Below are 144179 nucleotides of genomic sequence, written 5' to 3' on the forward strand. Positions count from 1 at the left end.
TTTCTTGGCCGCGTCGCTTTCTAGTTGCGATAGCTTGTTTGTCAGTGCATAGACGGTTGCATATTAGTGCATAGAATAGCAGAATGTGTGACGACGATGCAGGAGCACTTGTTATCGACAATGGATCTGGAATGTGCAAAGCCGGTTTCGCGGGCGACGATGCCCCGCGTGCCGTTTTTCCTTCGATCGTCGGTCGCCCCCGGCACCAGGGTGTGATGGTCGGCATGGGACAGAAAGATTCGTATGTTGGCGATGAGGCACAGTCAAAGCGTGGTATCCTGACGTTGAAGTATCCAATTGAGCATGGAATTATTACCAATTGGGACGATATGGAGAAAATTTGGCATCACACATTTTACAATGAGCTGCGGGTGGCTCCAGAGGAGCATCCAGTCCTGCTGACTGAAGCTCCACTCAACCCCAAAGCCAACCGAGAGAAAATGGCACAAATTATGTTCGAAACATTCAACTCACCGGCTGTGTATGTTGCCATCCAGGCCGTCCTATCCCTTTATGCTTCCGGTCGTACCACTGGAATTGTTTCTGACTCCGGGGATGGAGTTTCTCACTGCGTTCCCATCTTTGAAGGATTTGCTCTGCCTCATGCTATTCTCCGTCTGGACATGGCTGGTCGTGATTTAACCGATTACTTGATGAAGATTATGACAGAGCGCGGTTACTCTTTTACTACCACGGCTGAGCGTGAAATCGTTCGTGATATTAAGGAAAAGCTTTGTTATGTTGCACTCGATTACGAGCAGGAGTCTTTGGCTGCGTCGGCTTCGTCTTCACTAGAGAAATCATACGAACTTCCCGACGGTCAGGTTATCACGATTGGTGCCGAACGTTTCCGCTGCCCAGAAGCTCTATTCCAGCCATCCTTCTTGGGCATGGAAACTGCCGGTGTACACGAGACTGTTTACAGTGCAATCATGCGTTGTGATGTCGACATTCGTAAGGATCTGTACGCAAATATTGTTCTGTCTGGTGGAACCACAATGTATCCAGGTACGTGAAATCAGATTTGTTTGCAAAATGTGAAGATTTGTCATGAAAACTGTCCGCAGGTATTGCCGATCGTATGCAGAAGGAAATCACCGCCGTTGCCCCGACTACGATCAAAATCAAGATCATTGCCCCGCCGGAACGTAAATACTCCGTTTGGATTGGCGGATCCATCCTGGCCTCGCTGTCCACTTTCCAATCAATGTGGATCTCCAAGCAGGAATATGATGAATCTGGTCCTTCTATTGTGCATCGGAAGTGTTTCTGAGTTCGATAAGGACAGCGGGTTATTAAATTTACTTTTACAAACAACGATCCAGGTATTTCTGTGCATTAGGATTAGTCATGTTCTAAAATAAACAATTATGTTTCTATTAAATATCTGTTCTGATTATTTAATTAAAAATAGATAGGAATAATATTACACGACGAACTGTACAATAATAGGTGCCTTTCCTGCGGTAAAATGAGAGAATGCCAATGCATATTTTGAAAACTTTTCAGTAGCCTGGTCGTGCTGACATTATCGTCATTATTGGCTTAAAAAAGATCATCCTATTTCAGTCATTCAAACTATAAGGCCGTAGTGGCATGTGCAATACATAACAGATTTCTTCGTTCGCTAAATGGCTGTACGCCGCCAGCCACGCAGTCTACGAATGGTCTGCAAATCATTCTAACTGATTGATCCACCTTGCTTGCTACGCTCGCTTTCTTGTGCCCGTCTGTACCCCACAATAGGTGACTCGCAAAACTTTCCGTTCAAATACTCCATGTGCACGTTGGTCCTCCACGAGCATTCCCAGGTCTCGTGTCCGTAGAGGGCTTTGGGTTACATGAGCGTTTAAAAGCGGAGTAAGCAAAGTGGGACGTTGCAGACCTAATACGACTGCCTCCCAGCGAGACCGGGCTCGCACAGTTCCAGTAAACCACCTGTAAAACCAATCATTATCAACAGCATTGTAACGATTTCTTTTGTTCTAGACTTTAGCATTTACACCTTCTCAAGAAGGACCGTTCCTCAGATCGTTCATGATGCAAAAACTGAAAAATTGTAGTAAAAAAATCAAGCTTTGAATTTAAAAATCGAACAGGCCTGGTATTCTCCTAATCTTTTCATAAAGTGACCTAATAACTAGCTCAAGGGCCCTGTAGTAAGGATGTGCGGTACTTCGAAAAAATTAGTTTCATGTGACTCGAAACGAATTACCGCGGAATTTGAGCATGGCGAAATCTGTTTTTTTATATTTCGTTTCATTTCGCAAAATTCCAAAAAATTCAAAACAAAAGGCCGGTTTTAACGAAATTAAATGGAATTCCGCGGAATTTCAAGAGTAATTTGAACCAATATTTCAAATAATGATACAAATTCTTCTATTTACCCATACTACGCAATCGCATTCTGAACCAATAAAAAACTATTTTAGTTTTCTACTGGAAAACCTCTTCAGTGTTTTGTTGGAAATGTCCAAGCAGAAAACGAAATACGCATTTATTGATTCGAAATAATATTGTGCAGATCTCAGTTTGACGATATATAACACTATAGGTGGCTGAGCTTCCCATTAAAAGTTCGCCTTCAAAGTTAAATGAAAGCATTTAAATACAATTTTGTTGGCAAGAAGAAAACTGAAGAACTTAATTTTACGAGTAAAAGCATTATTATTATTGTCTTTATTAACTAGGTTTTCGGCCTTAAGCCGGTTCGCATCGTACACGAATAAAAGCATGTTATTGTGCCTCACGACTGGATTTCATTAACAATGAGTGAATATCAGTTTTTTAAATAAGTGGAAAGGAATGAAAAGTATGTCCAACTGGCAGCTGTCAAATGTACCTACCGTTTTGATTCAAATCTCGAAAAGATTCATATTCCGAATACACGCTTTAAAATAGAGATTCAACGGACATTGCAATTGATTGATGTTCAACTCTTGACACGATATCGTAGAGGTAAGCATTGTACATTTAACGAATACGTCACTTTTGAAGTGTAACCCTGTTACAAGCCTACCTTGTTTTGATTACATTTTCTTGGTATCGCCAGTAAAAGAAAGCGAAGGTGGCCGAACCTTACGCTTTTTAGATCAGCCTACTTTGATCGATCTAACGTTTCTTTCCCTTACGAAAATCGGTTTTATTTAAATATATTTTTAAACATTGATTTTTGAGGGATACTTTGTATGGGTCAAAATCAAAACTTTCAAAAGGACAATTTTTTTATGAAGACTCATGGCAGGAGATCAATGGTTCGATCTGGCCCTTTCTCATTTCACAATAGACAGTTAAGTTCTTAAGAGACAGTTAAGTTAAGACTTCGTTAAGTTAGAATTGCTGTAACAAGCTGCCTGTTACTTCTCATTCTCATTTTCTTCTAATTGTAATTACCATAGATTGCATCACTTAACAAAGTGAATGCAGATGATATTTCTAACTAACACAATACCCTGCAACGATTGTGGAGATACAGTGGTATACTCGGATACTAGTAATAACTAGAGTCGAACCAATAATACTTCCTTTCCTCTATGACCATTAGGATGTGGCCGGCGCTGTTATTGAAGTTCAGAAATTTGAACATTGAGAATAATAGCTAAATTTCGAGCTCCATTCAATAGGTTCCCTGTGCAATTTCACAAGTTTTAGTCAATCACGGAGGAGCAACTACGAATTGTACGGGCATCCTGCTCATGCTTATGCTAAAAAAAGTCGAAAGCCATTTTCACCGGAGTATTGCCCTGCATTCTGGCTACGTACCGATATTCCCGGTGTGAACAGTTAATGTTTTCCCTGACAGCTGTTGCAATACATGTTTCATTCACCTCATCCATATGTTGTTTTCCGTCTGCACTCTACTACTGATGGTTCACCGCACTTTTCTTTCAAAGACTCCACGAGTATTGTCTCCGTCTCCGTAGAGGCCTAACAGTCTGTTGATTCCTCTGCTAGTATCAATTTCGAAGATCAGCAGTATATCAGGTTTAGAGACGGGAAATACCGGTATTTTCGGTATTTCAAATTTTGCTGTCAGAATCAAAAATCTCGAATAGTTTCCACCTACATATATCAGCTAAACTGCATGTAATCGCATATCTGTCCCATATAAATAGGAAATCCAGCATAGATGAGAGATATATTAGGTTACAAGCAGTAAAGACTCATCGTGCAAAAAATACAACAATTGAATGTGCGCATGGATGAACCTTTCCTAAGTAAGCATCATTGACGAAATTCACCTACAGCAAAAATCGATCATCATCGACATTAATTCTCTATAAACCGTAATCAATCCGATGATGACAAATTTGTCTCTCACTTCGATTTTTGGAAAGCAGTTTTCGACAGTTTTTGGAAGTGAAGTGAATTAATCGGTAGTCAAGATTGAATAAAAAGGTGAAACTCAGTTAGTGAATATGTTTTAGGAGTGATTAAATCAAAGAAACAATGGAAAAGATCAAGTGAAAAATCAAGTGTGTGTGTATGTGTTTGCTCCGAACGTTCGGAGTTAGTATGCGTTCGATAAAATTGCGAATGTCGGTCTAGGAAAAAAGCAGTTTTCAGTGTTTTTACAGCAATTCCTTAGTGATTGTTAGTTTGGATAAGTGAAAAATTAATATGAAAATGTAATGAATATGCTTGAGGTAAGTCGGAAAATAGCCCCAAAATATTGAATTTAGTTCAAAACTTTAATAGTATTAAATGATGATGATGATGGTCCCGCCACATACCCCTACAAAGGTTTGAGCTAGACGATTTATCTTTAAGATAATTAATTGAATTTAATTTTTCAACAATTTAATCAGATTTGCAAAACAAAACAAAAACGATCTGATTACCATCACAGATATAAATTTCATAGCTTTCCATTACTATCCAGCAAAAATAATAAATGTAAAAAACTTTCATTTCATTTACAGATTTTCATAAGTATCAGTAGTGATGCTCCGAGTTCATAAAAATGCAAAACTTGTGATACCTCTCGCACAGATTTCAAAAGTTCCACCAAGAATCGCGTTTCATGTTATTACAAGTAACGTTAGCCACTCGAAAGCATCAATAATAATCTAATAAACTATGTCGTTGTCAACAAAATCAAAACTTGTGTTACCGCTCCGTCGATATCAAAAGTTTCGGTATCAACCAAACACTACTAGATAGCCTATTACTAATCCGCAGAATCATTGAAACAGCTGAAAAAGCGCAAGTCTGTACATAAATTTAAGAATCATTCATATCTGCTTTACGTCAGACTCAAACTTTTGTAGACTACACAAGAAAAGGTCAAATTACAATTACGTCAATAAATATAAAATCCATCATCATCATCGAGACGAACAAAATAGTTTATTAGTGCCTCAATAATTGAAAAACACAATTGTCCAAACAAAATATCCGTAGGTCAAACTTCGTCAAGATACAATAATTAATGATTTTAAAAAGTCGACTAGGTAGCTTCTTAAAATACAGCTTTTTCGTGTGAAACACAAAGTCTCTTTATTTGTGATAATGTCGTTGCACGTTTTATATGTGTAGGCATGGAATTGAAATCATTGATACCTTTAAAAAACAAAGAATTTTGTGAAGCTCCATGCAAAAAGTTAGGTGCTCTTACATCTTCCGCGTTTCTAGTGTTATATCTATGAATGTCACTTCCTCTTTCAATTCGATCACACAAATATCGAGGCAGCAAACCATTTACTACTTTGAAAATGAACACCATTGTTAAATACACAATTCTTTGCTTCACCGAGAGCCACTGCAATGCATCCAACAAAAAAGTGCGGATTCGAATAAAATCATCGTCATCATCGGATTGATTACGGTTTATAGAGAATTAATGTCGATGATGATCGATTTTTGCTGTAGGTGAATTTCGTCAATGATGCTTACTTAGGAATGATTCATCCATGCGCACATTCAATTGTTGTATTTTTTGCACGATGAGTCTTTACTGCTTGTAACCTAATATATCTCACATCTATGCTGGATTTCCTATTTATATGGGACAGATATGCGATTACATGCAGTTTAGCTGATATATGTAGGTGAAAACTATTCGAGATTTTTGATTCTGACAGCAAAATTTGAAATACCGAAAATACCGGTATTTTCGGTATTTCAAACAAAACTAACATCAAAATCATCAATCACAGTTTGAGAATCATTTCTTGTGAAATGCAATAAAATGCGGAAGGCTCAAATTTACTAGCGCAATAAGTGAAATGGTGAGAACAAAATCTACGCGATGCAACTTCATTCAATTCGAACAATACAACGTATACGCCAGCCACGTTCACGCCACCACGCAAACAAAGGTGTGCATACACAAGAAAATAATCATCTCTTCACCGTTGCCAGATTTATTTATTGGAAAAAATCATTGCTGTTCGTTGGATTAAACAAATAAACCAAAAATAAATATTTAAACATGTTATGTAACCTTCTATTACATTCCAAGTGGTGTATACAAAAATTTTAACCGTTAAAAACCCATATATTTGATACACCGTAAACATGTGTTATGATATAAAATAAACATTTCGTCAAGTCTGACAACATTATGCATCAGCTGGCATATTTTTAACACCCCATTTCCACCCACCCCAGTTGTAAAAGAAATTTATTTATCGCTGCTGCACTTTTTCGTACCTACCCGGTAAAAATCATTTACTCATAAATGGGTACTTTTTGTCTGCTATCTCTTTCCCTCTGCTGAAAAATTTACCCATTTCGGGAGAATAAGTGGATTTACTCATTTAAATGAGTAGATCCACTTATTCTCTAAAAATGGGTAAATTTTTCAGCAGAAGGAAAGAGATAGCAAAGAAAAAGTACCCATTAATGAGTAAACGTGTTTCTCCGTGTACTGCTTCACTATTACAAACAAGCGATACAGTCATTAATTTTCAAAACATTGTGATGGAGTCTTGAGCCTTAATCATACATGTTGCTTAAATCTCTTGGCCATCTGTCAAACTGCCAATGACTTTTTCTTCAATGAACATTGTTGACATCGTCAAGATTTTTCTCGCAATAAATGAAATTGTGAAAAAGGTACGTGCCATAGCAGTTATTTAAATCTTTATTAAAGTTATTTTTCCTATTACAAGAGTTCATCACTTAGCCATAGTAGTGTTTCTCAGAAAAACGTAAAACACGAAGGGATTCTCAGTAGTTGGCAACAATTAAATACAGGGACACCGTCTTCGACCAGAGGTCGCACAGACTGAAAACTTAATACCGAGCATGAGACAACAACGGACTGGAAAATTGGAGAATTTTTCGATCTCGAAAAGTACGAACCCACACTCCATAGCACATGCGTCTAGACGATTAACGTCGCTATCCGCACGGCTACGAAGCCCACATTGCCAACAAAATCCAATGCAGATTGGGAGATGAGTCACTCAGCATGTTAGTTACTAAACCAATTAATTACACAAGTAGCACAAATTGTTTCACTACTGAACATTTCACTGTGTTGAAACTAGAGATGGGCGTTCAGATCCGGAACCGTTAAAATGATCCGGATCTCTAAAGTGAGTGAATGATTCGTGGATCATTTTTTAAAAGATCCGGATCACCAGATCACCAAATTATTTGAACATTTGCAAGAAAATAATAAAATAAAAAGTTCATTGTTTGTAATCCATACGCTTGCAAACAAGAAAGGAAAAGTTATTGTCAGTACGCTTCAAAAGTGTGAGCCTGAATGACGAACGTTTCACTATTTTGCATTCTTCTTGCGTTTTGTTCTAAGGATCCGATCCGGCTGAAAGATCCGAATCATTAGAATAAATTTAGAATCCGTTCATCAAAGTGATCCGTTTTGCCCATCTCTAGTTGAAACTATTCGGAAAAAAACAATCTTTGCGTATGTGCCATCAAATATAACTCTCTTGCAATCTAAAAAGCGCAAGAGATGGAGCCTACGGAAACATCCTTCGATTGCAGTAAAATTGCCATAATGTTGCAAAATACTACAGCGGAGAAAAAGAAAATAAAAATATAAAACTGCATTCGATTTATGGATCTTGTGATTGATAGTCCTTTACTCTACCACAGCACCTTTCAACAAGGGACTCGAAGGGACTGCATGTTGACTCACAATAAAAACCATACGATTATGAAGTTTTGTATTCGGCTTTCCTGATAGGGGCCGTACACATATTACGTAAGCACTTATGGGGGGAGTGGGGGTCGGTCAATATCTTACGCTCCATATAAATAAAAATTCATTTGTGTGAGAAAAATCTTACATGTGGGGCGGGGGGGTCGAAAAATCCAGAAAAGTTGCTTACGTAATAAGTGTACGACCCCTTACTTGATTGCACCATCACAGGAAAACATGTGAGTTGTCAAAACGTTGAACGATGCTAAATTTAACATGAAGACACATTCAACTTATCTGCAACCTAATTTAAACAAACAATTAAGTTTTGAAAGACGCATTGAAGTTACATGGTAAAAATATGCAACCTAATGATTTTGTTTCGTGTTTGTAACATGATGTGCAGTATTCTTTTTCTTTGTTTCCAAATATCAAACATGTACTCCATTGCAATTTTTATGAAACATTTATCACTATTCAAACGTTTTTACATCTAGATGCAAATTTTTCGTGCTTTGATGTTTTTCTAATGCCTTTTCTGAGCTCAACAAACAATTATTTTACCATTCGAAGTTTTTCAACAAATATTGTTTTTCTTCCAAAAGTCCAAATAAAAAGTTTTTCATTTAATACCTGAAATTTTCACAAAAACCGGTATTTTACGGGTTTTACCGGTATTCACTCCACCAAATACCGAATACCGGTATTTGTCAAAAATGACCAATACCGACCACCCTCCAAACGGTAGCAGCTTCAGTAGAACATATAACCTAATGCCTATATGTGACTAGAGTGAGAGTAAACTTTGGCAAGGATTTCTTCTAATATGCACGATTTTCTTTTATCTTCCATGCCAGGCTTTAAAGATAAGCTAATTCGTATACGATGTTCCATAGCGAGTGAAACATGTTTCTGTCGTTTCCCAGCAGAATAGATAGGAGGGTTTGATGTGACAATGCTACTCGAAAATAATCAACAAACTGATAGTTAAACTTCCGACCATCTGATAATCAACATCGCATGCTACGATGTCGTCTTCTTCTGCTTCTTCTTATTGGCATTACATCCCCCACTGGGACATTGCTGCCTCGCTGCTCACTGTTCATTCAGCACTTCCACAGTTATTAACTGCGAGATTTCTAAGCCAAGCCATTTTTACATTCGTATATCATGAGGCTAATACGATGATACTTTTATGCTCAGGGAAGTCGAGATAATTTCCAAACCGAAAAATGTCTAGATCGGCACCGGGAATCGAACGAACTCAGCCATCCTCAGCATGGTCTTGCTTTATAACCGTGCATCTTACCACTAGGTTCAGGAGGGCCCCTACGATGCTATGATGTCACCAACACCAAATCTTCTATATAGACAATACACGCTAGAGGATGCAACATGTTCATCCTCTCGTAACTCCTCAAAAGCATTAGTTCTCTAGTCAAACAAAGTCATCGGCACCATATAGCGCATAACCAAATGCTACATTTATTTCTCACGCTTGTTTTCCTCATTACTCAATCAACATATAGGGAAACTGTTCCGTTTTCCATTTCACTGAGCATATAATATATTCATCTAATCGCAAAACAGAGAAATACAGCACCAATCTTGTCACTTCTTTTTGCTAACAGGCGTGCTCACTGCTAAAAAAAATCACAAAAATAAAAAACAAATCAAATTCCTTTTCATTGCTTTTTTTTATGGGATGGAAATGGGAGCTATGAGATGAAGTGCCGAACCGTTCCCCTATATTCCTTTATGATAGGGGTCGACATCATTTCATGTGCAACATTACGGCTATGATACGATACATACGATACGATATTATCTGAAACGCATAATAAATCCAAACACAACACAAATGAAAACTGCAATAAAACAAAGTAATACTCCCACTTTTGTCTTATTTTCTTTTTTGAAATCTGCTGTTTCTTTTGTATGTGTTTTACCTTACATTCAATAAGCCGCCCGATGAACTATCAAATAAAAATAGCCACCGTGTGTAAAGTAATTAAGCATTGCGGTTTATCTTAGTATTTGAGTTGACGAAAAAACTATTTACCCTTAATGTTGGATAAACATCTTCACATTATCAGCAACAGGCAAATCCTGACCCAACGAACACCTTCCCCAATATTTAACTCCGTGATTTTGATAACGGTTATGTTAGGTAAATACTACACGAAAACTTCCTTTTCCTCCAAAGCTCAAACCGAAGACCAAATCAGTTATCAGGACTTCAACATTATCTGGGTATGGTTTTGCCCCCATTTCTGGAGATCCATTCAATGTTATTCATGGCATACGATATCAACTGCACAGAACTGCACTTCCGGATGGGACATCATAACTGGCAGACCCAATACTTTATTTTACAATGTGCCATAATGGCTCATCACGTCATTTAGCGTCATTGCGGCATCCAGCACTTCAGTATAACCATCTCCTAACACACCTTCGCGTTTTTTGAACTCACATTTTTTCCATCCTGCGAACCAATAGAGCACTAGAACGCTAGCGACGCTGTAGTCAGAAAAAGCATTTTTTCAAATTATGTTTCAATAAGCTGTGTTTAGCAGCTATGTACGGGAGTTTTCACCAACACGCACACGCTATGGTATGCACGCATACGCATTTTCTCTATCTTTCTGGCGGTCAATTCGCAAATCATTTAAACTTCATCATGGATCTGTACTCTGCAGTCAAAACGCGCAAGCATTCTTATTTCAATTTTATCTGACGGTTCACCAAGTCCAACACACCATTGCAATCCTCAAAATTGGCAAAAATTTTCACCTTTAGTTTGCGGTCTTCAAAATAAGTAAAATCATTTAAACTTTATTTGGCGGTCCTCCAAACAAGCTGTTGCGGTGCTCAAAGTGAATAAAATCTTTTCAACTTAGCGGTCCTTAAAACACGCAAATCATCACAGCTTTACTTGGCGGCCCTCCAAACACACACATCATTACAATTTTACATTATGGTTATCCGAATACGCCATTGCGGTCCTCAAAACACGCAAAATCATTTATACTTTACTTGACGGTCTTAAAAACCGCAAATCATAACATTTTTATTTGGCGGTCTTCAAACACGCCATTGCGGTTCTCAAAATCCGCAAACTAATTTAATCTTTTCTTGGCGGTTCTCCAAACACGCCATTGCGGTCCTTAAAAAACGCAAAATTATTTCACCTTTACTTGGCGTTCCTCAAAACACGCGAATCATTACAATTTTGCTTGGCGGTCGTCCAAACACGCCCTTGCGGTACTCAAAACTCGCAGAATCATTTTATCTTTACTTGGCGGTCCTTCAAACACGCAAATCATTATAATTTTACTTGGCGGTACTCGAAACACGCAAAATCTTTTCATCTTTTCATGGCGGTCCTCCAAACACGCCATTGCGGTCCTGAAAACACGCAAATCATTACTACTTTTCTTGGCGGTCCTCAAAACATGCAAATCATTTCGAACTACTCTGTGATATTCACCAATACGTTATTACGATCCTTCCAACTTGCAACATCTTTTCGTTTGGGCACAGAAAAAAAATGTAAACAACTAACACTACTAACTGACTAACTTACACTTTCCTTTGAGACTGCGCAGCGGGTGATTTCCTTTCCATAGCACAGTATTTTTACTACACATATGACTTTGAACAATATTATATTTGATGCTTAAAAAATTAACAGTAAAACCTGCCACTGTCGCCAAATGTGTGACCTGCGTCTGTGCCTGGTAATCACCCGTTACGCATCACTGCACTCGGCGGAGGGTACGCCTTGCTCGGGTCACTGTTGAACTCTGACTGAGGAAGAGCGATGCTTGGCTGCTTGCTCATCATCAACATCAAGATAGTAAATAATATAGACTGGTATACAACAGGGCTGCCTCGCCCCACACAACTTCTTCGCATAATTGTTTGCTCGTCATTATAGACGGACTGGTTAAAAACATAATTGCGTCTCAAATAAATAAATAGTACACTACAAAAAAATCAATATTTTATTACATGTGTTGCTACACATAAAATAAGTAGAAATCATTGACTATATTTTTCATTTGCGACTTATTGATTCTAAAATAGCACGCATACGATCCATGACGGTGAATAATATTCAATAACAATAATCCTTTTCAAAACTATGTGTGAGAGCTAATGGTAAAAATCCATAATATGTCACACATAAACTTAATTACTGTCACTGTTATTGTTGATCTCTACCTCCAATACCCGAAAACTGGCCTGATCAGTCCGATTCAGAGGCAGAGTGAAAAAAAGATGGCGACATCAGAAGCTTTCTTGCTGATGTGCTGTAATAGTAAAGTTTATTTTATAAAAGTAATTAGATTTTAAAATAATGTTTCACTGGAGCCCATTTAGTTCTTTAGCTGTGTTACAAAATGTCCAGAGAAATGGACAAAATCCTAGCAGATTCAGTGATTTATACAGGTATACTTGTGAGTAATTTTGTTCTGCGAAGTGATTGTAAATAATAATTTATTTTCCTTTACTACCCAGACGCAAATATTTCTTCCGTGCAAACATTGTTCCAGCCAGTTTTCACCACAAGGCCGCCAAGTATAAATAACCTGTGAATGGAAAAAAAACATCCGGTCATCGAATCAGCATTCAAGCTAGCAGCCATTTTCGAGAGCTCCCCATATCAGCAACACGATTCGATTCGGAGAAGTAACATCCAGATGACCGTCAAGGTCACCTTCAAATCGACGGTAATCAGTTTATCGTTCCGGTGTCGTTGTTTTCGTGAAACTGAACCAAATGACCGCCATGTCGCTATGACGAAAAAGTTGCTTGATTAATTGGCGAAATTAGAAGGCTCGCTCATTGTGCCGAACAATAACACTCGGATGACAGGATTGTTTCCGGTGCAGTACGAAATTGAATCAGATTGCTCTGCGTCGCATGAACAGGTAAATTTCTACATTGTGAAGTTACTCAAATATTTTCATTTCCAAGAAAAATGACGTCATTAAAACAATGTTTTCTTTTCAGGTACAAGATCTGAACCTATCCAGCTTTTACGAGAGTGGAAATGTTTCAAACTCCAAGGTTATAAGTGAAAACTATTTTCCACCCCTAAAAAGTTGTGCCTTTGGCGACCGAATTTCCATATGATGGCAGTGCTGGACATGAACAACGAATTTTCTCTTCCATGGAGGCGCTCACACTCTATATGGTCGACAGGTAGGGTCGACTCGGGTCGACATATCTGATCGAGATGCCATACGTGATTTTCTGCGGAATATCCTGCGACACTCAGCAGTCTCCGGTGGACGACATGATGCATTAGTAGGAGTACCACTCGAGTAGCTGGTAGATTCAGCAAGTGTGTATCACAACTGATCGAGATCAAATGCTTCAATTTTAACTACAACACGCCGTTTCATTCGTGCTACTCCGACCATCTCTCACTTATCGGATGATTTTCGCCAAAACACCTGAAAAGTGTGAACACTGTTAAACTTTATCATGAGCTATGAACGGATCCTAAAGACGGTCATAATTTGCTGCCAGAATGACCTATTTAATTGTTGTGTTTTAACTTAAACAAAGTCTAAACATTTAATGTTTATGTAGTGTTCTTCGCTAAATAAATAAATGTATAAAATATCTATATGCTTATGCGTAGTTTTATTTTTTATAAATGACATACAATACAGCTTATTGCTAATGCGAATAACTTCTATTAATAACATGGATTGATAATACTATCTCGCTCCATAAAACACATATGCAATCTTCAATATGTTGTATGTGTATTACTAATAAATTTTTCATAACATATACTTATAAAATATATTTGATTGAGGCTATTGCAAATATCTATATAGCCGACACATATAATATATACAGATTTTTTCCTCAGTGTAGGAACTTTGGTAACATAAATGTATTGATAACATTTATAACGCCTTCGTACGTTACTTCAAATTCATTATTACAAAGAATTAATAAAAATCTTCGCAATGCAGCTGCCGCTTGAAGAATGATGGTATGAAGTTCTTCGTTTTTCAATGTCGTCATGACGATTTGGTTGCACGACGAACGCTAACGCCGTGTGCGTCATCGACGATGCGTCGAGTAGAAAAGAAGACACTACAACTCGTCGCTACTGTGACATTTCGTGCTGCTACGATGACTATAGGGCACTGCACGGAAGAAACTCTTTCTCTCTCGTTCTTCATGAAATTTGACGTTTACTGGCCTTGTTGTTTTCTAATTTCATTGTAGCGAAAAAGAGACAAAGCAGTTCGTGCAGTGCCCTATAGACTGCTTTATCGCTTTTTCGCTGCAAAGAAATTAGAAAACAACAAGGCCACACGGGTAAAAATCCGTTCCCAAAAATGAGAAAATAATTCATGATTCCATGAATCCGTCGTGTTTTCATGCTATGAAAATACACCATGAATATAAATCATGATTTCATGATTTATTTTTGCGTAACGCAAGCAATGCCATTTGGTTGTTAACATCGACAGAACAAAAAAAAAGTTCAACAGGGGATTCGAACTCGAGTACACTCAGCGAGAGTCCGGCGTGCTACCTCTCAGCCGTTCTTACTTCTTGGGAATGGAGTGTTCGAAGTATAACCGGTCGACTGATGAGGATTGCCTAGTACCATGAATAATGTTCCTGAAATCATTAATTATAATCATGGTTTCATGAACTGACCTGATTCATGATTTCATGATTTTTTATTCATGCCTGTGGGTATGCATTTGTTTCTGTGCAGTAAACGTCAAATTTCATGAAGAACGAAAGAGAAAGAAATTCTTCCGTGCAGTGCCCTATTGTCAGCTCTGCCCTTACGTATACTTTGTATACGAGAAAGGCTAAAACATATTTTTTTCAAAATCAAATAAAATACTTTAAACAACAACATCGCGAAAAATGAATGTTTAAAAAGTTATGGGAAGAAAACCGATTTTCAGGGACCACTTTAAAGTATATGTTTAAAAAGCTCGTTACTTGTTAAACATAAGTGATAGCAAAATGGTTTCTTCCTGGTCAAAGTTATTTAGGTATCACCATAATTTCACTACAAGGAAAAAATCGTCAAAAAATATGAATTTTTCTCCCAAAAACACAGACCATTGTGCAATGAAAGATCGTCGAGTTTATGCAATTTGGTGCGTGTAATTGGAATTTGTAACACTGAAGCGTAAATCTTCTTGCCTAACGTCTTGGTTGTGGACGACTTGGTTAGTGGTATGGAAATCATCGTGCCAATACACGCTGGTTGGGCAGTAAGATTCACGCTTCGATTGTGTGCTGTTCAATAGATGGTCTTCCTGTCTCATCCCTTTCACACTCTATCGTTTCATAGTTGTTCGCGCCCCATGGAACGGCTTTCAGTCTGTTAATCTTGATATTCAATTATCTTTTATTTATCTACTCCCTCATACTTTGAGTAGAACTGACCGATTATTATTATTTATTCAGACTAAGGCCGAAGTGGCCTGTGCGGTATATAAGAGTCTTCTCCATTCGGCTCGGTCCATGGCTACACGTCGCCAACCACGCAGTCTACGGAGGGTCCGCAAGTCATCTTCCACCTGATCGATCCACCTTGCCCGCTGCGCACCTCGCCTTCTTGTGCCCGTCGGATCGTTGTCGAGAACCATTTTCACCGGGTTACTGTCCGACATTCTGGCTACGTGCCCGGCCCATCGCAGTCGTCCGATTTTCGCGGTGTGAACGATGGATGGTTCTCCCAACAGCTGATGCAATTCGTGGTTCATTCGCCTCCTCCACGTACCGTCCGCCATCTGCACCCCACCATAGATGGTACGCAGCACTTTCCTTTCGAAAACTCCCAGTGCGCGTTGGTCCTCCACGAGCATCGTCCAGGTCTCGTGTCCGTAGAGGACTACCGGTCTAATTAGTGTTTTGTAGATTGTCAGTTTGGTACGGCGGCGAACTCTATTCGATCGGAGCGTCTTGCGGAGTCCAAAGTACGTACGATTTCCAGCCACTATGCGTCTCCGAATTTCTCTGCTGGTGTCATTTTCGGCAGTCACCAGTGAGCCCAAGTACACAAATTCTTCTACCACCTCGATTTCGTCACCACCGATGCAAACTCGCGGTGGGTGGCTCACATTGTCTTCTCCTGAACCTCTTCCTATCATGTACTTCGTCTTCGACGTGTTGATGACTAGTCCGATCCGCTTAGCTTCCCTCTTCAGTCTGATGTAGACTTCCTCCATCTTCTCAAAGTTACGTGCCATAATATCTATGTCGTCGGCGAAACCAAATAGCTGGACGGACTTATTGAAAATTGTACCACTCGTGTTAATTCCTGCTCTTCGTATTACCCCTTCCAAAGCGATGTTGAATAGCAAACACGAAAGACCATCACCTTGCCGTAACCCTCTGCGGGTTTCGAAGGGACTCGAGAATGCCCCTGAAACTCGAACTACGCACATCACCCGATCCATCGTCGCTTTGATCAACCGTGTCAGTTTATCCGGAAAACCGTGTTCGTGCATTAGCTGCCATAGCTGGTCCCGATCGATTGTATCATATGCGGCTTTGAAGTCGATGAATAGATGATGTGTGGGCACGTTGTATTCGCGGCATTTCTGCAGTACTTGGCGAATGGCGAACACCTGGTCCGTGGTGGAGCGTTCGCCCATAAAACCCGCCTGGTACTGCCCCACGAACTCCCTTGCAGTTGGTGCTAGTCGACGGCATAAAATTTGGGAGAGTACCTTGTAGGCGGCGTTCAGCAATGTGATTGCGCGGTAGTTGCTACAATCCAGCTTATCGCCCTTCTTGTAGATGGGACACACGACACCTTCCATCCACTCCTGCGGCAAAACTTCCTCCTCCCAAATCTTGGTAATGACCCAGTGCAGCGCTCTAGCCAGTGCCTCACCACCGTGTTTAAATAGCTCTCCTGGTAGTTGGTCAACCCCAGGGGCTTTGTTGTTCTTCAGCCGGCCAATCTCCTCCTGGATTTCCTGGAGATCCGGAGCCGGAAGTCGCATGTCCTGCGCGCGTTCTCCCAGGTCCATCACCATACCGCCATCTTCGTCTGCCACATCGCCATTCAGGTGTTCTTCGTAGTGCTGCCGCCACCTTTGGATCACCTCACGCTCGTTCGTAAGAAGGTTCCCGTTTATGTCCTTACACATATCAGGCTGTGGCACGTGGCCCTTACGTGAACGGTTTAACTTCTCATAGAACTTTCGTGTGTTATTAGCGCGGTACAGTTGCTCCGTTTCTTCACGGTCTCGATCTTCCTGCTGGCGCTTTTCCTCCGGAAAATCGAGTTTTGTCTGTTCCGCGCCTGTTTATATCGTGCTTCGTTCGCCCTCGTGCGGTGTTGCAGCAATCTCGCCCATGCTGCATTCTTCTCTTCCACTAACTGCGCACATTCGCCGTCATACCAGTCGTTTCTCTGATCCGAGGGCACCGTGCCAAAGTGCAGCGGTTGCGGTGCTACCAATGGCGGATCGAATATCTCTCCAGCCATCTTCAAGAGACGCTGCGCCTAGCTGCTCTTCCGTTGGAAGTGCCACTTCCAGCTGCTGCGCGTATTCTTGGGCTAGTCTACCGTCTTGTAGCCGCCCAATGTTAAGCCGCGGCGTCCGACTTCGACGCGTGTTGTACACCGTCGAGAGTTTTGAGCGCAGGCATACTGCAACGAGGTAGTGGTCGGATTCAATATTCGCACTGCGGTAAGTGCGGACGTTCGTGATGTCGGAGAAGAATTTACCGTCGATTAGAACGTGGTCGATTTGGTTTTTCGTTTCTTGGTTAGGTGATCTCCATGTGGCCTTGTGGATATTTTTTTCGGGGAAAGAAGGTGCTTCGGACTACCATTCCGCGGGAGGCTGCGAAGTTTATGCATCGTTGGCCGTTGTCATTCGATACGGTGTGCAGACTATCCGGTCCGATGACCGGTCTATACATTTCCTCCCTTCCTACCTGTGCGTTCATGTCACCGATGACGATTTTAACGTCCCGCAGTGGGCATCCATCGTATGTCTGCTCCAGCTGTGCGTAGAACGCTTCTTTCTCGTCGTCAGGTCTCCCTTCGTGTGGGCAGTGCACGTTGATGATGCTATAGTTGAAGAAACGGCCTTTAATCCTCAGCTTGCACATCCTTGCGTTGATTGGCTGCCACCCAATCACGCGTTGGCGCATCTTACCCAGCACTATGAAGCCGGTTCCCAGCTCGTTGGTGGTGCCACAGCTTTGGTAGAAGGTAGCCGCTCGATGCCCGCTTTTCCACACTTTCTGTCCTGTCCAGCAAATCTCCTGCAGCGCCACGACGTCGAAGTTGCGGGGATGTAATTCATCGTAGATCATCCTGTCGCAACCTGCGAAACCTAGCGACTTGCAATTCCATGTTCCAAGCTTCCAATCGTGATCCTGTATTCGTCGCCTAGGTCTTTGCCGATTATATCGAGTCGCATTATCTCTTATATTGTTCGTAATGATTGGTTTTCTAGGCGGCTTATTGGGCCTGCGCAAACCTCCTGTCTCGTCGGAGGGCCGTCGTGTCAGGGCTGTTTAGCGTCCCACCTAACACCAGGACTTGGGCTTGTGCGCTTTGAGCGGCACACGGTCGCTTTGGTGGGGCCTACTTGCGGATACATGCAGCTTTTTATAGAGGTTTAACAGGGCCCACTGTCAAACCCCACCACATCCTAGGCAAGCCCCACAACTCGCAGATGGCCTGGGGAGGGATCGTCCGACCGATCGAACTGACCGATAAAGCCGATAAATAAATCATTTAATAATAATGATAATCCAACATTCCTCCGGGGATTCCTATGAGAATCCTTTAGTGATTCCGACGGAAATGGTCCATGGATTTCGACGGGAATCCGCAGACGTTTCGACAGGAATCCTTCAAGCATACCGAAAGGAACCTCCAGGGATTCTGAAGAGAATCCACCAAGGATTCGATCGGGAATGTTTCAGGGAGTCCGACGGAAATGTCCCAGGGATTTGAAATCCTCCGGAATGTTGACGGGAATCTTCCAGGGACTCCGACGGGAATGAAAATTTCAACGGAAATATTTCAGGGTTTCCGTCGAGAATGTTCAAGTAATTCAGAGGAATTCTAGCAGTTCTGATTTCAAGAGTTCCAACGGGAATGTTCCAGGAGCTCCGACGGGAATGTTTTAGAGATTCCGTCGGAAATCCGCTTAGGCAATGTTACAAATCGTCGAAGGATTCCAAAGAAATCTGTCTAGGGATCCCGAAGCAAATCATCGAAGGACTCCGAAATAATCCTCCAGCGTTAGAGGAATTCCGATCGTCAAGAGATTTGGAATGAAATCTTCAAGAAGCTCCGAAGCAAATCGTCAAAGAATTCCGAAGCAAACCTCCGAATGATTCCGAAACAAATTTTCTAATGATTCCAGATGAATTCCGAAGCAAATCCTCCATGGATTATAAAGGGTATCCCCCACAGATTCCCAAAGGTATCCCTCAACGATACCGAAAGCAATCCAGTGTGAAGTCTTCAGGATTCCGTTAGAAATTTTTCGACGATTCTGAAAGGAATTCTTCAGATATTCCAATAAGAATTCTTCTCGGAATTTTTGGGAATTCCTCTCGGATTCTGATGCGAATCCTTCTCGGATGCTGATGTGAATCTTTCTCAGAAATGGGAAAAAAAAATCATTTGTCTTCCACTCATTTCATTATGATAGGGTGAATATGGGAGATAACTCTTTTGTCTTCAAACTTTTTCAGTAATTCATTATACTATATGTTCAAAATTGATATCACTGCTTACTAACTTTTCAGTTCCTATAGGAGGCTAGTATTTTTCTAGGGAGGGCTAAGCCCCTCCTAGCCACCCCCCTTATTTACGCTAATGTTTATAATTACCTTCATGGTCGCTTTCAAAGAACCTTCAACGAGATGATTTGACGCCAACGTTGAAATAGAAAAATAGGCAAACTAACATAAGTGGTTACTCCTTTTTAAATGACCCATAATGAGAAATGAAACAGTAATGACTATTTATTATTTCGAAGGCATGTCTTACCATATTCTGCCTGGGCACATATGGTCCTTCTCTCACATTATGTATTTATAACATGTTGAACCCGGGCGGAGTGATTCATTGAGTTATTGTAGCTTGCTAACGAAGGAAGGATGTATCATTTTCTGATATATATTTTTATTGCCCACGTGTGGCCCATGGACCGTGCTTGGTCCATCATAGTGAAGCGCAGATTTTGTCCTATGCCTAGAACCAACCAGAACATCACTGTCGAAGATTGTGAACCTAATGTTTTGTACGAGCTGGAAGCCTTGGCGCAAATACCGGGACCGAACAACTCCATCAATCTCTTTCATAGCCCTTATGGGCCGATGCATTGCACTAAATTCAGATTTCATTGTCGGAAGGAGCAGTCCGCGTTCGGTGATATGTATCTGTTGCCAAAACAGGTACCAAGGTTGGACTGCCCTGCGATTACCATCACGAAGACGGTGTGGGCCTGGGAAGTTTCTTTCACCCATAATCCAATTTCGCAAACGTGTAACAATGTGGACAAATGGAGTGGGCTCGATTTTTTGCTATATCGACAGAATGATTATATATTGACATTTAGTTGCAGAGAATTGGAGCAAACTTCAAGTATTGAGCTTGGTGCTTGGATTCTGGTTGATGTCGAACGCACTCAAGTACATAGACATAAAGTATTACAAGATGGTTTAATCGTGTTAGAAAATGTCATGGGAGTTAATCGTAGTTGGTGGACATATCACCATACGATGCAGCAGTGCATCGAGCAGCCAACCTGTTTGTACTACACTGATTGCTTAATGGAAATTACTGATGAGATCAATGAAAACACTAGGAAGGGAATCATGAACCACCAATTTATCTTATTGGTTCCAATCATGTTAGTTTTATTTTCAGTAATTATAATTGCCATATTGAAATCTACGAAATTTCGCAATAAATCGAAGGTAATTCCATTTGAAAATTGAAAACAATTAAAAAACTAAAAATTACTTTGATTTATCCACCTAGCGGTGTTGGTGCCTATCTCGTGCAAAAAATATGAGTGAGTGTTTTTTTAGCGTGTTCTGCTCATAGAAAATAGTATTTTGCCCATAACATCTGATCCCATAGTCCGATCTGGCCAATTTTCAATAGCAAACAATGGGACAGGATTCCCCGTCGAATGGAACTTGTTGCGAGAAATCCAAAAAGTGTGTCTACAAAATTTTGTACACATACACACATACACTCACATAAATACATACAGACGTTACCCCAATTCGTCGATCTGAGTCGATTGGTATATAACATTATGGGTCTCCGAACCTTCTATCAAACGTTTGTTTTTGGAGTGATCATATAGCCTTTACGTATACTTAGTATACGATAAAGGCAAATATGGTTAACTACTTATAATAATACTGGTATAGTTATAATACTAATAATAATACTTTTCATAACAATAAATAATCTTACTAAAGTAGGTACAGAGTTCTGACGAAGATTTTATTTTCAAAAAAAAACTGTTTTGTGTAAAACTGATACGCAATTTCTACTGACATTTCAACTTTCATTTCTACCTCGCATTTAAGTGTGCATTTAGCTCTACCACAATAGTGGAACTGCAAGCGAAATTATCATCTGTGAATAAGGGCGTCAAGCTTATTTGAAACATGTTCTAGTGCTCTTAGTATAGTCAGAGGGCTAGAAGCTTGATTTGATGTAAAATAGAAAAAAGGGGGTGATGTGGAATTTAGAAATTCTAACATAAAATACATTAATATCCGGAAAGAAACAGGACCATGATTACACTGCTGTGAGAGGAAATATGAAAAATGAAGTTCAAATCGATTAGTGGGTAGCCAAAAACTAAAACCATTAGCGTAACGTGTCCGTCCGTGTAATTTAATTTGATTGTGTAATATTTTGATGTGTGAACTTTTATGGTCGTGTGACCGAAAGTGGCTCACGTACTGCCACTATATTGTCACTGGTCCGGTCCACCTGGTGACGCCCCCACATGCCTGTTTAAGCACGCTGCTCGCTGATTTTAATTGTGTAAATGAACGCTTCATCGGTTGATTGACAATGACACTTGCAGGCCATTTGGGCAAACAGGTGGCAACGAAAAGAGAAGTAAAGGCAACGCACTGTTTATTGAGTTGCAGTTGCACAGTAACTGACGAACGTGCAGACATGTCACTCAATAGTAATGCTGCAATAGTGGAATACTGGCGTGCACGGAGAGGAAATTATCTGCCTTGATGATTTTTAATAGGTTTCAAGTTCACCAATAATCAATTTGTTGACCTGACAAGACCAGGAACATATCTGTTGCCTCCATATTGTAACTAAATTGACGTATTTAGTGTAGCTTTGCCAATATTCAGGTATATGCCATCATGTGTCCTGTATTAAGAAATTTGGACAAGATTGAGTATCGAATTTTTTAAAGTCTACCAAAATGTTGCGAAAAGGATAGTTGAACTCTGGCGAGGCATTCCAAACGTCTATTCACCGTTTGATCAGCAAAGTCCTTGTTTTCACTAATTTATCGTCAGTGCATCAAATCGACAAGAATACACATTAGTTTCGACCACTTTCTTTACAAGTATGTAATATGATAATAAAATTAGGATATAATAAATAGAAGTTCTATTGTTAAAAATGACAAACGTTTTTTCGGATCTGCAACTTTGGTTAACATTGTTTGGAGCACATCCAGCGTTGACTTAGAGTGAAATGTATTCATCATAAAACTGCAAATATAATTTAAATGAAATAAAATAACCGAAAACGTTTTATGATTTTTTTTTTGTAATTTTTTTTTTAATCTAATTTTATTTATATTGAAATTTATTCCAAAGCTTCCTCTAAATAAACTAACATTCTTCATGTGAAAAGAGCTGTGGAAAACACGAGGTGGGACGAGGGACGTCAAACAGACCTGACACGACGGGCCTCCGACTAGACAGGAGGTTTGCCCAGGCCCAATGAACCGCCTTTAAAAGCAATCATTACGAACGATCTAGAAGATAATACGACTCGATACAATGGGCAAGGACCTAGGCGACGAATAAAGATTCACGATTGAAGCTTGCAACATGAAGCCGCAAGTCGCTAGGTTTCGTAGGTTGCGACAGGATAATCTACGATGAATTACATCCCCGCAACTTCTACGTCGTAGCGCTGCAGGAAATCTGCTGGACATGACAGAAAGTGTGGAAAAGCGGGCATCGAGCGGCTACCTTCTACCAAAGTTGTGGCACCACCAACGAGCTGGGAACCGGCTTCATAGTGCTGGGAAAGATGCGCCAACGCGTGATTGGGTGGCAGCCAATCAACGCAAGGATGTGCAATAGAGTGATTCAAATTTTGACTTCTTCGTTCCCCTGTGCCCAAACGATTGCTTTTGCTAGGTTAATAGTCCTCCCAATTTTTTAGCTGATTTGGATGTAATTTGCCGTACCGTTTGAAGGTTATATGAAAATTACTATGAGAATTGCCACTTATGTAAAGGATCGTTTCGTGAAGCAGCCCAGAATCTATTTGTATATATTTAACGCATCGCCATCATAGAATAGATCCTAAGACGAAAGCCAGTTGTTGTTGCGAAGCAATCTGATATTTGTGAGCAAAATTATAAAGAAAACAGAAAGGCTCATTATTGATATTGATGTTATTCTTTTACGTGTTAAATTGAATTTTCCACAATTCAGTATTTCCCTAATAACTTTTGTTGCCAGCATCAAATCGTTTAGCAACAACGACGATATTTTCCCTTGTTAAATTTCCTATGTTGCTAACGTATTCATACATTTTTAGAGTTTAATGGGCAATGATGGGGAACGGTTTTTCACAAAAGTTACTGTTTTCATAGTAATTTTCATACAAGCTTCAAACTGCTTGTGCTCAGTCAAATTACATCCAAATTAGTTAAAAATTTAGGACGATTATTAAAATGGCAAATGCCATCGTTTAAGCATAGAGGAGCAAAAAAGTCAAAATTTGAATCACTCTAATGTGCAAGCTGATGATTAAAGGCCGTTTCTTCAACTATAGCATCATCAACGTGCACTGCCCACACGAAGGGAGACCCGACGACGAAAAAGAAGCGTTCTATGTGCATCTGGAGCAGACATACGATGGATGCCCACTGCGGGACGTCAAATCGTCTTCGGTGACATGGACGCTCAGGTAGGAAGGGAGGAAATGTATAGACCATTCATCGTACCAGATATTCTGCATACCGTATCGAACAACAACGACTAATGGTGCATGATCTTTGCAGCCTCCCGCGGAATGGTAGTCCGAAGCACTTTCTTCTCCCGCAAGAATATCCACAAGGCCAGATGGAAATCACCTAATCAAGAAACGAAAAACCACGTTCTAATCGACGGTAAGTTCTTCTCCGACATCACGAACGTACGCACTTACCGCAGTGCGAATATTGAATCCGACCACTACCTCGTTGCAGTATGTTTGCGCTCAAAACTTTCGACGGTGTACAACATGTGTCGAAGTCGTCATCCGCGGCTGGACATTGTGCGGCTACAAGACGGTAGACTAGCTCAAGACTACGCGCAGCAGCTGGAAGTGGCAGCGTCTCTTGAAGATGGCTGGAGAGATATTCGATCCGCCATTGGAAGCACCGCATCCGCTGCACTTGGCACGGTGCCCCCGGATCAAAGAAACGACTGGTATGACGGCGAATGTGAGCAGTTAGTTGAGGAGAAGAATGCAGCATGGGCGAGATTGCAACACCGCACGTGGGCGAACAAGGCACAGTACAAACGGGCGCGGATCAGACAAAACTCGATTTTTCGGAGGAAAAAGCGCCAGCAGGAAGATCGAGACCGTGAAGAGACGGAGAAACTGTACCGCGCTAATAACGCACAAAAGTTCTATGAGAAGCTGAACCGTTCACGTAAGGGCCACGTGCCACAGCCCGGTATGTTTAAGGACATAAACGGGAACCTTCTTACAAACGAGCGTGAGGTGATCCAAAAGGTGGCAGCAGCACTACAAAGAACACCTAAATAGCGATGTGGCAAACAACGGCGGCGGTATGGTAATGATCATGGAAGCACGCGCGCGGGACATACGACTCCGAATCTCCTGGAAATCCAGGAGAAGTTCGGCCGACTGAAGAACAACAAAGCCCCTGGAGCTGCCCAAGTAACAGGACAGCTGTTCAAACACGGCTGTGAAGCGCTGGCTAGAGCGCTGCACTGAGTAATTACCAAGGATTGGGAGGATAAGGTTCTGCCCCAGCAGTGGATGGAAGGTCTGGTGTGTTCCATCTACAAAAAGGGTGATAAGCTGGATTGTAGCAACAACCGCGCAATCACATTGCTGAACGCCGCCTACAAGGTACTCTCTACAATGCGAATGAACCACGAGTTGCATCAGCCAGAATGTCGAACAGTAATCCGGTTAAAAAGGCTCTCGACAACGATCCGACGGTAACAAGAAGGCGAGGTGCACATCGTGCAAGGTGGATCGATGGTGGAGAGTTATTCAAACACGGTGGTGATGCATTTGCTATGACGTTGCACTGTTTAATTCCCAAGGTTTGGGAGGCTCTGCTGCGGGAGTGAATGGAAGATAGCAACTACCGTGCAATCACATTGCTGAACGCCACTGTAGGGAAGTAGTACAATAATAATAATAATAATATAAATATAATAAGAATTGGAATTATTCCTTCGCATTAGCATAGTGTTTCACAGTTTATTAGAGTGTTGAGCTTCATGTATATAAAAAAATGTTAGTAAATTTATCAGAGTGTCAGACTCCAAGAAACACTCCGTGAGAGCGAGAGCTTGTATTTGAGCGGAGAGCAGAGTTGGGCTGACTTGAAGCACATCTAAAAAAGAGGCAGTTTTGTGACGAGTAGTGTATAAGAAGGTTGTGGAAATCAAGTGTGGAAAAAATGTAAAATGAATAAGAAGAGAAATTGAAACTTAATACAAAGTAAAACTTATGTTGAAAATAAATAAGTCGTGTTTCAGTGATATTATTTGAAGCAAGAAAGAAACCCGACAATGGCCAAGTCGGTAGTGCATTTACGCTCCCTAATTATGGCTTGTGTTTTTGTGGTGTTGTGTTTTCCTGTCTGGTGGCCATGTTGTTTTTTTGGTTTCATCCGCGGACGCTCCGAGGACGCTCCAAAAAAGTACCGCATGATTCGTGTAAGTGTTCTCATTTTATATTTTCAACTGATTGTGCTTTGAATAAGCTTATTGATTTGCTTTGAACTGGTAGTGAATAATGTGCCGCCACCGCCGACACATAATACAGGGTTGTATGAGAATTTTTTTGATTATGATAAAACAGGGATGTTAAAGAAAGTTCTCATGGATGCAATCAAGTTGAAAAATTTCAAATTAATTTAACAAAACTTATTGAGAAGCACATATCAAATAACGTTTAAACAGTTGAAACAAACTTGCCGATCATTGATTGATTTGTTTTGCGATTATTGTGTTTACTCGAGCACACAACTTTGGCGTGAGGTCACGCTTCAGCGCTAAGCAAACAAAAAAAAACTATCACATTTCCCTATATGTATATATAATCGTTCGACTTTATACAACATTGAGGTAAATAGATACTTGGGATTAATATTAGTATTGTGATGAATTCTCCGACAGCGGACACATGTTAGCAGACATGCACAAGATTTATGATAAATAATGACTGCAGCACATGTGCAGGGCTGCTAAAAATGTTATGTTAAGTGTTTTTCCAATAAGTAGGATTCGATTTGGAAATTTTAGGGGTAAAGGTAAACTTATGTGAGACTATTACATTATTGGAGTCAAAATGAAATAAGAGAAATTTGTTTTTACTCGCCGATTTTTTAAAAATATTTTGATGTGTATGTTGAAATATGGATATAAAAGATGACCAGAAAGGGTCGAGTTAGTGAGAAATCCAACTGAAATGTTGGTACGTCCAGGCGAGTGGGCGTCGAAATCGAGAGGGTCGAGTTGGTGAAAAAATCCAACTGAAATGTTGGTACGTCCAGGCGAGTGGGCGTCGAACTCGAGAGGGTCGAGTTGGTGAAAAAAATCCAACTGAAATGTTGGTACGTCCAGGCGAGTGGGCGTCGAACTCGAGAGGGTCGAGTTAATGAAAAATCCAACTGAAATGTTGGTACGTCCAGGCGAGTGGGCGTCGAACTCGAGAGGGTCGAGTTGGTGAAAAAAATCCAACTGAAATGTTGGTACGTCCAGGCGAGTGGGCGTCGAACTCGAGAGGGTCGAGTTGGTGAAAAAATCCAACTGAAATGTTGGTACGTCCAGGCGAGTGGGCGTCGAACTCGAGAGGGTCGAGTTGATTAAGAAATCCAACTGAAATGTTGGTACGTCCAGGCGAGTGGGCGTCGAACTCGAGAGGGTCGAGTGGGTTAAAAAATCCAACTGAAATGTTGGTACGTCCAGGCGAGTGGGCGTCGAACTCGAGAGGGTCGAGTTGATTAGGAAATCCAACTGAAATGTTGGTACGTCCAGGCGAGTGGGCGTCGAACTCGAGAGGGTCGAGTTAATGAAAAATCCAACTGAAATGTTGGTACGTCCAGGCGAGTGGGCGTCGAACTCGAGAGGTCGAGTTAGTGAAAAATCCAACTGAAATGTTGGTACGTCCAGGCGAGTGGGCGTCGAACTCGAGAGGGTCGAGTTGGTGAAAAAAATCCAACTGAAATGTTGGTACGTCCAGGCGAGTGGGCGTCGAACTCGAGAGGGTCGAGTTGGTTAAAAAATCCAACTGAAATGTTGGTACGTCCAGGCGAGTGGGCGTCGAACTCGAGAGGGTCGAGTTAGTAAGAAAACCAACTGAAACGTTGGTACGTCCAGGCGAGTCCCAACTGTGGAGAGTTAGAATATTTAATTGATGAAATAGAAAGAGAATTGTTGATATTTTTCTGATTTTGATGCAGGATTGATGTTCTAGAGCCTGATAAGCCCTAACCATGATTGCATGACCAAGATCAGAGGTTCCCAACTGTGAAGAGTTAGTTTATGTAATTGTTGAAATGGAAAGAGAATTGTGGATATTTTTCTGATTTTGATGCAGGATCGATGTTCTAGAGCCTGATAAGCCCTATCCATGATTGTATGACCAAGATCAGAGGTTCCCAACTGTGAAGAGTTAGATTATGTAATTGATGGAATGGAAATAGAATTGTTGATATCTTTCTGATTTTGATGCAGGATTGATGTTCTAGAGCCTGATAAGCCCTATCCATGATTGCATGACCAAGATCAGAGGTTCCCAACTGTGAAGAGTTAGAATATGTAAATGATTATATGAAAAGAGAATTGTTGATATTTTTTCTGATTTAGAGGTTCCCAACTGTGACGAGTTAGATTATGTAATTGATGAAATGGAAAGAGAATTGTTGTTTTTTTTTTATTTTGATGCAGGATCGATGTTCTAGAGCCTGATAAGCCCTAACCATGATTGTATGACCAAGATCAGAGGTTCCCAACTGTAAAGAGTTAGAATATGTAATTGATGAAATGGAAATAGAATTGTTGATATTTTTCTGATTTTGATGCAGGATTGATGTTCTAGAGCCTGATAAGCCCTAACCATGATTGCATGACCAAGATCAGAGGTTCCGAATTGTGAAGAGTTAGAATATGTAAATGATTAAATGAAAAGAGAATTGTTGATATTTTTTCTGATTTAGAGGTTCCCAACTGTGACGAGTTAGATTATGTAATTGATAAAATGGAAAGAGAATTGTTGTTTTTTTTTATTTTGATGCAGGATCGATGTTCTAGAGCCTGATAAGCCCTAACCATGATTGTATGACCAAGATCAGAGGTTCCCAACTGTAAAGAGTTAGAATATGTAATTGATGGAATGGAAATAGAATTGTTGATATTTTTCTGATTTTGATGCAGGATTGATGTTCTAGAGCCTGATAAGCCCTAACCATGATTGCATGACCAAGATCAGAGTTTCCGAATTGTGAAGAGTTAAAATATGTAAATGATTAAATGAAAAGAGAATTGTTGATATTTTTTTCTGATTTAGAGGTTCCCAACTGTGACGAGTTAGATTATGTAATTGATGAAATGAAAAGAGAATTGTTGTTTTTTTTTTTTGATTTTGATGCAGGATCGATGTTCTAGAGCCTGATAAGCCCTAACCATGATTGCATGACCAAGATCAGAGGTTCCGAATTGTGAAGAGTTAGAATATGTAAATGATTAAATGAAAAGAGAATTGTTGATATTTTTTCTGATTTAGAGGTTCCCAACTGTGACGAGTTAGATTATGTAATTGATGAAATGGAAAGAGAATTGTTGTTTTTTTTTTCTGATTTTGATGCAGGATCGATGTTCTAGAGCCTGATAAGCCCTAACCATGATTGCATGACCAAGATCAGAGGTTCCGAATTGTGAAGAGTTAGAATATGTAATTGATGAAATGGAAAGAGAATTATTGATATTTTTCTGATTTTGATGCAGGATTGATGTTCTAGCCCTGATAAGCCCTATCCATGATTGTATGACCAAGATCAGAGGTTCCCAACTGTTAAAAGTTAGTTTATGTAATTGTTGAAATGGAAAGAGAATTGTTGATATTTTTCTGATTTTGATGCAGGATCGATGTTCTAGAGCCTGATAAGCCCTAACCATGATTGTATGACCAAGATCAGAGGTTCCCAACTGTAAAGAGTTAGAATATGTAATTGATGGAATGGAAATAGAATTGTTGATATCTTTCTGATTTTGATGCAGGATTGATGTTCTAGTCCTGATAAGCCCTATCCATGATTGCATGACCAAGATCAGAGGTTCCGAATTGTGAAGAGTTAGAATATGTAAATGAATAAATGAAAAGAGAATTGTTGATATTTTTTCTGATTTAGAGGTTCCCAACTGTGACGAGTTAGATTATGTAATTGATGAAATGGAAAGAGAATTGTTGTTTTTTTTTTTATTTTGATGCAGGATCGATGTTCTAGAGCCTGATAAGCCCTAACCATGATTGCATGACCAAGATCAGAGGTTCCCAACTGTAAAGAGTTAGAATATGTAATTGATGAAATGGAAAGAGAATTATTGATATTTTTCTGATTTTGATGCAGGATTGATGTTCTAGTCCTGATAAGCCCTATCCATGATTGCATGACCAAGATCAGAGGTTCCCAACTGTGAAGAGTTAGAATATGTAATTGATAAAATGGAAGAGAATTGTTGATATTTTTCTGATTTTGATGCAGGATCGATGTTCTAGAGCCTGATAAGCCCTAACCATGATTGTATGACCAAGATCAGAGGTTCCCAACTGTAAAGAGTTAGAATATGTAATTGATGAAATGGAAATAGAATTGTTGATATCTTTCTGATTTTGATGCAGGATTGATGTTCTAGAGCCTGATAAGCCCTAACCATGATTGCATGACCAAGATCAGAGGTTCCGAATTGTGAAGAGTTAGAATATGTAAATGATTAAATGAAAAGAGAATTGTTGATATTTTTTCTGATTTAGAGGTTCCCAACTGTGACGAGTTAGATTATGTAATTGATGAAATGAAAAGAGAATTGTTGTTTTTTTTTTTGATTTTGATGCAGGATTGATGTTCTAGAGCCTGATAAGCCCTAACCATGATTGTATGACCAAGATCAGAGGTTCCCAACTGTAAAGAGTTAGAATATGTAATTGATGGAATGGAAATAGAATTGTTGATATTTTTCTGATTTTGATGCAGGATTGATGTTCTAGAGCCTGATAAGCCCTAACCATGATTGCATGACCAAGATCAGAGGTTCCGAATTGTGAAGAGTTAGAATATGTAAATGATTAAATGGAAAGAGAATTGTTGATATTTTTTCTGATTTAGAGGTTCCCAACTGTGACGAGTTAGATTATGTAATTGATGAAATGAAAAGAGAATTGTTGTTTTTTTTTTTTGATTTTGATGCAGGATCGATGTTCTAGAGCCTGATAAGCCCTATCCATGATTGTATGACCAAGATCAGAGGTTCCCAACTGTGACGAGTTAGTTTATGTAATTGTTGAAATGGAAAGAGAATTGTTGATATTTTTCTGATTTTGATGCAGGATCGATGTTCTAGAGCCTGATAAGCCCTAACCATGATTGTATGACCAAGATCAGAGGTTCCCAACTGTGAAGAGTTAGAATATGTAATTGATGAAATGGAAACAGAATTGTTGATATTTTTCTGATTTTGATGCAGGATTTATGTTCTAGCCCTGATAAGCCCTATCCATGATTGTATGACCAAGATCAGAGGTTCCCAACTGTGAAGAGTTAGTTTATGTAATTGATGAAATGGAAAGAGAATTGTTGACATTTTTCTGATTTTGATGCAGGATTGATGTTCTAGAGCCTGATAAGCCCTATCCATGATTGCATGACCAAGATCAGAGGTTCCCAACTGTGAAGAGTTAGAATATGTAAATGATTAAACGGAAAGAGAATTATTGATATTTTTCTGATTTTGATGCAGGATTGATGTTCTAGAGCCTGATAAGCCCTATCCATGATTGCATGACCAAGATCAGAGGTTCCCAACTGTGAAGAGTTAGAATATGTAATTGATGAAATGGAAAGAGAATTGTTGATATTTTTCTGATTTTGATGCTGGATTTATGTTCTAGCCCTGATAAGCCCTATCCATGATTGTATGACCAAGATCAGAGGTTCCCAACTGTGAAGAGTTAGTTTATGTAATTGATGAAATGGAAAGAGAATTGTTGACATTTTTCTGATTTTGATGCAGGATTGATGTTCTAGAGCCTGATAAGCCCTAACCATGATTGCATGACCAAGATCAGAGGTTCCAAATTGTGAAGAGTTAGAATATGTAAATGATTAAACGGAAAGAGAATTATTGATATTTTTTCTGATTTTGATGCAGGATTGATGTTCTAGAGCCTGATAAGCCCTAACCATGATTGCATAACCAATATCAGAGGTTCCCAACTGTGAAGAGTTAGAATATGTAAATGATTAAATGAAAAGAGAATTGTTGATATTTTTTTCTGATTTAGAGGTTCCCAACTGTGACGAGTTAGATTATGTAATTGATGAAATGGAAAGAGAATTGTGGATATTTTTCTGATTTTGATGCAGGATCGATGTTCTAGAGCCTGATAAGCCCTAACCATGATTGCATGACCAAGATCAGAGGTTCCGAATTGTGAAGAGTTAGAATATGTAAATGATTAAACGGAAAGAGATTTATTGATATTTTTTTTCTGATTTTGATGCAGGATTGATGTTCTAGAGCCTGATAAGCCCTAACCATGATTGCATAACCAATATCAGAGGTTCCCAACTGTGAAGAGTTAGAATATGTAAATGATTAAATGAAAAGAGAATTGTTGATATTTTTTTCTGATTTAGAAGCTCCCAGCTGTGAAGAGTTAGATTATGTAATTGATGAAATGGAAAGAGAATTGTGGATATTTTTTCTGATTTTGATGCAGGATTGATGTTCTAGAGCCTGATAAGCCCTAACCATGATTGTATGACCAAGATCAGAGGTTCCCAACTGTGAAGAGTTAGAATATGTAAATGATTAAACGGAAAGAGAATTATTGATATTTTTTTCTGATTTTGATGCAGGATTGATGTTCTAGAACCTGATATGCCCCAACCATGATTGCATGACCAAGATCAGAGGTTCCAAATGGTGAAGAGTTAGAATATGTAATTGATGAAATGGAAAGAGAATTATTGATATTTTTCTGATTTTGATGCAGGATTGATGTTCTAGACTCTGATTAGCCCTAACTATGATTGTATGACCAAGATCAGAGGTTCCCAACTGTAAAGAGTTAGAATATGTAAATGATTAAACGGAAAGAGAATTATTGATATTTTTTTCTGATTTTGATGCAGGATTGATGTTCTAGAGCCTGATAAGCCCTAACCATGATTGCATGACCAAGATCAGAGGTTCCAAATGGTGAAGAGTTAGAATATGTAATTGATGAAATGGAAAGAGAATTATTGATATTTTTCTGATTTTGATGCAGGATTGATGTTCTAGAGCCTGATAAGCCCTAACTATGATTGTATGACCAAGATCAGAGGTTCCCAACTGTAAAGAGTTAGAATATGTAATTGACGAAATGGAAATAGAATTGTTGATTTGTTAGTTTATGTAATTGATGAAATGGAAAGAGAATTGTTGATATTTTTCTGATTTTGATGCAGGATTGATGTTCTAGAGCCTGATAAGCCCTAACCATGATTGTATGACCAAGATCAGAGGTTCCCAACTGTGAAGAGTTAGAATATGTAAATGATTAAACGGAAAGAGAATTATTGATATTTTTCTGATTTTGATGCAGGATTGATGTTCTAGAGCCTGATAAGCCCTAACCATGATTGCATGACCAAGATCAGAGGTTCCAAATGGTGAAGAGTTAGAATATGTAATTGATGAAATGGAAAGAGAATTATTGATATTTTTTTCTGATTTTGATGCAGGATTGATGTTCTAGAACCTGATAAGCCCTAACCATGATTGCATGACCAAGATCAGAGGTTCCAAATGGTGAAGAGTTAGAATATGTAATTGATGAAATGGAAAGAGAATTATTGATATTTTTCTGATTTTGATGCAGGATTGATGTTCTAGAGCCTGATAAGCCCTAACCATGATTGTATGACCAAGATCAGAGGTTCCCAACTGTGAAGAGTTAGAATATGTAAATGATTAAACGGAAAGAGAATTATTGATATTTTTTTAATGATTTTGATGCAGGATTGATGTTCTAGAGCCTGATAAGCCCTAACCATGATTGTATGACCAAAATTAGAGGTTCCCAACTGTGAAGAGTTAGAATATGTAAATGATTAAATGAAAAGAGAATTGTTGATATTTTTTCTGATTTAGAAGCTCCCAGCTGTGAAGAGTTAGATTATGTAATTGATGAAATGGAAAGAGAATTGTGGATATTTTTTCTGATTTTGATGCAGGATTGATGTTCTAGAGCCTGATAAGCCCTAACCATGATTGCATGACCAAGATCAGAGGTTCCCAACTGTGAAGAGTTAGAATATGTAAATGATTAAATGAAAAGAGAATTGTTGATATTTTTTTCTGATTTAGAGGCTCCCAGCTTCTGTGAAGAGTTAGTTTATGTAATTGATGAAATGTTGATATTTTTCTGATTTTGATGCAGGATTGACGTTCTAGAGCCTGATAAGCCCTAACCATGATTGTATGACCAAGATCAGAGGTTCCCAACTGTGAAGAGTTAGAATATGTAATTGATGAAACGGAAAGAGAATTGTTGATATTTTTCGGATTTTGATGCAGGATTGATGTTCTAGAGCCTGATTAGCCCTATTTAGATTGCATGACCAAGGTCAATGGTTCCCAACTGTGAAGAGTTAGAATATGTAATTGATGAAATGGGAAGAGAATTGTTGATATTTTTTTCTGATTTAGAGGTTCCCAACTGTGAAGAGTTAGATTGTTAATATTTTTTTCTGATTTAGAGGTTCTCAACTGTGAAGAGTTAGAACTAGTAATTGATTAAATGGATAGAGAATTGTTGATATTTTTCTGATTTTGATGCAGGATTAATGTTCTAGAGCCTGATAAGCCCTATCCATGATTGCATAACCAAGCTCAGAGGTTCCCAACTGTGAAGAGTTAGAATATGTAAATGATTATGCGGAAAGAGAATTATTGATATTTTTCTGATTTTGATGCAGGATTGATGTTCCTGAGCCTGGATAGTTCTAATAATAATAAAGTGATTAAGGTCTATGGTTACTTCTAACTTCATTTTTTTTGTTTATTATTTGGTTGCATATTTGGAGTTCTAGGTTTTAATACAATGTAAAAATAGTAGTAATAATGTTAAGTAACTGTATTTCTTCAAAATAAAAATAATAATAACGCTGGTAGTTAGCTTATGGAACTCTGTGAAAGTCGATTTCCAATTAATGATATATTAATGTCATTTTGATGTTCCTGTACATGACATTAAAACTGTTGGTAAGTCTCGTTCCAAGTTATTATATTGGTTATTGTGATATTAACTATTTTTATCTTTCCAGGATATCGAATTATGCCTGCTATGTCCTGCTATACTTGTACGAGAAATTGAAAATTTAATATTATTCATACCATATATTCTAATGATTCAGAGTAGAGGAGGAGAAGGATGTAGGGAAGTAGTACAATAATAATAATAATAATATAAATATAATAAGAATTGGAATTATTCCTTCGCATTAGCATAGTGTTTCACAGTTTATTAGAGTGTTGAGCTTCATGTATATAAAAAAAATGTTAGTAAATTTATCAGAGTGTCAGACTCCAAGAAACACACCGTGAGAGCAAGAGCTTGTATTTGAGCGGAGAGCAGAGTTGGGCTGACTTGAAGCACATCTAAAAAAGAGGCAGTTTTGTGACGAGTAGTGTATAAGAAGGTTGTGGAAATCAAGTGTGGAAAAAATGTAAAATGAATAAGAAGAGAAATTGAAACTTAATACAAAGTAAAACTTATGTTGAAAAATAATAAGTCGTGTTTCAGTGATATTATTTGAAGCAAGAAAGAAACCCGACAGCCACCTACAAGGGATTTACGATTTCCCTTTGATTTTTTTTCTTTAATTTAGCAAATCTACCCGTGGAAATTTAGGAGAATATCCCGCGGAAATTAAGAATATATTCTTGTGGAAACTTAGCAGGACATCTTTCGGAAATTCTGGAATATTTGTTGCAGAATTTCGTGATAAAGTCTAATAAAAAATTAATAAAAACCTCGTGCTAAAACAAAAATCTGAAACAAAAAATCTCAGAAGATTCACTCTTAAGAAGAATTGAATATATCTTGGAAATAAAAAAAAAACATTTCTTTGGAAAATGTTTTGAAATCCCTAGGAAAAAAGGAATTTTCAAAGATTTTCCGAAGTAAATTTAGAAGATTTTTCAGAAAAAAAATAAAAGAACGGTACGGTGATTTTTATAACATTTGCACATTTGGTCATATTTTTAGGGAGAATCTAGAAAAAAAATCTCTTATTTAAAGGTGAGCCAGCCAAGGCCTGAAAACACCTCTCAAATAAAGACAAAAAAAATCTCTTATTAAATTCAGGCGGAACTAATGAAAGCAAAAATCGCCAGGCAGGCGAAAATTGATCTCTGTTTGACGCCGTAAGCACCGCTGCCGAACAAAATTACGACTCCGGTGTTTTTCGGACTTGCAGAACTTACATTGCCATACGTGTGGCTCTAATGAAGAATGTACTGTCAACATTTTCTTACCGTTTTCTTGTCGAGGTAGAAAAGTTTGTGGGAGGGGGATTAGTACTATTGTAAAGTTTATTTTAGAAGTATTCTTGAGGAAATGTCTGCCCCGGTAGGGATGTAATCACACAAATGTGATACAATTTTAAATTTGCATGCTCATCATGTCGACGAATTGAGGTGATGTCTGTGTGTGTATGTATTGTTTCCTATTGAAAATTGGCCGAATCGGACTATGGGTAGAGGTGTGCGCCGGTCCGATATTCGTCGGCGGCGGCGTTTGTCAGAATTTTGGTCGGCGGCGTGAATCGGCGTGGCGATTTTTTCTTTACGATTTTCTAAGTTTTTTTTGCATTTTCAAGACATTAAAATAATAATCTTCTGAATTTCGCATGAAAATGTAATGAACTTCTACAGAAAAAAATCTATAAGTTTTTCCAAAACTTGGAAAATATTTTCGGATTGTTTGAAGTTTCGATAATTTTTTGGAATAACCAACAGAATAACAACGATAACAAAGTTCGATAACAAAGTCGATGATAGCTGCATAGCGGTGAACAATCAGATGCACTTCTATTTTGACGACGTCCGACAATTATTTGACGTCTAGAATGCGTCGCAGTTATCGAACGCCAGTCGCACCATTCCATTGACCGAAAGCCATATGTCCGACTGGAAATTTGGCCGAAAAAGTCGTTTTTCATAACAGGTCGTTTGACCGAATCAGCCCAAAAATGCAGTTTGACCGATATGGTCGTTTGACAGAATGGCTCATTTGTTCGAAAATATCTTTAAGGCCAACAGGTCATACTGCCAAATGTCAATAACTGAATAGGTAATTTAGTCCAAAATATCCATCCGTTTGGCCTAATGACATTTACGTTGAAAAGGCCTTTTGTCAAACGACCGCTGAACGAAATTTCGTAACCTCTCTACGTTTAAGTCGATACTGGCATTTAAGCCAAAAGCCATCTAACCAAATCCCATTGGGCCGAATTGAACGCTTATCCGAAACTGTTATCAGGTCAAAAATGGTTTGACCAAAAATGTAGTTTTACCGAAAATGACATACAGCCAAAATGGACATTCAGCCGAACTGGTAATTTGGCCGAAAAAAATCGTTTCACCGAATAGATCATTTGACCGAAAATGCCGTTTTTTAGGAATGGTAATTTGGCTCGAAAATGTCCTTTCTGCAGAACAACCCTTCTGGCCGTGAAACGGTTTGCTAAATGGTACCCGGCTAGATGTATTTTAGCCTAAAGTCCAGTATACCATTTCGCCAAACAAGTGGCCTTTTCTGACCATATTACCCGTTCAGTACGAGGTTCATTCAATGAAATTGACATTTGACATTTTTGGCCAAATGACCCATTCTGTCGAAAAACTACTTCTGCTAAATGACATTTTTGGGCAACGATCGTTTCGGATAGACAACCTGTTAGGGCAAACTTTCGGCTTTTTTTCGGCCAAATTATCAGCTCGGCCGTCTGTCACTTTCGGTCTTACTGGAATGGAATGGAACTTAGAAAGAATTTTCTGATGAAGCTTAGCTTAGACTGACTGTACATATCAATAGTTGCTACACCGTGATTGATCAGATCTGGTGCGAATTGCACTTCAATCCAAGTGAATAGTGGTTGGGATTTATGATCTGTTCTCGAAGTTCACGTTCCAGCAGTTCTCGAATGTTGATCAATAACGGCGCCGGCCAAGTCATTGCCAGGGATTGTTTTTTGCGATTGGCAAAACTGGACTCCTTAGTCAGTTGGAAAAGTAAGAGAAGGTTAGTGTGTGGTAATTGTTGCTACTAGAAACCGAGAATACCTCTGCATCTCCACAATTACCACGGGAAGGAAATTGTGCTAGTTGGGTGGGGTAATCAGAAACATGGATCGGGATTCACCATGGAAAGTGATATTATCTATGTGGCTTCTATTTTACTATACGGATATTTTTATAAACAACGGTGTTAGTTTTTCCTTATCTGATCTTTCAGAATGGGTGTTCAATTGTTAATCCATTGCAATTATAAACAATCCATCGTTCAAAATAAGCGATTGTTCATTTGCATTTACGCCAACGCCATCATTATTTCACAGCGCTCGCAGCGAAGGGGCGACAATGCTACAATCAGATTCTAGATTAGATTTTAGGGATTGTGACGAAAACAGTTATGCGAAAGTACGCCGTCCCCATCAATGATGAACTGTTCACTGAATTTTAAAATGCGATAAGGATAGATTAATTCAGTCATACATATTTAAAGGATGATATATCATCATCATCACCGTGGTGACTTTTGTTAAGTGGTTTAATCATAACTTTCGCGAATCTCTCAACTATGGAAAGTGTTGTCCATGGTTTTCGGCTTACAGCAACATGAAATCATTTCACCCGGATCGAAAATATTTCGCTGAATCATTTCCATGAATTATGTCGCAATTCATATTCGTTAATGAGGGGAATTTAATAAAGGTGGGTAGTAGAGTGGGGCGCACTTGTATGGAAAAACACAAACTTCATTCAATCAAGTAAGATCAAGGATTTTCTGAATTGTTTTGGGATCCCGATCAACTGTGCAAAATATGGTCTCGATTGGTTGCGTCCTCGCTTTCCGCAACGCGAATTAAATTTATATGGAGATTAGTATGGGAAATTGTACTTTTTTACATTTTCATCCTCAGCGGCTATATTTTATCGTCAATCACGTGACTCATTACGTTAGCATATAGTCTGAAAGATGCCGAAACACTTTGCTGAAGAAGGTACGTTGCTGGAACATCTAATAAACATGTTATAACGCTTCGAAGATTGATTGTTCGAAATTTTAACAAAAATTCTATTCTTATTTTCTGTAAGAATGGTGACAATGCATAGCAATTAATGCAAAAACATACAAAATGACAGAAAAATGCGATCTATTCCCCTAAAGTGCTGTATTATCTTAATTGAAAACAGATAATTCAGTAACCTCCTTAGAGCATGTCCGGCAATCGAATCAGTTGCAGACAGTTGCCTCAGAATCCGGACACTCAGAAATTATAATAAAAGTCTTGATGCTATTTAGTTCAAATCCATTTTTACTAATTCATTATGAAGCTTATTATCATACTATCTTATAAGCATTACGGAGTAAGATCCACCACACTGTGTTCTAGTTCTAACTATTCTTGTTATTACTTATGAGTGATGGTCGGAATATTTTTTTTATTGTGATTTTTTATAAAATTATAAGTTCATCGCATCCAGATGGTTGGAAGAGTATGAAACGTCTATAATTTGCTTTTAGTTGACCAGGGCCGGATTTAACCGGAAAGGGGCCCCGGGGCCGACAGTGTGTGTGTGTTTTTTTTTTAACGAAGGTAATGGAAATCTGCAAACAGACACCTGGGGAGGCGAACCCAGGTAGTGTGGGGATGGGATCACCACTCCCGATCCACTAAAACCAACTCCTTCCTCTCCAGTCATTCCCCCGGCCCGCAATTAAGCAATACTTCGGGGGGATGACTATTGGGCATTGCGCCCCCTCCATGACGTACACGAGTGCACGTATGCGCCTCAACTCTTCGACACTCCCCATGCAACACATTTGCACAAGACATACTGGCACCACATGTGCCCCAACACTCACCTGCCTATGCCGCTTGAATGACTGCAAGGGACCAACTAATAGGTACCCCATGCCGCCATCTCACAACATAGACAGTCCTCACTCAGTGTGGTGTTCACCCCGTCCTGCAACAGGGTGGCACCACTTGTCTACCAAGCCGGAGGCGACCCTAGGTTGGTGGCTCCTATGCCGCTCCTACCTCAGCTACGAGGCAGACCCTTTCATGTCTCCTATTTCTGAGGTGCCGCAGAAGCATCAACCCCCCGACACTCCTGCCAGTCATAGCGAGACTTTCGTGTCCCCTACTTCTGAGGTGCCGCAGAGGTATCTGCCCCCCGACACTCCTGCCAGGCCTAGCGAGACTTCACTCAGTCCGTCCCTAGCAGCCGGATCACACTACTGCCTAAGCAGCCACTCTGACCATACGTACCGTGCGAGTCTGACTTGTGTGCTCACTCATACATTCAGTCCCAATCACTTGCACCACTTGTGCACCACTCTCCTGACATTCAGTCACTCACTCAGTGGGGGTTGTGATACCCCCATCTCCCATTTTTTTCCACTCTGTGCACCTCCTGTGCATCGTTTGGGCGTGGAACACCCGGCACGTCAAGCGTGCCTAACACTCACCTACCCAGGCTTTGATCCTGCCAATAGGTCCCCGTTAGGTACTTTGCTGGCAGCACCCACCCATTGACATTTCGAAGCCCAGGTAGTCCTCAGCCAGTGTGGTGGTCTCCCCATCCTGCAACGGGGTCGCACCACTTACCTTACATGTCTCCGATTTCTGAGGTGCCGCAGAAGCATCAACCCCCCGACACTCCTGCCAGACGCAGCGAGACTTTCGTGTCCCCTACTTCTGAGGTGCCGCAGAGGTATCTGCCCCCCGACACTCCTGCCAGGCCTCACCAGACCTCAGTCATTCTAATACTACCGACCATGCGTACCATGCGAGACTTACTTGTGTGCTCACCCATACACTCGGTCCCTTACTCTGTGGGGGTATTACGAGTAATACCCCCATCTCCCATTCGCTTGCACCACATGTGCACCACTTGGGGGTGTGTGGGTACCACCCACTGCCACCCGCTTGCCGCCGAAGTAGCCCTCACTCTGTGGAACCTCCACAGGCTCCGTTAACGACCTGGCTAATTGTTTCACCCCCCAGGTCATTCATCCCTTCGGCACGGGTCGCCTGACATCTTGGGATTCGGGGTTAGGGGCTTGTATGCTTTAAGCGGCACACGGTCGCTTGATAAGGTATGCTTGCGGATATGTGGCTTTTGGGAGGGAATTAACAGCGCCCCCTGTTAACCCCACCACCTCCTAGGCAGAACCCCCTGACTCACAGACAGCTGGGGAGGGGTCGTCAAGCCCTTGGACATGGTCCCTGCTGGCCCAAATGGCCGACAGCATGTGGGGCCCCAAAAAGTACAAAAAAGGTTGATTTTGGTACATAAGATTTGTGGGGGCCCGGGGCCACGGCCCCCCCGGACCCCCTAGATCGGGCCCTGTAGTTGACCCACCTTTTGCACCTATTGGATGGTGTCAATGGAGTAAATAATTAAAACGTAACTCAATCTTAGGCTGGTTACGAAGCCGACGACTTGAATCTTCAAGCTCCAGAGCACTGATTAATTAGGAAAGAAGCGGATACGAATTAGGTGGATCTGCTGAACCCTCTGACTGATTAGAGCTCTGTGTAAAGGTGAGATTCGGAAATGCTAAACGCAATGAAATCAGATCTCTGTACAACAGCGAATTCGGAACTCAATGAGAAACAAGAATATGTTTGAACTTCAGTATCGATGCATGGTCAAAATAAGTGTTATCTCACTTTTTGTTGAAGCCGAAACTGATTGAGGGGCGCGACTTTGAGAGTTGATATAAGCCATTTCTCGAAGGGTACAAACAGCAGTACCTCAATCTAAAAAGGTCTCACAATAAGTTTGAGAAATATCTGAATAATTCTTCTAATAACTTTATTTCTTCTCAATAGAAATGGATCAGAAAAACATGCACTCAACAAATGACACGAATATACTGCAAAAGTTAAATGAAATGAACGCAGAAGTTCATCTCGAACAAAACAAAATGTTAATAAATCACAACTACCCTTTGTAAATGATGGAATATGAATAAGTATTAAGCTTTTCTTATGTTGAATCTTTACCCGCAGTTTTACAAGACAAAATTTGCTATTGAACATGACATATCATCACAAATTTTCTAGTTTTAAACACTAATCACGGAAGAATAATATTTTTCATAACGTTTCAATGTCTAAGAATTGATCCGTGTACTAATAATCCTAGAAAAGGAGAACTCATTCGGGCAATTCAAAAAGAGAAATAACAATGAATGTTTTCGGCTTTCGAAGCGTCCGGGAATTCGATGCAAAACGGTACGCTGGATCTAAAAAGAAAGTAGCTGGAGGGCTTGAGGAATTGTGCTGCCAATTGGCACAAACGAGGCAATCATATAGGCCTAAAAATCAAGTAGATATTGAGGATATGTATCATTATATGTGCTGGAGGACCCCGTCTCCAAATTCACACGCAGGGTGGGTGCGGCTGCTGGTCTGATGTTGATGTCGATGAATGATCATTGATGCCCGTAGCCGCGGCGTTGCTGTGCGTTCGCTGGAACTAGGAGAAATTTTCGAATTCTTGTTTTCAGAGATGGCAGAAGGTTGTCCATTAGGATAGCATACCTAATTGTATCAATGTTTTTGAAAAAAATTGAAGGAATTATCTACATCACCTCCATGTTTGATCACGATATTTATTCGCTACCTAATCAGCTAAGCTCTCTAGAGAATATAGAAAAGGCTATGGTAAATAATAAAATAAGCGTCACCAAGCCTGCACTAATCTAGTTTCATCTTGATAGTCAATTGAGAATCAATTTCTCGGATGCCCAATGTACCACAAGTACACATTGACCTGTTCTCAGCAGTCGCTACAGTATATATCGTTGCTACAAGGAAATTGCAATGACTGTGATGAGGTAAACCAGTTCTAAATCTTGCAGCAAAATGCAATACTTTTGCATAGAAGGTGAAATGGAGTATAGATGTGAAGCAATTAGAATGAACATTTTACAGCACACCAATGAGCCTTTACCAACAAGCTTCGCGCACAGAAACAAATCTCAATTTACATTCCACCAGCACAGGATTTATGACGCATATATCCAGTTTACAATCGATGAATGACAATGGCGACGGTCGTGATAACGCAGGCTCGTACCGCAGCTACATATCTAGATTGTGAGGTTGCTGTGGGTGCAACTATTTATCGCATACCGCCGGAGTGCGCCTCGTCCATCGCGTCGTCGTCAGTATGCACCGCTGTATCTGGTGCGGTAAATGGGTTCGCGAATTGGCAGAATTGAATTTTAATATTTAATTGAACCGTACCTGTATTATAATCAGTTATTATTTACACTCGATTACGGCTGGTCGCGTCGTGGAGAGCGATTCTAGTGCTCGCAGCGGCATCGCAAACGGCGATGACAGGTGCTGTTATGCAGTTTGTGTTCTAGTTGCGTGAGGTACAAAGTTGAGGGTCACTGCAGCAGCAATACTACAAAGAGCAATTAGATACAATTCCGTAGTGCGCTGGGTCTAATGCCTATGGTGAGCATCATTCCCTTTCCCCGTTAGTTCGAGTTTTAGGCAATGAAATTGAAAGTAAACATTGTGCAATTTTGTGCGTAGCTTCCGGTTCGGTGCAGCATCCGTTCGATACAACTTTGAACAGTTTGATTCCGGTGTCATCCAGTTGGACCTTTCATGGTGTTTGATGTACTGATGCAGCGGTTGTTGGCTGGTGGTTGATTAATAGAAATAGTATCAATTATTTAATTTCCGATCGATTACCGGTGTGTCGTGGACATAAATTAGATTAGTGACTGCATTTATAGTATTGATTGGCAATAAGTGATGGAATCAGCATTGCAGTGGTTCATGTATTTAATAATTAATTTATAGAAAGTATTCGGGAATGTTGTTTCTGAAATTTGATTGAAAGGCTATAGAACCCCGTAAATATTTAATACTTTTTGGCGGTACTCATGGGAGAAAAGTGTCCTTTTGGAGATTGAAAGACTTGTTTTGAAACCTTGGAACACATTTCGAACTTAATTCCATGCACCGTAAGCCATATTGTGGGGCCCGATTCCGACGAACAAAATCATCTGTTGGTCTGCGTGCAACCCTGTTGGTTACCCGATGAAAGAAGAGCAAAGTCATGGCCTGCTATTCACTGATCATTATGGTGAATGGATCAATCAATAAGCAAAAACTGCCGCTATGAAACGAACAGATCGAGCCACCGTAGACATGTTCTGTCAAAACAACATGAATAGAAATATGCGTATACAGTTGTTTGGATGCAGTGAATGCAAAATGAGTTACCTTGATTGGTCCATTGGTGAGCATAGATCCATTACTTATACGTAAGATATTTGCGTACCGTGGATAATCAATTTTCGGACACACTCAAACAAAATTCGTATTTTCGGACGCTTCAATTCGTAATTCGGAAATATTTAATCGAAACTAGTTACATGTTTATGTCGAGTGTTGCTTAGATCCAACATTAGGGGTATTCACTTAACAGCGTAGGTTGCTGCGTATCTGATTATAGAAATGTTTCACACTCAATCACAAGGGACATATTTCAAATGGCCTATGAAACGTTTCCATAAACAGATACGCAGCAACCTACGCCGTTAAGTGAATACCCCTATTATATTAATGTTTGGATTCTGATAAGTGCAGGAGTTAGTATGTATTTGTGTAAATGTTTCTATCTCCTATTGGTAGTTCGAATAGGTCCTTCAGAGTGCTTGCCAACCTCAATTTGTACTGCTCATACAGCCATCATTAATGATTGATTTGTTGAAGCCTGCTGCATTGTTTGATTGTAATTGTTATAAGATGAGTTGTAAAATGAACCAGGTTTGTATAATCAATTTCTCTCGACATTCCGGAGGTCGTATAATGATTTTCTGAAAATAATTCTGAAGCGAAACTAAACTCTATAAAATAAATTTATTGCTTACCCGAGTCACTTCCAATAGCTAACATAGGGTTTGCATTTAGAATCCGTTTGGTATGATGGACATGACGATTACAAGTCACTCCGCTTTCAGTTGGATATCCAAATCTTGCGAAAATTTCTCTCATCTAGGTAATTGTTACTTTTGTGTTTATACATGTTGGTAGAGTAACTTAGACATAACGTGAAAAGTAATCTGTGATAACGAGCAAATGATAACCGCCTGGAATTTCCATGAAATCTACGGCAATCTTTTCCAACGGTTTGTCAGGCATCTCAGTCCTTGTTATCGGAAGTGTGTCAGGTATTGATACAAAAGCACATGCTCTACATGTAGAGGGGTGTACGAAATTTTCCACCATTTCATGAGTTCCTTTAGTAATTTAGCTCTTTATCTGAACTGGTGGCAGTCGTTATTTCATCGAGTGTTATTGCTCTTGGGCGTATATCGTCGAAGCTCGGGCCAATATTTGATACTGTTTGTCATAATCGTGAAAGAGGATCAACAATATGGTTTTTACCAGGGCGGTACAAAACTTCGAAATCATTGCACATCAAGCGCAACTTCTATTGTTCAATTCTTGGGGAAGGTTTAAGTCAGTCTCCAAAAATCACCGTTAGTGGCTTGTGTTCAGTGAGTAAATGGAAGAGTTTCCGGTAAAGATAATAGTGAAACTTTCCACATTCCTGAACTAACGATAACGCTTCACGTCCAATTTGAGCATATTTTAGTTCTGTTTTTGTTAAAGGTTTTGATGCGTAACAGATAATGCGAAATTCGTTGTTTTTTCCCTTTTGAACTAATACAGCCCAAGTCCTGGTGTTAGGTGGGACGCTAAACAGCCCTGACACGACGGCCCTCCGACGAGACAGGAGGTTTGCGCAGGCCCAATAAGCCGCCTGGAAAACCAATAATTACGAACAATATAAGAGATAATTCGATTCGATATAATCGGCAAATACCTAGGTGACGAATGAAGGATCACGATTGGATTCTTGGAACATGGAGCTGCAAGTCGCTAGGTTTACCAGGTTGCGACAGGATGATCTACGATTAATGACATCCCCGCCACTTCAACGTCGTGGTGCTGCAGGAGATTTGCTGGACAGGACAGAAAGTGTGGAAAAGCGGGCATCTAGCAGCTACCTTCTACCAAGGCTATGGCACCACCAACGAGCTGGGAACCTGCTTCATAGTGCTGGGTAAGATGCGCCAACGCGTGATTGGGTGGCAGCCAATCAACGCAAGGATGTGCAAGCTGAGGATTAAAGGCCGTTTCTTCAACTATAGCATCATCAACCCACACGAAGGGAGACCCAACCACGAGAACGAAGCGTTCTACGCACAGCTGAAGCAGACATACGATGAATGCCCACTGCGGTACGTCAAAATCGTCATCGGTGACATGAACGCTCAGGTGAGAAGGGAGGAAATGTATAGACCGGTCATCGGACCGGACAGTCTGCACACCGTATCGAATGACAACGGCCAACGATGCATAAACTTCGCAGCCTCCCGCGGAATGGTAGTCCGAAGCACCTTCTTTCCCCGGAAAAATATCCACAAGGCTACATGGAGATCACCTAACCAAGAAACGGAAAACCAAATCGACCACGTTTTAATCGTTGGTAAATTCTTCTCCGACATCACGAACGTCCGCACTTACCGCAGTGCGAATATTGAATCCGACCACTACCTCGTTTCAGTATGCCTACGCTCAAAACTCTCGACGGTGTACAACACGTGTCGAAGTCGGACGCCGCGGCTTAACATTGGGCGGCTACAAGACGGTAGACTAGCCCAAGAATACGCACAGCAGCTGGAAGTAGCACTCCCAACGGAAGTGCAGCTAGGCGCAGCGTTTCTTGAAGATGGCTGGAGAGACATTCGATCCACCATTGGTAGCACCGCAACCAATGGACTTGGCACGGTGCCCCCGGATCAGAGAAACAACTGACGGCGAATGTGAGCAGTTTGTAGAAGAGAAGAATGCAGCATGGGCGAGATTGCTGCAACACCGCACGAGGGCGAACGAGGCACGATATAAACAGGCGCGGAACAGACAAAACTCGATTTTCCGGAGGAAAAAGCGCCAGCAGGAAGATCGAGACCGTGAAGAGACGGAGCAACTGCACCGCGCTAATAACACACGAAAGTTCTATGAGAAGTTGAACCGTTCACGTAAGGTCCACGTGCCACAACCTGATACCGCATGAGGGCGAACGAGGCACGATATAAACAGGCGCGGAACAGACAAAACTCGATTTCCAGAGGAAAAAGCGCCAGCAGGAAGATCGAGACCGTGAAGAGACGGAGCAACTGTACCGCGCTAATAACACACGAAAGTTCTATGAGAAGTTGAACCGTTCACGTAAGGTCCACGTGCCACAACCTGATATGTGGACATTAACGGGAACCTTCTTACGAACGTGCGTGAGGTGATCCAAAGTTGGCGGCAGCACTACGAAAAACATCTGAATGGCGATGTGGCAGACGAAGATGGCGGTATGGTGATGGACCTAGGAGAACGCGCGCAGCACATGCGGCTTCCGGCTCCGAATCTCCAGAAAATTCAGGAGGAGATTGGCCGGCTGAAGAACAACATAGCCTCTGGAGTTGACCAACTACCAGGAGAGTCATTTAAACGCGCTGGTGAGGCACTTGCTAAAGCGCTGCACACATCATCTATTCATCGACTTCAAAGCCGCATATGATACAATCGATCGGGACCAGCTATGGCAGCTAATACACATAAACAGATTTGCTGATAAACTGATACGGTTGATCAAGGCGACGATGGAGCGGGTGATGTGCGTAGTTCGAATTTCATGGGCATTCTCGAGCCCCTTCGAAACCTGCAGAGGGTTACGACAAGATGATGGTCTTTCGTGTCTGCTATTCAACATCGTTTTGGAAGGGGTAATACGAAGAGCAAGGATTAACACGAGTGGTACAATTTTCAATAAGTCCGTCCAGCTATTTGACTTCGTTGACGACATAGATATTATGGCACGTAACTTTGAGAAGATGGAAGAAGCCTACATCAGACTGAAGAGGGAAGCTAAGCGGATCGGACTAGTCATCAACACGTCGAAGACGAAGTACATGATATAAAGAGAAGACAATGTGAGCCACCCACCGCGAGTTTGCATCGGTGGTGACGAAATCGAGGTGGTTGAAGAATTGAAGAAACAACTCGAGAGACCAGTTTCACATCCAATCCCACCGAAGATGCAATGAGAGATGTTCATCCATACCTCTTCTTAATAAACTGCATAGCATCGGACACAGTTCGTACGGCTCGTTATTATTATTTATTCAGACTAAGGCCGAAGTGGCCTGTGGGGTATATAAGAGTCTTCTCCATTCGGCTCGGTCCATGGCTGCACGTCGCCAATCACGAAATCTGTGGAGGGTCCGCAAATCGTCTTCCAGCTGATCGATCACCTTCCTAGCTGCGCAACTCGCCTTCTTGTGCCCGTCGGATCGTTTTCGAGTGCCATTTTCTCCGGATTACTGCCGACATTCTGTATAATTTCCCAGCCCACCGTAGTCGTCCGATTTTCGCAGTGTGAGCGATGGATGGCTCTCCCAACAGTTGTGCAACTCGTGGTTCATTCGCCTCCTGTACGTACCGTTCGCTATCTGCACCCTACCATAGATGGTACGCTCGTACGGCTCGTACGGATCCCATAATTCAGAATACATATTGGGGCTTGTGGGCCTGTGGGTCAGATGCAATACATTTGACCACAACTTTCTTTTTCTGGCGAAATAAATTCAACAAAACGTCGCTTTTTCGTCTCTATTCATACAATTTCGGTAGATTTTTCTATAGGGATTTTATCATAATCAAAAACCATGGTGAGAGCTGTCCCAAAAATAAGTTTCTTTGAACTGACTCTTTGGGCTCCAAAATGGTCAGTTCAATATTTTTGCTTAATGTTAGCAACATGGGTATCAAACACAAGCTCGGTAGTCTATGGGCTATCGCTTCTACCTTATAAGCAGGATGTCATGGGTTCAATTCCAGGCTCATCCCTTTCATACTTTGTACTTTTATCTGGGTTCTTTCTGTGTTTCATGTTCTACTGTTATGAAGATTCCTTCCACACTAACAATTCCGAAAAAATCTCCCGGGCACCGATGGAAGGTCGTAGAGTTCTCTGCATCTTTCTTTAGTAGGTGTCCAACTAACATTCCCCCCTTCCTCAGCATTCGCAAGGACGTGGCAAAGATAGATCTCGACTAATGGATTGTGCATTGCTTCTATCTAAGAGATAGTGGTTGGCTCCAAAGCAATACCAGTGGTAACGGATAGAATAAATAGAATAAAATAGTTCTGGCTTGTACCACCTACGAATGCGTGCGAATTGTTTAATGCTTATGCTAATATTAGCAATATGGGTATCTAACTTACAACACTGTGGGATTGTGACATGCGGATATTATTCTGGGGGTATTGTCCACCCTAAGGTCAGATCTGATGGCATTGGGGAAGCCTCCGGAAGCATAAAAAATCGGCCATTTTCTAAATTCTGCAAGTTATGGCCATATGGATATTAAACCTCCTTAGCCGTGCGGTAAAATGCGCGGCTACAAAGCAAGACCATGCTGAGGGTGGCTGGGTTCGATTCCCGGTGCCGGTCTAGGCAATTTTCGGATTGGAAGTTGTCTCGACTTCTCTGGGCATAAAAGTATCATCGTGCTAGCCTCATGATATACAAATGCAAAAATGGTAACTTGGCTTAGAAACCTCGCAGTTAATAACTGTGGAAGTGCTTAATGAACACTAAGCTGTGAGGCGGCTCTGTCCCAGTGTTGGGATGTAATGCCAATAAGAAGAAGAAGGATATCAAACTCTAGAATTTTGCAAGACAATTGAAATTTTGACATCCGGATATTTTTTTATCACTCCGAAGGCAGTTCCGAGGTCATTGAGGGAGCCACTGGAGGGAAGTGGTGGTGGTCAATACCCTCAGAGCTATAATTCCACTTGTCTTGTAAAATACTGAAATCGAATATACATTTGAAGTTTATTCACATTCACATCAGCTCAGCAACATTAGATATTAATTAGCCCCACAAATATTAGAAAATACAATAGTCCAAACCAAAACTAATCTTATCTTCAAACTTTATCTCCTTTATATTTTTCTCCAATCCACTAATCCGTGTGAATGGTGTTGCTATCAAAATGGAAATTTCATTACACCGACCATTCATTCAACTCAATGGACCGTAACAAATACCCGACCCGTAGGTAGGGCTGGTCGAAGATCTACTGACCAGTTTACCACCTCCTACATCTAGTCGGGCCATTTTGGCCACCGGTCGTTCTAGAAAAGCAGTCGCGGTCTGAATCACGGCCGTACGTATTCTTCCATCACGTCCTTCCTTCACCGTCACGACTCTTCCTCGAATTCACCCGTTTCTTATCTTTTCGTCGACGATGACCACTAAGTCTCCAACGCCAATCGATTTCACCTCCTCGAACCATTTGGTGTGTCGAGCAATAGTTGGCAGATGCTCACGACCCACCTTCTCCAAAACTGATCCAACATGGATCGACAAAGATCTCAATCTTCCCTACAAACCATCTTCGGATCCACAAACATCTTAGCAGGTTTAACTACTCTTATACTGCCTATGATCGCATATGTGTAACAATCGATAAACGTAGGCATGAAAGAAAAGGAACGATGATGTTTGTGATATGCATAAGTATGCAAATCTGAAAGATAGCAAAACAACTTGGTAGTTTTTGAGAGTTTTCTGGAACAAACTTTCTTATTTCAACAGACTAACAATTTGGAGATGATCCAGAAGCTTGTCTCTAAATCGACATAAATGTAATGCGATCATGGGCAGTGTAGAACAAAGTACCAGAAAGTGTTTAGACATCAACGCCTCCTGCTGCTTGACGTCTAAAGGAACAACCGCTAGGGGTCTCGAGTTGACCACGCTCTCCGTCTGTACTACGAAAGCAGCCAACGCCTCTGCTATCGGAATCACGGTCGTCCTTATCGCTGTCATCGCTGTTTTGAAGGATCTCACCAATCGTTCCCATGCACCTCCCATGTGCGGCGCAGCTTGTGGAAACTATACCCAGCGAGTGTTGGTGTTCGTGAACGATTTGGCAAAATGTTTGTCCATCGCTGCCATATCATTGCGCAAATCTTTATTCGCTCCTACGAAGTACGTCCCTCTTGTACTGCGTTCCCGACCCGTGCAAGGAACTCTTTCGAATTGGATAACCAGTTCCTCAGGTGGAACCCTGAAAGTGTCTGACCTCCAACGCCAATAAATGGGCTCAAAAGTTACAGCCAAATTTTTATTTTTACATACAGAACGCCAATTAAAATCTATCACACATTTTTTGGCACTTATTCTTAACCGATTTGCTCGCAACAGGTTGCATTCGACGCAAAATCCTATCCTGTACAAAAATCCAACTATGAGATCAAAACCTCCCAGTCAACACAAAATCGTATATGATGCGACATAAGATGCTAAAGTGGAGGCGATATACGTACATGTTGTATAATGAAGTACTTATATCGTCTCCACTTTAGCATCTTATATGGCATCATATACGATCTTGTGTTGACTGGGGTATGGCCAAAATTACAAATTTCAAAAGATGTATAGAAAAATTCACTTATTTGGCACTTATGTTTTTCCGATGTGCTTGCAACAAGTTGTTTTCGGCAGGAAATTTTACAATGAGAATGAAATGATGTGAAAGATGAGACATGTCCCTCTCAAGTGTTATTTTAGACTTTTATAATATATTATTACCTACTGTTAGCCTATCACAATGCAAGCAAGTTGGTGTTGTCTATTTTTTTTCCTCGGGTTAGCTGAAAAAATCTTTATTTTTGAAAGATTAGATGTATGCAAATTGAACAAAAAAGAAAATGTTACAAATATTGCGTAGCAGAATTTAATATTCAACGCCTTACAAAAGTTGTAATATAACTAACAAGTAACTGCTACGCGAAGGACGATATCAAGCGTAAGTGGATAGACCATGGCATTCGTCTATGATACAAATATAATATGAATATTATAACTTCCTACCTCGTATTCAAACCTATAAATCTAAAAACAATTACAAAGTTCCAACTCAAGCTTCCTGACCACTTCATATCAACAATGTCTTCAAGTGTATTGGCCCTTCAAACGGGAACCACGTATCCGGATCATGGAACCATTCAAACAAATACGGTTTCAATTGCATCTACAAATTCTGAATGCCAAGCACCTGCCGGCATGCACTGCTCACGTCGGTCTTCTCTCATTGGAACTGAGCCATACCCGTGTAGGGGTATGAACTTGGGTACCATTTGCATCCCGATCACGTTGGCGGCATTCTCCCAAATTTGGACTAAATAATTCACCTTTATGCACCTGGCCGAAAACCGAAGCCAACGAACGGTGACGGCGGCGGCGGCAGCGACGACCGTGGACCGGAGATGACGCGCGCCAAGATCACGTGCCTCGGCACACGGTCTGGGAAAGTCCTTGGTTTAATAAATTTAGCACTGCTTCTCTGATGTTCTCCTATGCGGTACAACTGAATATTGAAATCGCATCCGAGTTGGAAAATTTGAATATTTCAATTTATGCCACACCATATTCCGTGTATGCTGCTTTTACGTACGGGCGTTGATTGCATGACATAATTTTGCAGATGGAACTCAGACTGGGAAAAAAGTGGATTTTTCCGCTTCTGATGCTGGTGCCTTTTCTGGACATCGTGAGCGCACAGAACCGGATCAGTCGGCAGAGAGGTAACATTTTGAAAAATTTAACTGGAACGCATGAATACGACAATCACATCGTCACAAGCCAGCTGGATGCGTCCACGGGAATTCGAATGTTCTATCGGGGCTTTCGAGAGGTCTACAATCGGCTGTTGGGTCCCACCGGAGGTCGACTGCAGGGTGCATTCCTACAGCAGCACGTGATGCCGAACGTTCCTTTCCCGTGCGACATCAGAGGAATGCGCAGCAGTGAAGTGCCGACCAGCGTTCACCGGTTGCGACCCGGTGACATCGACATAATCTCCGCCGTGGGAGACTCTTTAACAAGCGCGACTGCCGCCAATTCCGTTGCCCTGTGGGAACTGCTAATTGAAAACCGGGGCCTTGCCTGGTGTATCGGTGGGCAGGGCAACTGGAGGACGCACCTCACGCTGCCGAACATATTGAAAGAGTTCAATCCGAAACTTTTTGGGTAAATTGAAAATTGCCTTTTGAATTGAGCGATTGAATTGTCTGTCATCTTTTCAGCTATTCCTTGTTCGACTCGTACAATGTTCATCACACTGCTCAGTTCAATGTGGCCGAGAACATTGCCACAACAACCGACATGCCGTATAATGCAGCAAAACTGGTGGACCGAATGAAACTTGACCCAAGGTAGGTGGATACGTTTTCTAGTTTTATTTCAATGATTTGATTCCTGTCGCCCCTGCAGAGTCAAGTGGGAAAAGCATTGGAAGCTGCTCACGTTCATGATCGGTGGAAACGATTTCTGCTCGGATGTTTGTTATCAAACCAATGCCACCGAGTGGATAAACGAGGTACAAGAAAAGTATCTCATCAAAACGCTGCTCTATTTAAGACACAATATGCCAAGGTAAGTGATACAGTGTTTTGAGATTATTCGTTTATAAACAGCAAAAATTTAATTGAAAGGCATTTGAAGAAATGCATTTTACCTAGTAGATGTACTTGAACTACTGCAAAATTTGCGTAAATTTAACTCTCTTTTCACGTCGCTTACCGGGAACACGTAAAAAGAATATAACGCAAAAAGATTTTTTTTCAAATTACTTTTTCTCGCTTATTTAATTGATCTGGACAATTTTTTAATAAGTACGATCAGAGCCGTAGAACTATCAGCGCCCTTGGCGAAACCGTTATTGGGCGCCCCTTGTTTTCGTGCATGTTCAAAGCAAGTAGGTCAGGCAGTGGTTGGATCACTATCGGACGTAGTTGCATCAAGAAGAATCGTGCTTCGGAGTAAAACGAATGGTCTTTGGAATCGCCTTGGTCGGTGTTTTGAAAGAACTACTGAGTTTCGAATGAATTTCAACTTTGGGGAGGATAGATAGTAGAAATGTCGATTCGACCAAGTCGTATTGAAAGAAACAATTCCGGATCCATTTCGATCAAGATATATCAATTTCTGGAGTGTCTTTATAGGCAGTTTGGTAGCATTGGTTGATTTGGCAGCATCAGTTGCTATCATGACTGAAATCTCTCGAAGCAGATTCTCGTCTTCAGCATGTCTTTAGATAAGTGCCTCATTTAAAGCAATAAGTGAAGATCAGAGGAAAATTTAAAAAATCAAAATTCCAAATGTCATTGAATATTCATCAGTTTTAATTATTTTTTTCACCATCATGCAAGTGTCTGGTAAAGTAATCGAAAATGTTACTGAATCAAATATCGATAGTTAACGATAGAATGCGAAGAACCTTAAATAGTTTGCCTGCACAAAATACATACTCCCTATCACTACTTCCGAGTGCAGTCGTTTCTCCACATCTCGATATTGAAGAAACCATCGAGATAAAAAGAGATCGAGGAATTGAAGGAACATTAAAATGGGTACTAGATCGAAAAAGGCTTGTTGCTATGGAAAACGACAACAAATGTCACTTTTGTGTTTGATGTGTTTGTTATTCTACAAAGATGGTCTACCCAAGCAACCAAAAGTTCAGATAACAGTACATATCTGGGTCAATCAGCTCCAAGGTGGATCCTGAATAGAATTCTATTCAGCTCACTTTTGGTTTTCAGCCGAAATATCAAGTTTACATTAAGCTTTTTTCAAATTCTAACAGATTGCTATTCAACAACACGGTTTTCCGGATAAACTGACACGGTTGATCAAAGCGACGATGGATCGGGTGATGTGCGTAGTTCGAGTTTCAGGGGCATTCTCGAGTCCCTTCGAAACCCGCAGAGGGTTACGGCAAGGTGATGGTCTTTCGTGTTTGCTATTTAACATCGCTTTGGAAGGGGTAATACGAAGAGCAGGGATTAACACGAGTGGTAAAATTTTCAATAAGTCCGTCCAGCTATTTGGTTTCACCGACGACATAGATATTATGGCACGTAACTTTGAGAAGATGGAGGAAGCCTACATCAGACTGAAGAGGGAAACTAAGCGGATCGGACTAGTCATCAACACGTCGAAGACGAAGTACATGATAGGAAGAGGTTCAAGAGAAGACAATGTGAGCCACCCACCGCGAGTTTGCATCGGTGGTGACGAAATCGAGGTGGTAGAAGAATTTGTGCACTTGGGCTCACTGGTGACTGCCGAAAATGACACCAGCAGAGAAATTCGGAGACGCATAGTGGCTGGAAATCGTACATACTTTGGACTCCGCAAGACGCTCCGATCGATTAGAGTTCGCCGCCGTACCAAACTGACAATCTACAAAACGCTAATTAGACCGGTAGTCCTCTACGGACACGAGACCTGGACGATGCTCGTGGAGGACCAACGCGCACTTGGAGTTTTCGAAAGGAAAGTGCTGCGTACCATCTATGGTGGGGTGCAGATGGCGGACGGTACGTGGAGGAGGCGAATGAACCACGAATTGCATCAGCTGTTGGGAGAACCATCCATCGTTCACACCGCGAAAATCGGACGACTGCGATGGGCCGGGCACGTAGCCAGAATGTCGGACAGTAACCCGGTGAAAATGGTTCTCGACAACGATCCGACGGGCACAAGAAGGCGAGGTGCGCAGCGGGCAAGGTGGATCGATCAGGTGGAAAATGACTTGCGGACCCTCCGTGGACTGCGTGGTTGGCGACGTGTAGCCATGGACCGAGCCGAATGGAGAAAACTCTTATATACCGCACAGGCCACTTCGGCCTTCGGAATATTGAGATACAGCCGCAGAATCTCTTTTGAGCAGTAAAGCATGGTGAGGGCTCCGTCATGGTCTCTGAGGTGCTTGAGCGCAACCGGTGTGGGAAAATTTCCCATTATTGAAGGAATTATGTATCACAAAATGTTCATCCGCATTTTGAAAGAAAATTTGAACGCCATTGCTGAGAAATTAGGCTTACAGGGAACATACATCTTACGGGGTTATAATTACCTCGAGCACGCAGCCCAAAGTACTAAGCTGTAGCTACTCTATAATACCCCAATCAACTCAAAACGCCTCTTCAGAGCCCAGATATGAATCCAATTTAACTTCATTTGAAGGATCTGGATGACAAACTTTTCGTGAAATTCGTGAAAGTCATATTTCCAACAACAACGAATTGAAATTAGTGTTGAAAGAAGAATGGAAGAATATTCCGTCCCCCGTTTCGGCTAATTTGGTCAGTTCCATGCCACAAGAACTACAGCCCGTCAAAGATACACAGGGGAATCCAACGAAATATTGAACTCCATTCTACAACTCCTGTTTTCGTTTCTAAAGCGCGCTAAACCTGAATAGGCGAATACTTTTTGAGCCCGTATTTAATGAATTGTTATGTTTTGTTACCTTTGTTTTTGTTATTGTTTTGTTCTTCTGTTTGATTTTTAACAATAAAGATGAATTGATTATTTTGCTACACAATGTAATCGATAGTTTTATTTTTTTGAGCTTACTAGATTCTATTTTTGACATTTTCTAGAAAACGCACAGCTAGACGAATACTTTTTGGACTCACTGTAACTGCTGAATGAATGAATAAAATCCATCCAGCCGTTTTCGAGTTATGCGGATACGAACACAGACCATTTCATTTTTTATTATATAGAGAAGATGCGAGACTCCACGTGACGATGCTACCACAAGTATTGAAATCCAGTCCTCCTCTTATAATCCGGGAGGCGTACCACTGCTCCATACGACCGACATGTAAAGTGGCAAAATTTTACTTCATGAGTTGATTTCATATACGACACTTGTGTCAAAGTTCACCATAAGTTCAATTAGGATAAAATGTGACCTAGAAAGTTAATATAATGTCAAGGTGGCACTAAATTTGAACTTTATATCACAAAAAGTTCAAACTCAACTGATTCTGAATTTGAAAGTTCACAAAAAGTTCGTATGAAGCTTGATTCTGAACTTTACAGTTTATAAAAAGCTCATATGGACTAAAGACACTATAAACAAAGACGGGGAATGTTCCAATTGGAATTCCAAATTTACTGTACGTGTCATTCCAATTGAGCAAGAGACCTGTCATTCCAAAATATCGCACGCAACATTTGCCAAGGGTTCATTCGAAGCAGCACGAATGAATATGTTTGTATTGTTATTTAAATATTTTTTGATGGATTTAGGTAAAAAAGTGTTCGTATGTGGTTGAAAATCAATTAAACATGTTTATAGTGGATTTTGGCTTTCTATTGGGTGGTTGAACACTGATACAAATCAAATATTTTTGAATTATGAAATTCGTATAGACCAATGTGGAAAGTATATCCAGCATCAGCAGTGTTGCGCACGCAGAGTTGCCGGGTGATTTATATGTTCAGGGATCTGACTTCCCGTCTTTGTATATAGTGTCTTTAATGTGGACCTGATTGGCGGCTTTGAACAGTTTGACGTTTCACTTTGTTTTGTAGCAGTGTGCCTATGCTCAAGTTCGTACAAGGTATTATTCAGACTATTTTATGTATGTACTTGTGAAGTGAAAAACAGTGCATCAAAAATTATGTTGTGAACTTTTGTGCTGACAAGTTCGGTTTGTTCTATCGTAGAACATGATATTAGAAAAAATGGAATTGTGCTAAACTCGTCTTATAACAGTGATATTAGAAGTTCGGAACAAGATCCAAAGTAGCGTGGTGTAAACTTTATAGTTCGAAATAACATTGATTTTTCAAGCTGATTAGAAGTTCGGTTAGTTTCGGAGGCGAGCCAGCCTGGGGCTGCAAGTCTCCTTAATAAAGCTAATAAAAAAAAAAAAGTTTGGTTAGTACTTGAACCCAACTTCTTGGTAGAAGTTCGGAACAATAATTTTAGTAGCATGACGTAAACTTTAAAGTCCAGATGAAAAGGAATAAGCAATGAACAACGGTTAATGAACAATGGAGCTATATTCGAACTACATGCGAACTTCTTAGATCAATCCTCAAGTCTAATCTGAACTTTTGGTTGCTTGGGTAGTAACCTAGAAATATAAATAAATCGACATAGGGATGAGTTAATCCTGAACAAAATATGACCAGAACACATCAAGATAGAGAGGTAGCGACATAGGGATGTTATCGAGATGTATAAAGCCCAAATCTATGTAAATTGAAGAGAGATGTAAAGGGTCGACTGTATTTGAACACAGCTTAGATTTCTTAGTCACAAACAAACATTATACGGGTTTTTTACAGTATACTCTGTTTCGCCTTTGGCGTATTGAAGTCCTTATCTAGGGCTTATTCCCTAGAAAATTGTTCCATTCTTCTTTTCATTTGTATTACTTGTTCCTTTCTATTTTTAGCTTCCTTTTTCATCAAATAGTAAGTAAGTGAACAGAACATGCTCCCAAAGCCGACGTTCTGATACCTGTATCAGTTATTGACGGAAAATGACCTTTCGGAAATTACAAACGATTGATAACGGATATAGTCCCCGAGGAAATCCTCTGGTAAAAGCTTAAATCTAAAACACTTTAAAGAATGAGAATACATCAAGGCTTATTACACGGTTTGATTTTAGCGGATTGAGACCTTCAGCATAAATAAAACAATGAGTTAACACCACGAAAAAAATTACAAAAAATCAAAGAAAATTCAAATGGTACCCAACCGCATAAAAAAACTGGATGGGATTTATCATTATTTGCCATTCACTTTGACGCAGCCGCGCTGTTGCCATCTAGCGGCGACGGACGTGTGCGTGAAATCACTCTTTTTCAACATGGTGAAGGAAGTGTATTCTAAAATGCTTTTAAAATATTATTAACAGTGATATGTTGAAAACTTTTAAATACACAGGGTTAGAATTTTCAAAAACTGCATGTTAGGCTCCTTATCTTGCTGCGTCGCAGCATGCGTGGAATAATATAAATGACAGCTAAGCGTGGCTTCCATTTTGAATGGGGTGCCCTTGAAAACGAGAGTGCTTTTAGTTTTGGATTGTACGCAACGGTGACGTAGAACTACGTATCTGTATGGCTGTATGTAACGGATCAGTAGTATCAGATAGTCGGTCCCGAGTAGACGAAAATAGCTCAATAATATCAAATGTTGATAAGATAGCGAAATGAGATATGGACATGATTGATATAAGAGATAAAAGATCAGACGACAATATCAATATTTTGCACTAAAATATCATGAGGAGATCAAGTTATGCTATTTGTAATAAGTGATCAATATCATGTGCCATTAGTTTGTTCTTATCCATAGCATATCTTGATATTTCGGTGCAAATTTTTGATATTGTTGCCTGTTCTTTTATCTCTTATATCAATCAAGTCCATATCATGTTTTGTTATTCTGTTCATGGCTTCTGCCCGGGGTGGTGGTCGTTGGCTTGCCGCAGAAAATTCATTTCCACCGTTGGCGTGGGTAACGCGCCGAACTTCACCTCAAATAGGGTAAAGTGCCCAATAGTGGACTCCCAACCATTAGTGGACCCTCCAGCCATTTTTGCATTATAACAGCACAATGTAAACATTTTGCTATGAAGTTCCATCGGGAGAACCCACCTTACAGTCCTATGATTTGATTACATGCATTGGAAATGCTATGGAAAGTAAAATTAGATGATTTTTTACAATTCTATAAAAAAATAAACACGAGAGTGTCCATTATTCTGGGGGTCCATAATAGGGAAGAAGAACGTCCCGAAGCGGAACATAAAAATCAAATGAAGTGTCGACTATAGGGAAGCAATTTCCTATTATGGACCCCCGGGGGTCTACTATTGGGCGAATTCAGCCAGACTTTAAAATGTTAATTTCAACTAATAACGTCGAGTATTTGCGTGCTTCATGTATGTATCGTGAAGAGGAGATGCAGAGCTTGATATTAGATATCACGCAAAATTAATATTTTGAATATTTCCACTCGTTACGTCAGGAAGAGCAAAATTTCGCTACTAGAGGGTCCACTATTGGGCATTTTACCCTATGCCGTCTGCCGCAGTTTACTGGTGAATCATCGTGTGGTCGACCATCAGTGGCACCTAAGTAAAATTTTCTCGCGAGTTTCAGACTGATGGTTGGCTGCTGTTGAGTTAGTAATTGGAAGACGCATGATTTAAAGTAAATCGGTCCTTACCAGGGAAATTTACATAAAAAAAGGAGAGAGTGATCAGACCGCATCGTGCTTTCGTGCTGTGCGGTTCTTTCTCTCTTTGCGGAAGGAAGTTTTTAATACTACCCGAAGCTATTTTAATTTCAACGGTGCTTCTTAGCGCTATTTGTACCCACTGATCCCGTTACGATCTTTGCAAGGACCCGTGCCTTCGTTTTACGTTGGACCCGTTTGCGGAAGTAAAATTCCGACAAGCGGTGGTAATCCTGCAGGGACACCGTTCTGGGAAAAACCTCTTAGAAGGTCACGTCTTCACGCTCAGCAATGAGCATTAATAAAAACAAGAGGAAGGGGGAGTCTCTGAATTCTCCACTTCCTTCAAAGAAACAAGGTTTCAAGACCGTCCTGCCCAAGCGCGGAAAAAATAGAAGGAAGCTGGAGAATTCAGATATTCCTTCTAACTCTAATATCGGAAATAATTCTTCTCCAATCGAACTGAGCAATCAGTTCGATTTGATTAATGATGAAATTGAGCAAATCGAATCTACCTCTAGCCCAGGTGATTCGATTCATGCGAAAAAGCAAAGGATTCCGCCAATTGTGGTATCTGTTGCCGAGTTTTCTGGCTTCCGGAATGAGATTTTGAGTAACCTTCAGGGGATCAAGGTATCATTTCAGATTGCTAGGAAGGGTGACTGCCGCGTTTTGTCGGGATCCTTTGACGATCGCAAACGTCTTCTTCACTATTTAACTGAGAAGCGCCATAAATTCTTCACATACGACGACAAAACTGAGCGATTGTTCAAAGTCGTCTTGAAAGGTCTCCCAAGTGATGACAAATCACTGGATGAGATTAAAATTGAAATTTCTCAATTACTTGGATTTTCACCAGTCCAAGTAATTAAGATGAAAAAGAAATCCCATTCTGGTACTTCCCAGAGGGGCATTTCTCAAGAATTTTATTTAGTTCATTTTAACAAAAGTGAACTAAATAATATGAAAAGTTTGGAAAAGGCCTGTATTATGTCTCATGTCCGTGTTACATGGGAACATTTCCGCAGGCCTGGGGGAAATTTCCAAAACCCTACCCAGTGCCGTAAGTGCCAAAAGTGGGGTCATGGAACCAAACATTGTCACATGGATGCTAAATGCATGATTTGTGGTGGAACCTCTCACGCCAAGGACGCATGTCCTGTGAGAGAAGATTCCAATAAATTTAAGTGCGCAAACTGTGGGGGCAATCATAAATCCAATTTCTGGGAATGCCCTTCACGCATACAAGTTTTGAATTCCCGTGCAAAATTGATGACGGAAATTCCAATCGGATCCCAGATTCGACGGGTAGAAATCTTTCAAACGCTCAAATTTCGAAACCGGTTACCGGTCGAGCAATTCATACCCACCACAATTCACAAACAAATTTTGCCGCTCGTCAACGGGTAGCAAGCACTTCAGTAAATTCCAAATTTTCGAATGTACCTACGTATGCAAACATCGCTGCTGGTAGACAAAATTTCTCTTCTCAAAATGAGGTTTATACCCATGTCCAACGGAAAATAACGGTCATGTTGTCGATTCAGGTAGCATGACTGCTTCCGATTTTTATTTTTAACTGAACAATTGCATCACATGATTGATGCAATGTTCAAAGCAAATGCCGTACCTGAAGCTGTTCAGTTTGGTATAAAGTACACACAAAAATTGTTATCGGACTCCGTTTCAATGGATCCAAATAATTGTGTGAAAGTTCTAAATTGGAATGCCCGCTCTCTAAAGGGTAAGGAAGATGAATTATTCAACTTCCTTTCAGTTCATAATGTGCATATTGCCATTATAACTGAAACGTATTTAAAACCAGGACTCTCCATTAAAAGAGATCCAAACTATTTTATCTACAGAAATGATCGTCTTGACAGCGCCTGTGGTGGGGTCGCCATTGTCATCAATAGACGTATCAAACATAAATTATTTTCTTCGTTTGAAACCAAAGTTTTTGAAACCTTGGGAGTTTCTGTTGAAACAAATTTTGGACAATTTTCCTTCATTGCAGCCTACTTGCCTTTTCAATGCAATGGGCAGCAAAAGAATTTGTTGAAAGCTGATCTTCAAATTCTGACTCGCAACAAATCAAAATTCTTCGTAATTGGTGACTTCAATGCCAAACACCGTTCATGGAATAATGCTCAAAGCAATTCCAATGGTAAAATTTTATTTGAAGATTGTTCTGCGGGATATTATACTATTCAATATCCCAATGGACCAACTTGTTTTTCTTCCAGTCGAAATCCTTCCACAATTGATTTAGTTTTAACGGATTCAAGTCAGCTGTGTGGCCAATTGGTAACTCATGCTGACTTTGACTCTGATCACCTTCCTGTGACATTTGAAATCTCACAAGAAGCCATTTATAATCCAATCAGCTCTACTTTTAATTATCATAGAGCTGATTGGGATTTATATAAAACGTATATCGATAGGAATTTTGATATTGATATTCCTCTCGATACCAAAAGTGATATTGATAATGCTCTCGTATCTTTGACAAATTTAATTGTCGAAGCCAGAGGCATTGCAATTCCGAAATGTGAAGTTAAATTCAACTCCATTATTATTGACGACGATCTTCAGCTACTGATCCGTCTTAAAAATGTGAGAAGAAGGCAATACCAAAGAACTCGCGATCCCGCGTTGAAAGTTATTTGGCGAGATTTGCAAAATGAAATTAAAAAACGTTTCGCTATTCTGAGAAATGCCAACTTTGAGAATAATGTCTCGAAGTTGGATCCCAGTTCAAAACCCTTTTGGAAATTAACAAAAATTCTTAAAAAACCTCAAAAGCCAATTCCAGCGCTTAAAGAGGGAAATAAAATTTTATTAACAAATGGCGAAAAGGCTCAAAAACTTGCTCAGCAGTTCGAGAGTGCCCATAATTTTAGTCTAGGTCTCACTAGTCCAATTGAGGATCAGGTTACACGGAGCTTCGAAGACATTCTCAATCAAGAAAATGTTTTTGACCCTTCGTTGGGAACTAATTTGGATGAAGTGAGATCTATTACTAGAAAATTTAAAAATATGAAAGCCCCGGGTGATGATGGTATTTTCTACATACTTATCAAAAAACTTCCTGAGAGCTCTTTATCCTTTTTGGTTAATTTATTTAACAAATGTTTTCAATTGGCATACTTTCCAGATAAATGGAAAAACGCCAAATATGTTCTAATTTTTTAGCCGGTCATGAATTCAGCTGAGGCTTCTAGTTATCGCCCAATCAGTTTGCTTTCTTCAATAAGCAAACTGTTTGAAAAGATTATTTTAAATAGAATGATGGTTCATATTAATGACAATTCTATTTTTGCTGATGAGCAATTTGGTTTTCGCCATGGGCATTCACCCACTCATCAGTTATTAAGAGTTACGAACTTAATTCGGCTCAACAAATCTGAAGGATATTCGACTGGAGTTGCTCTTCTTGATATAGAGAAAGCATTTGACAGTGTTTGGCATGAAGGTTTGATTGTAAAATTGATGAATTTTAATTTTCCTCTGTACATCATTAAACTGATCCAAAATTATTTATCAGATCGCTCACTGCAAGTAAACTATCAGAATACTAAATCTGATAGATTACCTGTAAGGGCTGGTGTCCCCCAAGGCAGCATACTGGGGCCCATATTGTATAACATTTTTACTTCTGACTTACCTGATTTACCACCAGGGTGTCAAAAATCTTTGTTTGCAGATGACACGGGCCTTTCAGCCAAAGGGCGAAGCCTTCGTGTCATTTGTAGTAGATTGCAAAAAAGTTTGGATATTTTCTCCACTTACTTGCAAAAATGGAAAATTTCCCGAATGCTTCCAAAACTCAGCTTATAATTTTCCCACATAAGCCAAGAGCTTCTTATTTGAAACCTTCTAGCAGACATATTGTCACTATGAATGGGGTTCCAATTAATTGGTCTAGCGAAGCTAAATATTTAGGACTTCTGCTAGATCAAAAATTAACTTTTAAAAATCACATTGAAGGCCTTCAAGCCAAATGTAACAAATATATTAAGTGCCTATATCCACTTATAAACAGAAAATCAAAACTTTGTCTTAAGAACAAACTTTTGATTTACAAACAAATTTTTAGACCTGCCATGTTGTATGCTGTGCCAATATGGGCTAGTTGCTGCAATACCAGAAAGAAGGCACTCCAGAGGATTCAAAATAAAATTTTGAAAATGATTCTGAAGTTGCCTCCGTGGTATAGTACCAATGAACTTCATAGAGTTTCTAATATTGGGACATTGCAACAAATGTCCAACAAAATAATTTCCAATTTTAGACAAAAATCGTTGCAATCTTCTATTGCAACGATTAACTCCTTGTACCCTTAGTATAAAATAGGTTAAGTTTAGTTTAAGTAGAAAACATTGTAATTCCTACATGGTTCAATTCAACCAGAGGAAAAATTCTAACTGCCAGAGGCAATTGAAATGTATTAATAATAACTAAAAGCGTAACATAGCAAATAAGGATGATAGTGTTAAGAAAACACGGAACACCTAGTCTAAGAGATGAATGCATGTATTAGATAATTAGCAAATAAAATTAGTTAAAAAAAAAAAAAAAAAAGAGAGTGAGAGTAAAGGCTCCCCCAGACCTAAGCGATTTCACCGCCGCGACGGCGACAACTAGTCGCCGCGATTCTATCGTTGGGTCGCTGCAGGCAATGTTCTATTTACGCTTCCATACCAACGGCGACAGAATCGCTGTCGCCAAGCGATAGAATCGCGTCGCGACTGTCGCGTCGCGTGTGTTTGGGGGAACCTTAAATCAGGCAGCAAAACTCTTTGGAGAATCACAATCGGCACAATGAAGGCACCTTTTGTTATTGTGTGACATATCATCGAGTTATGATTTTGGCAGCGTCACTTTTCCTTTAAGATTTCTTTGCAAGCTGTTATTGATTGTAAAGGCGCATTATTAAAATGAACTGCTGCTGTTAGTGAGTGGAAAATATGAAAAAATTATCGGACCTTCTCAGGAGCACAGCAATGACGTCTGCACCATTTCAGCAGTAAATCATTGAGTGGCTGTCCTCGGCGTCAACAAACTCAGAAGAAATTTTCTCACATAAATTCTCGCGTATTATTTAAAAGTTGTCGAATAATATGCAATTAATTGTAATCAAGTGTCGGTCTTCCACCGTCATTAGTCGTCTGAGTACACGCGACCGCTTATGTAAGGCAATCAAACTCATCAAATGCTTTAGCCAAGCAAGCCTATGGCACAGCAGAGTGCGATTGATTCGCATTCTATACCAGCCCGCCCAGCCCGTTGCTGGGCGGCATGGAGTGTGATCCTCTCGTTTAATAAACAATGTGCTCTCGCTTGACTGTGGATATACAACAGTAAAGCACATGTGGAGATTGGACAAATAAAGCATCCGAAAGATATTCAATTTGCAAAAAAGGGAGCTAACCGCGGTGGAGGTTGGTACTCGGATTGTGATGGCTTTTCCGCAAACGTGACCTTTAAGTGGTCTTGTTGTGTAGGGGTTATCACGCCTATCTAGAGAGTAGGAGGTTGAGGGTTCGAGTCCCTCCAAGACACGTAGATTATTTTTTCGCAAATTTCATATCAATTTGTCCATTTCGAAACATATACTGTGAATATGCACAGCCAAAATATTTAACAAAAAATGGTTTTCGTACGGCCGAGCTGCCGAATAATATGCAATTAATTGTAAATATTTCGACCAAACACCAGAAAATATGGAAAATGTTCTGATTTACAGTCAATTTACTGAACTAAAAACGAATTATGAATATCGAAAGTTTGAATATTATTCTTTCCTGATCAATTAAAATTCTACTTTTGCACTTTACCAGAGTTTGTCATTTTGATTCGATAAACTAGGTCCTTAAGGTGACTTAATGATTGGACTTTCTGCCGCATCTATCGCCGATGGCCGTCACCACCACCGACGCTATGATTTCCAACGAGTTTTCTGTCATTTTGAAGAAAATTCGTCTCAAATCAACTCCCTTCAGTTTCAAATTGTGGTCCTGAAAAGTACCGATTTACGCATAATGCGCCTTTACAACCACTAACAGCAACCAAACGATTGTATGAATCTGCCGGCAAAACGATGATTTTCAGGAAAACCGCACAGACGTGCTACTCAAGCCATCGATCGGAATAGCAGCCTTTTTTTGTATCCAATAAATTAAGCCCATTAGCTCCGTCCCTTTGTGAAACATTATGCATGAAAATATCATGTGCACCTATACCGGTTAACGAAGGAGCAGGGCTAGCTAATTTACTTTATTGTATACAAGACAGCTGTTTTGCGCGCGCGTCCGGGGCTTTTTTTTAAATTTTGTGGGCTGCGGGCCCATCGTCATTTATAAGCGGTCGCAGCATCGGCATAGATGGTTGGGATGGTGGGCATGGTTGATGCAGAAAATTTATTTTGGTCATTATGTGAGGATCGTTTTTTCGGGATGACAATTTTCTTTGCGATGGAAGAGAATGATTTGCGAGTTATTTTCAAAATGTGCAAAAAAGATATAGAATGCATTTTCAGCATTACCACTGGTAGCGCAGACGGTAACTGACGCCATTATTGTAATCAACCTTATCTTCACATATAATGCTGGTTCTAAATACGACTGATATTTTTAGGCGCCTTTCTGATCACTAACAGCAGCCTAACGCTTGTTTGAACCCTGCGTTAAAATTTCACTTTGTGTTGATACTGTCGGCGACTATAATTAACTTTCTGCTAGGACCTCTGCTACCGGCATTATGACAGATGATAGCTGCTATCGACGATGGCCACTCGCCACTGCTGCTGGTCGACCACGCTGCTGCTGACCAAAGAGCTATTTCTGCGATCGCTGAGGCTGAATGATCTGCAGCACTTACCCCAACGACCATTACCGATACGATGGTTTTCCGTTGAGACTGTTGTCCACTTTGCAAAAAATCTTGTTCAAACTGAGGATTAGATCTGAACCTGCAAATTGCTTGAATTTGATGTCTGTGCTTGCGATGCATGCACTGGATTGGTTGGTTTACCTATTTCTAAACTTTTTACCAATTATCGATAGTTAATAGTGGCAAATCAGTATTTTTAGAACACCACAAAGAAGCGTTGACTCTTCCTTGATCGAATAGTCTAAAAAAAAAAAATTAAAGTTCGTCGAGAAACGGCTAAGATATTAACGTTCAAAATCTATAATATTTTTGTGACGGTTTTCGATTTTTGCAATCGCAAAGTGTACCCAAATATAGAAAACACAGACGTAGTCCTACGTCAAAAAGTCGAGTTAGGGATTTCAATACGTACTACCTCTTCATAAACTAGTAAACGATGGTAGTGAGAGGAATTCTTGTTAATTTTTGTTACTGAACATATTCCCTATATTGAGATCTAGAGATCTAGAAGTAAAACAAGGATGTGGTTAGGACTCCGATGCATGGCCAAATAACATTAGGGGAGGAGGTTCGGTTGTGGGCACCCTTTTGAATTTTGTCCATAACTTTGGTTCTAGTTGGTATTATGTCTACATTTTTATACCAATGGAAAGCTGGTCGAACACCCTTACTGCTAGAGAAGAAATTGGTTTAATTTCATCGATTTGAAACATTTTATTGCCAATTTCGCAAATTTTGATTTTTTTGTACATTTCAGTTTTGTGGTTCGGTTGTGGGCACCTTTGAAAATCCGGCTAATAATGAAGAATAACAATTGAAATCCACCTGGTTTCAAAGAAAAGAATATTTCATTAGTTAGTATCACTTAAGAAAGGTTAAAAATAGCACTTCAGGAAGTTGGATTTAACTTTTTCCATTCAAATATATTGTATTCATATTGCATTCATTTATTTACATCGCACGCAATTTTTTTTTTTAATTTCATGTTTTTCTTCTCAATGAACGTTCCCTATGAAAATAAATGATAATTTGTCAACAACTTCGGTAAGCATTGCAAAGCATAGCATAGCATAGTTACGGTGTACTTCGTAGATTGGACACTAGTGATACTAATATTTTTCTTTTGAAATGCTTATCCAGATTGGAATCAGAAATCAAGATGGGTGTGGTCCTTGATTTCATTCTAGGACAACAATCACAAAAACATGAGGATTACTACTCTTGGCCACGCCCATCTTCATGGTAACTTGGGCGAGAAGGAAGTGTTGATGTAGTACTTACTTAACGAGAGGCCCCCGACTCAGCGACACCCTCATAAGTACCACGGAGTTAGCTATTGGGGAAGGTATTCGTTGGGTCAGCATTTGCCTGTAGCTGACAATATAACCGTGGTAGGATCTAACACCGTAACACACCACGCAAAGGTGTCTACCCAGCGTTACGGGGGCAACTTCGGAAGGCAAGGCAAAGGTTCAATTTAAAATGGCAAACAATAAGACTGAATTCTCCGTCGAATACATCTTGTTGCGTATAAATAGATCAGTGCTTAGTTTCAAAAAGCGCATATACAATAAAAATAATTTTGGTCTCCAACATAAAATGAGCGAAAACAAAGCGTTTTATCCTATCAAACCCCCACGGTAAGGGCCGCCTATCCGAATCAGTCTTTTTCCAACTTGTATACAAGTACCGTGGGGCATCGAAATCCGTACACTTAAGCACCTTAGTATATAGAAAAGTCATTAGAAAATAGGAATCGAATGTAAATAAAACGTTTGTCATTGACACAGGCGCATGATGGCTTCTACCTTTGAAGTGTTTCACATTTACTGATGAAAAACTAAGACAAACATGATAAACTTTCTTAACTAAATATTTAAATTGAAAAAGTCTGATTGACCAAACTACCACTGTAAATAGTTCGATATGCACCTTGAGAAGCGATCCCTTCGATTTGTATTCCGCTTATCTTATGTAATGATTTGCAATTAGCAAATAAAACACCGTTACTTTTGGTGCAATTATGCTCTACCCGAAAACAAAATGGCGGCACAAACTCCACGTTTGGTGGGATGAGATTAGTTTTTGATTTTTGTGGTTTTAATTTCAAAGCCTTCTTTCCAATTCTATGCCCTAAAAGCTTACTGTCAAGTATCTGAACAGGATAAGATTAATTATTTCTACATTAATTACGTTTAACCTCCTTTAATTTATTGATATCTCATGAGGTGGACGGATTTCGGTGCTGTACGGATTTCGGTCCCGCACGGTACGATCGTTTTGTTTTCATGGCTTGTTATGATTCGAAGAGGTTTTTGCCTCTCATTTATCGTTATTCGTTATCTATTGAGAGCAATTTCTGCCAACCCTGGATAACAGCCGGGTACGCGTGACGACCTCAAGGCCTAAACTCCAGTGAATTTTTGAATGAACTGAAAAAGAACAATTGTTGAACGCTCATCCAATTCAATTCTATGGATCATAATCATCATAAACAATCAAAAACGGCTAACAGCTCTGAAAGAGCTGAAAGTCTATACTTCAGGGAATTCTTGGTTGAACTGGAATGCAACAATAGTTGAAGGTGTATCCATTTTTTTTCTATGGATCACAAGGGCATCATTTATCATTTTGAAAAAGTTATTAGAGACTTCTGAGTATGCGTGTAGAACCTAAGTCATGTGCTCCAGGGAATTTTTGGGTGACTCGTTAAAGATTAAGGCATATATTCCAGGGAACTCTTGGATGACCAGAAACAGAACAAAATCAAATAGGACATGAACCAGTTTTTAAAAGAGATATCAGCCCTTTGCTTGTGTGTGGTTGAGATTATATTTTTCTCAAACAGAAAATTTTGTTGTTAAGCTTTTAGCCTTTTCCCTTAAAAATTTTAATTTGAATAATCGTCATGTAGAAACTTGTTTCTCGAGACATTTTTTTGAATAAAAACACCCCAAGTTGTTGTCATTCACTAACTGTACCAATTTCCTTTTCAGAACCATCGTCAATCTCGTCCCAACACCGCTCATCAGTCTATCTTTCTCCATGGATAAAGCCCAACATCTTCCCTTTTCCTGTTATCTCTCGCGACCAATTGAATGTTCCTGTCTGTTTGGTCCCAAATATTCCAACCAAAGAGATCTCTATCGACAGTTGGAGCGCAATTTTGCCAAAATCATGGAACGGATCAGTTATCTACCGGACTTCCACAGTGACGATTTCACTGTCGTGTATCAACCATTCTTCAAGGAAGCCAGCGTGTTCTATCAGCGTGATGGTAAAGCGGATATGTCCATCATGTCGGTGGACTGCGTCCACCTGAGCCAGAAGGGACATGCGCTGTCGGCGAATGGACTGTGGAACAACATGATGGAGCCAACGGCGGGCAAGACTGTTGGGTTTAAGCGACTTTTCGAAGAGTTCAAATGTCCGACGGCTTCGAATCCTTACATTAGGACTTACTTCAATAGTTGATGAAATGTGATAGAATACAGTAGTAAAGATTGTTATTTTAATTTTTAATTTTTTGGTAACAACATTTTTTCGTTTATTTTAACAATTGTTTGATCGGGATGAAAACACATGATACTTTGAATAAATTAACTCAATATTTTCGTTGACTTAGATTTTTGAATGATGATGACGGCATTCAGTGGTGGTGTGGTACTCCATAGACCGGTCGGGGAGCAGAGTAAACTGGTGCCGGGGAGTGATAGCTGGAAGATGGGGCATGGAAGGATAGTGCTGGTGGGCGGAATGAACTGATGGAGTGAGAGGGAGCTCCGTAGACTGAGGATGGGGCACGATAGTGGCTGCTGCTGCTGCCACTGCTGAAAGATGGTGCGCCGTAGCTGGAGGATGGTACACTGTAGCTGGAAGATGGAGCACCATAAGAAGATGATGGAGCGCCATATGAGGAAGATGGGAGTGAGTAGGATGAGTGAGAGGAGTGCGATTGGTGCGACGAATAGGATGGAGCCGAGAAGGAGTGCGATGAACTGAAGGATGGAGCACCATAGGAGGAAGATGGAGCACTGTAGGAAGAAGATGGAGAACTGTAAGAGGAAGATGGTGCACCATAGGAGGAAGATGGAGCAGAGTAGGAGTGAGACGAAAACGATGGAACAGAGTACGACGAGTAGGAAGGTGCGGAGTACGAGTGGGAGGAGTAAGAAGGTCCACCATGCTGAGCCTTGTAGTACTGAGCAACTTGGATTCCTTGGCGAACGTGTCCAAGGTCGATGCCGGTAACGCGGGAAGAATGTCCGCCGAATGATGGAGCACCATAGACCGACGAGGGTGGGCCGTACGAATGCGATGGAACGCCATACGATGACGAAGGAACGCCATACGAGGTTGATGGTACCGAGATGCTGTGCGATGAATGTCCACCGTAGGAAGAAGAGCCGCTGTTTTCATGGTCCAGCAGCACTTCCTTCACCTTGTGCAGTAGACTGGGATCCACATGAAGGCCTTCCGACGATTGATGTCCTGGGCTGACCGAAACGTATCCACCATCGGAATCACCATGATCGTGTCCGCCGCTGGAATAGGAGTACCCGGAACTAACTGGAGGTTCTGCAATAACGGCTCCTGCCACCACCAGGATTGAAATCTGAAATGTAGAATTAGAGAATTGATTACAATTAGTGATGAATGTCATAAAAATGGGTAATTTAGACATAAAACTGCGTTATCTATTCCATATCATTTCCCATACTGCTGGAAAAGCAGAACAATCGTGGCTGATCTATGACTTTTGTGGACCCTATGATTCAATTAAATAATTTATTGGGAATTAATCCATCGTATTGAAATGTTTTAGTCACTTATAATGTAGGAAGAAATATTGGAAACAGAGGCTATTTTGTTAAGCAATAATATGCTTCTAAATACATTTAGTCGCATTGTTTGATAAACACCATAACTGCCCATAAATTCATAACAGTCCCATATTTGCTTGATTTCCTATCTTCATGGGACTGTTATGAATTTATGGGCAGATAAGTTTGAATTTCCAAACCGCAACTCAACGCATTTTATGGCTCTCTTCACTCAAATCGCCCTTTGTGTGGAAGAATCCAAAAGTGAGTAAATTGCAGAGAAATCCTGTGAGTACTTTACCTTTACTCCCGTGTTGAATTTTCCCCCATCACTAGGTTTCACCAACTCAAATTTGTTTTATTTTGATTCACCCAGGACTATGGTGAAAACAACTCTAACTTTTTGTTTTTAATATCATTCATGATAGAGAGTGAGAAACTACCTACTAGTGAGTAAAGAAAATTGATCTTCGTACTCAAAGATGAGTTCTTTAAACTTTTGTTTTAGGTACTTTATTTTTTCTGTGCCCAAAATGGGAAAGAAAGTTTATTTATTCATGTGATTAAATTTTACGGAAAGCCTTGATTCGGCTACCAAAGATAACGTTCTGTAACTCGTGATCTTCACTGACGCTAGAGGTATGCTAGCAGCATTTATTTTGCTCTTAAGAATGTCCACAATTACACATAATAAATGTGAGGTTCATCAGATCTAGAGGAACTAGAGGTATGCGCATAGGCACAACCGACATTTTTGCATTGACGTGCAGCTATTCTTGCTTGTCGCATAACTATAGTAAGGTTAGGCTTTTTCGTCTTTTCGTCATAGTCTCGAAAACCAATAAAAGAGACATTTTTCTGCCAAACTCATCCCTACCAAATCGTTAGTTCAGGAGAAACGTACTGCTATAGTGAAGTTCTAGTAAATCGACACTGCTTTCGTTGGTTTTAGCCGCTACGACGCACTATGGGGAATTCTCATACAAATGGGCGGCCAAAAATATTATTACAATGAAAACTGTTTCCATGCAACATATATTATGTGAAGGAATATTTAAGAACCTTTTTCAACCCTCCTGACAGAAACCAAGTTTCAAAGTGCTCGCGTTTTCGGGGGCACACCACTCGATACGAAGGCGGCGGACAACTGTCATTTTGTTGATTCAGCTTTGCTGCATGCGTGAAAAAATAAAAATGACAGTTGTGCGTTGGTGCACAGCGGGCAAGGTGGATCGATCAGGTTGAGGACGATTTGCGGACCTCCCGCAGACTGCGTGGTTGGCGAAGTGCAGCCATGGACCGAGCTGAATGGAGAAGACTTTTATGTGCAGCACAGGCCACTCCGGCCTTAGTCTGATAATAAATAATAAAAATTGAACAGGAATGATCCAGGGGGTCCGACGGGAATGTATCAGGGATTCAAATGAAAATCTTCTAGATATTCCAATGGAATTTTCCAGGAGCTCCGACGGGAAAGTTCCAATAGTTCGAACGTGGATGTTTTACGGATTTCGTAAGTAATGTTCCAGGGATGTAGAAACAAATCGTAGAAGGATCCCGAAGCAAATCATTGGAAGGGACTTCGAATTAATCCTCCAGGGGTTCCGAAAAGAATCCTCCAACGATTCCGAAGGGAACCCTCCAGGGATGTTGAAGCAAACTGTCGATGTATTCCTAAGCGAATCGTCGAATGATTCCGAAGCCATTCGTCGAGGAATTCAGAAGCAAATCTTCGATCGATTCAGTAGGAATTCAGAAGGAAATCAACGAGATATTCTGAAGGAAATCCTCCATGAATTATGAAGGCTATCCCTCACAGATTCCCAAGGGTATCCCTCAACAAAACCGAAAGAAATCAAGTGTGATTTCTTTTGGATTCTAGTTGGAATGCTTCGATTATTCTGAAAGGAATTCTTCAGAGATTCCAGTGAGAATCTTTCTCGGATGCTGATGGGAAATGTGGAGATTATCATGCTGCTAGGCAAACGAAAGTCTGCTGGAAAACTGTCATCCCAATCCTTCCTAGGCAAAAGACGAATTTCGCGCCAACTCGACCAGCGGTTGGCAGCACCATCTCAGAATTGAATGGAACTTGGTGGGCATAAAGGTATGGTATTTCTAAGCCACTCTGCATACTTAGTTTTTCAAAAATTGTCAAGAATAACATTTGATGAGGGCCTAATTTTTTCATTGATTTTTTTAAATCGATGTAACTCTAAAATGACAAGACCTACAAAAGTGTTGTATGGCGGACTGTCTTGAAATTCTCAGAAGTTTTGAAAAAATATCCAAAAATAAAATACCGATTTCTACACTGAAAAAATAGTTTTAAAAATTAAAATCGATATTACAAAAAACCTCATCTCAGAAATCTATGAAATTTTTTCTGCAAATAGGTATTTTAATTATCTAACTTTTCTGGGAATAATGTTCCTGTGACATATTTGAGGAAAAAAAGTTTTTCTAACAAAAACATTTTTCATGTCCATATTGAGTGAAAATTTATCAGCGTGTTTTATGCCTACAGCGCCAATTATAGGTTCAGCAGCCTATCATCAACCAACAACACATTTTGAACGTATAAAAATTTGTTTAGGAAGCAATTTAGCATAATCTAACATTATTGTGGACCAACATTTGAAAAGGGCGTATATTTTCCTAGATTTCTTATATCAATGTTACACACAAATGACCAGATTTACAAAATTGTGATGTTTAATGGACTATTGTAAATTTGTCTGAACTATGATGTCTGAAACATAAAATAGCGTTTCGTTCACCGAGAAAATAAATTAATGAATGTAAAGATTAAAATTGGTTTAGCAAAAACAAATACGAGGTCGATTTTTTTTATCAGATAAACATTTTGATTCCAAACGATGAAGCTCGGTAGTGATTTCATTTGGGGGATCTCCGGTAAACGCACATTTAAAGAATAATAAATTTTCCGCATTTTTTAAATTTTTTCTTCAATTTTATTTGTTACTACATTTAACTCTCATTTCTACTTGAATACTCATTAATTTGGAAACTTAGTCGAACAATTCAAAGACTTTTGGGTCTTCATCTGAGTTGGAATATTTTTGGCCAGGATTTTATTATGAGCGATTGGTATAAAAGAACAGTGTTGGTAAAAACTCAAAATCTTAAAACTCATGGATGATTCAAATCAAGCGTGAGTTGAAACGCACCCAACTCAGCACCTAAAAACTCATGGATGAGTTGAATCATCCATTTGAATCATCGTATGTTTTCTTTTGTTCTCTTTCGTTAAAAACAGTGAATTGACGTCTGTCGCATAAAATATTAGACACTCTTTTATGTATAAGCAATAAATTGCCCCAAATTGATTTCAAATGCGTTTTTGAACCAAAATGATTTTTTAGCAAATGAGTGAAATGATGCGTTTTAGCATGAAAAATTCAAGCGTGATGCATTCCTTTAAAATCGCAGACGATTTCGTTCGCACGGGAGCGCTCGTTGATTGAGATTTATGAGTGATTTTACCAACATGTTGCGAAGATTTTGGTGGCAAATTTAAGTCACACGATCAAAAATACGAGCGAAAAAAAAATCGTGTAAAAACAAAATCCTGTGTACTTAGAATGCTTGTAGAATGGATTAAATGTATCTGAGGCCAAGAAGACTAAAATATAAGAGACCTTTTTGAACGATTTTGCTCTACGCCCTCCATGCTCGCGGTGAGAGCGATGGGCCATTCTCACCCCCAAACCCATTGCCACCCCCGATGGTGGTATTGCTCATTCGTGTTATAACAGAAATGTAATATAGTGATATTTTTGTTTGATTGAAAACGTGCCCATTCGCCCATTCGTACAACTCCCGAGGAGTCTTGATAGTATTTCCATAATCTTTGGCAAGAGTTGCTCGTTTTGCCATTCGTTTGAGAGTGCCTCCAATAACTTCGCAAGGGACTTTTCCGTGCGATGTTGTACAAAAGTGCCATTCTGCTTCTAAGCCATGTTTTGAATTTAAATTACACAGACTTGCAAAGTTCCTTTTATTTTTATAATGTGTTGCAGCTCACCCAGACACAAAAGTAATTTTTGTAAAACCGATCGACTGTTTCAAAAAGTCAATTAATTTTGAAATGAATAAGTGAACAGCTTTTGTGTCATGGGTCATTACTTCTGATTAATAAAGCTAACGTTTTCTAATTAACCGTATCTTTAAAAGTAAACTTCGAATGGATGTATTGTTGCCTGGGAATTATTCCAACCTTGAGCAGCATTTTGGATAATGAATGAATAATTTTCAGAGAAATCTAACAGTACAAGTGTATTGCTATTTGCAAATAATGTCATAAGTTATAAGTTTATCATTTTTTTCAATAAAATACGATACAAAATCATCTACTCTACAGGTTTTATAACGGTTTCAAAATTACACCGTTCAGTGGTTAGCCTTTGCTGAAAAACAACATCTTCTTTTCCACTATTACAATTAAATATCACTTCAGTTTCGTTTCGGCAACGTTTTTTTTTTGTTTTTCCTGTCGGGTACAATATCTACTGCGACCAGATATTTGATCAATTGTGGCGGCCCCTTTTTAATGTATAGTAGAAGTCAGATAGTCTAAAACACTATTGAAGAGTGATTTGAACTTACTGACTATGATTATTATCCCAGTAAGGTATAATTAAACGAATGAAGTTTATTGCCTTGTTGGGAGAAGTTATCCAAACATCCGAGGGTTCAATAAAACCCTTCTCAAAAATGTTTCTCCTCCTATGAAAAAGTGCTGTACAAACAAAGTAAATGTTCCGAAGTTTCATCTCAAAGTAACAGAAACGACAGACATCGTCTTCCAGCTTCCTAAATTGTTTTAAATAGTATTTACTGATATAGTGACCTGTTATTAGCCCACTGAATGTACATAAGTCTTTTTCTGATAAGCTCAAAACCTTTTTAGTTATTGTTGCATTTGGAGTTATGAATCTCCTGGATTGTCGTGCTGTCCTTGTATTATTCCAGATTTCATTTATTTTCAGTTTTTCCCAGTTCTTTAGTTCCATTTTAAGAGTACATTCCGAAATGCCGCAGAATGGTTCTGGAATTTTCACTCAATATGGACGTGAAAAAAGTTTTTGTTAGAAAAACTTTTTTTCCTTAAATATGTCACAGGAACTTTATTCCCTGAAAAGTTATATAATTAAAATACCTATCTGCAAAAAAAATTTCATCGATTTCTGAGATGAGGTTTTTTTGCAATATCGATTTTAATTTTAAAACTAATTTTTTTCAGTGTAGAAATCGGTATTTTATTTTTTGGATATTTTTCCAAAAAACTTCTGGGAATTTCACGACAGTCCGCCATACAACACTGGGATTATGAAATGCTGGGAACTCCGCCAACAAAGATTCTTTCGCCAGAAGTTCTGGAGATTCAAGACTCCTCCAAGAATTCGTAAGTTCCCACACTAAGAATTTCGAAGGTTTGCTCCGTTTAGAATTTTGGACTACTTAATTCTGAGAAAATCTCCTCCCATAAATTTTGCGAAATTCCTTCTTTAGCATTTTTGGGAAACTCGTATTTCAAGAATACAGGGTTATATTTTCTCTAGAAGTTTTTGAGAATTCGTAACCAGGAGTTCTGCTCATTTATAGCTTCAAAATTATGGCAAATTCTTTCTCCAAGGATTTCAGGATTTTGTCTCCTGCAGGCTGTATTTTTTCTTTAATTTTAAACAATTTCTCTTTCACACAATTTCTGCTTCATGGACTCTGGGAAACTAATTCTCCAATCATTTTGCCCATTCAGAAATTAGAGAGAATAACTTCAACAAAAATCTAAAGAACTGCAGCACCACCTTCGCAACGCAGATATCCCTTTTTCAAAAACTCACTCCTTCAGGAATTGTAGGAACTCGTTATACAAGAATTGTGGAATACTCGCCAGCTACTCTACAACGACTTTTCGCAGCATACTTTCGAGACACAAATTAACAGAAAAACTGAAGATTGATATGTCCTGTTTAATTTTATTGATGTGTTTCTTATGTATTCTGATTGCTGTATTATGAGCATATTTTATGTAATACATTAGATTGAGGTTACATTTTTATCCTTATATCTTAGACATCAGAAATTAAAAAGAAGAAATAAATAAAAATAAATAAATACATACATTTGTCTCCTCCAAGAATTCCTTTCTAAGATCAATTTGGAGGAATTTACACGCAAAAAAAGCGTTCTTGAATTCGAGTTCACGGGTGTATTTTTTCGTGAACAACAGCCACGGTTTCGGGAACACAGTCACGTTTCTGGAACGTTCTGGAAAACGTGACTGCTATTCCCGAATCCATGAATTAAATCACGGTGTATTTATGCTGGTTCACAAATTCGGAAACGCTTTTTTTGCGTGTATCTCCGAGGATCCAGGCGAATTATTCATCTCATTCCAAAAAAATCTGGATCATTCTCTCTCTAATAACTCTGGGGAACTGCTCCCTCACGAATTATGAAGAAATCCCTTTCTATGAATTATAGGAAATTTCTACTCCTTGTATTCTGGGGAATTCCTTCGATAGGACGCCTAAAAAGTTCCTTCTACTTGAATTCCAGTGAAATTGTAGGGGAAGGGTGGTTCATACTTTCAGCTTTTTTTTAAATTCACTCCAAGAATTCTTTATCTATGAGTTTTAGGGATTCCCTTGTTCAGAAGTTCTGAGGAATGAATAATACGTGTCCCAGAATTTCTGTATGGGAACTCCTGGAAAATTTTCATCATTAGTTCCTGTAAATTTTTGTGGGATTTTTTGACCTTCAGGAATTTTCTCATTTGATTTATTTTGTTGGCATTACATCCCCCATTTGAAAATGGCCGTATCACAGCTTTGTGTTCATCAAGCACTTCTACAGTTTTTATCTGCGTGGTTTCTAAGTAGATTCACAATTTTTGCATTTCTGTGCCATAACACTAACACGATGATACCCATAGGTATAGGGAAAATGCAAAACAAACTTACACTGTACCATGAAATTAATCCAGTTACCTTCTACATGGCCTTGCTTTGTGGCCGGCAGGCCAAGGAAGGCATAATTCAGGATTTTTGTTAGTATTTTCACTAGGAATAAAGAACTCTTCTGGACATACTGTTTAAGAAATTCATGAAAAAAATTCAAAAAGAATTCTTGGAGAGAAAGTAAAGAAATTCCTAAAGAAATTTTCAAAAGAATCGTGGATGCATTTTCTCATTATATTCTTGAATGATTATTTAACTGCGTTATGCTTATTGCCATTAATGCAGGAGACATGCAAATAATATTACAAAAAAGTATTGCTCGTCATCACTGTAAAAATGATAATTTTGAATCGCGCCGATCCGAGCCGCCGCCGAAAACAACCGTGGCGTGGCGTAGTCGCCGCCGCCGTTAGAAAATTGCGTTCACGCCGCTGCCGGTTCAAAGTGGATCGGCGCACAGGTCGGAGGGTCGCATGCGGCCCGCGGGCCGCACTTTGGGGATCACTATTACAAGCAAAAAAATATGTTACCGCACGAGCCCAATGCAGCATTTTAGTTCCATAATGCAAAGCTCTTATTTTTATTATAGCCCAGTAGAATCGGCCACAACTCGGGTGATTTTGGTGCCTTTGGCATGAAATTGGATTACAAGCAGTTTTTCTTAAGATATGGATTGTTGAGGTGAATGCATAAGATTATCTCGCACACATCCTGTTCCTTCGACTGTAATCCTAAAACTACTGGAAACTTCACAATGAAACTCACGCAGTGTAAATAACAGATGCTGATGCAGTCTTACACAAAATTGCATTATAATCCACCCAGGAGGCGAAATGTTATCGATCTTTGAAGGTGATGCAATTTCATTCCGTATACCCTTTATTCTGATATATTTGTTATTTGATGGGTCATTACAACAAGGTGCAAGAACGTTGTCTTTGAGAATTATAGCATGCCTCCACCAGTAAGATTGGCATCCTCGAAGAAGGCTTGGAACCCTAAACGCTCCCGAACTGGCGGATACAGAGCTCTGAAATACGCCTGGCATTGCATTGGTGTAACGACAATGTAACCAATCGGGCGTACCTCAGATAAGAGTTAATTTTCAGCAAAATATTTGTCGTCTCTCAGCAACGATGATTGAGATTTCGATAAAGAATTATTTATGTTAAACGATAAAAAATGATGAATAAATGACGCTTGTAGGCAGCAAAAAGAATGGAGCTGGTAAGAAGCAAATGTGGATGTCCAGATTTTTTAATATTTTAATATATTTAATATATTAAGTTAGTATAATCCCATCCCATACGTGGTGAAATTAAATGGGATTGTACAAACTCAAGTAAAGACATTCTACTAAAAAGCTCAAAATAATTCGGCTTATATTATATTAGTTGGACATTAGTGAAGTCAGCTAAAATACTTTTAAAATCTTTTGTTTACAGAGCCGTAACGTTAGGAGTCCACGAGTCCGCGTTCTTGGGCGACTTTTTGTTACTAAGAAAAATAACATGTGCGATATTTTTTCAATAAAAATATATTTTGAATCTCATCTCACAGTAGTAGGATTAAATGGTTTAGTTGCTAAAATATGCTTCGAAGAACAACAATGTTCAAGAACTTAATGTCAGGCATTTGAAGTAGACTGCATAAAAACCCCAGCAGGATTTTTTCTGTAATAAATTTAATAATGTAATAAATTTCTGGTATTCTTAAGCTTCCAGTGCAATGAGTATTTTTACATCTTCGAATCTAATCTGCAAAAAATACATACTGGAACGGAAGTTCACCAGAATTACTAAGAGATCGTCTATAACATACATGATGGAAAAGGAGGATATGAGTAGTCACAGATATTTGTCGCGACGATGGGAAAGGGTTAAAAAAAGGATTTTTGAACCCAGTACTAGCGCTGAATCGGATCAGTGAAATCCAACTCTCAAATGGATATGTCGAAGATCGGAATCGATTCTGATCCTATTCGTATCATAAAACTGGACTTCGTTTGGTCAATAAAAACCACCTTTGGAATGAGTTGTTACCCACTTCAGAGTTATATTCTATTAATCATACTAGGGCCATCAGTGATGGGGTTCAGAATCCTTAAATCTAGCTCTGGTCAATCTGGATTGAAATATTGTTTAGGAAAAGAAGGAAAACTCGTTATGAACATTTGACAGTCAATAACAATATTCTGCTCAAAACGATTAATACCCTACAGCTCAAATTCAGCAGTTATCTAGTTAACGGAAGCAATCAATATCGTTGCACCCATTTGGTAAAACTGTTTGATGGCTGCTAACTGAGCACATTCATTTTTGGCCTTTTAATTCTGGTAGGCCCAAGCGAAATTGTCCAAATTCAAATCATCACTTCTCATCGAAAATTCATGAATTTTTTGGTTTGTTGGAGCTTGAAATGTCACTGAGTCAAATACCACAGAAGTATTTTTCGGACCACAACGGTTGTTTTTTTTCTGACTAAAACAATCAAATTCATCATCACTACTATTTTTTCATAAATTGCAGACATTTTACCCAACAACTCGCACAAATTAAACACGAGGTTCAAAGATGAGTGCTATGCTTTATGATTGCAAGGGTAATTTGCACAGTGTGACTTAAAATGATTACTGACTGATTATATATCAGAAAATGTTTGATCGCCCAAGGTTTGAAGTTGCACGATAGGTACTCATTATATTCATTGTATAGATTGCAATCTTTCAATTTCAAAAATTTGGAATATCCATAATATTACTTCTATTTCTCATCAAATTTTCATCCAGGACCAGTTATAAAATGAACTCATCATCTCCAAATTGACATTGACAAGCCTTCGCTCGCCAGTATTTCGAAATTATTATTTTGATCAGATACATTGCACTCGAATTGAATATAACAGAAATAACAAATATCAAGTCAATTTTATTGCTAATAAGACTGTCTAGAGCTGTCTTTGGAAATTTCGATTTTGGTATTGTATAATATAGTTAATAGATGCTTAAAAGAAAGGCACAACACTAGGGCTGCGTCTACTATGAAATTGCATTGGATGGAACGTTGCTCTTACTGAAACACACGTAATACGCATGGAGCGAATTAAATTAAGTGCCAGTTGAACTACCTTCTGTTTCAGTTATGGCCACTAATACAGTGCACAGTGGTTCCCCCATAGGTCATAAATCCAAAAACATGACTTTATCGAAATTCAACAAGTTATCCCTAAAAAGCTACGTTATGGTATACTATATAAGATTCAATCGTCATTTTGGTAAAATTTGAGCTAATATGACCTGTATAAGGCTTCGAATTGAAGATAATCCAGTTAAATAAACTATACGTGAAAATGTTGGCATACCTCATGAAGCTTATGTTTTACCTTCAAATCCCCTACAGAAACATCCTGTGAGTAAATATTTACACACTAATCTGTCATCTACATGCTATTTTAGCTGGTACCTTCCGCAACCAAGCAAATGGTCAACGAAAAACTCTACTGTGTTTGATGAACGCATTCACAATTTTCTTATGAATTTCATTATTTTCATCCACCAATAAAATATGTTTCCCCTTCAGATCCCCTCCAGAAACATTTCCTGAGTAAATATTTACACTATTCTCTATCATCTAAAGGCTACTTCAGCTGCGACCATCTGCGACCAAGCAAATGATAAACAAATAACTTTTCTATGTTTCTTCGACGGAAAAACAATTTTCTTCTTAATTTTGATATCTTCATCCTTTACGAAAATATGTTTCCCCTTCAAATCCCCTCCAGAAACATTCTGTGAGTAAATATTTACACTCTAATCTGTCATCTAAAGGCTATTTCAGCAGCGACCGTTTGCGACCAAGCAAATGGTAAACAAATAACTTTTCTGTGTTTCTTCGACGGAAAAACAATTTTTTTCTAAATTTTGTTATGTTCATCCTCCAAGAAAGTATGTTTCTCCTTCAAATCCCCTCCAGAAACATTTCCTGAGTAAATATTTAAACTATTCTCTATCATCTAAAGGCTATTTCAGCTGCGACCAAGCAAATGGTAAACAAATAACTTTTCTATGTTTCTTCGACGGAAAAACAATTTTCTTCTTAATTATGATATCTTCATCCTTTACGAAAATATGTTTCTCCTTAAAATTCCCTCCAGAAACATCCTGTGAGTAAATATTTACACTCTAATCTGTCGTCTAAAAGCTATTTCAGCTGCGACCAAGCAAATGGTAAACAAATAGCTTTTACTATGTTTCTTTGACGAAAACACAATTTTATACTCAATTTTGTTATCTTCTTCATCCACTAAGAAATTATGTTTCCCTTCAAATCCCTCCAGAAACATCCTCTGAGTAAATATTTACACTCCTATCTTTCATCTAAAGGCTATTTCAGCTGCAACCGTCCACGAGAAAGCTAATAAATAACAAAATTATGTTTGTTTAACAGATATCATATTTTTTTCTCAACTTAATCGGATACCGCTTCAATTTCTTTTTGAATATCCTTTAAGCATATTCATATTTCTGGCTGCTGCCTAAATGGCATTTCAGTTACCACAGTCTGCGACTGAGCTTGGAAATAAATAATCGATGGTAAAAAATTACCAAAATTGATGAACACGAGTATTATGTTTTCTTTATCATAGTCATCTTTATGAGACTAAAAAGCATATTCCTCCCCGATTTTCATTCTCAGGCATCTCTGAGAAGGTATTTAAATTTTAAGCTGTCATTTAAGAGCTATCAGGGTGCAGATTATTAAATAGTATATCGTCGTATAATAGTATTATATTCAACTTTAAATTGATTTATTAAACCGTTTTGCCTTTCTCAAGGCTATATGTTTGTTCCAAAAACGAACTGTTATAAGATGCCCGGAAACCCATAGTATTAGATACCAGATGGTATATGTCTGTGTGTGTGTATGTGTGCGTATGTATGTGCGCAAAAAAAACTCACTTATTTTTAGACACTTATACTTCTAGACCAACATTTGGAAAGGGCGTAACAGCCAATATTTCTAGGCCAACATTTGAAAAGGGCGTAACAGCCAAAATTCATTCCTTCTGATTCTTGGTCCACATATATAGCTATATATGTAGACGAAGAGTCAGAAGGGATAAATTTTGGCTGTTACGGCCTTTTCAAATATTGGTCTAGATTTATTCCTTCTGATTCGTCGTCTACATATTTAGCTATATATGTGGACAAAGATTCAGGAGGAAAAAAAATTGGCTGTTACGCCCTTTTCAAATGTTGATCTGGACTTAACCGATTTGTTCGGAACAAGTTGCGTTCGACGTGGAGTCATAACCATTTGTTTTCTAATAAGAATTGGCCAGATCGCACAATGGGTCTAAAAGTTATAGCAAAAATACTATTTTTTCATATGCACTAGAAAGGCATTAACACCGGCTAGGTGGATTAATCAGGTTTATTTTCGTTTACTACTTTCACATTAACAAGCATTTTCCCACCCACGCATCTTCATCAATAATGTATATTGAACGTTGTTTGTTGGATTTTTGCATATAATACTGAAATCGGCTCCGTAAAGTATGATAATGACTGAGCCTACCAAATAATTAAAAAATAGGCTGTTTAACCCGAAAAATACTAAAAGTACACCATTTTACCGTATATCTTCCATAATTTATATTTATGACCGCCCTTCTAAGGGAATGGAACCACTGTGCAGTGGTTGGTATAATTGCTATGCCCCCCTTGCAACAGGTAAGTTGCATTAACATCAACAGGGCAGTGCACAGCATCGCGTAGCCATCCCCAGTTCGTAATATCCCATGGCCATAATCCATTTTAACCTTTTGTTCGATAAACTTGCTTATTTATCGAGGAAATTAATATATGAAAGTACCGTCTTATGATGTGCCTAACCCCGTTCCCGTGCAACATAACCCGCCCATCTGGTGATGGTTGGACTTTACCCGCTTTACCGCAACGTGTCCATTGCTCCTACACTTCTTCAACTGCGGCAGCGACTTCAAATGTCTCGAGAGCCCATCTGAAGAACAAGTCTTCCGCAAGTCCACACCCCATTTACTGACTGCAGTTGCTGGCCCAGCGTTTCGATACACCCGGGCAATCGAATCGTAATTCACCAACAATTCCGAACTCCCTTCATTGCATAACGTTTCCAAACGGTGCCAGTGTGCCTGGGACCGCCCGGCGAAAGATGCTGGCTCACTATCTCCCCGACAGACGGACTATGAGTTCCTTTCACTTGACACCGGATTATTATTTTTCTTAATCAAGATTAAGCCCCGTCATTCGCGGGTAGTCCGCAGCGACGTAGTCAGAGGTGGGTCAGAAGGTGTTGGTGCTGCTCAGTTCCGAGTTGTGGGAGTTCCTTCTGAAGCTATTTGGTAATGGGTTAATGTACTTCTCACGAATGTCTAAAGAGCAAAATATACTTTTTTGTGACATTGGAGCATCAAAGACCATACCACTCATACTTCTTAATGAATGATCTTACTTTGCTAAAGGCGAGATTTTATTCTTTGTGCATGGAATTTTTAAAATATTAGGACTTAACGTGTTAGTATCGCCATTACTTCTATAACTTTTGGGACAAAAAATCTTTTTATTATAGTGCAAAAAAAAAATCTCTTGATGACATTTTTGACTTTGTCATACAAATTTCTAAGAAAGATTCATAATGTTATCATTATTTTTCAAGATGGGTTTACCAGAAATGGGGATAAGTCAAACAAATTTTTTTCCGTAATAAAAATTCATCATTGAAAAATCCCTTGCGAATAGAAATATGCAGAAACATTACTGAACATTTGTCCATATTTTAAATAAAACACATTTCGAATCGTTTAAAAAAAAATTTACAACCAGGCTTGTAAAATGTCATCTGCATGTCATTTGACTAATTTCTTCATAACTTTCTTTAGAAGCCAAATTTATTCCATAATTTTGAATGTACTCATAACGCTTGAGTAGGGCTATATTTTTGTCCAAGGGTACATTGCTCTAAGTATAACGTCTGAGGCTGGAGAGTGAAAACTCTCCAAAATGTCACGTGTCATTTGACATAATGTCATTTGAATGACATTTTGCCTCCCACGCCCCAGATTACATAATTACAGCAAAGTCATGTTAGACAAAGTTGTAGGTCCATTTAAGCGCTATAAGTTCATCATACATCATGAATTGATAGCGACCTTCTGAAAAAAGTTCTGCAAAAATTATACAAACGAATGCAAATGACATTTTACAACACTAATAATACAACCATAAAGAAAAGAAAGAAAAAGCACTCTTGTAGCGTCTTGTTCCGCCTGTGATCAACACCGATCGCGACTGTTGTTGTAGCCGGTACCGGTGTTGTTCACGCGATGCCTCAGGATATCTGCTAATTTGGCATGACTACTATTTTCCCCCGATGACGACTACCCATTGAACGAATAATGTTTCTTGAGCTTTTAGTATCGTAGTCAGAGCGCTTGTTCCGTTGCGTGGACAACATCGGCTTGGCATACCCTTCACATGTAGGGGAGCTGTACCCAATTTTCATCTCACTGAACCAACGGGAATACAAATTGCTTCATCGCGAAAGAAATATATCCAGCACTGATATCGTCACTTCTTTTTGCTAACCAATTGCAATTGCATTTTCCTACGCTATGGAAACTGACTGAATTCTTCGAGAAAAAATGTAAACCACCATCGAGGCGGGAAAAAAAGCAACACAATGACCAACACCGGTAACTTACTCCACTCAACATTTGTTATGGTTCTCTCGTGTCTCGTGAATCGTGGGACAAGCAGCATCAAGCATTTCTTCTTCACGGCACCTTGGTTGGGGGCCGTCCACAAAGTACGTCACGCTCCTAGGGGGGAGGGGGGGTTCCGAGCAGCGTGACGACTCATACAAAAATTTTAGAGGTTTAATACAATAAGTGTGACGAAGGGAGGAGGGGGGGTCCAAAATCACCCATTTTTGCGTGACGTACTTTATGGATCTTCCCTTGGGTGTGTTTTGGGAAGGTAAGTTTGTAGGCATCTCGCGACATGCTCAGCTCGTTCATCAGCTCTGCACATCAGTTTCGCATGTATGTTTTGGATTTTACGAGAGGGTGATATAATGGTCCAACTGTCGGCAAAATTTAGTCGCGTGAGCTAATAGCTAGGGCTTCCCCTGGTGCGAGCTGGGAGACTTGTTGAGAGCTTTTTTTTTGGGCGTTTGCATAGAGGCTTACATTTGGAGAAGGTGATATGCATCATCAGCGGAAACATGCAATAAAAAGCTACCAACGGGAATACAAATTGCTTCGAGCAACGAACACGCTGGTTAGCGGGAGTTGACTTACAAGTTTCATTTTAGTATGTAAATGAGTTACAGACACTATTTTCACAAATTACGAAAGAAAATAGTTTAAGGTTGCTCTTGATTCTATTCTAACAAAAATGTACTTCTCATTGGACGGGTAGAAAGCAATATCAGAAAACAGATAAATTGCGTGAATAATATAACTCGTTCAAGTTATTTTCTTTTATTTAAAGATTTGATGTTTTTTTTAAATAAATTTTGAAATCAGATGTGCGTATGAACATGGAAGCGAGTGAACACTGGGAAAACGGGGAAAATAAGGAGGGGTGTTGTTTATAAAATAAATATTTTAGTTTAATTAATACAATATTATGGTTAGAGTGTTCTTGAGAAACGAGGGAAAAAAAGAGTAAAATAAAAGAAGAAGGTTGAAGGAAAACGGAAGAAGCAAAAAGAAAAAAAATAAGGAATAAAATAAAATAGAAGGAAAATGTTAAACGCAGAAAAAGTAAAAGAGTAAGGAGACAGGTAACAGTGATATGGAAGATATACGGTCAATCCTCCATGAGTCGACTCATGGAAATATCGAGATATAGCATCCTTTAGGAGCTGTTTGCAATCCAGAATATATTTCAAAATTTGGGATAAATTAATGCCATGAATCGATATCGAGTCATAGAAAATCGACTCATGGAAGATTGACTGTAGTTAGAAAAAAAAGAAGAAAAAATAAAAGGAAGGTAGAAAGAAGAAAGATGAAAAGAGCAGGGAAGAAGAAGGAAACAAAAGGGAAAAAAGAGTAAGGATAAAAAGAAAGAAGAAGAAACGTTAGAGAGGGAATATATATGTATGAAAATGGATAGCCAATACCGGTACATACTACAAAAAGTAAAAACGCGACCATTCCTAAAAACAAATCCCAGCAAGATCGTAAATCATAAATGCAGACATGCACGCACATATATCGACTCTACCGTGTACACATAGGGGAACGGTTCGGCACTTCATCTCATAGCTCCTATTTCCATCCCATCAAAAACAAAGCAATTGATTTTTTTCACCAGTGAGCACGCGTGTTAGCAAAAAGAAGCGACGAGATTGGTGCTGTATTTCTTTGTTTTGCGATGAGATGAATATATGTTCAGTGAGATGGAAAACGGAACAGTTCCCCTACATTCACCAGAAAAAGAGACTTTGCGATTTCACAGGACAGCATAGTTTGAACTTATTTCGATTTAAAAAAACAGTAAGTTCGATAGAATGTTAAGTTTCATTTTTCAAATATATGCATGGAAACAAAATACATTTTTTAAACATTTTTATCTTTGAGAAACCAATCATAGTGGGTACGTTTTCTATCCTATCAATCACTGTGAATTCGGTGCTGCAAGCTCCAGCACTGAATTTTTGAATTTCATAATTTGCTTTTAAGCAAAATTACAGCTTGTATCCAATATTTTTGTGAAAGCCAGAACTTCATTGAAACTCACAATTTGGGACCGATTGGTGATTTAAGCGTTTAACTAATTTTATAAAAAATATTGTTATGTTATGGACAAGTGTAAACGCTGGAGAAACCCGATTTGAAAGGTAGAAAAAATGATAACATTTACGAACAACTTACAGAAGATACCAAGGGCTTAATCAAAAGATTATTCTCCAAGGAATTCAGTGAGTTGTGTTTCATGAACGTGGAACACTTCTGTATGTAGGTAATGAGCTAGCTTTGTCCCAATATCTTATTCATCACGAGTTTTCAATTTTTTGTCATTTTATCTTTAAGACCTTGTTCTGAAATTGTGTTTATCTCTCCACTGTGGGATTTTGGGGTCAAATAAGCATCGAAGTGCATTTTATGTGAAAATTTGCACAGCAAAAACTAATGAAGTAAACCGTTTCGCAAATGATTTATTTGGTTATTTATTAAGTGAAAAACGATTTTTCAAAAATTTTGAATAGCACCGATGCCAAACATTTCCAAACCATACCCAATAGCACAGCTGGACAAGAATAGTCATATTATATGAGTCTTGAGGTGATCATAGACAGGAGGTGATGGGATTTCTCTTTTCCTACCTTTTTGCCTGAATTCCCCTATGAAATATTATAGCTCAACGATTCGGAGCAAGGAAAAGAAATAGTAATTTTAATCAAATTTATATTTGCTAATGATATTATTAAAATAACGAATATTCATATATTTCATAAAAAATATTAAATTATAGGGGATTTTGGGTCATACAAGCCTAAAAGCTCATCAATTTTTTTTTTAACAATGTAGGATAACTTTATTACGGACGACTCACAGAGGAGATTAAGGGTCTCCTTGAAAGGGAGTTTTCCAAGATATTCAGTGAGTGGTGTTTTATAGACGTAGCACACTTTTTTATGTACATAGTTAATGAGCTTGTTTTACACCAATGTCCACACCTCAATTTTCCATATTTTTCGTATTGTACTCAATTATATGCTCCTCTTCATAAAAGATCCATGAAAAGGCACTATACATATTTTTAATGTAATATATGAATATTTGTTTTTTTATAGTATCAGTATCTGTTCAACATTTTAGGACAAAAATATCAACAATTATCTGTAAATACCTTACTTGGGTGTTATTTTTTTAGAATACATAAAATTCACATAAATGCACTTTGATGGTTATTTGACCCCAAAAACTTTTACCAACAAAATATGTATAGTGCTTTTAATGGATCCACAATGAAAAGGAAAGCACAACTTTATTACATTATTCGAAAGAAAAAGGACAAAAAATATGAAAAATTGTGATGTATGGGACGCAAATGGACGTAAAGAAGTATCTCACGTCTATGAAACATCACTCACTAAGTTTCTTGGAAAACTCCTTTTCGAATAAGCCCTCAACCTCCTCTGTGAGTAGTCCGGCAAAAAAGTTATTACTATTTGTTTTATTTAATTAGCTCTCTCGCCAATTGGCCATTAGTTCCCGAACACAATGTGAACGGCAATCCGGCAGAGCGGAATTGTTCTAAAACTGCCGTTGCAGTTCTACCGTTGCCGCTTTGCTGCAAACCAACCCACAATGTAAACGGTTGAAAGTCGAGACTGGTAGTTCAAAATAGCCGCAAACAGATTATTATTGTAACATTTTTTCACTATTTTCACTCTTATTAGCATAATAAAAAAAGGGCATTATGACTAGCTATTTTTTTTAAATTATCTACATGAGTGAGGGGCCGTCCATATACCACGTGGACAACTTAGGGAGGGGGAGGGAGGTCCTGTGAAGTCCACGCTTGTCCATGGGGTGGGGGGTAGGGGTATAGCAAATGTCCACGTGGACTTTTTAACAAGCTAAAAATAATAATAATATATAGCCATTCCGAACAGATTTGCAAAAATTTAATTTTTAGTAAGCAAATTTAATTTAATCATTTTATCCAAATAGTTATGTAAAACCAAGTTGGTAATCCTACGGCAGCGCAACACTCGAGGATTTGATAATCGAACTAAATTCTTTTTGAAAAATCTATTCATTACACTTTCTGTCTTCCATTTGTGTGAAACTAGTGATTAAAAAAATATTGAAATGAAACCTCAAACAAAATTACGGAAGATGAGCAATATTTCCTTCAATTATTCACCTAATTAACAACCCATTTTTTTCTGTTTGTTGGGTTCAAAATTACTTATTTTTCAGTCATTACCTGCAATCGTTTGCACATGTTTACAACTGTCAGATCAGAACTAAAGTAAGCGGAAACCGTTGTTCGTTTTTCAAGCTGAGAGCTATCACGGAGTGCTATACAATTTTGAAAAATGTCTTACAGTGAGTTGTACGAGGCTTACAAACGATGCCATAATACTCTATCTGGGAAAAAATTCAGGCGAACGTCAACGATCTCTGGAGGTTTTTTAAACAGGATACGGTTAACTTCCCGGATAACGTAAGCAGAAAAATCAAAGACCTGAAAACTTCTGCCACCACGAAGAAAATCAGCTTGCTTTCATTCTTTACAAAGGTAATATTTTTTAATCAGCTTTTTTAGTTATGAATCTAGGATCAAAAACCGAAAAGTTCGGAGCATGGCGAATGTTCCAAGAAAGGTCCATCATCGATAGAAGCACTCGAGGTCACCGCCAATGTCACTCAAACGACAGACAAACAAGAAAGCCAACTTATCGGTAAGTTGTACTTAATTACCTCGTTAACTATCAATCTTTAAAACATCTTAAATGTGACAAAAACGTACAGATTTGCAAGGTAGCAGCAGCATCGATGTTAACGATGATGATGCCAGCTTCCCAACACCTGCGCAGGACAAACTGAATCGCGAAATTGTTGTCCTCGAATCTGAATTAAACGCGGCCCTGCTGTCTAGAGACTCAGGGCTTTCCGATAGCTCTGTTCATGATCGTGTCATTAAACTTCGCAAAGGTTTGGAGATGAAAAAAAAGATTTGAAACGAAAACAGTTGAAAGCACGATTGGAGCGGAAATATCGTACTAACCGGAAGACATCTCTTGAAAAAATAGTCAGTAAGGACCCCAAGCTGGCTGCATCGCTAAAAGTAGACATACTAAATACAATTTCAAATGAGCTTTGTTTAAATATTTTGAAATTTTGCTGTTCTAGATTCGTCAACAGACAGGTAGACCACGTTTAGAGAATGATCAACCGGAGCTTTTGTCAGCTATCGTTGAGTTGGCAATGATTGGAAGCGCAGCTGATGAAAGACGGCGATGCGAACAAATCCGAACATGCAAAACACTTGACGAGCTGCATAGTGCTTTGGAAAAACAAGGTTTTTCGTTATCAAGAAGTGCTGCCTATCTTCGCTTGCTGCACCATGATGCACGCAATTCAGAAGGAAAACGGCATATCAAATCTGTTCCAGTGAGACTTTGCAAACCGGAAAATGTACAGCATAAATCCCATCCAGACGGCAAATTTTGCACTGCTATGATTAGGTAACGAATCATACATTTTTATTGAAATGAAATTTGAATTCACTTCTATTTTTATTGTTTTCCAATTTTAGATCAGTAGAGACACTTGCCTCGATTTTAGGCCAAACCCAGGTAGCGATGCTCTCACAGGATGACAAAGCACGTGTTCCGATTGGCATCACCGCGGTTAACAAACAGGCGCCATTTTTGATGAGTGTCGAATATAAAGTTACTTTACCGGATCATGACTGGGTAGTTGCCGCACGTCATAAACTGATTCCTAGTGTATACGCAGGCATAGTTATTTCCAACGATCAGATTAATGGAGATCCCGCTGCTGTTTCTTATTCAGGCCCCACATTCAGTGCCATCCGAAGCGGTAAACATTCCAAGTCAAATGCTGGAACTCATGCTTTTGATTTTGACCTGCTTCTCGGTATGCCAGAGTTTGATGCGATTCTGAAAGGTAGGAGATTTGGTTTTGTAGATAAAAAATCAATCCTTTTGTATATATTTTTTTAGATAACGGTCAAGTGAAGCCTGTTGTTATTCTCTCGGTCGATGGAGGATCGGATGAGAACCCACGCTACCCGAGAGTGATTGAGCACGCAATCCAGCACTTTCGCAAACACAATCTTGACGCTCTGTATATTTTCACGAACGCACCTGGTCGCAGTGCTTACAATCGAGTTGAACGAAGGATGGCTCCGTTAAGCCGTGAGCTTTCAGGAGTAATTCTGCCTAATAAGCATTTTGGAAGTCATCTAGACACTCAATGCAGAACGGTTGATTCAGAATTGGAAATGCAAAACTTCCAGTATGCGGGAGAAGTGTTAGCAGAAATTTGGAACGGCATGGAGATTGATAGTTTTCCTGTCGTCGTGAAATATCTGGAAACAGGGTCCGAAAAGACATGCAGCTCAACAACAATGGCATGGTATGCCTTGCATGTCGGAGAGAGTCAATATTTCCTACAGGTAATGTTTCTCTTTATTTCAAAAGCTTTTCCAATTGTCTGTGATTTTCTTCTTTGTTCACCAGATTGTCAAGTCACTTGTGTGACTCAAGTGTGATGATAAAGATTGCTGTGATATATTGTTCTTTTTAGGTCGTATATGCGTTGAATGTAGAATGTATTTCGCATCGAAATCGAATGTAGCTCGCCACAAAAAAGACGCTCATGGTCAGCGGATTTACAAAAAGGCGCGTCCTTTGCAAATATTGCAAACAAGAGCGGAAGAAGTATCGTGCTGTGTTGATGTCGAAGGCCATATTGATGTACTCTGGTTGGACAAATACACGGTTGAAGGTACAGAAAGCATCTACCAAAATTGTCGACGAACCAGACGTATGTGTAATTGATAATATTCCACAGTGGGCAAGATCACCATGGACTGTATAAGCATTGCAAGTTTTGTACTGGCAATTTATCACATTTTGATTGAATTCGTTTTTGTTTTATTCCTATAATGGATTTATTTGTTTAATTTTCCTTTGAATAAATTTTCTATGTATTAAAAAAGTTAAAAAAAAGGGTTCAATGGGAAAAGTCCACGTGGAATTTCCATGGGGGGGGGGGGGGGATAATAGATTTTCCACGCTTGTCCACGGAGAGGGGGGAGGGGGTCAAAAAGTCGGTTTTTCTGTCCACGTGGTATATGGACGGCCCCTGAGCAGATTTTTATGCAATAATATAATTGTTCACAATTTATCTCTTAAAGTTCCTCAGGCATTCTTATTTGTTGATCTTGATTGGGACGTTTGACGTTTACCCCTTTTCTGTTCCGCAAGTTTTTCAAATTTCTGTGATTTAGTACAATGTCACTTTTGCCGCAGCGTTGTCATTGTGGGCTATATAGTGCAATAGTTCCATGTTCAGAAAACATATTATAAGCTCTTTTTAGTGGAATGTATTGAACCGTCAAAGACGAGTTAAGTAACCTCCATTTAATTCTACCAATTATTTCGATATCTTTGCATAATATATCGAAATGATTGGTGGAATTAAATGGAGGTTACTTAACTCGTCTTACACGGGTTTAGTTCCATGTGTTGGAAGTTTGCCGTTACCGTTCTGCCGCATTGCCGTTCACATTGTGTTAGGGCACTGGCATCACTGAGCTGATCATCTCTTTCATTACTGTTATAATTAGACAGTGTCATTTTTTATTTTTATGTACATTTCATACACTTATACATGTTAGTGCTGTCATCGTACTGATTGATTCACTCCTACTTTATCGGCATCGTAGAAGTAAACAAATCAGTCGCTACGCTGTAGCAGCCCGGTTGTTTATCAAGAGTAGTCCGTTTCTGTAAAGCCAGGGTTCGGTTTCGATTGTTCGATTCTTTTGGATGAATGAATATATACCTGAGGAGAGCATATGTCGCAGTTATTGGTTGACGGTCAAGCGTTTGACGGGCGTTCCCCATAGCCTCATCCGCTATAAACGTTTTCCAGTGACTGTACTAAAGCTGGTGAGAGGGCTGGGTTCAATTTTGTTTTCCTGTTCGGGTGTGCCACTGCGACCAATTATTAGATCTATTGTAGCGTTACCCGTATCCTTAGTGTTTAAGTGCATGTCGAATTACTCCAGTGCTATTGAGAAGCAATGCAGTATAGGTTTCGATACAGTTGTTGTTTTGTTTTCTCAAGACCACCATGACAAGGTCCCGCTGTTTAGACGCTTCATAGAGAGCAATCCCATTGAAGGCGCGCCCCTTCTCGATAGGAAATCAATCCTTTCTTGAGAAAACAAAACAGTAATACTGTTTTTGGCCATGCATCGGAGCCCTAGCTACATCCTTGCCTTGCTTCTAGAATATCACCAGTAAAACTCTTAAAACCCAGGATTTAGCTCTGGCTACTAGACCATTTCAAGCAAGAGAATTTGTTCAGTAATAAGAACTTCCGTGTGTTCCTCTCACTACCATTGTTCACCAGTTCAAGAAGAGTTAGTACGTATTTAAACTCCTAACTCGATTTTTCCAGCAGTCAGTTCAGCCTAGGTTTTTTAACTAATTGCTTGAAAAGTTGTTTCCGCTGCATACAGTTTAGCCTCAAACAAGAGGAATTTGAGTCTTTCAACTGTCTGCAAGGTAACATTAATTATGTTTTATTTATGAGACTGCTGTTGGTAGCGGGGACTAAATACGATGAATCCTTATTTACCACAACTTATTGCCCTAGCTAGAAAAATGGATGAGGCTAGGGCTCTGTTTGGTAGATCTTACACCGCAACACACTAAGCCAAAGTGATCTACCGTGTTACGGGAAAAAATCTTACTATGACATCAAATTGAATACTTTTTCTGCTATCAATTAGAGCAAATTGAAAACTGATTTTGATATTGGTTTTCTATAACGAAATAAGTAATTAGTTCAAAACCCCGGGCAAAGTCTGACAATATAATTAGGGTAATAGAAAACATATTTTGATATTGACTTCGAATACAAATCATAATTTGTTTCCTAATTTCGGTCTCCGTGATTGAACATTCATTTTAATATCAGTTTGCTGATGGTTACTAAATTATATGAATTGATACTAAACTGATTATTTATTTCGTTATAAAAAAAGAACACCAAAATCAATTTGCAGTTTGCTTTCATCGACAACAGAAACATTTTTAAATATTTTCCTGCTGTCGATTTTGTTATTTCAACCGTCGTTTTAAACCATTTCAACCTAAGTAATCAAAATCAGTGATTCAACAACATCAAAACATGTTATCCATTTGATCCCAAGCTGATCTAAAACTGAAATCAAAATAAGTAATCAATCGTGGAGATAAAAAATTGAAACAAATAAGTATTTCAACTTGATGTCGATATAATTTTTTTTTATTTTCGAAAAAAAAATTAAAACTATTTGCGAAGTCTCCGAAATCAGCTTAGATTTTTTTTTATTTTCAAAGGAATTTCTGGATTCTCAGAAGAAATTCTTTAAAGAAATTCCGGAAGTATTCTACGAGCAATGTCCAAAGAAATTCTTGGAAAAAAATATGAATGTCAGAAACTTATTCAGATGTTCCTTTTTGAAATTTCGTTAGAATTCTCTAAAAGGATTGCTAAAATTTTGTTCTAGAATGTTGAAAGAATGGAAATTCTGGAGAAATTACTGGAAAAAGTTACGGGAGAATAAAATTCCCGAAGGTATCCGAAGGAATTCCTTAGAAAAAAATCGAATGAGTTGCTGAAAGAATTTTTGGAATTAGTCATGAAATTTTGTGGAAAAATCCTAGTGATATTCCTCAAAGAATTATTTAAGATATTAACGAAAAAATGTCAAATGATTTGTAGAGAAAATGATTTATCGCTTGACTGATTAACCCCTCCAATTATTGTTCTTATTAATTACGCCAAAAATACTTCATCAGAACTCTGGCACCGCCAGTAAACTTTGTAGGATACGATAGTTCTCCATGGAACCAGTTTTACTAGTAGTCTCATGTATATAAAGCCGCTAAATTTATTTTAAACACAAATCAAAATCAAATTCAAATAATTTGCACAGTCAAATTTGCAAAAGACTAACAACTTGTTTGTTTGTTGGATGCTACTTGTTTAAACTTTTTCTGTCCCTGGCTGTACCACCGATGGTCCGGCCTGATCCAGCAGAGGCCGTATGTGCAATTTCTGCAGTATGTACAGCTTACGGTGGATCCTAAAGGTTAACTCCCTTTTGAACGGTAATGTGATGACCGTGATAACTACGGCAGCTCCGCGTTCCAATCGTGGTATCGAAGTGAATTGTAGCAGCGGGGAATCTTTACTAGTCCAACGCGTTGAGACATCATCAACCAGGTATGCATGAAGTTGGACTTTATGATGGCTTTATGCACCGCTGTACAGTCGATTGCGCAACGGCCGGCATTGGTGCTCTTGAGAAACTGCGCAGGAAGCCACATGACCCGAAAGTTATCACCTACATGGCGTACACTTTAGCTTTCCCCGTTTGTTCTTTCTGTAGAAACGCTGCCAGAATTGATCTTCTGCGCGGATCAGCACCTGATGAAACATTTCACAGATGTCACCGGTGAGACCTATGCGGCGTTCTCGGAACTGAAGTGACTTAACGTGAGGAAGTTTCACAGCAGATCTGGTCCTGTTAAGAGGGTCGTTTTCTCGTTAAAAAAGGCGTACATTCAATCTACACTCGTTTTTCCGTACATTATGACAGCGAAACAGTACTGAGCAGATAGCTGACTGATTCGTGTTGCATTATGATGGATTTAATAGGAGTGGGACCTGTTTTCGTTTCCGGCCACGAGTCTCGACTCACGGTTATCTGAGGCCTCTGCTTTGAATCACTGCTCGTGATGCTGATAAGTGCGACGTTTTCGGAAACACACTGGCAATTCTAAAGTTTCCCTATAAACGTAGTTCCTTCAGGGAAGTGGACATATTTAGCTCATAAAGTTTGATGCGTCGCAAGATGGATTTTACAGTTAGTCAAACATTTTCCCACTTTCCTGAGGAAATCAGGTTCTCAGGGAACTTGAAAATCTGGCCAGTGTGTCCAAAACCTGTTTGAGCTCATTTTTCAAAACGATGAAGTTTGATAGTTAAGGTTCCTAGAAACACTGCTGGACGGGGCAAATGTGGCCAGAAAGTATCAAAACTACATCTGTTGGGTTTTAAATTTGTAATTTTCGCTACAACCCTCACACATGTTCTGCAGCTAATAGAAATTTGTCTATTTCTTGAGAGAACCAGATACACTACCGAACATGTACAAAATTAATCTGTTGAGGTAACATTTTAAAATCAAGAAGTTTGATACGCCCGTCGCGAACCAAATGAAAAGTAATGTAAGATACATTAGAGAACCAGGTTTCCGAAACATCCGGAACCGGGTTCTGAAAACAGACTTTCACTACCAGACATAATTGATTGAACACATTTTGGACCGCACTCGACCCAAGACTCACTAAGTCCGACCGAATGGACACTTGGATAATCGTACGTGATTGCCTTTTTCGTAATAAGATTATTTTTACTAAAAAATCTCGGGATAAGAAAAAGTGCCATGAAATGTTAGCAAAAGTTCTATCAGGTCTACACGGCAGATGACGGTGCGCTGGACACGTTGCTTGATTTTTTTTATATCGTGGAAGAAGCCGTCAGCTTTGCGGTAGTCCATGGCTTCTAGAAGATGAGGATAATTCATTGACTGCAAAATAATAACTAGGAACAGAGCTGTGATAATATTTATCGATCAGCAGTATGAAATTTACATATTTGCACATATGCAATTTTCATTTTCATGTTTTAAGAACCTAAAATAAAAGCTAGGCAGTTCTACATACCTCGCATTTGTCATTAATCGATTCCTCAGCTTAACAAAGGTTCAATATTTTGATACCTGTTTAGCTGCTTTCAATATCAAGGAAAATATTACAATAGTACTACAAATGTTGCCCAGATTACAGATCCGTAGATCCAATTACAACTTATTTGCTTTCATCAAAAATGTATCTCAAGGTGAAACGGAGATAGGAGGAGTTTGAAGCATAGCGACCGTTGAAATGTGATCGTTGCGCTCCTGGATGTTTTTCTATCCCTTGTGGGAAATCTGCGTATTTGTTTATAAAATCATCGAATTATTCGAATTGTTCTACGCGCTTCTCCAATAGATTCAATCATGAATTTTTATGGCATCGTATGTACAGCACAGCCACATGGTTACTTGGGCGTGACTTTATACCAGACAATCTACCAGCAATGTTAATTTTAAGCACGCCACATTATAGTAAAATCCAGAAATGCAATCCATTTACAAGACGAAAGCGCACTATTTTATTTGATTCACGCACTATTCGTAATACATACAGATAGATGTAGAAGTTACGTAACATTGGAACTGTTGTACGTCAACAGTTAAATAATCATCATATGAGTAACATAGTCTTCTAGTGTTGTTCATATTTTTATTATAGGTGCATAGTCCATAAGCGATCATCCTGGAAAGCTTCAGCACATATGTGGCTTCAGTCACATTTCGCAAAACTATTTAATCCAGTTTTCAAATGTTCTTAATTGCATAATTTCATTCATTTCGAAGGCGATAGAATTATTTCACGTTTATTTGAAAGGTCAGCCATGGCGTAATACGCTTGAACTTTTTCATTGGTCACTTTCACTATATTTAAAATGCGGCTATCATGTTTTGCAGCACTTGGTTTTGCACCTTTCCCATTGAATGTCCATATTCAAAAATGTATTCCTTGTTACGGGTACCACATTCACTTTTTCTTTACGAAACGATTCACATATTGTCCAGAATGTCCATTCATCTTCACTTACCACACTGAACGTAAACATTGTTGCACTTCTAAGTAGAAGATCTGACAGATGTCTTCGAGAAAACGAACACAGAATACCAAAATCCGCTGCTACAAACTTTGCCAACCGAGCACTGACCGCGCTAGTCCTGGAGGAGGCTCCGGTGCTCGAGATCTGCACGGAAACACTGCGACGAGATTAATAATGAAAATGCTTCCCCGAGCAAATGCTTTTATATGATCACCTTCTCCGAGTGTGATTCGGCTCCGGCCAAAACCCATCGAGTGCGCGCACGTTAACCCGCTCAAGTGGATTTTTTTTCGGGGATGCTTATCTCATCGCACCAGCAACCGACAGCAGGGCGGATCGGGTCCATGTGCCGGTGACAACAACGACGCGCCGCCGTAGGGGAGAATGGTACGAAACGGATCCATGGGGCAAAATGAACCAACTCATTGAATCGTTTTCAGCATATTTCTGAGCGATTATTATCATTACAATATCTTGTATTTATTATCTAGATGCAGGGCAAAGATGAGAATCATCTTTTGATTATTATCTAAAATCAACAATGTTTGGTTCTCACCCGTAATTTTTTTGTAAAATCACATAAGTCTTATAAACAACCATGCGGCCACCGCTAATTCTTCATGCAAATGTGTTATTTTACACCACCTCTAGTACGCTTTGCCTCAAGTACATTTTTGGAACAAATTTTAAATGTCTTAGAAAGGTTAATAAAACTATTATTTTGATTGGGATATGTAGTTTGATATTTTTTTTTGTCTGTACCTTGAAATGGTTTGGTATTTTGGTTTACATATATTAGTTAAAAAATCAAAAAATCATTTTGGTCCATCCTTCCCTACTGCGGTGGAGGTGCAGTGCAGAAAGGCTTTTTCTCGCTGTTTTGGTTCGTTGGGTTTTGGTATCTTCGCGGCTCTCAGAAGCGAAGGTACACAGGCGCGACCTTTCTTCGGTGGATGCAATGCGAGCAAGATCACGCTGAACGGTGGGTTTGGTTTCGTTGATTGTCATGGGAAACTATTGGTACCTACAATTAGGGTAATAATGTTGTGAGGTATGTATTATGATGCCCACAGAAATGCTAATGTGTAACATGTACTGCGGTGAAATAAGTAGGCATACATATCTATTACAATCCGTATTATTCTGGTTTCATATAATGCCTCTTCTATAATCATACAAGTCCTTAAAGTGCTAGTGAAACAGAAATACGTTGAATTTGACACTGACTGATCTTGAAAGAGATTCAAAGAATAACAAGACCTTTCATTGTTTACATCTTTGCCAAAATATAAAATTTCAACACAAGACTTATCTGGACCCTTTTATTGTATCAGTGATGCCGAAAACTCACATAAGTCTAAAACAACATCCATGGATATATCAATGTGTAGTCAATAGTTGACCTTTCCCGTCAAAAAGTTTATTCACTCAAACGATTTTTTCAACTTTCAACTTTCATAAAGAATCTATATTTTTAACTCCTCTAACCATTTTTTAAAATTATTACACGAAATCGTAAAGTGAGTAAGTTTACCTAATATTGCTTGATTTCAGACCAACATCAGAACAATGTATCCTATTTTTAAAATAGTTGTTAAAATATAAGTTCTTTCGAAAAGTTGACCTAAAATAAATCAAACATCGACTGAGACAAAAAAATGAAGAACAATTTTTAAAGGAAAAGGTCAATTGTATACATCGAGAATCGTAACATATCTCTGTACAGCGCCTTTAATGGCGGACGTATTTCAGCTTTCTTGATAATTCCTCATAATCTGTCTTTTAAATCCATCCTATAAACAAATCTGGCAGCTACAAGCCCACCCCGGTCTGCTATGCACAACATCCTCAAGCATGACGTTGCATTCTCTCGTTGGTTTACATTAGCTCGCCAGATCTGCACAACGCACTGAACCTAGCTAGCGGAATCCATCGACAGCGCAGGTTGCGAATCAAGGTGATCGGTAGTTTTATAACAGGGCAACGTCATCTGTAAAACTCCAATCTCTTTCTTTTCGGCGTGCAAAGGGAACCCCCCGACGATGGTTGGCTTCATGGAATTCCTACGATCTCCCAATGTTTATAGCAAAACTTGTGTGAAAACGAAATTGATCCTCTCGCGTTAGCCAGCAAACCTACATTTGATCGATGACCGGTTTTATTTTTTTGACGATCCATTTATCATTCGGCGAAACAGTGAATTGAGCCACAGGATGCCTTCAAGGGTCCTTGGTGTGACATAATCATCACCGCGCTGTTTCGCTTCGGACCAGTCGATACAGTTCAGTAAACTGAACTCATGAATCAATAAGGATGATAAAGTAAGTGGCAGTCATCTACAAGGTCAACTCCAATTCAAACGACAGATATCTTATTTTTCTGTAAAATATATGTAACATACCATTACCTTGGAACTCCGGTATTTTAATGTGTTCTGTTCTAATTTGAGCCCCGTTTGTTTGCACGTCGTTGCGATTGCAAGTTCAAAAATCCTTAGGCCCGCTTGGGATGGAGAAGAGACAAATGGAGTATCATGAAACGGGATGCAAAATACCAAAAAGGGTCTTCACAAGCTTAAACTGATAATAACACCCGGGTATTTGAATGGAATACCTTTCAAATTGGCGGGGGTTCACGGTAATCAATATTTTAACTCCTAATTATCCTTTAATCTGATGTTTGATTGATTGACTTTAATTCTGCCATACCGTAAAACAGATGTGATTCAAACTTGAATGACAAATTAGTCTTTCTTATCTTCGTCTAAGAAAATGGTGCTACATATAGGGTATATGCTCCTATCTCCATCTTAGCCCCCATGTTCATCTCATCCTACGTTTGCTGAGCTTCATTGGAATAAGACACACAATATTCGAATTTTTTATTTAAAAAACTATTATAGTACATTCTCTTAGCGTTTGCTAAGAATTTGGTAGCTAGAATTTGATGAAAAATTTCATTCGATTCATAGGCTTCATTTGCTCATCCTTACATACTGCTCGTTCACTATATCGGCACGAACATTTCAAAAGAAAGCAGCGAATCCTCCTTTTTCTTAAATGGCGTTGGATTACGTGGGTGGGCACAAATTAGCACATCAGCGGCGGCACGTGAGAAGCGCTTGTTTACAAGAACAGTTTCGTCCTTTTGAAATGTGGTACTGATACATGCAACATATAACACTGCCCACTCGAAACGCGACCCGACGACGGAAAGATGCGTTTTATGCACAGCTGGATCAGACATACGATGGATGCCCAGCCCACCCTAGTGAGGCAATAAAAATGATTTTCGTATTTCAAAAAACGACATTGCTCGCAAGTTTCATTACCTCAAAAGTATGCCCCATGCAAAATTTGTGCTCAATTAGGAGTGCCTAAAATTCATCAAAGTTTTGAAATTTTTACCCACACAGTTAAAAATTCTGGAAATTACACGCCATGGAAACGCTTGGTTTTGTGTTCAATAGCCTCTAATTTTACATCCAACTTTTTCTTGTATGCAATATTGAATACAAGCTCCATAGTAACGACGACCTGTAATTTTAAAAAGTGAGGGAAAATTGAGTCGAATCGAACGGAGCCTTTTTGTTACATCATATATGCTGTAACATTTTTATACTGTGCATGAAAATTTTCCCAAAGTCGAAAATCATTTTTTTGATGCCAAATGACTTAAAAATGCATGAAACGTCGAGATCTAATGTTATTTAAATTTTTTTAATCGATTTTTTCTCTTAGAACATTTTTGGGACATTGAATTTTTTTCAGATGATGAAAATTGTTTTCATCGAATTTTAACACCGGACGATACATAAATGTTTTCGTAGCCAAAAATATTCCCCTTTGCAAAATTCGAGCTAAATCGGACATGATTTAGGGGTGCTCAAAATTAATCAAAACTTTTTTTTCCTCGCAAGGGGCAAATAATTTTCTTGTTTTTTGATGCCAAAGGACTCAGAATGCATGAAACTTTGGGAATTATTTATTTGAAAAAATCGACTGTTTTGGGTCTTCGAAAAAAATTCTTATGGCGAAAACAATTTTTATCGAATTTAAAACCAGGACGTTACGCAAACATTTCCTAAGCCCTAAAATATGCTCCTATGCACAATTTGACCTTCATCGGATATGATTAAGGGTTGCTCAAAGTCTTGTCTGATCTCAAAAGTTTTCAAAGTTACAAAAAATTCAAAACTTTGATAGCATGATTTTGACCTAAATAATGTCCGATGGAGCTCAAATTATGCACAGAGGCATATTTTAGGGTTTAGGAAATGCTTGCGTAACGTCCTGGTTTTAAATTCGATAAAAATTGTCTTCGCCATAAGAAATTTTTTCGAAGCTAAAAAACAGTCGATTTTTCCAAAAAAAAACAATTATTAAAGTTTCATGCATTTTGAATCCTTTGGCATCAAAAAGCTAAACAAATAATCCCTCTTGAAAATTGACCACGCCGCCGAATATTTTTTACCTGGAGGAACTTCTGTAGGCATTCCTAGAGAAACTTCCGGAAGAATTCCTGGAGGAACTTCCGGAGGAATTTATGGAGGAACTTCCGGAGGAATTCCTGGAGGAACTCGCGGAGGAATTCCCGGAGGAACTTCCGGAGGGATTCCCGGAGGAACTTCCGGAGGAATTCCTGCAGGAACTTTCTGGAGGAATTCCTGGAGGAACTTCTGGAGGAACTTCCTGGAGGAGGAACTTCCTGGACGAATTCCTGGAGGAACTTTCTGGAGGAATTCCTGGAGGAACTTCCTAGAGGAACTTCCTGGACGAACTTCTTGGAGGAATTCCTGGAGGAACTTCCGGAGGAATTCCTGGAGGAACTTCCGGAGGAATTCCTGGAGGAACTTCCGGAGGAATTCCTGGAGGAACTTCCGGAGGAATTCCTGGAGGAACTTCCGGAGGAATTCCTGGAGGAAATTCCGGAGGAATTCCTGGAGGAAATTCCGGAGGAATTCCTGGAGGAAATTCCGGAGGAATTCCTGGAGGAAATTCCGGAGGAATTCCTGGAGGAACTTCCGGAGGAATTCCTGGAGGAACTTCCGGAGGAATTCCTGGAGGAACTTCCGGAGGAATTCCTGGAGGAACTTCCGGAGGAATTCCTGGAGGAAGGAATTCCTGGAGGAACTTCCGGAGGAATTCCTGGAGGAACTTCCGGAGGAATTCCTGGAGGAACTTCCGGAGGAATTCCTGGAGGAACTTCCGGAGGAATTCCTGGAGGAACTTCCGGAGGAATTCCTGGAGGAACTTCCGGAGGAATTCCTGGAGGAACTTCCGGAGGAATTCCTGGAGGAACTTCCGGAGGAATTCCTGGAGGAACTTCGGAGGAATTCCTGGAGGAACTTCCGGAGGAATTCCTGGAGGAACTTCCGGAGGAATTCCTGGAGGAACTTCCGGAGGAATTCCTGGAGGAACTTCCGGAGGAATTCCTGGAGGAACTTCCGGAGGAATTCCTGGAGGAACTTCCGGAGGAATTCCTGGAGGAACTTCCGGAGGAATTCCTGGAGGAACTTCCGGAGGAATTCCTGGAGGAACTTCCGGAGGAATTCCTGGAGGAACTTCCGGAGGAATTCCTGGAGGAACTTCCGGAGGAATTCCTGGAGGAACTTCCGGAGGAATTCCTGGAGGAACTTCCGGAGGAATTCCTGGAGGAACTTCGGAGGAATTCCTGGAGGAACTTCCGGAGGAATTCCTGGAGGAACTTCCGGAGGAATTCCTGGAGGAACTTCCGGAGGAATTCCTGGAGGAACTTCCGGAGGAATTCCTGGAGGAACTTCCGGAGGAATTCCTGGAGGAACTTCCGGAGGAATTCCTGGAGGAACTTCAGGAGGAATTCCTGGAGGAACTTCCGGAGGAATTCCTGGAGGAACTTCCGGAGGAATTCCTGGAGGAACTTCCGGAGGAATTCCTGGAGGAACTTCCGGAGGAATTCCTGGAGGAACTTCCGGAGGAATTCCTGGAGGAACTTCCGGAGGAATTCCTGGAGGAACTTCCGGAGGAATTCCTGGAGGAACTTCCGGAGGAATTCCTGGAGGAACTTCCGGAGGAATTCCTGGAGGAACTTCCGGAGGAATTCCTGGAGGAACTTCCGGAGGAATTCCTGGAGGAACTTCAGGAGGAATTCCTGGAGGAACTTCCGGAGGAATTCCTGGAGGAACTTCCGGAGGAATTCCTGGAGGAACTTCCGGAGGAATTCCTGGAGGAACTTCCGGAGGAATTCCTGGAGGAACTTCTGGAGGAATTCCTGGAGGAACTTCCGGAGGAATTCCTGGAGGAACTTCCGGAGGAATTCCTGGAGGAACTTCCGGAGGAACTTCCGGAGGAATTCCTGGAGGAACTTCCGGAGGAATTCCTGGAGGAACTTCCGGAGGAATTCCTGGAGGAACTTCCGGAGGAATTCCTGGAGGAACTTCCGGAGGAATTCCTGGAGGAACTTCCGGAGGAATTCCTGGAGGAACTTCCGGAGGAATTCCTGGAGGAACTTCCGGAGGAATTCCTGGAGGAACTTCGGAGGAATTCCTGGAGGAACTTCCGGAGGAATTCCTGGAGGAACTTCCGGAGGAATTCCTGGAGGAACTTCGGAGGAATTCCTGGAGGAACTTCCGGAGGAATTCCTGGAGGAACTTCCGGAGGAATTCCTGGAGGAACTTCCGGAGGAATTCCTGGAGGAACTTCCGGAGGAATTCCTGGAGGAACTTCCGGAGGAATTCCTGGAGGAACTTCCGGAGGAATTCCTGGAGGAACTTCGGAAAGAATTCCTGGAGGAACTTCCGGAGGAATTCCTGGAGGAACTTCCGGAGGAATTCCTGGAGGAACTTCCGGAGGAATTCCTGGAGGAACTTCCGGAGGAATTCCTGGAGGAACTTCCGGAGGAATTCCTGGAGGAACTTCCGGAGGAATTCCTGGAGGAACTTCCGGAGGAATTCCTGGAGGAACTTCGGAGGAATTCCTGGAGGAACTTCCGGAGGAATACCTGGAGGAACTTCCGGAGGAATTCCTGGAGGAACTTCGGAGGAATTCCTGGAGGAACTTCCGGAGGAATTCCTGGAGGAACTTCCGGAGGAATTCCTGGAGGAACTTCCGGAGGAATTCCTGGAGGAACTTCCGGAGGAATTCCTGGAGGAACTTCCGGAGGAATTCCTGGAGGAACTTCGGAGGAATTCCTGGAGGAACTTCCGGAGGAATTCCTGGAGGAACTTCCGGAGGAATTCCTGGAGGAACTTCCGGAGGAATTCCTGGAGGAACTTCCGGAGGAATTCCTGGAGGAACTTCCGGAGGAATTCCTGGAGGAACTTCCGGAGGAATTCCTGGAGGAACTTCCGGAGGAATTCCTGGAGGAACTTCCGGAGGAATTCCTGGAGGAACTTCGGAGGAATTCCTGGAGGAACTTCCGGAGGAATTCCTGGAGGAACTTCCGGAGGAATTCCTGGAGGAACTTCCGGAGGAATTCCTGGAGGAACTTCCGGAGGAATTCCTGGAGGAACTTCCGGAGGAATTCCTGGAGGAACTTCCGGAGGAATTCCTGGAGGAACTTCCGGAGGAATTCCTGGAGGAACTTCCGGAGGAATTCCTGGAGGAACTGCCGGAGGAATTCCTGGAGGAACTTCCGGAGGAATTCCTGGAGGAACTTCCGGAGGAATTCCTGGAGGAACTTCGGAGGAATTCCTGGAGGAACTTCCGGAGGAATTCCTGGAGGAACTTCCGGAGGAATTCCTGGAGGAACTTCCGGAGGAATTCATGGGGGAACTTCCGAAGGATTTCTTGGAGGAGCTTCCGGAGGGATTCCTGGAGGAACTTCCGGAGGAATTCTTGGAGGAACTTCCGGAGGATTTTATAGAAGAACTTCCGGAGGAATTTTTGGAGGAACTTCTGGAGGAATTCCTGGAGGAACTTCCAGAGAAATTTCTGGAGGAACTTCCGGAGGAATTTCTGGAGGAACTTTTATTTGGCTTATTCGTTTTATTTGTCTTATTTATTTTCAATTGTTTATCTCATCCCATTCCTAAATTTGATTTCAGTTCATATATTTGGTATCCTCGTGTTCACAAATAGGAATACGCTTTTTCTAGTGTCACGCTAGATATAAAGTTTGCAGAGTTTCTATCGCTCTCATCGGTTCTTTCCTGCCGTGCGCCACAAGAAAATATGCTGTTGGCTGCTCTCCCGAAATGGTAACTTTTGTATGGAATTTAAAAAACTTGGTTGAAGTAAAAAGAGCTTCCTACAAAATTTATGGCGGTGACATATACTTTTCATCACATCAAAATGATCGTTGGAAAAATTCAAAACTTTTGTCAGTTGGGTTTTGCGAAATTCGGTTCCTTTGTGCCTCAAATCATCGAAGAGAGGTACTGAGAAACGAAAATTTCAGTTGTACAATAGTTCAGTATTTAGAGCTTAATTCAAATTTGGGAAATAGTAGGTACATGAAATTTTGTAGGAACATTCCTTGGTACATTTCAAAGAGATTGTCAGTTGGCATAAGAAAAATTCGTTCCCAATTCCGAGTTATAGACATTTTAGTACGAAAATAGCGCTCTACCGCGAGAGAGCTTCCCTCAGACCTTAATATAAAGTATGGTTTAAGCTTAAATTGGTGTCGAAATTCCGCGAAATTCCGTTAAATTTCGTTAGAAGCTAGTTTTTTCTAGCGAAATTTTTGTAATTTTGCGAAACGAAACGAAATCAAGAAATCAGATTTCGCCATGCTCAAATTCCGCGAAATTCCGCGGAATTTCGTTTCGAACCACCTGAAACGAAAATTTTCGAAATACCGCATATGCTTACGATTGTGTCGTATGCGGCAATAAAACTGATGCATAGATGCATAGATGATGCGTAGTATTTTGTAGCGTGTTGTAGTATGTGGCGGTTGACGAACGCCCGCTCCTTTGTGGCGCATTTGTTCATGTATTCTGCATGGAACTTCCTGTAGTACTCTCTTGCAATTGGTGCTAGATGCGGCATACAATTTGGGAGAGTCTTCTGAAGGCGGATTTGGTACTATCATATTTCATTGCACCACGTTGTAATCTTTACAGATACGGCACGTCGGGTAGAGTCAAGTACGAGACACTGAAGACGGCATTACAGTTCAGGTTGAAATACAGTTCAGGTCGAAATACGAGAAGGAGGCCCTACTTCGACTGTTAATTCGAAAATTTCAACAAAAATACTTCAGCACATGATGTGTGTATATTAGAGTGGAATAAACTGTCAACAGTTATCAGTATTATATGTACGTCCACCGTCTATTTCAAAGCTGTTGCAAACCCACCCAAGTGAAACTGTGATCGGATAGTTATGACCCAATTATCATAAAAACCGCAATTTCTATCCGGCGCTGTGGTCATCATAAATGACACAATCTCTGCTTTTGTTCACTCCTTTCGCGCGAAAGACATCTCACAGTATAGTAGCGTTCGGACCCGGGTGATGTACCAGAAATATCCACCAACGGGAACGGGCGACCAGATGCTATTCGGGCAGGTAATCATATGGTCATACGCACTGCTGTCGCTCATTACGTTTTCGATGGTCGAGTCAACGCTCCGGTTGGCGGTGCAGGTGTTACATAAAGCAACCTTGTGGGTCTCCGATCGACCATGGCAGCGGAGACAGATCGCTGTACCTACTGGATGAAAACGAAACGCCGCACTTAAGCACTTTCTTTCATACGCATTGTTCGCTTACGCGAGGACAAGTTTAACCGAGTATGTATGGGGCAGAATCCAAATCCCTTTCAGTGGGACACGGCGGCTTAATCTCTTGTGTTGGTCCTACAGAGTTTATCGCCTATCCAAAATATCGTAATTGAGGCCACCACAGTGGGTCTGTCTGCCTGAAGCAGTGCGGCGGGACTTTTTTCTCCATCTTTCTGCATGCAGTCGTCTCGGTTTGTGTGTTGATCGGTGCTCTATTTATCCCTTCACTTTAGGTTAGTATGTACGATCATTTCGCTGTTGTTGCATAATGATTTATGTCGGATTCGCGTGTGAGGAAGAAGAGAAAGGGGAGGGTCTCACCGGCATGTCACATATCATATTACGATGCATTTTAGGTTATCTGTTGCTGAATGTGGAGATTTGGCGTGATCTTTACTTTATTACAGTATTCGTTTTTAGGTGGCTCATAGAAATATTTTGCAAATGTTATGTAGTTAGAAGTTTTATTTTATTAGAACGTTATGTACGGATCATGTTCTTTCTATTTTTGTAACTTTTTGGATTCATTGTGTACAGTAGTGAGTTTCCAGCATATGTGTTTGCTGCTCTTGTACACTAAGTGTACGTAAAGGGCCATTCATAAACTACGTAATTATATATGGATTTGAAATGGAATTTGAAAAAAGTTAAAAAAAACAGATTTGGGGAAGGTGTCTTTGGCGCTCAAATTTCGTGTTTTGCCTTTTTCGTACAACAAAGTTGTACTAAAAGGCAATCATTTCACAAAAAACGAGCTTTTTATAGCAGTCTAGGAAACCCATGATGCTGTATACCAATCGAATCAGCTCGTCGAGCTGAACAAATGTCTGTCTGTTCGTGTGTATGTGTCTGTGCATGAACACGTTTTCATACATGTAGTAGTGTTTCAAGGAGGGGCATTTTGGAAGCCAGCTGCTGCAAAAGAGGTGTCAAAAGAGGGAGAACTGAATTGACCATGTTTTTCACATAGTCAAAAGCGTTGAAGATGTTAACGATGAAATCCACGATGCCAGCGAACGTAAACATTGGAGCACCTTGAGATTGCTCGCGATGCTCAGCAGCTGACAGAAAAATCGAGCATCAGGGATTTTAGATGTCCCTGGAAGGGGCGGAAAGTCCTGTTCTTCCTGGAGAAAGACTTTAGGAGCTGAACGTTTGGGAACACTCCCACCTGCCTTAGATTTTGCCATGTTGGCTTGGGGAACAGTGCGATGCAATTTTCGAAGTTTTTTCGAGGGTCTCTGGTTCTGCTTTCTTCGTTTCCTCGATGATGCTTTGAAAACAAAGGACACCCCTTCACCAACTTCAGAGTCAGAAAATTGATCGTCAACAGGTAGAGTTGAATAGATGTTATCTGCTTCAACAGTTCAAGCGGCCTTTTTCAGCATCTCAGCGTAGCTTCGTCGAGAACGCTGTTGTAAAGACTGCTTCTGGTATTCTCGCCGCTGTATATGCGTGGGGCAAGCGATGAGAGCATCCGGAGGGCCTTCGTTGCAATAAACGCATTTCGGCGCTGTCTTGCATGCGCCCTCCACATGTTTCTCCCCGCACGATGCACAGCGAGGTTTATTGCAACAGTACTGAGCGGTCCAGTTGTTTGCAATTATTGCAGTTCATCACTCTCGGCACATACAGCCGAACAGGCAATCGAAGTTTGCCAATCACCACAAAGTCAGGCAAAGCAGAGCCGGAAAAGGTCACGCAAAAGGAGTCAAAAGGCAAGTAGGCCTTTTTCTCTCCCTCCTGCGACACCGATTGCATTTGCCGGCAATCCAGTATCGGACTAGGGGGGAGAGAATGGTTTTGAATTGGCCGGAATCAAGAAGAATATCTTCGGTGGTCATACTCCCTTCGGTGACCACCCCCGGGATCTCAATCGCCTGACGCGGCAAATACACTCTGTACGCAAGCGTAAACAGCTGACAGAAAACAATCTCGTTAGCCTGCTTTCGGTCACCAACTGTGACCCTCAACTTATTGGAATCGACCATGACGATTGTGGTCACTGACGAGAAGCGCTTCTCAAGATCCTTACCGATCTGATTAACGTTCAATCGTTTTCCTTTGAGTCGAAAGAAAACAAAGTATGGCCCCATGAGAAGTAGAAGGTGAAGTGAAAACATGTGTGCGTTGCTGTATTTATCAAGATCGATTGGCAAGACCGAAAGGACCACCACCGTCAGTAAAACCGAAATAACTGAGCGGGCGGAGGGTGGCGGAACCTAATTTCTACAGGATTGGATTCTTTACAAAAAACTCAAAGGTGCAGCCCAATCGGGTTGTACGCAAAGGTGACGTAGGACTACGTAGCTATTCGAAATTGATGGTATTTGCCATAATAATTTGTTGTTTTATTAACATTGAGCAAACTGATAGCGCGGCGGAGGGAGATGATGCAATTAATTTTAATGGATGGAATCACTAACAGCAACCAAGCTACCACGCCAAACCCGATGTCACCGAAACATTTTCTTAATTGACTCATTCTTTTCATAAAATGTTGGTCCTGAGAAGAACAAATTTTTCATTTCCCAATTTTCCAACTAACTGACACCACAATTTGTAATCAATTTTCAGCATCGGAACTGGCGGTGCGGGATCGCCACAGTGCTATTTTATGGTCAACCCTCTCTTCATATGAAATGAGGTTGAGGTTGAATGCAGCAACACATCGAGCACCACCACCAATGCGATGGATTTCTTTTGAAAATGTTATAAGCGCCTCCGTGATGCTGTGTCCGCTCCGCTGCGATCGCTTTGATGCGTCTGCTCTGCGTGAAACCTTGTTCAAACTGAGGATTAGATCCAAACCCGCAAGTGATTGATTTTTGATGTCTGTGCTAGTGATGCATGTACGTGATTGGTTGATTGATCTATTTTTAAACTGTTTATCAATTATCGATAATAAATAGTTAAAAACCAGTATTTTCGAATAAATACAAAGAAGCGTTGACTCAACCTTGATCGAATGGTCCAAAAAAATTGAAAACCCATCGAGAAACGGCTTAGATATTAAAGTTTAAAGTTTATCATATTTTCGTGACGGTCCCCGTTTCTGGCAATCGTGAAGTGTACCCCAATATAGAAAACACAGACGTAGTCCTACGTCAAAAAAATGAGGCTACAGTGTGAAATACATTGATGGGTACCGATGGGTACCTTTTTGAATTTCTCAATGAAGACAGCAAGAAGATAACACAATCATAATTTTATACATAATAAAGACCAAGCATTTTCTGCGCGATCAAAAATAATTTACGAACGTATAAGCATGGCTTTATTAGTTGTAGGACTACGCTTTGTAATGGTGCTAACTATAAAAGGTTTGGGCGATGTACACGTTGTGGCCAACATATTAAAGCAGTTAGATAAATGTCACAAGAGACAGAATGAAAAACTGACAACATGCTCGACTTGTATTGGCTGTAAAGGTAAGACCCATCGGATTAAAATGACTCAAAACTGTGTTTACATCATCGTCAAGTATTCTACTAACAACCCGTGACCCAAGTTATCAATTTGGATCACTTTGAAGAAGCGGCTTTTGACCGTCTGTTTGAAGATTAGTCCTACTGTGCGTCGTCAGCTGCACAATACCACAGTACGCACCGGTTCAAAGCACGTGGCACGAACAGGACCAACCACTCGAGGCGTATGTTTTCAAGGAAACACGGGAAAACCTGTTTTACGGGTACTTAGTAGCGTCGCTAGTAAGCCCCGCTTCTAAGTCCAGCTAAAGGTCCAAACTTTCACCAGAAAAACCGACCTGACTCGAGGAAAAAAACCGGAATAGGACCCACAGGTACAAGACCGACGTCTGTCTCGCACGGTAGCTCGACAAAGAATGACAAATGAAAATTAAAATGGCATAAAAGCAAAAGAATGGTTGAGTAATACTCGACGTTTTGCCTCATTTTTTATAATTTCGACCTCTCATCCCATTTCTTTTTTTAGTTTACATCTAAACAGATAACACTGAATCAACAATTTGACGCTACAATACACGGTTCGAGGCCGCATCTCTCCATCTTCGGATACGCCCCACGCTCGCCAAGTCGTTTTGCACCTGGTCTGCCCATCTCGCTCGCTGCGCTCCACGCCGTCTCGTACCTGCCGGATCGGAAGCGAACATCATCTTTGCAGGGTTGCTGTCCGGCATTCTTGCAACATGTCCTGCCCATCGTATCCTTCTGGCTTTAGCTACCTTACGGATACTGGGTTCGCCGTATAGTTGGGCGAGCTCGTGGTTCATTCTTCGCCGCCACACGCCGTCTTCTTGCACACCGCCAAAGATGGTCCGGTTCCGCCCACAAGCATGTACTTTGTCTTTGACGCATTCACCACCAGTCCAACTTTTGTTACTTCACGTTTCAGGCGAGTGTACAGTTCTGCCACCTTTGCAAATGTTCGGCCGACAATGTCCATGTCATCCGCGAAGCAAATAAATTGACTGGATCTGTTGAAAATCGTACCTCGGCTGTTACACCCGGCTCTCCGCATGACACCTTCTAGCGCAATGTTGAACAACAGGCACGAAAGTCCATCACCTTGTCTTAGTCCCCGGCACGATTCGAACGAACTGGAGTGTTCGCTCGAAATCTTCACATAGTTTTGCACACCATCCACCGTTGCTTTGATCAGTCTGGCAAGCCTCCAAGGGAAGCTGTTCTCGTCCATAATTTTCCATAGCTCTACGCGGTCTATACTGTCGTATGCCGCCTTGAAATCAACGAACAGATGGTGCGTTGGGACCTGGTATTCACGGCATTTTTGAAGGATTTGCCGTACAGTAAAGATTTGGTCCGTTGTCGAGCGGCCGTCAACGAAGCCGGCTTGATAACTTCCCACGAACTCATTCACTAATGGTGACAGACGACGGAAGATGATCTGGGATATCACTTTGTAGGCGGCATTAAGTATGGTGATAGCTCGAAAGTTCTCACACTCCAGCTTGTAACCCCTTCCTTCCACTCCTCCGGTAGCTGTTCGGTTTCCCAGATTCTGACTATCAGTTTGTGCAGGCAAGTGGCCAGCTTTTCCGATACCATCCTTACCAGCTGCTTCATTGGTCTTTAGCTGTTGAATGGCAACCTTAACTTCCCTCAAGGTGGAGGCTGATTGGCTTCCATCGTCCGCTGAACTGACGTAGGCATCTCCTCCGCTGCCTTGACTTTCACTGCCTGTACTCTCAGCGCCATTCAAATGTTCCTCGTAGTGCTGCTTCCACCTTTCGATCACCACACGTTCGTCCGTCAACATATTCCCATCCTTATCCCGGCACATTTCGGCTCGCGGCACGAAGCCTTTGCGGGATGCGTTGAGCTTCTGATAGAACTTGCGTGTTTCTTGAGAACGGCACAGCTGTTCCATCTCCTCGCACTCCGCTTCTTCCAGGCGGCGTTTCTTCTCCTGAAAAAGGCGGGTCTGCTGTCTCCGCTTCCGTCTATAACGTTCCACGTTCTGCCGGGTACCTTGTTGCAGCGCAACCGCCCGCGCTGCGTCCTTCTTCTCTAGAATCTGTCTGCACTCTTCGTCGAACCAATCGTTCCGTCGACTTCGACCCATATACCCGACATTGTTCTCCGCTGCGTCGTTAATGGCTGCTTCGACTGTATTCCAGCAGTCCTCAAGAGGGGCCCCATCGAGCTCACCCTCTTCCGGCAACGCTGCCTCGAGATGCTGCAGTGGCGACATCAGGTAGCTTCAGTCGCTCTAGGTCGTACCACGGTGGTCGTCGGTACCGAACATTGTTGATGACGGATAGTTTTGGGCGCAGTTTCACCATCACCAGATAGTGGTCAGAGTCGATGTTAGCGCCACGATATGTCCTGACGTCGATAATGTCGGAGAAGTGCCGTCCATTAATCAGAACGTGGTCGATTTATGATTCTGTCTGCAGTGGTGATCTCCAGGTGTACCGATTCAGGAGGCTGTGTTGGAAGTAGGTGCTGCGAATGGCCATATTCTTAGAGGCAGTGAAATCAATTAGTCGTAGGCCGTTTTCGTTCGTCAGCCGGTGATCGCTGAACTTTCCAATAGTCGGTCTAAACTCCTCCTCTTGGCCAACCTGAGCGTTCAAATCTCCTATGATGATTTTGACGTCGTGGCTTGGGCAGCTGTCGTACTCACGTTCCAGCTGCGCGTAGAATGCGTTCTTATCATCATCAGCACTTCCGGAGTGTGGGCTATGGACGTTGATTATGCTGAAGTTGAAGAAACAGCTTTTGATCCTCAACCTATACATTCTCTCATTGATCGGCCACAACCCAATCACGCGCCTTTGCATATCGCCCATCACTATGAAAGCTGTTCCCAGCTCGTGTGTGTTACCGCAGCTCTGGTAGATGGTATGATTACCTCTGAACGTTCGCACCATTGATCCCTTCCAACAAACCTCCTGCAGCGCTACGATGCCGAATCCACGGCCCTTGAGCACATCGGCCAGCATACGTGTGCTCCCGATGAAGTTGAGAGATTTGCAGTTCCACGAACCGAGTTTCCAATCGCTAGTCCCTTTTCGTCGCAGTGGTCTTCGCCGATGGTTCCGGTCCGTACTCTTTTGTTGATTGTTCGTTGCGTATGTTTTTTTAAAGGCTGGCTTGCAGGGCCTGACATCAAACCCCCTAAATTTCCGGAGGACCATTCCTCCTTATTCCCGGTGGACCATGGTGCACAGTTTCACTTAGAATCCCTCGCTGGGACTCGGACGATGATCAGCCGATCCTGACATGGAGAACAGACGCTCAGTAAGATTTGCACCTCCGGAGAGGAGCAACTCCCCCCCCTTCCCTGTACGACAATCGTTCACACCGGAACGGTTGGTTATCCGATCTTCCCTAAGGTTGCTCGTATCCCGGCCAGCACCACGAGGAGGTAGGGATAGGAGTTGCTGGGTAAGAGGACCGTGAGATGGGGTCTATTTTATTCCTTCAGGTACGCGAAGTACCAATGCTACGCTCTACCCAGCATTTTCCGTGCCCATCTTACCTTTAAATCCTTCGATATTTTGACGTTCGACCTTCTAACCTTCGACTTTTTGATCTTCGACCTTTAGAATCAGATTTTTGTTTCGACCTTTTGTCCCTTCGATCTTTTTAACCTTCGACCTTTCGTCCTTTCGACCTTTTGACTCAGATTATTTGTGTCGACCTTTTGTCTTTCCGACCTTTTGTCCTTCGATCTTTTGACTCAGATTTGTTGTTTAGATCTTTTTTACCTTCGACTTTTTAACGCTTCGACGTTTCGTCCTTTTAACCTTTTGACTCAGGTTTTTTGTTTTGACCTTTTGACCCCTCGACCTTTTGACCCCTCGACCTTTTCTCGCTTAACTTTTCAAAAGGACCTAAGTAACATTTTTTTCATGAATTAATTTGTGTACTGCAATCAAAAGCTTTCATGTTGTTCTGTTGATTGCGCTATTCAAATTAATTCATGAAAAAAATGTTACTTAGGTCCTTTTGAAAAGTTAAGCGAGTTTTGTCCTCTCGACCCTTTGTCCTTCGACCTTTTGACTCAGATTTTGTTTTGACCTTTTGTCGCTTCGACCTTATGTCCTTTCGACCTTTTTACCTTCGACCTTTTGACCTTCGACCTTTTGACCTTCGACCTTTTGTCCTACAACCACAGAGGACGACTATAGCCTGTTGCCCTCTCACAAGGGATGAGCTTGTCAAGGCCGATAGTTGTATCAAATGGGTTAGGGACAAAAGGTCGAAAGACAAAATGTAGAAAGACAAAGGTCGAAGGGATAAATGGTGGAAAAGGAAAAAAGGTCGAATAGGACAAAAGGTCGAAAGGGACAATAGATCGAACGGACAAAAGGTCGAAAGCACAAAACGTCGAACGGGACGAAAGGTGGAAAGAGACAAAAGGTCGACAATAACAAAAGGTCGAAGGGGACAATAGTTCGAAATAGCTTGAGCTTGATTGACTGCTCGTAGTTGCTACTCCTTTATGACCAGATCAGCTGTTCTTGCACAGGGAACCAACAGATGTTTGCTTTGGGACTAGCACACATCTTCAATGTACAAGTACTGGTGATCTCATTTGTTAGATCATACTGGCGCCTGCCACGTCAGAATGCAAGTCAATGTAGGGAAGGGGGAGGAAATGATGATGCAATCACTCGCCCACTGCAAGCCGAATATACCTCTGCACTTGCCACGAGTTCATGCGGAATTTGTTAGAATTTCTGGGTTAGGTTGGAGAGGCAGAGGTCCGTCTTGGTTAACGAGCTGCCAATGTGATAGATAGGAGAAGGTAACTGATGGAATTTCTAATTGGATGTAGGAAACGAGCTCTATAGTTCATTTCCAATTCTAGCAGATTACTGTTAGAATACTCAAGTTGAAAGTATAGGAATAGTAATGGAAACGGTATGGAAGTCCATTTCCAGTTCTAGCGATTGCTAGAACATGAGAAATAAAGAGAAAGATACAAAGTATGAGAATGGAACGGACCTGGGATTGATCCCACGACCTCCTGCGTATGAGGCAGAAGCAGTAGCCATATGACTACCAAGCCCGCTTCGAAACAAGAGAGATCACGCACTGAACTGATTAATTTTATTACCGGCCGCGCAATGCAGAACACAATAATTCGGCCGACCGCGCGATCGTTCTGCTGTCCGAAACAAGAGAGATCACGCACTGAACTCCGAAAGGGACAGAATATCCATATAGACAAGAAACTGAAACGGAGAGAATAAATCTCGCACCAGTGTTGTACTTCACAGTTGGCGAAAGCTATTTTATTTTTCACAATTTTTACCATTTAAATAAAATTCATTCAGTGAGTACATCTTTTTATTTGAACCTATTAAAAGAATTTTATTTAATTGTTAACAATAGTGAAAAACAAAAAGAGCAATTTTTTTCCAACTGTGTAGGACAACTCTTTCTCGTACAATACATGTTTTATTCATTTCGTAAATCAACAATCTTTTTTATTTCAGACAGAAATATTGCTTCATAGTAATTACTTCTTCTTTGAAAATTGCCCATTCTTCAACTTTGATTGATCAGATGATGTTATTTCTGCTTGAAGTTATGCACTTAACAAACTCCTTTGGAATACGCTCAACTTGTTCTTGATCGACCTTTTGTCTCTTTCGACCTTTTGTCTTTTTCGACCTTTTGTGCCCTTCGACCTTTTATCCTTTCGACCTACCTTCTGTCCCTTTCGACATTTTGTCTTTTCGACCTTTTGTCCTTTCGACCATTTGTCTTTCGACCTTTTGTCATAGGTTCGTACCAAATAGCTCAGAGCCATTCGAATAGGGAAGAGATTGCAGTCCTGACACTGATTTGGTTGCATCAACCTAAATATGATCAGATTTGATTAGATATGAGTTACTGATACTTATCTATACAATACGTATGATTATTGGGAAACTGGTCCAGTTGTTGTATCCCATGTTGGTGATCATCGACTGACACAGTTTACCAGCGAAGGATTCGAAGCAAAACTATGCTGCATCGTATCAGTATCTTTCAGCGTCATTTAAAACAGAATTCTCGGGTACTTATTCAAAAGGACGTATGTGATTTTGTAAACAAAGTTTCAAACTTCGATTTATCCAATCTGATAGCACTTCCACGCAAACCATCACCACAGACAGGTAGGGGAAGCCATCGGCTACCTGTTGGTGGTGGTGGTTTGCGTGGGAGTGCCATCAGTTTGGATAAATCGACGTTTGAATCTTTGTTTACAAAATCACATACGTCCTTTTGAATAAGTACCCGAGAATTATCGATATGCATTAAGGTGTACTGTAAGCACAGACAAACAGACATAACATATTGAACATTTACTCATCAATTTCATTGTCGTAAAGACAGTAACGACATCTGTTGTTTTCACTACGTTGGGCAAATCACCAATCAGATGGCGGTAGCGAGCAAACGTCAAACTAGAGCAAATCCAATGCGTGCGTCACGAGTAATCGATAATTAAAATTGTCCGGTAAAACAGTGAACGATGAGAATTTCACGAGTGTTATGTCTGTTTGTCTGTGCTGTAAGTTTGCTTCGCTGGATTGGAACTGCGGCTTAGAATACAAAAGGGATTTTAAGTCTGCATGTATCTTTATATTTAACGTCTCTGAAAGAATCAACATTTAAAAACTTTGTTAATTCTTTGGCATGCCGTAGCAGTAGCAGATTTCACAATGCAATTGTTCAGCAAACAATACTGGTGGGAATTAACAGATCCTCATGGTCGAGTAGTAGCTATTTGCATGAAAAAGGTGCTACTCACAATATCTATGTTAATAAATATAACATACAACACATTGAAATTAGGTGACAATCGCACTAAATTAATCATAAAAGCTGAAATTGCTTGCTTACTGCTCCAAATGCAAACCGTTGAATTTCATTTCACCCATTCCGTTGTTGGGCGTGATACCTATGCATAGTGATCTGAAGAGGCACGCTTCAGTTGTCTGTCGGCCGCTAATGCCATAAGCGTGCGAAAATGTGCCCTCCGGTGAACTCTTGTGCAAGTTTCCTCCGGTGGTGATGCCAACCGACTGCTTCGGACGAACTGACAAGGTGGTCGAATTATCATCGCTTCATAGATGCTACATGCGGTGATAATTTGCCACGACAAAGAAACGGCCGCAAGCCAACTGGAACGGGAACCTCTAAAATTGCGCGCCGATGCACTCACAATTCAGCAACCGGAGTGCGTCCAAGACGTGCACTGATTTCCTTTCATTTATTGCCCATATGGGAGGAAAGACACTTTGAGTGATGTTTCTTAATAAGACTTACTTTTATTTTGATTAAGCTAAATAAAAGCGCTGCATGAGCCTCTCACACACCATTTCAATTTAGGGCAGCGATCAGTGCGTCTGGGTCTGATACACGTGAAACAATTTAGCGGATAATCAACGTTTGCTACGGCTATGTAAGACTGTCATCGGGTTCATCAAGGCCACTCCTTGTATGACCAAATCTAAAAAGGTGTTCAGGTAATAGGGAGAAGGCGAAAAGGGAGGCCAAAACATGTTTTGGCAAAAGGCAAAACTGGGGTTTCGGTCTTTTTTGTTACTGTTTCAAGTGGTGCTTTTATTGAGTTAGTTCATCACTTTTCCGCTTTTTTGTGCATTTCTCCTTTGTTGTGCAATAGCTTATGTTCAAAATTTTGCGGATTTTCGCGGCGGCACATTTTTGTCAATTTATAGCAAGTTATCAGTCTCAAGTTATTCAACGCAGTGTGTATAACGGTTGTCAATACGATACTATGATATAAATGCACAATCTGACAAAAAATGTCCCCCGCCAATTTTTTAATTTAAAAAACCCAGATTAATCCACCTAGCGGTGATGGTGCCTTTCTCGTTTTAGTATTTTGACCATAACTTCTGAGCCTATAGTCCGATCCGGCCAATTTTCAACAGGAAACAATGGGACCGGATTCTGCATCGAATGCAACTTGTTGCAAGCAAATCGGTTGAGGGTACATATGTGACTAAAATGAGTGAGATTTCGAAAAATGTATTTTGGCCATAACTCCGAATCCCATAGTCCGATACCAATTTTCAATACGAAACAATGGGACAAGATTCCGCGTCGAATGCAACTTGTTGCGAGAAAATCCGTTAAAGATAAGTGCCTGAAAAATGAGTGAGAATTTTATATGTGTTTCTTATGTGAAACAATGAATTTTGGCCATAACTTCGTAACCCATAGTCCGATTGGGCCAATTTTCAATACGAAACAATTGGACAAGAATCTACGTCGAATGAAACTTGTTGCGAGTATATCAGCTAAGAGTAAGTGCCTAAAAAGTGAGTGAGAATTTTTCATATGAAAAAATATAATTTGGCCATAATTCCGAAGCCCATAGCAGGGTGACCAGCGAACCGGGAAAAATGGGAGAACCGGGAAAAAGTCGGGAATAGAAAATCACCGGGAAAATATCGGAAATTATGCGGGAATTTGAATGTGCACCGGGAAAAATTCAAAAATTGAGTATATAGAACATTTCTCTCGGAAATATCTTCAGAAATTCAATCCAAAAATAGTTTTATATATTTGGCTTTCGAAATTCCTGAGGATTTCCTTCTAGAATATCTTTAGAAATATCTTTGGAATTTTTTTTGGATTTCTATTGCAAACTATTTCATTTTTAATAAACATACCAGAAGAATTCTTCCAACAAAATTTCTTAAAGAATTCCTGCTAAAATTTCAGATATATCTCCTGAAGGAATTTCGCATGGTTGTACTAAAGGAATTTCCAGGATTTTCAAAGGATTTCCTAGAGGTTCTTCCAAAAAAAAATTAAAGCTTTTCCGAAGGATTTTTGAAAAAAAAAATACAAGGCATTTCCGGAGGATTTTCCGATAAAACCCTGGAGGAATGGAAAATGAGGATTTTTTGGCAGAATCTTCTGGATTACGTCTGGAGAAATCCTAAAGTATTTCTAGAAGTTTTTTTTCTCTAAAATTATGAATTTTTGAAGGAATTTCTGAAGGAGAACCTGAGGGAGTTTTCGAACAGAATTTCGGTGAGCATTACTGAAGAAATTTCCGAAAAAAATCTAAAAGGCATTTACGATGAAATTTCCGAAAAATGCCTTTATTTCTCCAGGTATTTTTCGGGAATCACTTAAAGATTTTGCTCCATCGATAAATCATCTAAGAATTCCTTTGGATGCTTCTCCGGGGTTTCTCACAATTGGCAGAAATTTTTTTTTAATAATTTTGGTGTTTATATCACAATTCTAGAAAATATTCAATTTGGTGAGTCATGTGGAATTCAGTTTGGAAAACTAGTGGAATTTAGTATGGAAAACTTAATCGTGTTGTTTTCCTGCTATATCGCAAACGAGTTTGCTCACCCATGGAGGATAAATGAATTGGATTTTAATATGAATAAACCAGCACTAAATATGCAAAACCAGAAACCACTCTTCTGTATTCTGCAGTTTTTTATAAAAATAATTTATTAAAGTGCTATTTTGCAGTACAATTGACCTTTCTTGTCAAAAATTGTATCTCGTGTTATTGTCTAGGTCGATTCTTTGGCTTATGTAAGGTCAACTTTCCCAAAGAACCCATACTTTTCAAAGTCTCTAACAATTTTTAAAATCGAAAACAAAAACCGAAAAAGTAATGCACGTGTGAACCGGCCTGAGAAATTCGTACGATAGCCGTTCAAAATCGAGCCAATCTTAAAAAAAGAACTTTTTCGATTTTTGTTAGAGGCGTCAAAAAATGGGCTCTTTGGGAAAGTTGACCTTAAATAAGTCAAAGAATCGATCGAGCAAATAAGAAATTTTGACGGGAAAGGTAAATTGTTTCTAATAAAAAGATTCGCTCAAAATGAACTACTTCTGCTACTGTAGATATGTATTTTCTTCATAAATACATGTATTTTTTTATCGGGAAATTTTTCAAAAATTCGGGAGAAAACCGGGAAAAAACCGGGAATTCAAAATCCAATATTCACTGGCCACCCTGCCATAGTCCAATTGGGCCAATTTTCAATACGAAACAATGGGACAAGATTTCGCGTCGAATGCAACTTGTTGCGATCAAATCGGTTGAGGATAAGTGCCTGAAAAATGAGTGAGATTATTTTGCGCACACACATACACACACATACACACACATACACACATACACACACACGCACACACAGACATCACCTCAATTCGTCGAGCTGAGTCGATCGGTATATAACACTATGGGTCTCCGGGACTCCTATCAAAAGTTCGTTTTTGGAGCGAACATATAGCCTTTACGTATACTTTGTATACGAGAAAGGCAAAAAGGCAAAAAAATAAACTTTGGCCATATCTGTTTAATACCGATCTGTTTAATTTTCAATACGAAACAATGGAACAAGATTCTGCGTCGCATGCAACTTGTTGCAGGCAAATGGGCTAAAAGTAAGTGCCTAAAAAATGAGTGAGAATTTTTCTTGTCAACAAATGTATTTTGGCCATTACTTCGAATCCCATAGTTCGATTCGACCAATTTTCAATACGAAACAATGGGACAGGATTTCGCGTCGAACGAAACTTGTTGCGAGCAAATCGGTTAAGGATAAGTGCCTGAAAAATGAGTGAGAATTTTGTACATGTTTATCATGTGAAAAAGTGGATTTTGGCCATAACTTCGAAACCCATAGTCCGATCTGTCCAATTTTCAATACGAAACAATGGGACATGATTCTGCGTTGAATGAAACTTGTTGTGAGTAAATCAGCTAAGAGTAAGTGTCTGAAAAGTAGGTGTGATTTTTTGTTGTAAAAAAATATATTTTGGCCATAACTCCGAAGCCCATAGTCCGATTCGGCCAATTTTCAATACGAAACAATGGGACAAGATTCCGCGTCGAATGCATTTTGTTGCGAGCGAATCGGTTAATGATAAGTGCCTGAAAAATGAGTGAGATTATTTTGCGCACACACATACACACACACATACACACACATATGGGATCACTTTGCGGGACGAATAATTTGACACGGCGTTGACTAGGTTGAAGTAATAACTAATTTATTCAGTCCAAAGGGGGTTTCTTAAATATTAATTCGAACAATGTGAGTTACAATTCTATAGTTGCAAAATGTACAAAAGGGTAGGAAACAATTAAGTTTGAATTCAAAAGGGTTTTGTGTGTACGATGCGACGATGCAAAAAATGTTGCGTTGCATATACGTGTTGCATGGAGATAGCAGATGGTGTGACGCCACAGTACTCCCCTCCAGAGCAGGCGACGATCAATGAAAACGATGTGGAATCCTTACTTGTCGCCCTGATCGAGTGACCGTCGTTGGCTGTTGAAACATAGTAGTTGTAGTTGAACGATCACATGAAGCTTGTTGCTGGTCATCATATGTATACGCTGGTTTTAACCTATCGATTGAAACGTTTACGATTCTTCCATTGATCTTGATACGGTAGTGCTTGCACGTACGCCCAAGCACCATTGGCGTAACTACAGGGGGGCTAGGGGGGGCTATAGCCCCACCTAGGATCTGGCTAGCCCCCCCTAGAAAATTTGTTACTTTGTATAAGTATTGCACATATCTAGTCCACTGATTATATACGGGGGTAAATGCAGAGAAAGGATTGTCTTCATTATCCAATCCCTCTCTTCGAAACACTACAGCAAGTTGAACTAAATTGAAAATTAACGACCAATAAGTTGTATTGGGATGAAAAACTGATTTTTTTAAATGATCCTAGAAGTTATTCTAACAGAAAAGAAAGGTTAGTTTGATGTGGTCAGATCGCCGTTTGAAAGCTCGTAGGAATTGTCAGGCCACTGAATTGAAAGCTGGCAAAACTAATATTTAATTTATAATGTATTCTAGGTTTGAAGCAAATCAAAAAGTCCTTTAAAAATCAGGATCGTGCTTTATATTCTATTTACGGCAAGCACAACACCTATGGTTTTCTTAACCTATCAAGGATTTTGGAAATCCTACGAGATTTCTAGATTTTTAAAACAGGGCTGAGCGTCGATGAACATCATTTGAAATATTCAAGTCGTCCATTGATATCTGGTAGACCAACAATATACATCAGTTGAATCGAGCGAAAATGGTAAACTTTTTGTCTTTTGTCTTTTGTGAAAAGTTAAAAAAAAAGTTAGCCCCCCCTAGAATTTTTCATTAGTTACGCCAATGCCAAGCACAGGATAGGGGCCGTCGTAAGGTGGAGATAGCGAAGGCCTAATCGAATCGTTGCGAACGAATACATTCTTGCAAGTGTGCAAATCTGGATGAACAAACACAGTAGCTTTACCGTGCCAAGCTGTAGATGATGGATGAAGCATTCGCATTGCGTCTCGCAGTTTGCTCGCAAATTCAGATGTAGTAGTATTGCGAGTGTTTTCTCCAAAAAACTCACAAGGAATCCGAAGTGTTGTCCCATAAACCATTTCTGCCGGCGAAGCCTTTATGTCTTCTTTATGGACGGTTCTCAACCCGAGTAGTATCATCGGAAGATGATCGGTCCAGTGATCGAGATTGTGGTGCCGTCGGTGCCATCTCTCAATAATACCATTGGATTGAGGATGGTATGGTGTTGTTCGTAAATGAGTGATCCCAAACGTACGAACTAATTCCGAGAATAGCGTCGATTCGAATTGGCGTCCTTGATCAGATGTAATCAACTTGGGTACGCCGAAGCGAGCAATCCATCCTTCAACTAATGCATTAGCTATAGTAGGTGCTGTCATGTCCGGTACCGCGATAGCTTCTGGCCAACGAGAAAATCTATCGATTATTGTGAGACAATATCGGTTTCCATTACTCGGGGGAAAGGGGCCAACAATGTCAATATTAATGTGGCAAAATCTATCATCTGGTGTAGCATAGTGCCCCAAAGGTGACCTGGTGTGGCGGTTGACCTTGGAGCGCTGACATTGTTCACATCGTTTAGTGTAGGCGATGCTGTCTTTCCGTATGCCCGGCCACACGAATCGTTGGGTCATTAATTTGACTGTTGCACGGGTCCCTGGATGGGATAGATTGTGGGTTGCTTGAAGAAATTGATTACGAAATCGTTTAGTAATAAAAGGTCGTATGCGAATCCCAGAGCAATCGCAATACAATTGCTTCGAAGTTCCAGGTACAGTGAATTTTTTTAGTTTTAATGATGTTTCCAATTTACCTTCCAGTATCGTTGCTAATTCCTCATCGATTTCGTGATCTAATGCGAGAGCATCAAAATTCACTGACGGTACAGAGCTAACTGCATTAATGCGGGAGAGTAAGTCCGCAGCGAAATTCTCTTTTCCAGCCACATGGCGAATGTCGGTAGTAATTTGACCGATGAAGTCCAATTGTCGTGCTTGACGATCCGATGCTTTCTCGAGGTTTTGGTGGAATGCATAGACAATAGGTTTATGATCGGTGTATATGTGACAATTCCGCCCTTCAAGCATGTATTTGAAGTGTCGTACGGCCAGATGGATTGCTGTTAGCTCTCGGTCATACGTACTATACTTCAGTTGTGCCTTGTCAAATCGTTTGGAGAAGAATCCAAGGGGCTGCACAGTCCCGTCAATAACTTGATGTAGAACTGCTCCAGCTGCTGTATTCGATGCATCTACCCACAAAGATAATTCAGCATCAATTGCAGGATGGGCAAGTAAAGCTGCATTTGCGAGTTGTTGCTTGCACAGCTCAAACGCCTTCACCGATTCATCCGTCCATTTAATCGGGGATCGATCGTTGCGCTTGTTTCCCGGAGTCATGTTTAGTAGTGGTATTTGTGCTTCTATAGCATCGGGAATAAACCGTCGATAAAAGTTAATTACAGCGAGAAAACTTTTGAGCTCTTTCACTGTGTCGGGTCGTTTATAATTGCGAACTGCTTCTACTCGCTCTGGCAAGGGACGTATTCCGGCAGGAGAGACTGAGTGACCAACAAAAACCAGTTCGCTTTTTCCGAATTCACATTTGGCTACGTTGATGGCTAGGTGATGCTCTTCCAATCTGGTGAACAGTTGTCGTAGATGATCACGATGCTCCTCGGGTGACGATGATGCGATGAAGATGTCATCGATGTATGGGTATACGAAATTTAATCCTCGTAGCACTTCATGGATGAGCCGCTGGAAGGTTTGAGCAGCGTTTCGAAGCCCGAACGTCATATGGGTGAACTCGAACAATCCAAACGGAGTGGTGATTGCAGTCTTCGATATGTCGTCGGGATGAATAATTTGACACGGCGTTGACTAGGTTGAAGTAATAACTAATTTATTCAGTCCAAAGGGGGTTTCTTAAATATTAATTCGAACAATGTGAGTTACAATTCTATAGTTGCAAAATGTACAAAAGGGTAGGAAACAATTAAGTTTGAATTCAAAAGGGTTTTGTGTGTACGATGCGACGATGCAAAAAATGTTGCGTTGCATATACGTGTTGCATGGAGATAGCAGATGGTGTGACGCCACACACACATACACACACACATACACACACATACACACACACATACACACATACATACACACAGACATCACTTCAATTCGTCGAGCTGAGTCGATCGGTATATAACACTATGGGTCTCCGGGACTCCTATAAAAAGTTCGTTTTTGGAGCGAACATATAGCCTTTACGTATACTTTGTATACGAGAAAGTCAAAAATCAACGATGATTCCGGATTGTGAGCTTACCTCGCTAAGCTAATTTAAGACCCGTGACCCTTTTAGTCGCCTTAGGTAGGTCACCGACGCGACGTGAATTGAATAAGATATTTACGCAAGCATCAATTACCAGTTTTGAGGAATTCAATAACCTCAATATTGTCATAGGACGGCGTTTACCGGTTCCAAACATATATCCGTAAATCAAATCCAAAATCCCATGAGCTTGGGCGCGCGAATGCCAATCAATTGGAATGATGGACAAAACGAAAGTAACACGACGACATCAATCATCGAGCGGTCTTATTATTATGTAAATACTGACGGCACATGATCAGTTCACTTATATGGTACTGGGTATAAACAAAAAATGAAGATATGATCGAGTGGTCAAATCTCTATAATTTGGGTAGCCTAATCGAATCAGCGTGAATCGAGCAAAGCAAATTTGCTTTTACTTTTATAATCTTACATTCGCCCGAACAATCTTCACTATACTCAAGGTCGTTAGGATTGATTGCTATATGGGCCTTTTTACATATGTCAACACGTGTCTTGGCGCATGTTATAAAGCTCCTAAATCACATCAGCTCTTCAGCTTCTGACAAGAAGTAAAGGGAAATGTGAATGGTTGGTTACGCTTCTCTTGAGTGGTATCAATTTTACCTTGCCCGAGGAACGGTGTGGTGCGCCACTATAAAGAGCACCGCAGCATCCAACATAATGCTATTGGTAGCAGCTGAAAAGTCAAATGAAATAATTAATAATAGTGCATGCTGCGAATTGCCGTTGAAAAACGCCATTCATTTAGCAGAGCTTCTAGCAGCTACCGGGTTGATGTTGGGCTTCTAAATGCTTTTATGACGTAATTCATTTTGTCACACCCGTTATTGCATTAGAGACAGCGTAAATTGATAGTTCAAATGCTCCAGAAGCTAACTCAAAGGGTAATTGCGTAGCGATAGTGACTTGATTTGCACTGCACCATTTATTTAGAAAGAGATATTAATGAAAACCTCAGTTCAAAGTGAAACAAATCATTCCAAAGAGAGAAAATCGAAACAGCTTAGAACTTCGTCAATTATTTTAGAAAGCATCCGTATATATGAATGCATGTTTCGTTCTCAATAAAAAGATTTTTTTTTAAATTCTTCATTAGCGTGATTTCAAATTCATCGCGTGCAATGAAGAGAAGAGCTCATTACTTCTTCAAGAAAGGCTGTGTGCAGTTCCATTCTTGATCCCAAAATGTTTTTTTCGGGATGAACCACTGCGTCTATTTCATTGAACTTTTGTAGTATTCACGTGTCATTTGTTTAGTGCATGTCTTTCTGCTCCATTTCTATTAAGAAGAAATGAAGAAGTCGTTTTTTATTCAGATATTTCTCAAACTTAATGTAAGGCCTCTTTAGATTAAGGTACCGCTATTTATACCCTTCGAGAAATGGCTTATATCAACTCTCAAAGGCGCGCCCCTCAATCAGTTTCGGCTCAACAGTAAGTGAGATAATACTGATTTTGGCCATGCATCGGTACTGTAGTTCAAACATATTTTTGCTTCTTCTTATGAGTTCTGAATTCGTTTTTGTACAGAGATCTGATTTCATTGCGTTTGGCATTTCTGAATCTCACCTTTACACAGAGCTCTAATCAGTCAGAGGGTTCAGCAGATCCACCAAATTCGTATCCGCTTCTTTCCTAATTAATCAGCGCTCTGGAGCTTGGAGATTCATGTCGTCAGCTTCATAACCAACGTAAAATTTAGTTACGTTTTTATAATTTACTCCATTGACTCCATCCAAAAGGAGCAAAAGGTGGGTCATCTAAAAGTAAATTATAGTCGTTCCATACTCTTCCGACCATCACTCATAAGTATTACAAGAATAGTAAGAACTAGAGTGTGGTAGATCTTTTTCCGTAATGCAGCACGAAAAGGTGTCTACCAAGCATTACAGGCTCCGTTAACTGCCTGGCTAATTGTTTCACCCCAGGCCATTCATCCCCTCAGCACGGGTCGCCTGACACCTTGGGATTCGGGGTTAGGGTCGTCATATTGTCAGCTTCAGCTATCTAAATCTGTGAAAACGACATTTTCAAAGTGCTTTTGACCTTCGATTTATTCGTATTGAAAATTGTCCAGCTCGAACTATGGGCTCAGAAGTTATGACAAAAAAATATTTTTTATGCCTAATACTGGGTTCCCAAACTCACTCTTTTTTTCAAGCACTTTTTTCAACCGATTTATGAGTGCGCGTTTTTTCATGTTACGAATAGCAGAACGATAGCGCTATCTCCCGAAATATTGTGTTCTGCATAGTGCGGTAAATAAATCATTCGGAATAAATAAATAAATAGTCGCTTACCAAGGCGACTTCCTATAGATTACCTTATCATCTAATCAAATATCCCTTTCCCGTGGCACTCACGGAGATGCAGAGGATTCCTCGGTCTTTTGTAGCAATGAGTGTTGAACTAATTTTCCTCTCCTAATCCTAAATTGACTGTGAGGACGTGGCCGGCATCGTTATTGTTCTTGAATTTATTGAAACTCCAAATCATGTACAGTGAGAATGGTTTTCTAATCCCAAGAAAACTATTCATTAGGTGAGCTATGCAAATTTGTTGTTTCTCGGCCAATCACGACTAGCAACTACGATGAGTACAGTCAATCAAGCTAAGCTAAGCACTTTTTTTTCAATCGATTTACTCCAAACAAGTTGTATTCGATGCAGAATCCTGTCCCATTATTTCCTATTGAAAATTGGCCGGCTAGGACTGTGGGCTCAGAAGTTATGGTAAAATACCATTTTTAGGAGAAAAATCGAGTAAAGTATTGTCACTCATTTTTCAGGCACTTATCTCCAACTGATTTATTCGCAACAAGTTGCAATCGATGTGGAATCCTGTCTCATTGAACGAGAAAGGCATCATCACCGCTAGGTGGATTAATCGGATTTTTTTATTTTGATGTTAAAAATTCCCATATTTTCATGCTTTTATATATTTATCTTATTGCATTTTTGTATTTTCATATTTTCATTATTCATCATTTTTATAGCCCACTATCAAGCTTTACCAGGAAGGAAAGCTTCACAACATGCTATGGATCTTTATGCAGACAATGTCCTGGCACACAACCCCGAGCAGCAAACATGTTGCGCACAAGTTTCTGTGACCCATACGTAACCGAATTTAGTCACATTTAAGTTGCTGCAACCAAATCGGTCTGTATTGTGCAGCTATTGCCTGCTATATGATACTAATAACATTCCCAATAATAAATACACTGAAGTTTTTTTTCACGCGTTTTTTTGCGCGGTTTTTTTAGGCGGTTATTTTTACGCGATACGGACGTAAAAAAACCGCGTCATTTGAAAAAAAAAAAAAACGCGTAAAAAAACAACGTTATTTAAAAATAAAGTAATGGGTAATGTTAACCACCATGTTAACATTTCGACTCCCGATGCCGGTCTAGACAATTTTCGGATTGGAAATTGTCTCGACTTCCCTGGGCATAAAAGTATCATCGTGTTAGCCTCATGATATACGAATGCAGAAATGGTAACTTGGCTTAGAAACCTCGCAGTTAATAACTGTGGAAGTGCTTAATGAACACTAAGCTGCGAGGCGGCAATGTCCCAATGGGGGATGTAATGCCAACGAAGAAGAAGAACCACCATAACCACGAGTAGCTCATCCAAAAAAAATCCCGAAGCAAGGGCTTTGGATCTATACGCGTAACCAAAGTTCTGTCCGCCTGTTTCACATATGGTTTATGCTCTGTGTGGTTCATAGAATAGATTGTGTTTAAAGCATAAGTTCTTGGTCATCCAAGAAATTCCCAAAGTATGGCCTTTAGATCTACACGCGTAACCAAACATTTATCGGTATGTTTTAAATATGATGCATGATCTTTGTGGCTTATGGAATAGATTGTGCACCACTTTCATCCGTTACCACAAATATTTATTTGGGGGTAATCACTATCTCTTATATAGAATCAATACACTCTCCAATAGTCGAGATCTGTCCTGGCCACGTCCCTGCGAATGCTGAGGAAGAGGACGGATGGTACGTTGGACACCTACTTAAGAAAGATGCAGAGAACTCAACGATCTATCATATGTGTCACGGGAGGTTTTTGGAATTGTTAATGTGGAAGATTAAATCAGGAGAAATCGGACCTGGAAATGAACCCATGACGTCCTGCTTATAAGGCAGAAGCGGTAGCCACTAGGCCACCCGTCTTTTTGTGGTTCCTCAAGAGGTTTTTTACGTCGTTCCTTTAAAATATCACGTTTTTTTATTCATGCGTGGAAAAATAAAAATAACAGTTGTGCGTTGCTTCCGTATCGAATGGTGTGCCCTTGAAAACGCGAGTACTTTGAAAATTGGATTCCGTCAGGAGTGACCTTAAGCTTCCTCCAGCTCTGTCTGCTAAACATGGCAACACGCCTCCAGGGGCCATCAGAATTCTTCGCTTCATTTCTACATCGAGCAAACGCTTTTTCACAAAAGTCAATGTTACACCGGCAGGAAGCGTCTCAATCGCGGTAGCTACGGAGTCAAACGACGGTGGCAGCGTCAACAGCAGATGGCAAACCGCGTCGGAGTCTTCAACAATTGCACCACTTTGGGCCGTACACATATTACGTAAGCACTTATGGAGGGAGGGGGTCCTTCATTTTCTTACGCGCCATACAAATAAAAAATCATTTGTATGAAAAATATCTTACATGGGGGGTGGGGAGGTCGAAAAACCCAGAAAAAATGCTTACGTAATATGTGTACGACCCCTTTCTTTCAAATCACGAATTAGCCGACCAAATGTCAGCAAGTGCACAGACACCCTCCACATATTTCAATGTGAGGAGCTGTTTCCGGATGAACAACTGTCCGGCAATGCCACCTTCAGCGTGTCCCAAATTTGTTTCGCGGTCGTACAGTCCTTCATTAGTTCTGATTGTCTGCTATCGCCTGAACTGCTTTACACTTTTTCTCCGCGGCTTTTCGTTCCACCATTTTCATCTTCTTCTCCGATTTTACACTTGCGGAATCGTCAGACACCATTTTCAACTCCTCGATCTCACTCATCTCCCGGCGGAGGCAATCCAGCAGATCATATGTGTCGATAACCTGTACATAAAAAAATCTTGGACCTCACGTTCGTTTACGTGCAGTTTATACTCGATTAGTATTGTCAGATTTTCTGGATATGGTACACTGCGCGGCGTTTGTAATGTTCCCAAATGGGTACTTGCACAAAACTTCACGCAGCGAATGACTGTCGAAAGGTACGGCCGCGCCAAACGATACACCGCAATGCTATTCACCCATAAGAATCAAGTAAACGGGGTGCAGAAAGCGCGGCGGTACCTTTCATGAAGGGTTCGCCGCGTGAAATTTTGAGAAAATCAGGCAATATAACCTCCGTATCCTCGCCGTGTAACGATTTAATCTTGCTACTTAAATAAAGAATAAAGAAAACTCTTGCGTAGCTAACTTTTTTACTCTAGCTAAGTATAAACTTTGAAAACATGATTTGTTTGTTTGTTACTACAAGTTTGAGCTATTTCTGAGTGCAAGCACCTCACCGGAGTTGCTCAGCCCAATAAATTTGAGTAAATTGAATATTTTCAATTTTGAGTGGCAAAACATACTTTTGCATATAAACGATAAAGACGGATCCATAAAAAACTGAAAAACGATCCATAAATAACATCTGAATGTTCCTTAAAATGCTACCATAAATCCATAAAATAGTTAATGAGATTCCATAAAGAATAATTTTTTTTTGATCCATAACTAAGCTAAAATTTAGCAATTAATTGGGAAATATGCTCCTTTAACATGGTCAAAAAAACAACACAATTCTTGCTATTTTCCCATGAAAATATGACAAATGATCCATAAATCAAAAAAGATCCATAAAACTTCAAATTTGCGCATTTTTTTATCGTGATGATGATCCATAATTTCAGTACCATGATCCATAATTTTAGTCATATGATCCATAACTTTGTTCAAATGATCCATAGTTTTGGTGATATGATCCATAAATGATCCATAGATTTTATTTAATGTGTGGATCAATTAATAAAGTTTCATTGGCCTTCTTTCCAAGCATTATGGATCACATTATCAATCATATGACCAAAATTATGGTTCATTATCAGGATATAAATTGCGCAAATTTGAAATTTTATGGATCAATATATAGTTTTTATGGATCATTTTTCAAAGTTTTATGGATCATAAAAATATTCTTTATGGAATCTCTCGAACTATTTTATGGATTTATGGTAGAGTTTTATGGAACATTCATGGATCGTTTTTCCACATTGAACGGTGCAAAGTAAGGGCTGCCATTTTAAGTTGATTAAGGTCCACTTTGGATGAATTAAACTCAGCTTTGGGTAAATTGTTTACATGTGATTAAACGCAAACTACCTACACGCCCGTTTCAAATCACTCAGAGACTGAGTGAAATTGTATTGCCGTCTCTTTTTTCCTCACGGAAATCTTACTCAATTTTCGTAAAAAGTGGAACTACTTAAATTTTAAGTAGTTCCACTTTCTACGAAAATTGAGTTAGATTTCCGTGAGGAAAAAAGAGACGGCAATACAATTTCACTCAGTCTCTGAGTGATTTGAAACGGGTGTGTAGTGCCAGAAAAATCATTTTACTCAAATTTGGGTTATTGACAAAAAAAAAGGTTTTCAGTGAAAACAACCCACAACCAGTTTTGGTTTTGAGTCCAATAGAATTACAATAGAAATTATTGTAACAGTACGATAAATATAATTGTAATTACTATAAACTCTATTGTTGCTCACAATAAAATAAAAATTAAGAATATTGTTCTCCACCATAAATCCTATTGTAAATGACAGTTTTACAATAGAAAATAGGGGTTGTTAGTTACCGTAACAATAAAAAATCGTTTTTTCTCGAATAAATTTTTTCCATTACAATAGAATTTATTGTAATTCTTTTCTCAACATGTTTCTGGTAATAGATTTTGTTGTACGTTTATTGGAATAACAATAAGGCAATTTCTTTGTACAATAGAAGAACAATAGAATTGAATGTTCATCAATAAAATGTATTGTCATTTTATGATATTTTAATGTAATTCTATTGTATTTTCTTTTCGGGTATCGCTTTGTTCTATTTTCTGCAGATTTGAACCACATCCAAGCGGCGGCAATTATGTATAAGAATCTACCAAAACCTGTATAAGAACTGGGCATATGCAAAATTGTTAGATTCTTATACAAATATTGCACAACAATCTAACAATTTTGTAAGCTTTTCTTACATTTTTTGTATAAAAATTTAACAATTTCGCATATGCCCAGTTCTTATACAGGTTTTGGTACATTCGTATACAGAATTGTTAAAAAAAACTAACAACCGCCGGTTGGGTGACGAATAAATCGCGAGATCAAATATTTTTCAATTTTCGCTTAACTTTTCAAAAGGACCTAAGTAACATTTTTTCATGAATTAATTTGAATAGCCCAATCAACAGTAAAACATGAAAGCTTTTGATTGCAGTACTCAAATTAATTCATGAAATAAATGTTACTTAGGTTCTTTTGAAAAGTTAAGCGAGAATTGTTTGGTGTATGAAATGCGTCATTTTATTCACGGATCAATCCACTTCGCAATTACGGCGCCATTCTTGGCAGCAACATAATTATTTCATTTAGTTGAAAATTTTAAAAACATAAATGGAATACTGCTGGGAAAACAATTTTCTGTTTGAAACTTTCAAAACTGAAAGTTTTTATTCATCGTATAGTCTTTAAATAATATCCAACAGGCGGTGAAAATTGATCCCTAACCACACATACTGCCTGCCAATTGTTACACAATTTTAACCCTATAGCTTATGAATACCAAATTCAATTCCAAACCAATTTCCCGTCGAATTACAAACTGCCCATATGAAATTACTCACCTTCACGCACAGGCATCATTTTAATTTTTTTTGTCGAATTGAAATCTTCTCATGAAATCGCCTGTCGCTACACGTTGATGCACAGGAAAGGCGAGCATTTAGTTGAGAAAGACAAATGTTTGATTAATGGAAATGCTGTCCTCCTACGATATGGACAATCTTTTACTTATTTAATCGAAGTTGAGTATAATCACTCATTCCAGAATAATTAAGTAAAACTAGGTTTATAAAAGGTATGGTTCAAAATACTGTTTTTTTAATAATGCACGAGAAAAGCGCTGGTGGTTGAATCAAGATTTTTTTTTTGCAAAAACTTAATCATAATTTTCATTTGACATATTCTACCATTTTCATTAGTAGAAATGCGTTAAATTTGAATAAATTTCGGAGTGGAGTGGCTCACATGCGTTATTCTAACGCTGCGTCGAAAAGACGCTACGTGGGCATCGGCCCTACACACTCAGTTTTTATTTCTGCAGCTCGGCAAAATGCGCACAGCCGTGGCCCAGCATAATAAAAAACTGATATCCCGTCAAAAATGAGGTTTGTTAGCAGGGTTTCGGAAAATTATTTGCTGATTTTCAGCAACTTTGACAGATGTCTCGGCGAAAAACACGTTTGCTGGGGCTCTGCTGTGCAAATGTCGGTAAAAGTTGAACAAATTGCTGATATCCCGGTAATAAAAATTAAGTGTGTATGGTGCCTAACGGATGATTTTACCTGTTGAGTATGTTGCCTACATTTTGGCAGGCTGTTGTATGACGAAGCGTTTGTGGTACGAATCAAGCCGTTGAAGAGCTTTCACTAATGGGTTGTTTTTATATGATCGTTCATATTTATATGATCGGCTCTGCACTGTCAATTTCCGAATGAATATTTATGGGACAATGAGTATAGATTACACACTGAGTAGATAAATAATTCTTTGTTTGGTGGTCCGCAGAGTGATCATCTACACGTACGTTCGATTGCCACTCTCCCCACACCCTTCAAATATTTAAGGGATCAAAGTCAATATGACGATAAACGAATTTAGAAGTGGAACACGTGAAACCACAGACAAATTACAATTTCAAGATAATTACCAAAAACAGCCGATAAAGAAAAGCACACATGATTGTAAACTTCTCCAGCGTATGAAGTAGATATAAATAAAAGTAATATGGCCTGCGATGCCGGTCCAGTTAGGTGGGTATGTGCACTAGAGTGGCTCAAATTAATATGGGAAAAACTTTTTTCAAATTGTTTGGCGGACCACCCTCTTATTCGGTTCTATTTGATGCGATGCGGTCTGGACAAAATTTCAGCCAAATCGGTCAACGTTTGGGCGGTGCTAAACTCGTTGAAAGTTTATATACAAAAATGTATGCGTCAACATACAAAAACAGTGATTTGCGCTTAGACGGCACAAATATTAGTGTTTGCCCGACGAAGTTATTAGCATTTCTCTGAAGATGGATCAGAGCAAATTTCGTTTCTTTAACCTTTAAAAAGAAATAAATTCACTCATACAACACTCCAGTAAAATGCTAAAATCTTTGCCTAATAAATTCTAATCTTCTCGCGTTTTATCATAACGTTCTGTATTTAATTCTACAAGAACTGAATGAGTATTATATTTCTTCATCGTAAATTGTGCCGTCCAACCGCAAATCACTGTTTTTCTATGTTTCTGCATACATAGTTCGATATCTTCAAGGTGAAACGACGAAAAATTACTATATAGGGAAGAACGGTCCAAAATGCACCCTTAAGCTTTTTCGATGTTTTCACCAATATAAACAAAAATACCGAACCGTTTCAACGCCTTGATGCAAAATTTACAAAATCAGCTGCATTTCACACTATTCAAAACAATAAGGTGTTCATGACTTTCCAATGCATTTAAAATTTTTTTAAAAATATGTCTGGGGCAAAACGCCAGAATGGTGGTGTAAAATAATTCAATTGCATGTAAAATAATGGTGAACGCATGGTTGTTTGTTTTTTCTTAATGGATTGATCCAGAATGAGGTGGAGGAATCGCAAATCGTTATATTTGAGTGAATATGAAGGAATTTCGATCATTTTTTTCCAATGGGGCTTAATAATGGATAACTGATTATGAATTGTAATGCCGTAAATTTCCGCTCAATTAAATGTAACAAATTAACCGCCGTGTTTAACAACATAAAGTTATAGGTTGGTTTAAATAGGTTTAAATTTACAGGTAGTAGTATTTCAATATTCATATTTTTAAATGAAAATTCAAAAAATAGTACCAATATGGGAAATCGAACTTTGGTCGGCTGAGTAAGGGCCTATCTCGTTGGCTTATCGAGTATTTCCACGTACTGAAAGCGACCCGTCCAGGTATAACAGGTTAAGCGTTCTGGTGATTCAATTATTCTTCATTAGACTAAACGATAGCTTACATTTACACGACATGGAATCTATTTCAGCTGGAGATTCAGTGTGCTGAAAGCAAGTTTTGTCGACGGAATTTGGTTCTCTTTTGTCGCTTGTTTCGTATGCGCATCGACGAAAAATTAATTCCCTGAGAGGGATACAACGCTTGACTCGAAACTGACTACACCGTTGCGTTGGTCGAAGCGTTTCCATGTCCAAGAATGCCTACTTTCTGGGGAGATTGTGCGATATTTTTGAACCGGTGAACCGGTTCGATTAGTTCTTCAGTTGCTATTTTCGTCCCTAATGGCAGGGTTGCCACCAATACGAATAAAAATGAATTTTACATTATTTGTGTGAAGTTCCAAATTTTAAGTTCTCGGAACTCGTTAGATACCTAAATGATAAACGAATTGTGGCTAAGAGGTGCGATGTTTTGCACCTGACTAGAGGTGGTCGGGGTTCAGCCAAAACACGCCAAACAGCGCCAACGAAAAATTACCGATTTTTTTGCTCAAACTTTCGTTTAGCAGATTTAATTGATCGCAAATCGCATCGAATGTCCATCAGCCCCATAACTGAGGATATCCTACTGCAAATGAATGCTCAAATTGATATGAAACTATTTCTGTTGTCCTTGTCCTGAACCCCGACCAGGTGTGGACATTGAAATTATAGTGCAGTACACATAGTATAGATCAGTGATCCCCAAAATGCGACCCGCGGGCCACATGCGGCCCTCCAAGCCTTTTCCTGCTGCCCGCGAAGGATTTCTGAAAATACGCTACATGTGGCCCATTGTTAGGCGTTATATGCATGACAAAGGAAGCTTTTCATTGTGCCTTTTTTTTCGTTGTATTCAGGTATTCTGTCTAGATTGCACCATTGCACAATAGGACAGCCCCAGGTGTGGCCAAAACTACCAAAAGGGCAATTTTCGATTTGGGCGAGTAAAATGTGATGAATACACAGCTTATAACCTATATTTCTATAATCAGGACGGTTTTTATTTTTTAGATTTTTCAGGGAGGGGTGGGGGGCGTTCAAACTAGCCCCTCATAGAAATGATATTATTACGTTTTTTGGGAAAACAGACAGCTTTGCCATGTTTTCGTCTCAAAAGTAACATATTTATATATCGTTACAAAGCTTTTAAACAGATCTATGCAATAGACTTGATAGTGTAATAATAGCTCCGTCCAGAAATTACTTTTTAGTAGTTTTGTAAAAGCATATTTTACGCAATATTTAACTAACAAAACAGTTTGGTACCCCGCAATACCCCGCAGTAAAACATCATGCACTACACTATTGAACTCTTTAGCTTTGAGGACCATGAATAAAATTCTGCCCAAATTCACCATTTTGTAAGATACATGAATTTCCAAAAATTGACAATTTTTGCCTTTTTCGTGTACTAAGTATACGTAGAAGCTATATGATCGCTCTAAAACCATAAAAAAAAGCCTAAACACTCATAGTGTTGTATACCGATCGACTCAGTTCGAAGAATTGAGGTGATGTCTGTGTGTACGTGTGTGTAAATGTCTGTATGTATGTGAGCAAAAATGGTCTTAACTCTTTTTTGAGCACTTACTATAAACCGATTTACTCGCAACAAGTTTCATTCGTCAGAGAACGTTGTTCCATTGTTTCCTATGAAAAATAGGCTGAATCGGACTATGGGCTCAAAAGTTATGGCCAAAATACATTTTCTTATAATTTACGAGAAGACAACATTACCGCTAGGGGGATTAATCAGGTGTTTTAGTAAGCTTCTTATTTTTCAATTTTATTCTGAGTTACTCAATAATGCCACTTTAATTGAATTTGGTGACGAACACAATTTACATAACATTTTAAGAAGGAAAGTTATGCCTTAACTTTGCGCATAATTCAAGAAAAAAATCATCTATCATATAAAAAGCGTTACGCAGTGAGAAGGGAAGTTGTTCAAAATTTACACTTTTGACATTACTACATTATAGGAGCGAATTAGTTTTGGATGAGTAGTGTGTTGAATAACTCCTTGCCACAATACCTTTTTATAAATATGAAAGAAATCTCAATGAAATATCAAATAAAAGAAATTCCATTTCGTTGATGTCACAATATGACGCTAATTGAATCTGTTATACCCTCCTTCGTAGGTTTAATAAGTTCTACTCAGTGAATTTTCAACACCAGAAACTGCTACTGCTTTTTTGGTCATTTTAGGAAATCTGTGTTGCGTCCTTTTGTCTGTGACACGAATATACAGTTGAACCCTTTATGGCCATTAGTATTTTATCCAGCATCAAACAAGTTTATTACAAGCCAAAAAGTGCCCAAATTCCTTTGGTTTTTTAGAATATAACAAAAATCCATACTATGCCGAAAATTGAAGGCTCAGAAAAAATATGTTTCTTTTCTATTTATGTTTTTAGTATAAATACCACTGTTTATTGGAGGATTCATAATTTTGGCCAAAAATACCTCCTTTTTTTCTATTGTGCAGTCTCTCGCAGTTCATCCGGTAAACACAGCTTCCATTCGAACCGATAATCCAAAACGTCCGAAGCTGCCGAAACAAATTTAAACAATTTGTTGTCTTCAATTTTGAAGTCAACATAACTTTCCGGGTTCTGCTGGACCTTTTGGAATTGCCTTGAATACCAGCTATTATCGTTGGAAATTTCGAGTACTTCGACCGCTCTGGAAAGTGCATCTGCAACTACATTTTCAGAGCCTTTCCGGTGTTTTACTACCATGTCGTACTGCTGCAAAAGAATGCTCCACCGACTCAGCTTTGACGACGGCTTCCATTTCGTGTTCATTATGAACGAAAGAGCTGAGGAGTCGGTCACAAGCGTGAATCTAGTGCCTTCTACATAAGGACGGAACTGTTCAATAGATTCTAGGACAGCCAGCCCCTCCTTTTCCGCAGCTTTCCACGCCTGTTGGTGAGTAGTGAGCAACTACGTATTCTGACCCTTCGAACTCTTGCGTCAAAATACCGGCAATTGCAAGATCGCTTGCGTCGGTCTGAATTTTAAACGACAAATCGAAACGTGGGTTGGCCAGAACAGGCTGTTATAAGCTTCTCCTTAAAAATGTTGAAAGCATTCTCCGCTTCCGCATTCCAGGTTACAACTTTCGGTTTGCTTTTTAGGAGATCTGTTAGGGGACTAGATACTTCGCTGAAACAGTCAATAAATCTGCGATAGTAATTACCCATCCCCAAAAACCGCCTGAGTGATCTCACCGAAGATGGCTTCTCAAAGTTGACGATTGCTTCGACTTTTTCAGGATTTGGACGTACTCCACTTTCCGAGAGAATAAATCCTAGATAGGGCAGATCTGGAACACAAAATTTAGATTTATCCAAATTTATCGACAAATTTGCCGCATTCAGTCTCCTCGCTACTTCTTCCAAGGTCCGAACATGTTCCTCGAACGAATTGCTGGCGATAGCAATATCATCCAGGTATACAAAAACACTGGGCTCCAGTACCCCATAACCGAGCACATAGTCCATAAGCCTTGACAATGTCGCTGGGCTGTTGACCAAGCCAAATGGTAATCGGGTGAACTGGAAAAGCCCTCGCCCAAATACTCTGAAGGCGGTGTACTTCCTGGAATCCTTGTCCAACGGAATTTGCCAAAACGCCTTGGACAGATCGATCGTTGTCAAATACTTTGACGGCCCCAATCTACCCAAAATTCTATCCTGATGAAGGTAATGGATAGGCATCACGCCGTGTCCTGTCGTTCAACTTTCTCGCATCGAGACACATACGCACATTGATTTTCTGCTGACCATCCTCTCCTTTGGTCTTTTCATAACTGGAACAATCAGCAATGCCCAATTGCTGGTGGATCGTTCTACGACTCCGAACGCTATCCATTTGTCCAATTCTTCATTGACATTTCTTTGCACCTCTGGAGACCATGGATATGGATTCAATCTCACAGGTGGTGCGTTTAGAAAAATGTCTTCAAATTCAATCTTATGACTAATTAGTGACGTGGTTTCTAATTCACCTCCTTCCTCAAACGCTTTAAAACGTGTTTTCACCTCTTCCAGTCGATACATTTGTTTCGGTGTCAACCTACTGTCTGCCCCAATCCGTTCAATTTCGGCTAGATCTGCTTCCTCTGCTGACGTGTGAACTGTGGGTTCTATTCCGAGCAATTTCCAAAAGTTCATCCCAAGTATCAACCCTTCTCTGCATCGTCGGTGCAATCAAGGTTGTCAGGATTTTCGTTTGTCCTACGAAGGTTACTGGCAGGTTCACGTACCCTCTAACTTCCAATCGATTGCCTCCAGCAGTAGTGACCTTCGTTTTGGCACACTTTCAATTTCAACTTATTAATGAGGTCCTCACTGCCAATTCCTAAAACGGATACTTGGGCTCCACTATCTAGTAGCCCAATTAGCTGAACTCCTAGGACATCTACTCCAGAAAAAGGCCTGTTATCTCCTTCCACCATTACGTGTAGCTCGCTGACATCCGAACAATACGGGACGAACACCGTTGGAAGCTTTTTGAACGGGACTCGACGACCTCCTACGTGGATCCTTTTGAGTTTTTTGCACAATAAGGACAATTTTTCTTTCTGTAATTCGGAAAGCCGCAAACTGTACAAAACACTTCCTTTGCTGCTAAGCACAAATCATAGTGATGGTATTTTCCCCTGCAGTTGAAGCAAATCGTCCATTCGGGCACCTTGTAACCTGCGACTCGTTTTTCCAGCGATGTTCTGCTTGACTCGGGCCGGTTACCTTGATATTCTCCTTCCCTTGGTTTCTGCTGTACTAAAGATTCGGGTTTCTCGTGCGGTCTTCTCCAAACTGGTCGATCTGGTTCTCTGCAGGACGGTGTAACAGACGGCTTCCACCTTCTTTCATCTAGTTGATTCCTAGGCTGGAACGGCTTGGCTGAAACTTCATGGACCTGAATAGGTTTGGGTGTCGAGTCTTGCTCGCGGCTCCGATACATCCACATATTGACCGAATCCAACTTTCTTCCCCATTGCCTAAGCGCCTTCAACGTGCGGACTGCCTTAACGACCAGCACGTTCTTGTAGTCAGAACGAGGATTCCTGAAGATGATGTCGAATTTCCTTTCGTCGGACGGTGGAACAGCCATGTAACGGAAAATTTCAACTACGGCATTATAATAATCCTGAAACTTTTCAGAACGTTTCTGCCTGCGTTGAACAGCCTGTTGTTCGTAGTAGAAATCCATATCAGGTGCCTGGAACTCCAACTTCAATTCAGCAACAAGCTCTCCCCAGTTGTGGAAATCTCTTGCTTACTCAGAACCTTTGCTTATGCCATAAACTCCACCTCTTCAATAAACTTATTCAACTTCTTTCCGTCGTCTCTTCCGTCGTACCTCATTCTCCAGTCTGCTACCGACCGAGGTCTCCGCGTGAGTCCTCGGAAGTTTCCAGCATTCTCCTCGGAACTGTTGCTATTCTCGCTGTCGAACTCACTGTCATTTTTCCTATAATTTACTTTTAACTGCTTTTTTTTTACCTATTTCTATTTGGATCAAACTACAATCTTTTTCCTCTAAGTCGCATTCGTCCACATATTTTCTATCCTTCTCCTTGTTTAATTGACTGATTTTCACCTCAATATAACTATCAACGTGTTCTATTAATTTTTTAAACATCTCATAAAACAACGCTGACACCGAGAGTCGTCGCTTGCTGCTGTTCGTGCACATGCCGTCCTATTAATTCGCACATTCAAATTCGGGAAGGACTATCAACTTGATTGTGTGTTGGATGTCAGCTGTTTGAGTGTAGTTGAAATGACTTTTTCTGTCCCTGGTCGTATACATGTTAAGCCGGGAATGGGGTAAGAAAACCTACACCCTTATTCTTGTTTACGTACGAACGAGCTGTCTAACGAAAGCTAGTGCGCATTCTCGTTTACGCCAGAAAAATCAAATGTAGAAACAATTCGAACGAACTGCATTCGTTCGTCCGTAAACAAGAATAGGGGTGATAAAATATGTTCAGTGAGATGGGGATCAGAACAGTTTCCCTGGATAATATTATTTCTTCTTTCTCCTAAAATACATCTCCAAACATTAATATTCATTCATGTCGAAGCACTCAGAGGTTTCAGGCTAATAATATTCTAATGATTTATTATCAAATCATTCAAGACCAAAACAGGTTCACTCGATCCATTGGTAGCTTTGGATAAGATCAACATTCGTATAGTTATCACAAAATGCAATCGCATGATTTTCTTCTGAACTTGTCTCATTTGATTGTCCTCGCTTATATTCAACTTATTTAAGCTTCTATATAATGTCGCTTGATAATATCATTCAATCTAATTTTTTTTTTTTGTCAAAGATTTTGTTGTTTTTTGGAAGACTGCATGAAAGTCATCTTGAAC

General features: G+C 39.9%; 3 protein-coding genes and 1 long non-coding RNA gene across 7 annotated transcripts in view; 3 read left to right on the top strand and 1 right to left on the bottom strand.

The window, feature by feature from the left end:
• LOC134221281 (actin, indirect flight muscle-like) overlaps window positions 1-1384 on the top strand; it is a 1405-nt gene extending 21 nt beyond the window's left edge. The window contains exons 1-2 of the mRNA XM_062700484.1: window positions 1-1008; window positions 1068-1384. The exon at window positions 1-1008 is cut by the window's left edge and continues 21 nt beyond it. Of these exons, the coding sequence (XP_062556468.1) occupies window positions 84-1008; window positions 1068-1273 (1131 nt within the window). The 5' untranslated portion in view covers window positions 1-83 and the 3' untranslated portion in view covers window positions 1274-1384. The remainder of the gene's footprint in view (window positions 1009-1067) is intronic.
• Window positions 1385-12392: 11008 nt separating this feature from the next.
• Window positions 12393-13652, top strand: LOC134227312 (uncharacterized). 2 transcript variants are annotated; one of them, XR_009983653.1, is made up of 3 exons: window positions 12393-12582; window positions 12644-13056; window positions 13139-13652. It is a non-coding gene; the product is annotated as an uncharacterized LOC134227312 (long non-coding RNA). The 2 variants fall into 2 exon arrangements; XR_009983652.1 differs by having other exon boundaries at window positions 12393-12574.
• Window positions 13653-43369: 29717 nt separating this feature from the next.
• LOC134221284 (phospholipase B1, membrane-associated-like) lies at window positions 43370-70858 on the top strand. Of its 3 annotated transcripts, XM_062700487.1 has the most exons (6): window positions 43461-43644; window positions 52768-52867; window positions 52930-53312; window positions 53369-53497; window positions 53556-53717; window positions 70235-70858. In XM_062700487.1, exons 3-6 carry the CDS (start codon window positions 52954-52956, stop codon window positions 70710-70712), a joined length of 1128 nt encoding a protein of 375 aa, XP_062556471.1. In that variant the 5' UTR covers window positions 43461-43644; window positions 52768-52867; window positions 52930-52953; the 3' UTR covers window positions 70713-70858. The 3 variants fall into 3 exon arrangements, with proteins under 3 accessions (XP_062556470.1, XP_062556471.1, XP_062556469.1); XM_062700486.1 differs by having other exon boundaries at window positions 43370-43559; window positions 52768-53312; XM_062700485.1 differs by having other exon boundaries at window positions 43462-43644; window positions 52768-53312.
• On the bottom strand, window positions 70738-99771 carry LOC134221285 (pro-resilin-like). Its single transcript, XM_062700489.1, has 2 exons — window positions 99586-99771; window positions 70738-71853 (listed from the first exon to the last, which is right to left on the bottom strand). Exons 1-2 carry the CDS (start codon window positions 99601-99603, stop codon window positions 70888-70890), a joined length of 984 nt encoding a protein of 327 aa, XP_062556473.1. The 5' UTR covers window positions 99604-99771; the 3' UTR covers window positions 70738-70887.
• Between the last annotated feature and the right edge of the window lie 44408 nt (window positions 99772-144179).

Source organism: Armigeres subalbatus, chromosome 3 (assembly GCF_024139115.2).
Source record: "Armigeres subalbatus isolate Guangzhou_Male chromosome 3, GZ_Asu_2, whole genome shotgun sequence".
Classification (NCBI taxonomy): domain Eukaryota; kingdom Metazoa; phylum Arthropoda; class Insecta; order Diptera; family Culicidae; genus Armigeres; species Armigeres subalbatus.

What these genes read in the sequence shown, in the direction of transcription:
- LOC134221284 (XM_062700485.1), top strand. An exon ending in CGAATGAAACTTGACCCAAG is followed by an intron (nt 53,498 to 53,555) that starts GTAGGTGGATAC and finishes TCGCCCCTGCAG; the next exon opens with AGTCAAGTGGGAAAAGCATT. An exon ending in TTAAGACACAATATGCCAAG is followed by an intron (nt 53,718 to 70,234) that starts GTAAGTGATACA and finishes TTTCCTTTTCAG; the next exon opens with AACCATCGTCAATCTCGTCC.